The following is a 144,179-nucleotide window of genomic DNA, read 5'->3' as shown; positions in this document are numbered from 1 at the left end:
CGAGCCAAGGGTGTCTCCTCAACGAGTGGAGACAGGTGGCGTTTCTAGATACACACGTTTTATGCTCCATCGCACCGAAAGCAAACGCCCTGCAACAATCGCCGGAAGGGTGCGTGCCGAGGAGGAAGCGTCAGGGTCTGGGACGCTCCGCATCTTGCGTGATGGTGTGGAGTGTCATTGGGTACCCAATACCATCAAACTCTAGTTCACATACTCAGTAACGCAGACAACTGCCATTACGTTTATGACGTACTAACGAAGGTGGCTGTACTCAGTCTTCAAGATTTCCGTGACGTTATCTTTCAACAACGTAACGCAAGACCACATGTTGGCCTTGCTGTCTTGATCTGTGTTGGCCTTGCTGTCTCGACCTACCTTGATACAGACGCTGTTTCGATTGTTCCCCTGGCTAGTACGTTCTCCAGATCTGTCACCTACTGAAGACATCTCGTTATGGATTGGCGAGAGAATGGTACGCCGCTGTTCGCCAGCCACTACCATTGATGTGCTCCGCCACAGAAATGAAGCAACACGTGATGATGAACCGACATCTTACATCCAAGCTGAGTTAGGCTCGATGCCCACCTGCGTTAGAGATGTTGTTGCTGCCACAAGTGATACCTCTGTGCGGCCTAATTCGTACCCCGTACATCCTTAAAATACCTACAAACTTGTAACACCCCACCCGTCACTTAGCTGGTTTTTGCGTGTGTTCACCCCAACTAACTGACTAACAGATCAACAGAGTGCAAAATTGCCGCAATATCGGATAACGCAAAAAAGTAATATGGCCCTGTGACTCCTGATTGAACTGCGGTGGCAGTGTTGACGTTAATTGGTTCAGAATTGATCCCTTTTAATTAAAAAGGGGTGCACATTGATGTTACATTCAGCTATTGAACACCAGATGCAAATGTTGAACATAAAATTAATTAAGAAAGTGACTTGGGATTTCAACTACTTGATTGAAAACAGATGCAGTCGATTAGCACAAATTTATTTTAGCTCCCGACCTTCAATCATCACATTACAAGACTCTCTTAACAGGCAGTGGTAATAAATTGCGTTTGCGTGGAGTAAAGAGCGATAACTCAAAAGTAATTCCTATCGACTGACCCAGGCGTAATGCGAAGTGCGAGAAGAATTCTACAATACACGGGCCATGCAACCCTCGTGGAAACTTTGCCGACGTGATCCAACAAATTAATCAGTGGTCGGAGCGGGCGCAATATCACTGAATACAGCGTGGCGGAGCGGCGTCGTTGTGCGGACGTCGGCCGACCTCGTGCTGCTGCAAGGCTGCAGTCATCTATTCACTCCTAGCTGTCTTGCTCAGTACATAGCTGAACGAAAACTTTCTATCTCCAAGCTCAATCGTTCCATTTGCTAAGTCCTAAACTGCAGAGATGCTCACTCTTTCTCAGGCAAGCTGAGTAAAGAACGCCACGTCCGCACTCTAGGCAAGCTGGGAACGGAAGACCACTACGGAGACTTCTCCCTGTCCGCTCTTTGCCTCGGTTTCCCCTCCAGAAAAATCACTTACGCCAATTGCAGCGCATGTCACGTTAGTTATGCGTTGCTTCCCAGTGCTGACCAATGCCTGCTCTGGGAAGTGAACAAATTTCCCACAAAATTTCCCTTCCTCTCAACTTCTGCTATTTAGCTCCTCCCAGGCCACCCATCAAGGTTAGCGTCTGCACAAACACCAATTTTTCCGGAATTCTGACTCCCAGGAGAGAACCTCAAATTCCTCGGTCCTACGTTCCCATCGGAGGCCGGCGTATATCATTCTGTCGCTCTTCACCTGATATACTTCGGGCTCTGCGGACCGTGAATTCAGTGTGAAGTTGCTGTAGTCACGAACACGCATATTTTGACCTCTGTTGACCGCTCCACGATAGCTTTGCGCAGCTTTCTCGCATGTTTCACTGAAAACGGGACGACCGACATTTATCAGCAGGTGTACAAGTTCTCCGTCTGCTTCCCGGTGCACCAGCATGGAGTCGGGGTCAACCACCCACTCACTGTCACTCATCTTAAGGCGGCTGGAGGCCGCGCCGCGTTACCACTTTCTCAGACCTTGAGCCGCCCTAAGCTGCCTATTGTCGCTTCCCTTCGCCGCTCCCCCGCCGGCTAGCCACGGTCACTTCCCTGGGTTAAACTAGCCTCCAGTAAATCGACGCGTTTCCACAAAGTTTTCATGTCATGCGAATTACTTTAAAACCATCACCAAACATTAATTATTCCAATATGTCCATACTATACCCCCTACAAGATGCATTGTGCCTTGTCAGTCATTTTTGTTCAGCCCTACTATTCGCTCAACGTGAGTTAGGTGATCTTTAATGACTTCATGTAAGGGACATAGTTCTTGCCATCTTACGAACTTAATAGTTCATTCTTTCCATTCTACTGTCTCGCGTCCGTCGGCCGTCGTAATTTCATTATTATTTAGTACAGAAATTGATTGGTAACGGTGACTGTTGCCGACTTACGTGGTGGGCCTTAATCAGAATGATATTTCATTCAATTTTGATTTACAACTAAATGCTTTTGTGAAGTTCTCTTTTATAACAATATTAATCTTCAGTGGAAATATTTTATTACGTTAATGAACGTTAGACTCGCTGAATCTTCAAACATGATCCTATAAGTTGAACAATGGATTAAATTTTGCATATTAATTTCCTCGGCTAGTCAGTTCACTTTAAAGGAAAAAAATCTTTAGTTATTAATTACAATCGCGGCCCACACACGCGCGAGAGTATTTCTTCTTAGCTCCGTTAACCATTGCATTGTAGTCGGAGTCCTGGCTCTGGCTCTCGGCTGTTGTACTGAAAATAAGAATCTTAAAACTACGTATTTTCCGCAACGTCGGGCGGCTGAGGAGAAAACTGTATATTATGTTAATAGCGGGCGAGTTTATCGCTTCCGCTAATTTTTATAAGTTAATATCGCCACGTAATGGCGTCGTTGGCTGCATCGGCCGCTGCGATTGCTGAACTGCAAATTACTCGAATGCAGGTTAATTCAAAGGAAGGCGGACATGAATTCGGGATCACCTCTTACAAATTAAAAGTGCACAATAATATTCAATCAATATACTACCTGCTTAATTAGTACAAATATGCGTACATTTGCCAGCACTCGCAAGATGTCCGTCTACACGCAACCAAGACAAGAGAAGAAGTGAAGACGACTAAAAAGTTAACAAAAGAGCGTATCTTGTCGTCTCTTTAGATAATTTTGTTATATTTATTTGCCCTCGTAACTTACACAGAGAAATTATTATAATACGGATACATGAGAAAAATGCATATTATTCTATCTTTTAAATATCTCTTCTTTATAAATACTGTTTTTTTAAAGTCATTTCTTATTATTTCACTCGGGACGGTATAACTGTACATGCACATTTGTTCAAGACGACATTGGCCTAAGGCTAATCATATACGGTGCCGCCGATCTGAAGTGAGAGAACCCATTCAACATGTAGATCGCCCCCCTACGACTCAAATGTATTTAACGAAATTTGCGCGAGGGAAACGGAGTCGATGGTGCCGTTCTTGCTGAATTTCATAGTGCTGAAATGAAATGTCGTGCGACGAGGGCCTCCCGTCGGGCAGACCGTTCGCCTGGTGCAAGTCTTTCGACTTGACGCCACTTCGGCGACTTGCGCGTCGATGGGGATGAAGTGATGATGATTAGGACAACACAACACCCAGTCCCTGAGCGGAGAAAATCTCCGACCCAGCCGGGAACCGAACCCGGGCCCTTTGGATTGACAGTCTGTCACGCTGACCACTCAGCTACCGGGGGCGGACTTCATAGTGCTCACTGATACGATATCCAAGGAGGCGGAGGTGGAAAGACAGAAGCGACCTAACGTGCGTCAGTGATCTGCGGCTGTTCGTCGATCTTTTCTACGTACTGAAGTGGGGCCTCATGTTCAGAAAAAAAAAAACCAGAACGACTAGAGATATGACGTTCATATTCACAGGACACGTACATTAGTATGTTCTCCAGAAATGATTAGCATTTAAACCATGTCGGCGTCTACGTCTCAGGTCAACATCGATATCGTGGCGCTGCATCATCTACCGGTAAAATGTGCCTATGGCTCTCGTTGTCGCTGTGAACCAAAGGTACAATGGATCAATGTGACTCGAACAGATGTGCAGTATACTTGGGAATGCAGGGGAACCAGATATGTCATTGACTATATAATAACAGATCAGAAATTCAGGAAGGCTGTGAGGGTCACACGTGTATTCAGGGGATTCTTTGATGACACTGATCACTATTTAATCTGCAGTGAAATTCGTATTGTGAGACCGAAAGTTCAGGAGGTCAGGTCCATATGTAGGATGATAAGACTGGAGAAACTTCTGGATAAGGAAATCAGGCACAAGTACATAACAGTGATCTCAGAAAAGTACCAGACAGTTGAATGTCGCAGAAGTATGCGCGAACCGTACCGTCAGATCAGTGAGTTTGAAAGAGGGCGAATTTTGGCGTGAGAGAATATTATGCATCTAGCCAGGAAATTGCTTCCCGCGTGGGACGAAGTGTTTCGGCAGTGCAACGGGTGTGTGCAGAATGGTTCACGGAAGGCCGTAGAACACAAAGAGATTGGCCAGATCGCACCAACCGGACCACCCCACCGAGAGGGTCGACGATTGCAGCACAGATCTGCGTCCTCCTCGGCTCTGGCGCAACAGTGGAACAGTGGAACACATCGTACGCTATCAGAGGCGACAGTCAGTCGCCGTTTATTACTGCATGGGTTATGTGCGCGTCATGCACTTCTCCACCAGCCTTTGACGAATGTGCAGAAATATACTAGACGGCAATAGATATGCAACGAAGTTACCGAGGCCCGCAATAGCATTACATAGTGCTGCCGGATGAATCCAGGTTCCGTCTGTTTGAAAATGATGGTCACTCTTCGATTCACCGTAGACAGGGGGAGTGGCATCACCGTGACGGCATTCTCACAAGACATACAGTACCAACTCGAGGCCTTATGGTATGAGGTGCTATCGGTTACAGCAAAAAATCACAGTTGGTTCGTGTCGAGGGCACTGTGACCAATGTAACCTTCGTGACTGACATCCTGCGAGCCATAGCCATACCCTTTCTGCATAACACACCGAACGCCATTTTTCAGCAAGACAATGCACGACCACCTGTTGTGCACGAAGACGTCTCTTCTTGGTGTCACAGGATGTCAGCCTTTTGCTCTGCGCTGCCAGTTCACCAGACTTGTCGCCAATCGAAAATGTGTGGTATGTGGTGAAACGAAAGATACAGCGCTGTCATCCATTGCCAACCAGCACAGACGAATTTGGAACCAGGTGAATGGAGCATGGGTGGCTACACCACAGGATCCCACCGCGCCTTACGCGTTAATGCCATCACACGTGGCAGAAGTTATCAGGGCAACAGGACACATGCTATACTTAGAGGACTAAAATACTAATCATTTCTGTAGAACATACTAATGTACATGTCTGAATATGAACGGCTTATCTCCAGTCGTTCAAGGTGCTCTGTTTTTTCTGAACATAAGTGTAGCTATAATCACGTGAACAGAGACTGAACAGAAAGTGTGGGAGAAAATGGAATCTGATGCCTTGTTTTATTTTCAGGACGCGTATGCTCCAATATTTAGCAAAACTTAGAAGCTAGCAGGCGAGACAGTGGCTTCCACCCCAACAGCCAGTGGTTTTCTGCCCTTTTTCATTCAGCCGTTAATCTATGACATGAACCGCAATGACACTGTTTCACTCAACGCAACATAGCTGATACTACATGCTGCTCTGTAGAAGGCTCTCCAGTAGGGCTAATGCAGTCTCTTCTGTCTCTCAAGCAATTTCCAATCTATTCGTAATCTTGTTTCGATATTCCTTACGAATGTTTTTTTTTCCTCGTTAGATGACTACATTGCGACACTGAACCGACAGCTTTTAGAAAACCAAGAAATGTCAAATGCCGGTGGTTACTTCTATACTTGCCGTTGATGGTATCGTCTGTGGGGAGCACGAACACAATTCCTTACGTCATTTTACAAAGTGAATCCGAGAGAGAACTCTGGAACATAGCGTATGCTCACCGCTCACTACGACTGGAGTGTAGAATGTACGTCCTAGCAGACTGTGATCCTATGTTTTCTATCATGGTGGTTAGTGAGGAAGTTCGGAATGTGGCGAAGGCACTGGAGGTTCGAATTTTCTGTAACACTGAAGGATCAGTGGAACTGCGGAGAATAGACTAACGGCGTGGGTGATGAATGCTAGTCAAATATTCATAAAGTGAATCGAGAACGAAACTGTAACCAAAGTAGAAGTCAAGAGTCGTAAACCGACTTCAGAATTCAAGGCAAAATCCTAGCAAAACAGAGCGGCACTTGGCGGAATATAGACAAGATACTTGGAAAGCAGTGGGTCCGGGCACCCAGGTTGCTGCCTTGCATCCCGGAAGTCGTTCCATGCACTTCCGCATCGCCTCCTAATGAACAAAATACTAGTGTACGGAATATCTGACCACCTCCGCTAGAGGACTGAAGAACACCTAGCAGCACGTCGTTCATAATGGAGGTGTACCCCAAGCGAGTGTTATAGCACCGTTACTAATCACAATATACATAAATGACTAATTGGATACTGTCGGATACAGAGAAGTCGCAACGCTGCAAAAATGTGTTGAAATGCAGGAACACCGACAGAGAATCACCGCTTGGCGCAGAGATCGGCGCTTTGACCCTCGACGTATGTAAATACACCGAAGCGCCAGAGTAACTGATGTAGGCATGCGTATTCAAATGCAGAGATACGTAAACAGGCAGAATACGGCGCTGCGGTCGGCAACGCCTATATAAGACGACAAGTGTCTGGCGCAGTTGTCAGATCTGTTGCTGCTACTACACTGGCAGGTTATCAAGATTTAAGTGAGTTTGAACGTGGTGTTATAGTCGGCGCACGAGCGATGGAACGCAGTATCTCCGACGTAGCGATGATATGGAGATTTTCCCGTGCGACCATTTCACGAGTGTGCCATGAATATCAGGAATCCGGTCTCCGTCATCGCTGTGGCCGGAAAACGATCCTGCAAGAACGGGACCAATGACGACTGTAGAGAATCGATCAGAGTGACATAATTACAAGCCTTCCACAAATTGCTGCAATGCTGGGCCATCAACAAGTGTGAGCGTGCGAACCATTCAACGAAACATCTTCAGTAAGAGCTTTCGGAGCCGAAGACCCACTCGTGTACTCTTGATGACTGCACGACACAAAGTTTTACGCCTCGCCTTGGTACATCAACTCCAACATTGGACTGTTGATGACTGGAAAGTGTTGCCTGGTCGGACGAGTCTCGATTCAAATTATATCGAGCGGATGGACGTGTACGGCTATGGAGACAACCTCATGAATCCATGGACCCTGCATGTCAGCAGGGGTGTGTTCAAGCTGGTGGAGGGTCTGTGGTAATGTGAGGCCTGTGTAGTTGGAGTGATATGGACCGGTCTAGATACGACTCTGACAGGTGACACGTACGTAAGCATCATGTCAGATCACCTGCATCCATCCATGTCCATTGTGCATTCCGAAGGTCTTGGGCTATTCCAGCAGGACAGTGCGAGACCTTACACGTCCAGAATTGCTACAGAGTGGCTCCAGGAACACTCTTTCCAGTTTAAATACTTCCGCTGGCCACCAGACTCCGTAGACATGAACATTACTGAGCATATCTGGGATGCCTTGTAGCGTGCTATTCAGAAGAGGTCTCCACTCCCAGGTACTCTTACGGCTTTATGGACAGCCCATCACGATTCATGGTGTCAGTTCCCTCCAGCACTACTTCAGACATTAGTCGAGTCCTTGCCACATCGTATTTCGTCACTTCTGCGTGCTCGCCGGGGCCCTACACGATATTAGGCAGGTGTGTCAGTTTCTGTGTCTCTTCAGTGTATGGTGTACTGAGCGTAAACACGCTGAAAGCCTTGTTATATGATTGAACTATCGGTGAACAGTCTCTAGAGACAGATAAATCCATTAAACGTGTGCTTATGGAGCACTTCCAACTGGATCGGCAACTTAAAACTAATCGAAAGGAAAGGGCCCTTTACACGCTCAAGTTTGTCGGGGCAGACCGTGTTTGCACATCTGTCTGCACGTTCGCCTGCAGTATTCATTTTGCATTTACACCTTCAAACCGCAATGCAGCTCTCGTGCACTCCTGAGTAAGTATTCCACGAGTGCAGAGTATTTTGTAACCATGGCCAAATCAAATAAACCTTCACGTAAGGTAATTATTGTGCCTAGTGTTATTATATCGCAAATTACATAAAGAAAACATCAGCACGGAGAAGACGGACAAAAGAGTGGCTTCTAAAACGCGCAACGATATCGCATGTTAATATTTTGAAGCAGTAAAAATGTAAATATCGTGTGACTAGGGCCTCCCGTCGGGTAGACCGTTCGCCGGGTGCATCTCTTTCGATTGGACGCCACTTCAACCACTTGGGCGTAGATGGCGATGAAATGATGATGATTAGGAAATCACAACACCCAGTCCCTAAGCGGAGAAAATCTCCGACCTAGCCGGGAATCGAACCCTGGCCCCTTAGGATTCACGTTCTGTCGCGCTGACCACTCAGCTACCGAAGATTAAAGGAGTTAAAAACTGAAAAAGAAAGGACTTGTCAACTACCTCGGACGAAGACACATTCTTTGTCTTGTTGCATTATGTTGAACCACACATAATAAGAAAGTACACTGTAATGATAAAATTGATAAGTGCTTGTGACAGACTTATGGCAATATTACAGTAAACGTCGCCACTGATAAAGATGACGCCGCCAGCATCTAGTCAGTCAGTGCTCCAGAAAGTGGAGATGAAGGTATACCAACAGCTTCTGAGGCGTTCACTTGTTTATATACTGCCTTGCCATGGTTTGAAGCCCAAGATGAAAGTGACCAGTTTCACATATCTGTAATAAAAAAAGTACGTGACTTAGCTGCTCGTAAACGTGTAGGCTTGCTTAGACAGACCAGAATAAAGGATTTTTTTAAACGTTAATTTTGTATACTGTGTGTATTGTTCATGCAAAATGTGTATGTAATATGTATATATTTTTGTTTAATAAACTGTGCCACATACTATATATTTCTACTGAAGTTGCCTTTGTATGTTACTTTGTAATACTAACATAGATGCCTGTTTCTACGAATAAATTTACTGTACAATGCTTCTTTTTGTCAAATAAACATGTACAGTTCGATTATCCGAACAAACCAGATTTCCGAACACCCGTGTCCCCCAATTACTTCGGATAATCGACGCTCTACTGTATATCAGTAAGTATACAAAGTTAACTGACACTGGCAACTAAAATTCCACGAACAGAAACGACGTATATTACTGCACGCCGATCTACACCGCTGCGCAGGTAACGGGCAACAGATTTTGTGTGCCCCTGTAGGCCGGTGGCAGCGTTCTTCCGGGAAAGGCGACTTCCCCCACCAAAAGCGCTGCTCGCTCCCCAGTTTACAGACAGACTATAGCGACTCGTCCAACTTGATAATGTCAGTGTAAGGTGTTGCGTTGTCCATTAGCCTCGGGCTCCCGGACGTTGCGCCTGTCCCGAGGGCAGCAGCAGCAGCAGCGGCTGGTGGCTGGCAGCGCCTCGCCGTGTGCGGTCCTCCTCTGGGGTCCCCCTTTGTGGCGCCGGCCAGGGCGGACGTTAAGAGCCGGGGAGCAGCTGTCCGCTTTACGAGCGCCGCTCAGCGCAACAGCCAGCCAGCCAGCCCGCCACCCGGGGCCGCGGAGCGCCCGGGTCGCCTCGCGATACCGCACACACCCGCCGCTTTTTCTCTTCTTTAATTCGCTCTGTTGACTGAGAAGGGCACTGGAAAGCTTCGGCTCTACACACACGGGCCGAGACGTTAGCGGGAATCATATCGAAATGTTAGAAGTAGTCACAATCGAGCTACAGTATCCCATTACAAACAGTACTGTAAGGTGCTTAAAAATGCTATCCGGAACGCAAAGTGTATGTGGTATGCAGATAGAATACGTAATTCACAGGATAAAATTAAAATCGTATTGTCAGCAGCACAAGGTCGACGATATGAAGTCAGTTCGCAACAAAAATATTTCTGTTACTGATAAATCAGCTATGTGTACAGTATTTAACAATCATTTTCTGTGCATTGCTCGTGAATTGAATAAAAATTTAATTTCTACAGGAAATCATACAGGGCGCAAAAGGGTATTCACGACATGTACAGAAACCAGACGGCAGTTATAAGAGTGCGGAGCATGAAAGGGAAGCAGTAGTTGGGAAGGGAGTAAGACAGGGTTGTAGTCTTCCAGATGTTACTCAATCTGTACATTGAAAAAAAAAAAATGAAAGGAAACGAAAGAAAAACTTGAAGTAGGAATTAAAGTTCAGCGAGAAAGGCAAATGCCTTTCCGAGATTGATGTCTGAAACACTCCTCTGTGATACAGACAAGAGGGACACTGAGTCAAATGAACTCACTCATTTGCTACATAGTTTAATTCTTAATTTCTTTGTTTGTTTTTGGTACTTGCATTGTTTAATTCATAAACTTCGGGCGTATTATAGTATTTGAGAGTTGTAGCATCGCCTTTTTAGTACGTGAATAGTGTAAAATCGCGTAGTCTCCTTCCGCCGCCGAGCAGTGTGTCAGCAGTGCGCAAGTAGCAGCATTACTGCATTTACTAGGCAGTCTTGTATTTCAATAACCGTTTAAATTTTGTGTCGATTTGTTTGCGCTCTCTGTAGATTTGTTCAGACGTTCTTTGCACAACAGACTTTAGCATGGATAGGGACTGCGACTCCTGTGTTCGGATGCAGGCTGAGTTGGCATCCCTTCGCTCCCAGCTTCAGGCAGTGTTGGCTTCGGTCACACAGCTTGAGGCTGTTGCCAATGGGCATCACTGTGGGGGTCCGGATGGGGGTTTGTCGGGGACGGCTAGCTCGTCCCACGCATCCTCCGATCGAACTACGACTGTGGTTGCCCGGGATACTGCCCGCATTGAGGCTGATCCCTCACCTGTGGTAGAGTGGGAGGTCGTCTCGAGGTGTGGCAGGGGGCGAAAGACATTCCGGAGGGCTGAACGGAAGGCCTCTCCAGTTTGTCTGACGAACCGGTTTCAGGCTCTGTCTCAGGCTGATACTGATCTTCGGCCTGACATGGCTGCTTGTCCTGTTCCAGACGTTGCTCCTCTGTCTGCAAGATCCAGGCGGTCGCAGAGGGTGGGCTTACTGGTAGTTGGGAGCTCCAACGTGAGGCGCGTAATGGGGCCCCTTAGGGAAATGGCAGCAAGAGAGGGGAAGAAAACCAATGTGCACTCCGTGTGCATACCGGGGGGAGTCATTCCAGATGTGGAAAGGGTCCTTCCGGATGCCATGAAGGGTACAGGGTGCACCCATCTGCAGGTGGTCGCTCATGTCGGCACCAATGATGTGTGTTGCTATGGATCGGAGGAAATCCTCTCTGGCTTCCGGCGGCTATCTGATTTGGTGAAGACTGCCAGTCTCGCTAGCGGGACGAAAGCAGAGCTCACCATCTCCAGCATCGTCGATAGGACTGACTGCGGACCATTGGTACAGAGCCGAGTGGAGGGTCTGAATCAGAGGCTGAGACGGTCCTGCGACCGTGTGGGCTGCAGATTCCTCGACTTGCGCCATAGGGTGGTGGGGTTTCGGGTTCCGCTGGATAGGTCAGGAGTCCACTACACGCAACAAGCGGCTACACGGGTAGCAGGGGTTGTGTGGCGTGGGCTGGGCGGTTTTTTTAGGTTAGATGGCCTCGGGCAAGTACAGAAACGGCAACAGCCTCAACGGGTGCGGGGCAAAGTCAGGACATGCGGGGACCAAGTAGCAATCGGTATTGTAATTGTAAACTGTCAAAGCTGCGTTGGTAAAGTACCGGAACTTCAAGCGCTGATAGAAAGCACCGAAGCTAAAATCGTTATAGGTACAGAAAGCTGGCTGAAGCCAGAGATAAATTCTGCCGAAATTTTTACAAAGGCACAGACGATGATAAGAAAGGATAGATTGCATGCAACCGGTGGTGGAGTGTTCGTCGCTGTTAGTAGTAGTTTATCCTGTAGTGAAGTAGAAGTGGATAGTTCCTGTGAATTATTATGGGTGGAGGTTACACTCAACAACCGAGCTAGGTTCATAATTGGCTCCTTTTACCGACCTCCCGACTCAGCAGCATTAGTGGCAGAACAACTGAGAGAAAATCTGGAATACATTTCACATAAATTTGCTCAGCATGTTATAGTCTTAGGTGGAGATTTCAGTTTACCAGATATAGACTGGGACACTCAGATGTTTAGGACGGGTGGTAGGGACAGAGCATCGAGTGACATTATACTGAGTGCACTATCGGAAAATTGCCTCGAGCAATTAAACAGAGAACCGACTCGTGGAGATAACATCTTGGACCTACTGATGACAAACAGACCCGAACTTTTCGACTCTGTATGTGCAGAACAGGGAATCAGTGATCATAAGGCCGTTGCAGCATCCCTGAATATGGAAGTTAATAGGAATATAAAAAAGGGAGGAAGGTTTATCTGTTTAGCAAGAGTAATAGAAGGCAGATTTCAGGTTACCTAACAGATCAAAACGAAAATTTCTGTTCCGACACTGACAATGTTGAGTGTTTATGGAAAAAGTTCAAGGCAATCGTAAAATGCGTTTTAGACAGGTACGAGCCGAGTAAAACTGTGAGGGACGGGAAAAACCCACCGTGGTACAACAACAAAGTTAGGAAACTACTGCGAAAGCAAAGAGAGCTTCACTCCAAGTTTAAACGCAGTCAAAACCTCTCAGACAAACAGAAGCTAAACGATGTCAAAGTTAGCGTAAGGAGGGCTATGCGTGAAGCGTTCAGTGAATTCGAAAGTAAACTTCTATGTACCGACTTGACAGAAAATCCTAGGAAGTTCTGGTCTTACGTTAAATCAGTAAGTGGCTCGAAACACCATAGCCAGACACTCCGGGATGATGATGGCATTGAAACAGAGGATGACACGCGTAAAGCTGAAATACTAAACACCTTTTTCCAAAGCTGTTTCACAGAAGAAGACCGCACTGCAGTTCCTTCTCTAAATCCTCGCACAAACGAAAAAATGGCTGACATCGAAATAAGTGTGCAAGGAATAGAAAAGCAACTGAAATCACTCAACAGAGGAAAGTCCACTGGACCTGACGGGATACCAATTCGATTCTACACAGAGTACGCGAAAGAACTTGCCCCCCTTTCTAACAGCCGTGTGCCGCAAGTCTCTAGAGGAACGAAGGTTCCACATTATTGGAAAAGAGCACAGGTAGTCCCAGTCTTCAAGAAGGGTCGTCGAGCAGATGCGCAAAACTATAGACCTATATCTCTGACGTCGGTCTCTTGTAGAATTTTAGAACATGTTTTTTGCTCGAGTATCATGTCGTTTTTGGAAACCCAGAATCTACTATGTAGGAATCAACATGGATTCCGGAAACAGCGATCGTGTGAGACCCAACTCGCTTTATTTGTTCATAAGACCCAGAAAATATTAGATACAGGCTCCCAGGTAGATGCTATTTTTCTTGACTTCCGGAAGGCGTTCGATACAGTTCCGCACTGTCGCCTGATAAAGTAAGAGCCTACGGAATATCAGACCAGCTGTGTGGCTGGATTGAAGATTTCTTGGCAAACAGAACACAGCATTTGTTATCAATGGAGAGACGTCTACAGACGTTAAAGTAACCTCTGGCGTGGCACAGGGGAGTGTTATGGGACCATTGCTTTTCACAATATATATAAATGACCTAGTAGATAGTGTCAGAAGTTCCATGCGGCTTTTCGCGGATGATGCTGTAGTATACAGAGAAGTTGCAGCATTAGAAAATTGTAGCGAAATGCAGGAAGATCTGCAGCGGATAGGCACTTGGTGCAGGGAGTGGCAACTGACCCTTAACATAGACAAATGTAATGTATTGCGAATACATAGAAAGAAGGATCCTTTATTGTATGATTATATGATAGCGGAACAAACACTGGTAGCAGTTACTTCTGTAAAATATCTGGGAGTATGCGTGCGGAACGATTTGAAGTGGAATGATCATATAAAGTTAATTGTTGGTAAGGCGGGTACCAGGTTGAGATTCATTGGGAGAGTGCTTAGAAAATGTAGTCCATCAACAAAGGAGTTGGCTTACAAAACACTCGTTCGACCTATACTTGAGTATTGCTCATGAGTGTGGGATCCGTACCAGATCGGGTTGACGTAGGATATAGAGAAGATCCAAAGAAGAGCGGCGCGTTTCGTCACAGGGTTATTGCGTTTCTGGATGAGGTATCGAATATATTGCTTCCCCCTACTTATACCTCCCGAGGAGATCACGAATGTAAAATTAGAGAGATTCGAGCGCGCACGGAGGCTTTCAGACAGTCGTTCTTCCCGCGAACCATACGCGACTGGAACAGGAAAGGGAGGTAATGGCAGTGGCATGTAAAGTGCCCTCCGCCACACACCGTTGGGTGGCTTGCGGAGTATAAATGTAGATGTAGGTGTAATTACATCACTGAAGACTAAGGACTCTCATGGTTATGATGGAGTGTCTAGCAGAATATTAAAGTACTGTGCTGCACATGTTACCCCTGTATTTAGCCATATTTGTAATGTTTCCTTTAGGAATGGTCAGTTTCCTGAGCGATTAAAGTACTCAGTAGTAAAGCCGCTTTATAAAAAGGGAGAAAGGGATAATGTAGATAATTTTACACGTATGTCTATGCCATCAGTATTTGCAAAAGTTATTGAAAAGGCTGTGTATGTAAGGACAATTGATCATTTTATATCACACGATTTGCTATCAAATGTACAGTTCGGCTTCAGAAGTCGTTTAACAACTGAAAATTCTATATTCTCCTTTCTCTGTGAGGTACTGGATGGGTTACACGAAAGGTTTCGAACGCTTGGCATATTTTTTTGATTAAACTAAGGCATTTTATTGCGTTGATCACAAAATATTGCTCCAGAAGAACCATTACGGAATACTGGGAGTAGCTCACAGATGGTTCACCTCTTACTTTGGCAACAGGCAGCAAAAGGTCATTATTCACAATGTTGATAACGGCTGTCATGTGGGGTCTGAGTGGGGTACTGTCAAATGGGGGATGTCCCAGGGATCAGTGTTGGGGCCACTCCTGTTCCTTACTTATATGATACGGGTAACTCTAAAATATTTGTTTCCTGATGACACCAACGTGGTAGTAAAGGATGTTGTGTGCAACATTGGCTCGGTTTCAAATAGTGCAGTACATGACCTCAGTTGATGGCTTGTAGAAAACAAACTGACGCTAAATCACAGACTCAGTTTTTACAGTTTCCAACACACAATTTAAAAAAAACTGACGTTTTAATTTCACACAACGGGCATATCATTAGTGAAACTGAACAGTTCAAATTTCTGGGTGTTCGGATAGATAGTAAGCTGTCGTGGAAAGCCGATGTTCAGGATCTTGTTCAAAGACTTAATGCTGCAATTTGTACTATTCAGAAGCTTTCTGAAGTGAGTGATCATTCGACACGAAAATTAGTCTACTTTGCTTATTTTCATTCGCTATTGTCGTATGGTATTATATTTTGGGGTAACTCTTCCCATTATAAAACAATATTTTTGGGTCAGAAACGGGCGGTTCGGACAGTAAGTGGTGTGAGTTCACGAACCTCTGGTCGACCTCTGTTCACGAGTCTGGGTATTTTGACACTGACCTCTCAATACGTGTATTCCTTATTGTCGTATCCTGTAACCAATATTAGTTTATTCCCAAGAATAAGCAACTTTCACTCGGTTAATACTCGGCAGAAATCAAACCTGCATTTGGATCGGACTTCCTTAACTGTTGTGCAAAAAGGTGTGCAGCATACTGCTGCATCCATTTTCAATAAGCTGCCACACTAATTCAAAAATCTTAGCCGTAATCCACGCGCTTTCAAATTGACACTGAAGACTTTCCTCAAGGGTCACTCCTATTCTGTCGATGAGTTGCTTGAAGAATTAAGCTGATTTTTATTCTATTGGTGATAGCGTTTACTTGAAACTTATGGACCGACTTTTTTAAGGTTCATGAACATTTATTTTTAACTGTTGTAAGGGGTCCGTAGGCCCTTACTGTAAGTTTGCACTCGGCACATGTCGATAGGGCAAACAATCGATAGTGTCGGGTTGCGAGAGCGAGAGTTGAGTCAGTCAGTTCCCAGGTTGCGGGCCGAGCGGGTGGAGGCCTGTTGATATAATGCAAGGCTTTACCGACAAAGGGAGTGGCCATCGCGCGGTTTAACCCCTTTGTGTTAGAATAATACAGGAAAGTGAAGAAGTTTAATTACGAGAGTGATCAGTGATATTTTTGTGACGATATTTATTTGGTTTCGCGTCTACCGCGCCGGCATCATTTGGATTGCATTTGGATTGCAGTGTTGGATTGCAGTGTTGGATTATAGTGATTGAATTTGCGTGTGACGATAATGAATAGCGAGGAAGCCTGTGCTGAGATTAGCCGTAATTAATTATGCATGACGAAGGCAGTGGCTGTCTCCTTTTTCTTGTGTTTTTGAGACGAATATAGGTCTTGATTAGTGAAGCTGTGTTGTTGTTCTTCTTGGTACCAGACATTTCATTATTACAGCATTTGAGAAGGACAAAATGGAATGTAACAACTCCGTAGCAGTCAAATCCGATTGCCAGCCCCATTAGGTACACGGTCACATCAATTAATTATTATTTGGGCTGCTATTCAGATCCCGATCGAGCGGGATACATAAAAGGGGAGTGTTACACCCTTATTACGTTTATGTTTTAATTTAGTGTACTGACACGTTCCATGACCATGGAGATTCGCTCCTCAGTTTGGTCCTGCGGAGCTTGACGAGTAATAAATGAAATACATAAATTACATTGAGGTGACAAAAGTCATTGAATGTCTCCTAATATCGTGTGGGACGTACTCTCCCGGCGTAGTGCAGCAGCCCGACTCGGTATGGACTCAGCAAGTGGTTGGAAATCCCCTGCAGAAATGCCGAGCCACGCTGCCGCTACAGCCGTCCATAACTGTGAAAGTGTTGCGGCTGCAGAATTTTGTGCACGAACTGAGCTCTCGATTACGTCCCATAAAAGTTCAATGTGACTCATGTCGGGCGATCTGAGTAACCAACTCATTCACTCGAGTTGTCCAGAACGTTCTTCAAACCAATAGCGAACACCTGAGGCTCGGTGACACTGCGCATTGTCATCCATAAAAATTCCAATGTTGTTTGGGTACGTGAAGTCCATGAGTGGATGCAGATTCTCTCCGAGTAGCCTAGCGTAGCCATTTAGAGTCAATGATCGCTTCAGTTGGGCCAGAGGAGCCAGTCCATTCCACGTCAACACACCTCAGGCCATTAGAGTCACCACCAGCTTGCACAGTGCCTCCATCACACCTTGGGTCTTCGGCTTTGAGGAGTTTACGCTACACCAGAACCCTACCACCAGCTCTTACCAACTGAAATCGAGACTCCTCTGACCAGGTCGCGGTCGATGGCGTGCTGTTACCAAAAGCACCTCGCGTCCGTCGTCTGATGCTATAGTACATTAACGCTAAATTTTCCACACTCTCCTAATGGATACGTTCGTCGTACATCCCACACTGATTTCTGCGGTTATTTCACGCAGTGTTGCTTGTCTTTTAGCACTGACAACTCTACACGAACGCCGCTTCTCTCCGCCGTGGTGAGAGGTAATGCCGGAAATGTGGTATTCTCTGCACTCTCTAGACACTATGGGTATCGGAATACTCAATTCTGTAACAATTTCTGAAATGGAATGTCTCATGCATCTAGCTCCAACTAATATTCAGCGTTCAGAGTCTGTTAATTGCCGTCGTGTGTCCATAATTATTTTGGAAATCTTTCCAAGTGAATCACCTGAAGACAAATGACAGCTCCGCCAACGCACTTCCATTTCTTACCTTGTGTACGCAATACTAATGTCACCTCTATAAGTGCACATTGCTGTCCCACGACTTTTGCTACATCAGTGCATGACCACCTGCTTAAAAGCGCGTTGCTGCCCCTTGGGAACGCAACAAGGCAGCGATTCAGCGTGGCACAGCTTCAAAACCTCATTTTTTCAATTTCTTCCTTTACCGTCAATTCTTACGTTTGAAGCCTACATTCTAACTTAATTTCTATACATCATTATTGGTTTGTTCGTTTACGTTTCTACAGTTAGTCTTTTCAATAAATTTTACAATCCAACTTAGCTCCTTAAAATTGTTTTATTGTCCGGCACAATCAGATAGTTAGGAAAGCTTGACACTATGTCAAGTTGACAGATTACAGCAACAACTGAATTATTATTGTAACATTTTTACTATCCGATATTCTGTATAGTGAATATCGGTTTCGTTCCGATTTTCAACATCTTCATACCGATTGTAGTTCCAAAGCAACCGTTCAGGGTTTTCCTACCCGCATGGACCTTATTATTGGCCGCACACACAACGAATAAAACTGACGGCTTGCTCTGCCGATGCCTTTGATTTTAAGTCTCTACGTCTATCTGACTGAAACGGTACAGAACCGACTGATAATTTTACTCTCATATTGTGGATCATTTTGATAATGTAGCACGTACACTAATATAATAGTATTTATACAGTATACAGTGTATGACATTTAGCTCTGATAAATCGGACTGAAACTGCCAATCATCTGCAACGATAACACACTTTATTTAGCAAGAGAATCTAAATAGCCTCTCCAACTTCAACTCTAGCATCGATAGATGCCTCTGTTAAGAAGAGCAGTTTAGAGCAGGACTGAGTAACCCATCTTAGTGGTGGACTTAAACTTCCAAACTGGGAAGGACAGGAGCTTCGAGAACATTGTGGGAGAGTACCGAGCTTACAAGAGAAGCAACACCAATATACAACAATTGATCGCTCCGTGTATACATTACAATCGGGTCCTTAAATCAACGGCTTTCAAACATCTTCTCAGGAAATCTAAGACATGGAGATGTCTCGAGTGTTTCTACCGGATCATGTCACTGTTAGCAGGAAGATTGGGTAGGAAATAACCAGTCTGAAGATATTGGAAAGTCCCAACATCGATTGAGATCACTATCTGTTACTCGTTCAATCAAACTTCCTTCCACTCATAAAGTACGGAAACAATAACTGCGATAAATCAGTTCCGAGATTCTGTCCAGCCCGTCTGCGACATATTTTCTCAGGACCCTAGCTATCAACAAGGCTAAAACCCTACTGAACTCAACTTCAGGAGGCAACGCCTACTATCCCCGGGGCCAGCAGGAGCAAACATATAATTGCTGCCACTCAGGGACAGGAAAACACTCGTAGCGCCTGCTTGAGACCCTGTCAAGCGGTGCGGTAACACAACATGTCCTATCAACTAATTGTCTATCACAACACACCCACGTTTACAGGGAAGGGCTGTTGGAATTCGTCTCCTCAAAGGCTTGACGGTTTTTATCGGACTACCAGGGTGAGTTACGAGTGTCACTGATAACGTAGGGAGCGAATGTGGCTTCGATATACTGACCCACAGTAGCTGGAGCTCTGACAGCCGAAATGAAAACTCATCTCTGTAAGTAGCTGTACCTCTGTAACCAATAGCAATGTGACACGTGTTACGTGGAACGTTTTATTCGAATTTGTGTATGGCACAGTCTCCTAAAATGTCTACTATTCCTCCACAAGTTCCTTTTATGTCTGTGCGGTACATATCGCATCACTTGTCTTGAAAACTCGAATCCATATGTACTCTGTAATAGAAACAAGAGCCCGTGCTGTTAGGAACGAATCTTTCGCTTTGCAGCGGACTGTCCGCTGTTGTGAAACTTCCTGACGGACTAAAACGGCCAGTAAAAGGCACAGTTCTGGCTTTGAGTCCCAGTCAGGCACGCAATTTCAATTCACTAGGAACTTTCAGCTCAGTTGACGATATTTTATGTCCTTTTCTTAACATCTTTATTTCTTCTACATATCTGTTAGGTTAGCTATAACACCGGTAACACGTAACTCTACTAAAGACATTTTGTGGATATTTCCTTCCGGTACTCTTGTAACACTTTTTTATACGTGTTAGTAACCTTGGCTTCTTGGAAATAAGCGCCTTTTTCGCACACTAGCAACTATTAGATAACTATATGAAATAACACAACAAACAGTCTGTAATAGATAAATAGGAGTGGAATAAAACAACATTTGTGACGGCTGATGATAAAAATAGTAGTAGTCGCAATTTGTCTATATTTCACTTCCCACACACAAAAATCTTTTGAGCGTTCCTGATATCTGATCAAATGTGAGATCAATAATTTCAGACGTATTGTCTAAGGAACAGCAGCGATTTATCATGAAAACTGACCTTAGAAATACACCCATGTTTAGAAAAAACAGAACACGTTGAACGACTACAGATAGGACGTTCATATTCACAGGACGTGTACATCAGTATCTTCTACAGAAATGATAAGTACACTTCTGCCCACTAAAATTCCTACACCAAGAAGAAATGCAGATGATAAAACGGGCATTGATTGGACAAATATATTATACTAGAACTGACATGTGATTACATTTTCACGCAATTTTGGTGCATAGATCCTGAGAAATCAGTACCCAGAACAACCACCTCTCGCCGTAATAACGGCCTTGATACGCCTGGGCATTGAGTCAAACAGAGCTTGGATGGCATGTACAGGTATAGCTGCCCATGCAGCTATGCAGCTTCAACACGATACCACAGTTCATCAAGAGCAGTGACTGGCATATTGTGACGAGCCAGTTTCTCTGCCACCATTGACCAGACGTTTTCATTTGGTGAAATATCTCGAGAACGTGCCTGCCAGGGCAGCAGTCGACCATTTTCTGTATCCAGAAAGGCCCCTACAGGAGCTGCAACATGCGGTCGTGCGTTATCCTGCTGAAATGTAGGGTTTCGCAGGGATCGAATTAAGGGTAGAGCCACGGGTCGTAACACATCTGAAATGTAACGTCCACTGTTCAAAGCGCCGTCAATGCGAACAAGAGGTGACTGAGACGTGTAACCAATGGCACCCCATACCATCACTCCGGGCGATACGCCAGTATGACAATGACGAATACACGCTTCCAATGTGCGTTCACCGCGATGTGGCCAAACACGGATGCAACCATCACGATGCTGTAAATAGAACCTGCATTCATCCGAAAAAATGACGTTTTGCCATTCGTGCACCCAGGTTCATGGTTCAGTACACCATCGCAGGTGTTCCTGTCTGTGATGCAGCGTAAAGGGCAACCGTATCCACGGTCTCCGAGCTGATAGTCCATGCTGCTTCAAACGTCGTCGAACTGTTCGTGCAGATGGTTGATATCTTGCAAACGTCCCCATCTGTTGACTCAGGCATCGAGACGTGGCTGCACGATCCGTTACAGCCATGCGGATAAGATGCCTGTCATCTCGACTGCTAGTGATACGACGCCATTGGGATCCAGCACAGCGTTCCGTATTACCCTCCTGAACCCACCGATTCCATATTCTGCTAACAGTCATTGGATCTCGACCAACGCTAGCAGCAATGTCGCGATACGATAAACCGCAATCGCGATAGGCTACAATCCGACCTTGATGAAAGTCGGAAACGTGATGGTACGCATTTCTCCTCCTTACTCGAGGCATCACTACAACGTTTCACCAGGCAACGCCGGTCAACCGCTGTTTGTGTATGAGAAATCGGTTGTAAACTTTCCTCATGTCAGCACGTTGTAGGTGTCGCCACCGGCGGCAACCTTGTGTGAATGCTCTGAAAAGCTAATCATTTGCATATCACAGCATCTTCTTCCAGTCGGTTAAATTTCGCCTCTGTAGCACGTCATCTTCGTGGCGTAGCAGTCTTAATGGCCAGTAGTGTATTTCAACGATGATGGCCCTCAGGTTCCAGGTCAACATCGACATGGCGGCGGAACACCACCTACCGGTAAAATGTGTCTGCTTCTCTCGTTGTCGCTAAAAACCGAAGGTAATGGATTAGTGTTACTTGAATAGAAGCGCAAGATGCCTCGCAGACGTATGCGCGAATCGTACCGTCAATTTAGTGAGTTTGAAACAGAGCGCACTGTTGGCGTGAGAGAATGTGATGCATCCATCCAGGAAACTGTTACTGCTATGGGACTTAGTGTTTCGGCAGTGCAACGGGTGTGTGGAGAACGGTTCACGGAAGGCCGAAGAAAAATGGTTCAAATGGCTCTGAGCACTATGGCACTTAATTTCTGAGGTCATTAGTCCCCTAGAACTTAGAACTACTTAAACCTAACTAGCCTAAGGACATCACACACATCCATGCCCGAGGCAGGATTCCAACCTGCGACCGTAGCAGACGCGTGGAAAAACATCTAGATTTGAACTGTTTTAAGAGCACTTTTCATGCTCGATCGCTGCTGTTCCTTAGATACTATGTCTAAAATTATTGATCTTTGTATACTTTCATCCTTAAATATGAAATGATTCTACCGTTAAGTGACGAAAGTATGGATCAATACAAAGAAAGTATATTTCGTCGGATAATATCCTGGCCAGAAAAAGTAAAAACGGGAGCCGTCGTAGTGGTGCAACGCGAAACATCACTAACTCCGCAGTCGAAAGGTAGCGGGACAGAAATGTAGAAAGCTCGCGGAAGAAAGTCTTGGGACTCGATCGCAGCCGCAGAACACCACGGTGGCTAATACTTGAACTGAAGCTGTGTACACTGCCTGTGACGTTGCAAGGCGGACTAGTTTTGAAGCGTTCTGCGCGTCCTTCTCCAACAACGGTAGGCAGCAAGTGGGAAGCACCGAGTGACACTCGACACGGATCGGCAAACGGTAACTACTCTCCTCTGGAGTGCATATACTGCAGCGTGGCCCCACCTCAGCGGCCATACAGTATACGAGGGCTTTTTTTTTTTTCAGCCTCCGACTGGTCCCGAAATTAAAACCACAGTCAAAATCTGGTGCAGCGTTCTGGAGATGTGTTGCGAACCGCCTCTAGCATGCTCGCCTACCGCGTCACATCGTAGTTCTGAGCGCTGTGTGAGCACGTAAAGATGCCTAGAAAACACAAGAGCGTGCTGAAAAGTAATGTCTCCGAATTTTTTATTGGCAACTCTAAACGATTTTTAAACAAAATAAATTTTTAACAATCTACATATTTCCAGTCCGCTGGTGTTCGAGGGCTCCGCATTGTAGCGTGTAACATGTCGATGTGTAACGTAACTCCATGGGTGCGTGAGAAATAGCATGCTGTAATTGCGTTTCGAATTCGAAGAGTTCATCCACAATGGAGCACCATGTTCTTCACCGTGACAATGGCAGACCGCGCACAGTTGCTGTGGCATCCACAACAATCCGACGCCTTGGTTTCACTCTTATCGATCATTCTCCATCAAGTCCCGACCTGACTCCCATCCGATTTTCATCTGTTTCCGGAACTTAAAGAACACCTTCGAGGACTTCACTTTGATAGTGACGAAGAGGTGTGAGCAGAGGTGAGGATTTGGCTCTGTCAACAAAGTCAAACATTACGCACTGACACTAACAACAGGCTGGTCTCTCGTTGGGAGAAACGTGTTCGTCGCCAGTGTGAGTATATGTAGACACGAAGAATAAAGATTTAGAAAGATAATAACGTTTCTTTTACTTATAAAGGAGAAAGAGGAGATTGGTGTTTAACGTCCCGTCGACAACGAGGCCATTAGAGACGGAGCACAAGCTCGGATTAGGGAAGGATGGGGAAGGAAATCGGCCGTGCCCTTTCGAAGGAACCATCCCGGCATTTGCCTGAAGTGATCTGGGGAAATCACGGAAAACCTAAATCAGGATGGGCGGACGCGGGATTGAACCGTTGTCCTCCCGAATGCGAGTCCAGTGTACTTATAAAGACTTTAAGAGTTTTCACACACAAAATTCGGAAACTTTACTTTTCAGCACGCCCTCTTAGCGTGTCCCGCCAAACTGGGTTTCACCTGATTTCAAGCAGCCCACATAACGCGACTGCCATGTTCTTCGTTTTCGGCCGCATACTGCAGGGGCAGCGAAGACACTTCTGCAGCGTTTACGACGGCAAGTGTTGACCACCCACGTGCAGCCTGGACTTCGCTCGCTTGATTTCCGTCTCTTCGTCCATATGAACCACTAACTATGAGGACAGCGGGTAGGCACAGACAGCGAGCTGCACAAGAACGTAGAGAAACCACAGGGGGCTATCTTGTATGACGAGAGCACTAACTAAACGCCACCCGAACAGGACATGAAGGCCCAACGGCACCGACCGGCGGCCCTGTCATCCTCAGCCCACAGGCATCACCGAATGCAGATTTGGAGGGGCATGAGGTCAACACACCGCTCTCCCACTCTCCCGGCCGTATGTCAGTTTCCGAGACCGGAGCCGCTACTTCTCAATCAAGTAGCTCTTCAGTTTGCCTCACAAGGGCGGAGTGCACGCCGCTTGTCGACACCGCTAGGCAGACCGGATGGTCACCCATTCAAGTGCTAGCCCAGCCCGACAGCGCTTAACTCCGACGATCTGACGGGAACTGCTGTTACCACTGCGGCAAGGCCGTTGGCATGACGAAGGTATTGGGAAGTTGATATCACGCTGCTGCAAATGTCCGTCAGAACCGCCAAAACTCTCGTTTCCATTTCGCTACCGCTCAGTGGTTAAAAAAAATAATACCCAGGATAATCCATTGTTGTAGGCCACAACAGTTTACAATGCTCGGGAACCTAAAAGGTGCTTGGTGCCTGTCTACAGCAGTGGTTCGCTATCCCCATATAGCGGTCAAATTAAGTTTTGCATATTTGCTTTATTGTCAACACTGTACATTATAGCAAACGAAACTGATTTTGTTCTATCGCACACAGTTACAAGTAAACGAAAATGAGGAAGATAAGCACAGTTCCATCTGATAAACACAAACACAAATCGTTACAAAAGATTCCACTGCAGACACTACAGTTAGGCATACTCCTTTCTAAAGTATCTGGATAAGCAGGAGGGAGAAAAGCGTTGCGCCCCACTGCTGTCTAACCCACGAAGAGTGATTTCGTGCCCACGCCGCGCGAGCCCCTCTACCAACTGATTTGGAGGAAGAGTTTAGAGAAGTCTTCTGGCAAGTAATCCCTGCTCATGGAGCCTGTTACTTATCATTTGTGTCGACATCTGCACTCCTGTAGCTCTTTGGAACTGCCGCCATAGTCGTCTCACATTGTGCTGAGAGAGTCTACTTGCTGTTACACGCAGATACCGGTCCTGCATACCTGTCCTTTTCTCTTCTGCGTCCACTACTGTCTCAATCCTCAACTTATCCTGTCGCTTGAAACTAGAGACATTACTTTGATTCAGAGCGACATTCACTGCAACGTCCGCGTCTCTCATTCGCGGCCCCACTGGACTGGCTATACGAAGCCTCTGATCGTACTTTATTGTTGTCCAAACTATCCTGAAGCAACACAACTCCTGTGACGAGGTGACGCGTTTGCAGGTGACACAGTTTCCTTGGACTTCATATACTGCGCCTCACAGTAGACTCGTGGACTCTTTCCGCTAGAATTACATTACAAAGAGACAAATGTTTTGATATCGTAACGTGTTTCTGGATCACAACGTTCAGTTTAAAGTTTCGGCAACATGCAATATTTATTTTGATTATGAGCACTGTAGCTCTCTCCCAGCATCCGACTTCTCGCAAACTTCATTTTGGACTCTAACCCTGTTTTTTTCCCCCGCAGACGAAGAATCACCGCCGCCAGTGCTGGGAGGTGGAGACGCCGCCTCCGCGTCCGGCGCCGGGCCGCCGCCCCCGCACCTGCACCACACCCACCAGCAGCTGCTGGCGCCGCCGCTGGGGCAGGCGTACGCGGCGGAGCTGTGCGGCGCGGGGGCGGGCTACGGGTCTGCGCAGCTGCCGCCCCCGGGCGCCGCCTCGGCGCAGACCGCCTTCCACCACCACGCCCACGCTCACCACCCGCACCTCGGCTACCACGCCGCCGCCGCCGCCGCCGCTGCCGCCGCCGCCGCCGCCGCCAAGGCGCGGTCTTCGGGGGGCGGCGCGGGGGCGGGCAGGAGCTCGGGGGTGCCGAACGTGCACGGAGTGTCCGGCGTCCCCGGTTCGTACCCCGGCGCCCCCTACCCGCCGCAGGTCTTCTACCAGCCGGCCGCGCACCGCCAGACGGCCTACGACTTCGGACCTCCTCGGTAGCCGACGGCTCGGCTGCCCTCGGACGCCTCCCCAGCACGCGGAGGAGGAATTTCTGACTGTGATCTTCAAGTGCATCTGTCTCAGTGAAGTCAAAATCACTTGTATGCAACAGACGATTGAATTTTCGAGCCATTTTGTCTACGCCTTAGGTCTCCTGCAGATGCGGTGCTTCCACGCTCGGACACTGTACAACCCTCTTAAGCACAGGACCACTCTGGTACTATCCTGGCACTGTGCTAGAAACTGTCGTGGAATGGCGTTGAATTCGTTTACGCTCACAGTTCACAGAAGGACTAATGTTTTCTGCTCTCTGCACCACTGATAGCAACGCTTCCAATGCCTGAATGTACAGTGTATGATACTCGTCAGAAAGCCTTCCACTCTTACCTCCATTTCCGGAGGTATTATAGAGTGCCATGAGAAAGGCAATAACTTAACAAGCAATAACTTAACAAGCTGGATGAGCTTTGCCTTTACAGAAGAAGCTATGGATCATCATCTTATCTTGTAAATCTGCTGTTCCTGCCCGGACTCTCAGACCTATTACTTACCAGATGTATGAAACACTGAAGCAGTCTCTCTCTGAAGAAAATTAGGAAATATAATGGATACCGACCAGTGGCTAGGGTTCCCAATGTGCTTTCTCGTGAATTCTCACAATTATTTCATCAGCCACTTCAAAATTAACGTGACTTGCCATCTTCCCCACTCGGCATCTCAGGTCGTGGGTACGTCCTGCTTTACTAACTTGTATTTTTCGTCAATACATAAATACAAGTTCCTACGTTTTCAGCCACCCAATTCCTACTTTCCATACCTGTTTCCATCATGGACATCAGCGATGTGGCGAACTTAGCTCTAACACCTGTTTCCGTTGGCACTTTCACCACAGAAGTGCCAACAAAACCACCAGAAACGGAGAACTGTCACCTACAGATACACAGACGCTAGTAGTAATGACGGAAATACACGAATGCGTCCGTCGGTAGATCCGGACATGTGCAGAGAGTTTAATTTTTGCAGCGTTCGTGCTAGTATGTCATTCGCAAACGAAGTTGCCTAAGAACCACCAGACCAACTAACCAGACATTTTGGCATTAACCGCGTCGCATATTGCATGTGAAACTTAGCTCTAACATCTGTTTCCGTTGGCACTTTCATTTCTCATTCCGAATATCCTATCACTTCCTTTATTGCTTCTTCGATGTACATGTTGGACAACAGTGGTGACAAACTAAAGACCCTGCCTCACACATTACTTGATATGAATTTATCTCCCTTGAGCTTTCACTTTTATTACTGCCCACTTGGATGTTGTATATGTTGTAGATTCATTGTCTCTCTCTGTACGTTATCATCATTCTTCTAAGGTACATGAAAATCTTATATAAAATGTAGGTAAAAACATCTTATGTAAAATAGTTAGTCCATTCTCAAGCCGTCAGTTGAATGAGGAGATTATGTATTTCTTCCAGTAAATGATGCGTCGCATTTTTCAATATTTACTCTGTCTTGCAACTGAGACAGTCTCAACCGTGTGCTTGAGAATTCATATGGCGTCAGTAGTCCTAAGCCGATGTCATCTGCAGGATAATAGAGCAGAATAGTAACGCGAGATTCCGCAGAGCTTTCCAATTTCCACTGACACTTCTTGGTCGATCAACAAACTGAGTGCCATTCGTTGCAAATATATTCAACTCGTTCAACATCCAGCTCCATGACTACGTAACTGTACCTAGTCACCGATGAATTTACTTTGTATCTTTTATCTTTTTCTTTATGTTATACAGCCCTTGAGACTACTCCCCGACGTCCTAAAATTTTTCCTAGAATTTTCCTTTCGAATAGCTATAGGGTTTCCTCATTTTTTTTCTCAAGTGTTAAAGCTTCTTTTCGAAAAGAGCCACTACAGTAGATTGACGAAAGTGAGTTTTGAAGTTCGTACTGCGCGTTCTTTTTCTTGGGATTTTATAGTGCTCTGTCAGCATCTCCTAGGTGTGCATTTGTTTCTACTGTCCTTACTGAAGAAACTTCCTAAGTACACTGCTGGCCACCGTAAATGCAACACCAAGAAAGACAAGAGGTAGCACAACAAAATTTATTTTGTAGATAACATGTTGACCAAGTATCAAATGATTACGTTTACAGACGTCTGTGACATGTGGTCCTGCAAGAATCAGTAGCCAGAGTAGCCGCCATTGTTGGAGATCACCGCTGCCACACGTCTCGGCATTGAGTCAAAGAGACGTTGGATGTGTCCCAGGGGTACAGCAGCCCAACCAGCTTCCACACGTTGCCAAAGATCATCTGGTGTGGCAGCTGGGGATGTAATCTGGGTCACTCGTTGAGCAACCATGGACCACATGTTTTCTATCGGCGAAAGATCCGGAGAGCGAGCCGGCCAGGGAAGCAATTCAATCTGGTTATTGACGAAGAACCTTTGGACAATGCGTGCCACGTGTGGTCGCGCATTATCCTGTTGAAATATGGCTGTGGCCGAGCCCTGAAGGTAAGGAAGGACAACTGGCTCCAGCACCTCGGATACGTAGCGCCGGCTATTTAAAGTACCGGCAATGCGTACTAGAGGCGTGCGAGAGTAATATCCAATACCGCCCCATACCATAATGCCCGGTGCAAGACCAGTGTGGCGGTGCATAATGTAGCTGTCCAGCATCCTCTCTCCACGGTGTCTCCACACTCGAATCCGACCATCGTGGTGCTGCAGACAGAAGCGTGCCTCGTCAGTAAAGACAACGTCATTCCATTCTGCCGTCCACAGCCGTCTGTCATCACACCATTGGCGACGGAGACGTCTGTGGTTCTGCGTCAATGGTAGACGAAGCAATGGACGTCTTGCGGACAGACCACTCTGCTGTAAACGGCGCCGAATGGTACGCGCAGACACTGGATGACGCGTTACAGACGCAATGTGCTGTGCTATGGTTCGGGATGTCACTGAGCGATCCGTCACTGCCATGCGCACAATTTGCCTATCAGCACGTGCAGTGGTGCACCGAGGTGAATGCGATCGACCACGTCGGTCCGTCGTACCCTCCTGCATCCAACGCTCACCGCATTACAGTTGTTTGGTTTCGTCCAACACGACTAGCGATTTCTCTGTATGATAATCCACAATCTCGGTAAGCCACTATCCTTCCTCTGTCGAACTTGATACTTGATCAAAAGATGTTCGCTGTTGTCTACGAGGCATAACTGATCGTCTTGTGAAACAACCACAAGGTAAACACACGTGCCGAACGTACACTCGTCGAAATCGCCAAGCCTTAAATGGCGCTATGAGGTGGCGCCACAGGCGCGCGTGATGTGCGTCTGCGCTGAAATTCTAATCAGTTGCATATCTCATCGCTGCAAACTCATGGTGTAAATTTCACTTGATTCGGATGCTTCCTTCAGGGTGTTCCATTTACGGTGGCCAGCAGTGTATTTGAAGCTGTCAGCTCTTCTGAAGGTTACTTCTTCTACAGCCTAGAGTATGTAAATTATATTTTTCTTACTTGTTTCCGGATATTCTGTCTTCTTCTCACTAACATGTCGTCGTGTTTTCTCGGTATTTTTGTGACAGTGTTGTGTTGTTTTGATTATATGTGTCCCGTAATTGCTTATAAATGAACCGCAGTTCCCGTAGGAGAGTCCATTAATATTTTACCCTTTGCAATTACATGTTTTTGTTGTCAGTTTTCGTAAATTTACCAATTTTCTCTAATATGAGATTAAATAACTTATCTGAGAAGGATCCTTTCGCCTCTGTCCAGCGCACACCTTAAATTTTCAGTTGTTTCTGCTGCTGTCTTCATTAAGCAGAAAATTTCTCTACACACTTTCAAATATGAATAATTTTGAAATTATTTAGAATTTACTCATGACATTTAGTAGCGTTCCTTTTTGAAAAGTACCCGCAGTATGTGGTTCAAATGGCTCTGAGCACTATGGGACTTAACATCTATGGTCATCAGTCCCCTAGAACTTAGAACTACTTAAACCTAACTAACCTAAGGACAACACACAACACCCAGCAGTATGTCGACGTCTGTTTTAAGTTCCGTTATTTGTCTCCGGGTGGACTGATGATCCACTACGGATCTGATTTTGCAGAAGCGACTTTGGGAGTCCCAGGCTCTTCCCCTAAGGTGATCAGATTGTTCAAAAGCAAATAGATTGAATTTGTGAGTAACATCGAGCTATGCGATTCCTCTACAGCTATTGCTTAAAAATTAATTTATTTTTGTATATATTTAGCAAATAATTACTGTTACTCAAGCTGTAGGAAAGATTTCTGTCGTCCAAAGTTTTCCTAATGAAGGCAGTAGTTCTGACTCCAAATATGGTCCTCCATTTCTTAACAGCTTAGCATAAATCTGATTTTCGCCGCCTGTTCTGTTATTATTTAGTTTCGTTGATACTTGCTGTGTTCCGTTCCGTGGTAGTGATATGACTTGTGTGTCAGCTGTAGCTTGTGCTTAATACTTAAATCGGCACCGAGTATCATCGAAACTGGGTAGTTGTCAAAAAAATCCTATGCACTTCTTGTACGTATCTTTTCATCGGTCACTCTTACTCCCCTTTTAGTAAATTTGCTCAAAGGTTTCTTCATTTTGGGGGGTTGATTGATGAGTTGATCTGCCTTATGATTGGTTTCACGTGATCTGCCACGATTTCCTCATTTCCTCTTTCGTGTCAATCTCTTCATCTCACAGTAGCGCTTACGCCAGACTTGGTGAGTTGCGTGTCGGGTGTATTCTAGGCTCTGTCTTCTCTCATAGTTTCGACCGTCTACGGCTGTCTCAAGAGTCATGAAAGTTATTTCCTAAAGCCTTAAGACAAATTCTCTCATTCTTTCTCTTCTTTTAGCCACCATTTTCCGTATGTTGCTTCCTTCGCCAATTATGAGTCCACAGAATTTTCGGCGCTCTTCCACAGCACGACGTGTCGAATGCTCTTCTTTCCCGCCTTCCCCACAGTCTGCCCTTCTATACAATGCTTGACTCCAGGCTTACGCTCCTAGTAATTTTTTTCTCAAGTCAAGATTGCTGTTTGATAAAAGCAGAATTCTTTTAGTGAGGGATACTGTGTTTGCCTGTACTAGTCTGCTTCCTGTGTCCTGCCTACTTCGTTCGCCATGCATTATACTGCATCCAAGGTAACTTTTTCATATCATTGCTTTAACGTTATATTGTTCCTTTCTTAGATTGCTGCTCTCATATTTCTTCTCTCTGGCACTTTTTCTTGGCATTTGTTTGGCGTTTTCTTTTTCTGATTACTCTGGAAGTTTATTCGCCAATTTTCTTTCTCAGTCGCCTCCGTCAGTGTTCTCTGGAACCGCGCTGCTGCTACGGTCGCATGTTCGAATCCTGCCTCGGGCATGGATGTGTGTGCTGTCCTTAGGTTAGTTAGGTTTAAGTAGTTCTAAGTTCTAGGGGACTGATGACCTCAGATGTTAAGTCCCATAGTGCTCAGAGCCATTTGAACCATCCGTCAGTGTTCCACATCCCGTTATTCATTATCAGCTGATCTGGTTGCTTTTTATGCGTAAATTCTATTTTTAGTTTATACGAAAATATCTAATGATGTTGTGACTGAAAGAGGATTTTTGGATTGAAATTACTTCCGTCGCTATCCATCGTCATAGTTTTTTTCTTACTTGGTACCTTTTTCACGTTTTCTTTCCTTGCATACGAGTTGCCTCTCCTTTCTAAATAGGTAACCCAATTCATTCACATGTTCCCTTTACCTTCTTCAGTCTTCATAATAAGACCGTTATTGCTTTTTCTGTCACTTGTTAAGCTGCGACAAGAGAAATATGTACCAAGTTATAAGACATTAGACTAATACCATACAACTTATTATAAGCTACAGAAGAAAGTGGAGATCTTGTAGACTTTAGAGGCAGACATTTTACCGTTATTTGTGTTGTGGTTTTCAACACAAGACTGATTTTATGCAGCTTTCCACGCTAACCTAGCCTGTGTAGACTTCAACTGTGCGTGACTATTGTAACTTAAATCCACTTGAACCTGCTTGTTACAGCAAGCCATCGTTTCCCTGTTTACCTCCGCCCCCCCCCCCCTCCCCTAAACGTAGCTACGTTACCGAATTAACTATTAATTCATACTTCGCGATGCGTCCTATTAACGTGTGTCTTCTTTTAGTTTTTAGTTAAGTTATACCATAAATTTAGCCTACGGCCTTGCCGCTGTGGTAACACTAGCTCCCGTCAGATCACCGAAGTTAAGTGCCTTCAGGCTCGGATAGCACTTGGATGGGTGACCGTCCGGGTCTCCGAGGAGCTGTTGGCAAGGGGGGAGCACTCAGACCTTGTGAGGACATTTGAGGAGCCACTTGACGGAGAAGCAGCGGCTCCGGTCACGAAAACTGACAGCGGCGGGGAGAGCGGTGTGCTGAACACATGCCCGTCCGTATCCACATTCAGTAACGCCTATTGACTGACGGTGACACGGCGGTCGGTCGGTGCTGTTGGGCATTCCGAGGCCTGTTCGGACGGAGTCAGTCAGTCTGTCATACCACAAATTTCATTTATCGCCGATTATATTCAGCACCCCCTCATTAATTACGTGGTCTACTCGCCTAATCTTCAATGTTCCTACGCAGAACCACATTTCAAAAGCTTCTAATCTCTTGCAGTCTGTGCTGCTTATCGTCCACGTTTCATTTACGCTCCACACAAATACTTCCATAATGGTCTTCCTGACAGTTGAATGTACTATTTATTTAGTTTCCTGTCACAGTTACGTACATGTTGCTTAATGGTGACTAGTTTAGAACGAGTTCATTCATTTTCGACCCATAACATCTGTCTTCATTACGTGATTGTAAAATAATTTAGCATAATATACAAAATTTTTTTTCTATTCCTGCAACGTACGGTTGAACTATCTGTCCTTGGCACAACTGTCTTCTATACACTATGTCAACTTAGTTGGCATGTTGGTGCTCCTTTATGCCTACGCATTGTTGGCTTACACATAAATTTAAATTTGTATTACGTGTTAAGATACTTCTCATTGACAGAAACGCTTTTGTTGCTACTACAAATTTGTATTTTATACATTCTATAATCCGACCGTCGTCAGTTATTTCGCTGTCAAAATAGCAAAACGCCGCCACTGCTTTTAGTGTCGCATTTCCTAATCTAATTACTAACATATAGCCTGATTTAATACTAGCACAATTCAAACATGTGCGATTATTTTGTATTCAGGCCAAATGAGAAATGTGGCACCAAATATGGAGGTTTCCTAGAGTCAGAATAGGAATTCAGAAACATACTGTAGAAAGACACACGCCACGTGTTGGGTACTTCAGGCAGTATGAAAACACTGCTTCTTCCTTGAGGGCGCGTACTCGCCTCGGTTGATGCGAAGGCCTGTCAGAGGTCCCCGAATGTTCAGATCAACAATGCACCAACAGTGAATGTTATCTCTTGGAAGTACTGTTGATCTGAACGAAATTTTGAATGAAGTTCTTCATTGGATTCGGCTACTATTTGTGAACAGGTGTGAAGTAATATTGCGGGTAGTTATGAGCTCTACAGGTCTGATTGTCTTCCTGCTCCTGCCCACATTTTGAATCTTTAGTTATCCCGCAAACATGTTTTGTCCATATTGGGTATTCGAAGACGCATGTTTGCTTCAAATTCAGATGTATACGTTCCACCGTAAAATATTCTCTGCCACATTTTTCTGTAGCAGAATACATTACTTCCTTTTCTTCAATTTGACCATTGTGAAATTTCACATGAATGTTTAGACAAGCGGGAATTTTCTCAACACTTCATTTTCAAAGGTAGATGACCTATGTGATAGGTATCATGTAGGTGACAGTTTTGTTAGCTTCAAATACGTCTGATATGAGAATGATATCGTGATGACATGGAGTTGCTCCCCCTAAGACTTGGGAACAGGGCAGCCGGCTATTGGCGCATACTTGTGACTGCTGTTATCTTCACAGGAGATAAAGTCGGCGTCGGGATGACGTGGCAACAGCTGGCTAAGAGTGAGGGGAAAGTGAGGTTAGTCACGTTCAGCCATGAGTACCCATTCTCGGAAATAAGGAAAGTTAAACATAGTATTGTGTGGTTGACGTTTCTTATCTTTCCGCTATAGCTGCCATAAAATCGTACAAACTTAAATTGGTCGCAGTTATTAGGTAATAACTTTCATTTCGCTTGGTGCTCAATTTTTCAAAACTCCAGTTCGACTCCACAAAGACCTTTTTGTCGATAAGAAAATACTTGGACGAAAGCGTGGAAACAACAGTGCTGGTACCAAGCAGCGCGTTAACAGGTGACCTTGGTGATTATAAAGTGCAGACAGCATTCGAAAGGAAGCTATGAATGGTGCAGTGCATGTGATCTCGGTTGTTCAGAGCATGTGCGTTAACTCGATTGTGGAACCTTTTGAAGTGCCTTATGCTGACGTATCAGCCAGTGTCGTGTGAATATAAGAACTATTATTGTCAATTAATATGTGCAAATAGTTGTTATTTATAAGGAAATAAATGTATATAAGTTATTTGCTGTATCTGTTTGGAACAATAATTGTGCGTTGCCTGCTGACCACGTAAGTACAGAACATTGTTACTTTCTCCCCATTTGGTGTGCGTCTGCCGCGCCTGTTCATCTTCCACCACACCCTGTTATCTACTCTCCTTCCTATAAATTAGATTAAATTCAGTTTTTCTTCCATAGACCCAAAAAATGAGATGATTCTCGTGGGTGTGGAACATGTCAGAAAGTATAACTTAAAAAACATAAAATATTTCAATATAATGCTTACTAGCCGGATCATTTGTCAGGAAATTGTCAAAATAGGTGAATACAACACAGTAAACTGGAACAGCTAATATTTACAGAATTAATACGCTGTCACAATGAAACATTGTTATGCACTATTAATAAGTTTATCAACACAAAGTACCTAATTTTTGACTGTTGTGTCCAAGTGTTGTTAAAACTGAAATCTAACAGACATTTTTACTTAAGTTGGCGTAACAGTCTCTGTTAAGATATTGATCTATAGAGTAGAAGGAGTTGCCAATCAAAAATTCTTTCGGACTCTGTTTAAACCGTGCTTTATCTGAAACCAAGTTTTTAATGGTTGCTGGCAAAGTGTGTGCAGCATTCTGCAAATAAAATTTGTTCCTTCCAGTGAAATCTTCATTTCACGTAATGGAAACGAAGTTCTGGATTCAGGATGCAGATCTCCTGAAAGCTGTTCTAGTCACATTAAGCACACTTGCGGAAAAGAAACGAGATACGTATTGAAGATGTTCTGAAAGTAGGATGATATACCCATGTCAATGTGCATATAATATCACTGTTCCGTAATCACTCAATCAGCCAGTCACAACGACGTGCTGGTGTAGCCTAGACATTTCAAATGGAAGCGATCCACTTGCTTGACGTGTTACCGACACAGTGTTTCTGTACAGTCAGAAAAGACAACAGCACTGTATACCGAAAGATGTGTGCATGACTGTAAAGATCATGGGAGATGAAGACGTGCTGACTAACTTCATGAAACGCTCAAAAGAAACGGGAACAGACTGGCAGAGGTGATGCAGTAGTCAAGTACGTCATCTTCGGGTTTGGGAAGAGAAGACCAGGCCTCCAATTCCCGTCTCATCATCATCATCAGTTACAATTTCTGCTGTTATCCTAAACAACATCACGGAACACGCATATGCATACACTCTCTCTCTCTCTCTCTCTCTCTCTCTCTCTCTCTCTCTCTCACACACACACACACACACACACATATATATATATATATATATATATATATATATATAACGCGTCTCTCTCTCTCTCTCTCTCTCTCTCACATTCACACACACAGAGAGAGAGAGAGAGAGAGAGAGAGAGAGAGACTCGTTAAGCGCTCTCTGGGATGTCGGCAGATACTTGCAGTTTCTTTTTCACTATACAGAGCTGGAGTCAGTCCAAACAAACAGGGCTGATCAAGTATTTCTTCGATGCTACGCCCAGTGCTGACGGAAAGCGTCTGTTTACATCCCATTACAAACAAAATGAGGTCTGAAGCAGAATCTTACGTGTCCATTCGGCAGAGGGTAGTGTGATATTTTTATCGACATCCAAACACGAAGAATAACTGTCAATCCAGCAGCGACTGAACACCACTTCTGCACGGTGTCAGCAGCTGCCGGCACTGCTGGGATGCTCGTTATTCATCTCTGCCTGTTAAAACCAGATCGATAAAAACGAATATCCCAGTATAGTATTTTGGGACTGCTAAATCGAATGGACACTCAAAATCATTTCGCTCCAAACGGGAAACAAACCGACGCTTTCCATCGACGATGGGCGTCTAATGAAAGACGTTACGAGCAGATATATATGATCAAAAGTATCCGGACACCTGGCTGAAAATGACTTACAAGTTCGTGGTGGCCTCCATCGGTAATTCTCGAATTCAGTATTGTGTTGGCCCACCCTAAGCCTTGACGACAGCTTCCACTCTCGCTGGCATACGTTCAATCAGGTGCCGCAAGGTTACTTGGGGAATGGCAGCCCATTGATCACTGAAGAGAGGTGAACGAAGTCGGCGTTCCAAAACATACAAAAGATGTCCTATAGGATTCAGGTCAGGACTCTGTGCAAGCCAGTCCATTACAGGGGTGTTACTACTGTGTAACCACTCCGCCACAGGCCGTGCATTATGAACAGGTGCTCGATCGTGTTGAAAGATGCAGCCGCCATCCCCGAATTGCCCTTCAACTGTGGGAAGCAAGTACGGCCTTAAAACATCAATGCAGGCATGTGCTGTCATAGTGCCACGCAAAACAACTAGGGGTGCAAGCCCCCCTCTATGAAAAACACGACCACATCGTAACATGCCCGCATCTCGTGGTCGTGCGGTAGCGTTCTCGCTTCCCACGCCCGGGTTCCCGGGTTCGATTCCCGTCGGGGTCAGGGATTTTCTCTGCCTCGTGATGGCTGGGTGTTGTGTGCTGTCCTTAGGTTAGTTAGGTTTAAGTACTTCTAAGTTCTAGGGGACTGATGACCATAGATGTTAAGTCCCATAGTGCTCAGAGCCATTTGAACACGGTAACACCGCCGCCTTCGAAGTTTACTGTTGGCACTACACACTGGCAGATGACGTTCAACGGGCATTCGCCATACCCACACCCTGCCACATTGTGTACCGTGATGTGTCACTCCTCACAACGTTTTTCCACTGCTCAATCGGCTAATGTTTACGCTCATTACAGCAAGCGAGGCGTCATTTGGCATTTACCGGCGTGATGTGTGGCTTATAAGCAGCCCCTCGACCACGAAATCCAAGTTTTCTCACTTCATTTACATCTACATCTACATCCATACTCCGCATGCCACCTGACGGTGTATGGCGGAGGGTACTCTGAGTACCTCTATCGGTTCTCCCTTCTGTTCCAGTCTCGTATTGTTCGTCCTCATGGTCTGTTCGCGAGATATACGTAGGAGGGAGCAATATACTGCTTGACTCCTCGGTGAAGGTATGTTCTCGAAATCTCAACAAAAGCCCGTTCAGAGCTACTGAGCGTCTCTCCTGCAGAGTCTTCCACTGGAGTTTATCTATCATCTCCGTGACGCTTTCGCGATTACTAAATGATCCTGTAACGAAGCGCGCTGCTCTCCGTTGGATCTTCTCTATCTCTTCTATCAACCCTATCTGGTACGGATCCCACACCGGTGAGCAATATTCAAGCAGTGGGCGAACAAGTGTACTGTAACCTACTTCCTTTCTTTTCGGACTGCATTTTCTTAGGATTCTTTCAATGAATCTTAGTCTGGCATCTGCTTTACCAACGATCAACTTTATATGATCATTCCATTTTAGATCACTCCTAATGCGTACTCCCAGATAATTTATGGAATTAACTGCTTCCAGTTGCTGACCTGCTATATTGTAGCTAAATGATATGGGATCTTTCTTTCTATGTATTCGCAGCACATTACGCTTGTCTACATTGAGATTCAATTGCCATTCCTTGCATCATGCGTCAATTAGCTGCAGCTGTCGTAGTACTTGCAGTGGATCCTGATGCAGTTTGGAATTCTTGTGTGATGGTCTGCATAGATGTCTGCCTGTTACACATTACGATCCTCTTCAACCGTCAGCGGTGTCTGTCCGTCAACACACGAGGTCGGCCTATACGCCTCTGTGATGTACGTGTCCCTTCACGTTTCCACATGACTATCACATCGGAAGCAGTGGACCTAGTGATGTTTAGGAGTGTGGAAATCTCGCTTACAGACGTATGACAGAAGTGACACCCAATCACCAGACCACGTTCGAAGTCCGTGAGTTCCGCGGAGCGCCCCATTCTGCTCTCTCACAATGTCTAACGGCTACTGAGGTCGCTGATATGGAGTACCTGGCAGTAGGCGGCAGCACAATGCACCTAATATGAAAAAGGTATGTTTTTGGGGGTGTCCAGATACTTTTTATCACGTAGTGTGTGTAATAGCTTTGCCGCAGTGGTAACTCCGGTTCCCGCCAGACCATCAGAGATACGTGCTGCCGGGCTTGGCCAGTACTTGGTTGTGTAGCCGTGTGGGTCTGCCGACAGCAGTTTCCAGCTGGGGTGCCCTCAGCTCAGCCCTTGTGTCGCTCCACATCCACATCCAGTGACTCTTGAAGGCTGAGGACAGTGGCACGTAAAGTGCCCTCCGCCACACACCGTTGGGTGGCTTGCGGAGTATAAACGTAGATGTAGATGTAGGATGACACTGATGGCGGTCGGTTCTTTCGGCCTTGCGAGGCCCGTTCGGACGGAGTTACATATCTGAAATGAGTGTGTAGAAAATTAGGTGGCTGGCAGAGTGAGTCATAACAGTTATACTTCACGTAGCATTCCATATTCACATCCTTTATCGTACCGTGCTAGTCGTCGTTGAACAGCGTCGCGGGCCGCCGAGACGTAGGCACGCAACATTCATCCTAGCCGTCATGGGAGTAGATTTGTAGGGGAACGATTTCAATGTTTTTGTGGCATCAAGGTAAATGAGAATTTGGGGTGAGGTTTTATAAACTTTATTTGGAAACATTTACAAAAAGTGCTCGAAATTACGTCTTCCTGCTTGAAAGTACGCCGTGCAACGACGCTGGTGTGACTGTCGCACTCTTTCAGACACTGCTGGCAGAGTGAAAACTGCACTCGAGACTGCCATAATGCCCGCTGTCAACTCTTCATCAGTCTGAACGGGTTCTTCATAGCCAACAGGCTTCAGGTGGCCCCAGAAGAAAAACTCAGTGAGCACCTCATCGGGGGAACGTGCATTCCACCGCGCCCTACCCCGTTCCCAGCAAAGATTTCATCCAAATGGATTCGCACTGCATGTGCGGAGTGCGCGGGTGCGCCATCATGTTGGCACCACATTCGATGTCGCACGTTGAGTGCAACATGCTCCAAGAACTCTGGCAGAGTTTCTCGTTAAACGATTACGTATCTGCTTGCACTCACACGCCGGGAGAACATGTATTGAGAGATCAGAATATCGCCTACGAAGGCGGCCCAGTGTTGACTGCGGAGCGAGCTTGGTGAACGCGAAAAGAGGCGGAGTGCGGATTTTATTGTGGCTGTTGAAAATACCCTCTCTTGTAGAGGATGCCTCATCCGTAAAAGGCACACGGATGGGAAAGTCCGGTTGAGCGGCACACCTTTGCAAATACGACTGGTACAATTCAATCCGATGTGGAAAATCGTCTGGGTTAAGGGCGTGAAGCCTCTGAAGGCAGTAGGGGTACAGATCATCTTTATGCCACACACGCCAAATAGTGGAGTGGTTTACCCCCATTTCCCGTGCAACACGCCGCGAGCTTGAGGGTGCGTTTTCCAGGAGTGCTGCGGCGGCGAGGTTCTTTCCGTCCCTTTTACGACGGACCTGCACCTACCTGTTAACATTGTCTCAGCAGATCATCAGTAGGGAAGCCGAGTGAAACCTACTGTACTTCGACGTGAACCAGGCTGCAATTTAAGTCACTAATCTACGTTTCTGGAGAAAGTTTCCACACAAATGAAAGGTTGGAAATTTTGTCCTCAATTAATATATTCTGAAACTTAAGTGAACAAGTATTACTGCCAAGCCCCTGCTACTCTTAACAAAGTCACTCACAATGCCTTTCACTCACGTTAGCAAGTTTATGGTGTTGCATTTCCCGAAAACGTAATAGCTACAAAAATACTGATTGTTTTAGATCGATAATGCTCGCCAAATACTAAGTCTGTCGGTACCAAATGCAGTCACAGTTTTTAGCCACCGACCTGCTCAATACGTCACGCGGAATATATGTCTTTTCTCGTCACAAAATTCACTTAAAAATTCCGAAATTTCTACACACACATCGGAATAATTATGCCGTCACTTTCCAACACTTTTGATGTATGAAACACTGCTAGATCCGGCAACTTATCGTTTCCATCGGAACTACTACTAAACACGTCCGATCTCTTTCACGGCTAGGCTTCGACTCCTCCCTAGAATACTCTCCATCTTCTCTACCAGCAGAGAAAGGCGCGCGAACAGTATTACTTTACCATTGGTCGGTTTACTCAAGAGCCAATAGCAAAACAACATTCTCCCGCGCCAATCCGCGCTTTTCATCAATAAGCAATCGCACAATGGTAAACCTAACGACTGCACTTTTTACCGAAGTAATTATCTAATATGCTGAAGTTTTGTTTATGCATAAAGTTATTTACTATTGTTATTTATACCTGAATTAACTTTCCCTTTACCATAAACTTACTTTACAAACCTATTCTACATAAATCCCCTTTGTCCATATCCATACTTCTTCGAAATATTGCCACACTAAATCCTACTACATAACTCGTTAAACAATTATCTCCATATTAACCTTAAACGACACTCACGCATCATTCATACTGCTAAAACACATTTATAACATTTTACATACACAAAAAGACATAATAACACTTTATGAAAATACTAGAACAGTTTATGAAAAACATTCTATTACTTTAGTGCACTCTAGTGGGCACAATCGAAACTAAAATCACAGTCCCCCTATCCAATACTGTCCTCTATCGGCTGATACATAAACTACGTGCGCGTCCAGTCTCGCGTCACCGTCTGTCACTATCCAGCTCTGAGACACATCTCCCACTTAACCGCCTCCAAGGCAGGATCGTTATACGGCGCTACGCCTCGGTGCTAACGCGTCCTCTGCAAGCCCTGGTGCACGCACTGTGGTGGTTTGACGACCGCATCCGTCAGCCCTTCGCACCTGTAACACAATATGAATACACAGGGTTTAAAACTAGGCCTTAAATGCACAGGTGCCATTACGAGAACGTGCCTGTGGAAAACGTACCTCGAGTGAACCTGTCCCTCGTAGGGACCTGTGGATGTCTGTAAATGTGCGTGGATCCGGCACTCGACTATTCGAAAGCCGCCGAACTTACAAAGACTGGGTAGCGTGAACATTTCCATCCGCCACCCCGTAAGCACAGTACACCTCTGCCCTTTACTGCAAAGAATAGCGCTCCATTTCCTATCCGCTCGACATAGTAACAGACACAAGAGTGTCCCCGTTTGATGACAAACTGTCGCAGGGCGAAACAGACGTCGCAGTCTGCAGAGGTGCCGCTCCCTCTATGCAACACCTATCAAGCAGCCATTTGCACAGCCAAAAGTAGCGCGTTGATGTCCCAGTAAGAGGAGCAAAATCTGTAGTACTGTCCCGCCTGAAATATCCGCGGCTATGTCGATTAGGTATCAGATAGATTATATAATGGTAAGACAGAGATTTAGGAACCAGGTTTTAAATTGTAAGACATTTCCAGGGGCAGATGTGGACTCTGACCACAATCTATTGGTTATGACCTGTAGATTAAAACTGAAGAAACTGCAAAAAGGTGGGAATTTAAGGAGATGGGACCTGGATAAACTGAAAGAACCAGAGGTTGTACAGAGTTTCAGGGAGAGCATAAGGGAGCAATTGACAGGAATGGGGGAAAGAACTACAGCAGAAGAAGAATGGGTAGCTTTGAGGGCTGAAGTAGCGAAGGCAGCAGAGGATCAAGTAGGTAAAAAGACGAGGGCTAATAGAAATCCTTGAGTAACAGAAGAAATATTGAATTTAATTGATGAAAGGAGAAAATATAAAAATGTAGTAAATGAAGCAGGCAAAAAGGAATACAAACGTCTCAAAAATGAGATCGACAGGAAGTGCAAAATGGCTAAGAAGGGATGGCTAGAGGACAAATGTAAGGATGTAGAGGCTTATCTCACTAGGGGCAAGATAGATACTGCCTACAGGAAAATTAAAGAGAGCTTTGGAGAAAAGAGAGCCACTTGCATGAATATCAAGAGCCGAGATGGAAACCCAGTTCTAAGCAAAGAAGGGAAAGCAGAATGGTGGAAGGAGTATATAGAGGGTCTATACAAGGGCGATGTACTTGAGGACAATATTATGAAAATGGAAGAGGATGTAGATGAAGATGAAATGGGAGATATGATACTGCGTGAAGAGTTTCACAGAGCACTGAAAGACCTGAGTCGAAACAACGCCCCCGGAGTAGATAACATTCCATTGGAACTACTGACGGCCTTGGGAGAGCCAGTCCTGACAAAACTCTACCATCTGGTGAGCAAGATGTATGAAACAGGCGAAATACCCTCAGACTTCAAGAAGAATATAATAATTCCAATCCCAAAGAAAGCAGGTGTTGACAGATATGAAAATTACCGAACTATCAGTTTAATAAGTCACAGCTGCAAAATATTAACACGAATTCTTTACAGACGAATGGAGAAACTAGTAGAAGCCAACCTCGGGGAAGATCAGTTTGGATTCCGTAGAAACACTGGAACACGTGAGGCAATACTGACCTTACGACTTATCTTAGAAGAAAGATTAAGGAAAGGCAAACCTACAATTCTGGCATTTGTAGACTTAGAGAAAGCTTTTGACAATGTTGACTCGAATACTCTCTTTCAAATTCTAAAGGTGGCAGGGGTAAAATACAGTGAGCGAAAGGCTATTTACAATTTGCTCAGAAACCAGATGGCAGTTATAAGAGTCGAGGGACATGAAAGGGAAGCAGTGGTTGGGAAGGGAGTAAGACAGGGTTGTAGCCTCTCCCCGATGTTGTTCAATCTGTATATTGAGCAAGCAGTAAAGGAAACAAAAGAAAAATTCGGAGTAGGTATTAAAATTCATGGAGAAGAAATAAAAACTTTGAGGTTCGCCAATGACATTGTAATTCTGTCAGAGACATCAAAGGACTTGGAAGAGCAGTTGAATGGAATGGACAGTGTCTTGAAAGGAGGATATAAGATGAACATCAACAAAAGCAAAACAAGGATAATGGAATGTAGTCTAATTAAGTCGGGTGATGCTGAGGGAATTAGATTAGGAAATGAGACACTTAAAGTAGTAAAGGAGTTTTGCTATTTGGGGAGCAAAATAACTGATGATGGTCGAAGTAGAGAGGATATAAAATGTAGACTGGCAATGGCAAGGAAAGCGTTTCTGAAGAAGAAGAATTTGTTAACTTCGAGTATAGATTTAAGTGTCAGGAAGTCATTTCTAAAAGTATTTGTATGGAGTGTAGCCATGTATGGAAGTGAAACATGGACGATAAATAGTTTGGACAAGAAGAGAATAGAAGCTTTCGAAATGTGGTGCTACAGAAGAATGCTGAAGATTACATGGGTATATCACATATCTAATGAGGAAGTATTGAATAGGATTGGGGAGAAGAGAAGTTTTTGGCACAGCTTGACCAGAAGAAGGGACCGGTTGGTAGGACATGTTCTGAGGCATCAAGGGATCACCAATTTAGTATTGGAGGGCAGCGTGGAGGGTAAAAATCGTAGAGGGAGACCAAGAGATGAATACACTAAGCAGATTCAGAAGGATGTAGGTTGCAGTAGGTACTGGGAGATGAAAAAGCTTGCACAGGATAGAGTAGCATGGAGAGCTGCATCAAACCAGGCTCAGGACTGAAGACCACAACAACAATGTCGATTGCAGTGTTTGCAAATAAAGGTCGTAAAGTTTCAAATCGACGTATTTTTTACTTTGATATCACAAAGACAATGAAGTCGTTGCTCTGCAGATCTGCTCCCGTGAGGGCTCCAATGAACGTTGTGTGCCTACCTATTGGCAGAGGGCGAAGCTGTCCGACGATGCCTATCGCCGTACGCTATGGGATGCGGATGACGAGCCTCTCATTTTCTACATTCATCTTACATACACCCTGTATACACTGTATACGTGCACTGAAGCGCCGAAGAAACTGGTATAGGCACGAGTAATCAAATACAGAGCTGTGTAAACAGGCAGAATACGGCGCTGGGGTCGGCAATGTCTGTATAAGACAACATCTGCCTGGCGCAGTTGTTCGATCGGTTACCGCTGCTAAAATGGCAGGTTATCAAGACTTGGTGACTTTGAACGTGGTGCTGTAGTCGGCGCACGAGCGATGTCACACAGCATCTCCGAGGTAGCGATGAAGTGGGGATTTTCCCGTACGACCATTCCACGAGTGTACCGTGAATGTCAGGAATATGATAGAACATCATATCTTTGACATCGCTGCGGCCGCGAAAGTTACTGCAAGAACGGGAACAACGACGAGTGAAGACAATCGTTCAGTGTGACAGAAGTGCAAACCTTCCGCAGATTGCTTCAGATTTCAATGCTGGGCCATGAACAAGTGACAGCGTGCGAACCATTCGACGAAACATCATCAATCTGGGCTTTCGGAGCCGAAGGCTCACTCGTGTACCCTTGATGACTGCACGACACCAAGCTTTCCCCCTCGCCTGGGCTCGTCAATACCGACATTGGACTGTTGATGGCTGGAAACATTTTGCCTGGTCGAACGTGTCTCGTCTCGAATTCTATCATGGGCGCCTAGGGCTATTGAGACAACCTCATCAAAACATGTCAGCAGGGGACTGATAAGGGTGGTGGAGCCCCTCTAATGAAGTGGGAAGTGTGCAGTTGGAGTGATGTGGAACCCGTGATACGTCTAGGTACGACTCTGACAGGTGACACATACCTAGGCATCCTGTCTGATCGCCTTTATCCATTCATGCCCATTGTGCATTCCGACAGACTTGGGCAATGGGAAATTCCAGCAGGACAACGCGACAGCTCAGAAGTCCAGAATTACTACAGAGTTGCTACAGCAACACACTTCTGACTTTAAATACTTCCACTGGACACCAAACTCCCCAGGCACGAACATTATTGAGTATATCTGGGATGCCTTGCAACGTGCTGTTCAGAAGTCATGTCCACCCTCTCGGATTGCTGTGGATTTATGGGTAGCCTTGCAGGATTCATAGTCTACTTCGAACATTAGTCGAGTCCATGCCAAGTGCTCGCGGGGACGCTACACGATATTAGGCAGGTGTACGTGTTTCTTCGGCTCTTCAGTGTACACACATATACATGCGTCCCAGAAATGTTGCGACAAACTTCGAGGGGTTGTAGAAAATGTCATGAGGAACAAAGCAAGACAGGAACCCGTGTCCAGAAATGTCATCTAACGCCGCTACAGTGTGTGGAAGCTGTAGACGGCGGCGCCTGTCAGTAGGCCACCCGTTTGGCACCAAACGCGATTTCGTACGCTGATGGACGGTAGGTGGTACGTGTCGCAACGCTGTTTGTTATTCAGTGATCGCGACTGACGGCCACGACCACAAGTGGAGAAGATGGAGCTGGCTGCTGCGCAGAGAGGCCTTGTCTGCTATGAATGCGATGCCCTGTTGTTTCGGTGGATGACCATTGTTTTTCAGTACACAAGAGAAAAATAATCTGCAGACGGAAACCCGTGTCCGAAACCATAATCTAAAATGGCAACAGAGCATTACATTTATAGGAGACAAGGCCTTTCTACGCAGCAGCTAGCTCCACCTTCTCCACTTGCGGTCGTGGCAGTCAGTCGCGATCACTGAATGACAAACAGCGTTGCGAAACGTACCACCTACCATCCGTCGGCATACGAGTCACGTTTGCTGCTAATGGGTTGGCCTATTGGCAGGCGTTGGCGCGTGTAACTCCGACGCTCTGTACAGTCGTTGTATGTCGTTACCCGACATGAGTTCATGTGTAAAATTTGATGTGCTAAGTCCGCTGTACAACCACTAGAAATGTGTTGTATTTGTAACAGTCTCCGGGGTTTCATAAGGCAACCGCATGAAAATTACAGACACTCATCAGTGGATAGAGCAACTCACCAATATTGTAACTCACATAACAGCTGCTCAGAATGGACACTGTCGTGATGCGGCAAACATCGATACAAGTGCCAACTGTGCTGCTGTCTGAGAAGGCGCGACAACATCAGCCCACTTCGGAAATCTGTTCATTGTGTTGTCTGTCAGCAGGCCCGAACTGATTCGATGAAACATTGTGGCGCGGATGATTGGTCTCCATGTTCTGACACGTCTGGCTGCTAGTTGTGCGCTCTGCAACTACCGCACGGTGCATATTATGCATCGGAAGTTGGAGACACGCTCTGTCGACTTAGATACCATTTTTCTGTTTGTCACGTATTTTCGCACAGCCATCATCTGAAACTCTAGAGATATTTATGAATAATCCTATATATATTGCACAGAACACAAAAAATAGTCACCCCATTCGCCCCCCCCCCCCCCCCCCCCCCCCGCTCCCTCTCCAACTTCGCTCTGTGTAAATATTCCTCCATGAAGCAGGCAAAAAGGAATACAAACGTCTCAGAAATGAGATCGACAGGAAGTGCAAAATGGCTAAGCATGGATGGATAGAGGACAAATGTAAGGATGTAGAGGCTTAACTCACTAGGGGTAAGATAGATACAGCCTACAGGAAAATTAAAGAGACCTTTGGAGAAAAGAGAGCCACTTGTGTGAATATCATGAGCTCAAGTGCAAATCCAGTTCTAAGCAAAGAAGGGAAAGAAGGAAGATGGAAGGAATACATAGAGGGTCTAGAAGTGAAGAGTTTGACAGAGCACTGAAAGACCTGAGTCGAGACAAGGCCGCGGGAGTAGACAACATTCCATTAGATCTACTGACAGCCTTGGGAGAGCCAGTCCTGACAAAACTCTACCATCTGGTGAGCAAGATGTATGAGACAGGCGAAATACCCTCAGACTTCAAGAAGAATATAATAATTCCAATCCCAAAGAAAGAAGGTGTTGACAGATGTGAAAATTACCGAACTATCAGTTTAATAAGTCACAGCTGCAAAATACTAACGCGAATTCTTTACAGACGAATGGAAAAACTGGTAGAAGCGGACCTCGGGGAAGATCAGTTTGGATTCTGTAGAAATATTGGAACACGTGTGGCAATACTGACCTTACGACTTATCTTAGAAAATACATTAAGAAAAGACAAACCTACGTTTCTAGCATTTGTAGACTTAGAGAAAGCTTTTCACAATGTTGACTGGAATACTCTCTTTCAAATTCTGAAGGTGGTAGGGGTAAAATACAGGGAGCGAAAGGCTATTTACAATTTGTACAGAACACAGACGGCAGCTATAAGAGTCGAGGGGCATGAAAGGGAAGCAGTGGTTGGGAAGGGAGTGAGACAGGTTTCTAGCCTGTCCCCGATGTAATTCAATCCGTATATTGAGCAAGCAGTAAAGGAAACAAAAGAAAAATTCGGAATAGGAATTAAAATCCATGGAGAAGAAATAAAAAGTTTGAGGTTCACCGATGACATTGTAATTCTGTCAGAGACAGCAAAGGACTTGGAAGAGCAGTTGAACGGAATGGACAGTGTCTTGAAAGGAGGATATAAGATGAACATTGACAAAAGCAAAACGAGGACAATGGAATGTAGTCGAATGAAGTCGGATGATGCTGAGGGAATTAGATTAGGAAATGAGACACTTAAAGTAGTACAGGAGTTTTGGTATTTGGGGAGCAAAATAACTGATGATGGTCGAAATAGAGAGGATATAAAATGTAGACTGGCATTGGCAAGAAAGCGTTCCTGTAGAAGAGTAATTAACATCGAGTGTAGATTTAAGTCTCAGGAAGCCTTTTCTGAAAGTATTTGTGTTGAGTGTAGCCATGCATGAAAGTGAAACGTGGATGATAAATAGTTTAGACAAGAAGAGAGTAGAAGTTTTCGAAATGTGGTGCTACAGAAGAATGCTGGAGATTAGATGGGTAGATCACACAACTAATGAGGAGGTATTGAATAGGATTGGGGAGAAGAGGAGTTTGTGGCACAACTTTACTAGAAGAAGGGTTCGGTTGGTAGAACATGTTCTGAGGTGTCAAGGGATCTCCAATTTAGTTTTGGAGATCAGCGTGGAGGGTAAAAATCGTAGAGGGAGACCAAGGGATGAATACACTAAGCAGATTCAGAAGGATGCAGGTTTCAGTAGGTACTGGGAGATGAAGGAGCTTGCACAGGATAGAGTAGCATGGCGAGCTGCATCAAACCAGTCTCAGGACTGAAGACCACAACAACAATAACATGCCTCTAGCCTTGATCATTGCCTCAATTCAGCGAGTGTATGAGTCCACAATTTCCTTATCTACAGCATGGTGCACATAAAACCGGCCCGAACCGGAATGCGAACGTGCGTGAGTAGCATTACTAGCTTGTCAGTTCCTTTATCAATGAAACATTACCGTGTGAGTGTGTCATCTTCTTTTACTTACTGAACAAGGGTAAGCGTACACATATTGTAATTGGTTGCTGAAAAATGTACTGGAGGACATCTTGAACCGTTCCTCCTTGTTTCGACGGATGAAGCTCGGTTTCATGTGTCGGGTTACGTTAATACACAAAACACAAAACAGAAGACACTTGACTACAGAGAATCCCCATGGCATACTGCAAAAGCCGTTACATGATTTAAAAACTGGTGTATGGTGTGCTGTATCTGGTAACAGAATTATCGGGCCATTGTTCTTCAACGAAACTGTCATGACATATGTCTGCTTGCAACGCTACAATGAATTTTCGGCTCTGTTAACTCCAAACGAAAAATGTTGTGCATATTTCCAGCAAGATGGGGCAACTTCTCATACGTCGGATTCGACCTTAGCTAATATACATACTGATTTTACTGAAGAGAGGACCATTAGTAAGGGCTTGTGGCCACCCCAGTCTCCCGACTTATAACCATGTGACTTTTACGTCTGAGGATTTCTAAAGGCTATAGTCTACCGCAACAATCCCAGAACACTTGGCACATTAAAAAAAAAAATATGTGAAGAAATTTCGAACATTCCTCAAAGAGTACTGAAAAGTGTTTTTCTTAACATGCTTCGACGTGCACAACTCTGCTTGGATGTTGGCGGAGACAATTTTGAACACAAACTTTAAATTCCTTTCTGAAATATGCTTATTAAACTAATAAATCTGTTACTTAAACTGTTAATTACATATTTAACAACGAAACTGTACAATAAAAATGTAAGAAAGCGGTGATGTACGTTGACTTTCTTCATTCATATTCCTTTCGGCGCAGGGGCCGGTTTTATGTGCGCCACCCTGTAGCATGGGCTAAGGACAGGGTGACAGAAACAATAGACCCACGAATATTGTTTTGAGAAAGAGATTTTTCACTCTGCAGCGGAGAGTGCGCTGATATGAAACTTCCTGGGAATTTGAAACTGTATGCCGGACCGAGACTCCAACTCTGGACCTTTGCCTTTCGCGGGCAAGTGCTCTACCGTCTGAACTACCCAAGCACGACTCTCGACCCGTCCTCACAGCTTCAGTTCTGCAATGGGAGAAAGGATACTGTGGAGACATGGCTTAGCCACAGCCTGGGTGATGTTTCCAGAATGAGATTTTGAGGAAGAGTCGTGAGTGGTGCTTGGGTAGCTCAGACGACACAGAACTTGTCCGCGAAAGGCAAAGATCCCGAGTTCGAGTCTCGCTCCGGCACACAGTTTCAATCTGCCAGGAAGTTTCATATCAGCGCACTCTCCGATGCACAGTGAAAATCTCATTCTGGAAACATCCCCCAGGCTGTGGCTAAGCCATATCTCTGCTATATCCTTTCTCCCAGGAGTGCTAGTTCTGCAAGGTTCGCAGAACAGCTTCTGTAAAGTTTGGAAGGTAGGAGACGAGGTACTGGCAGAAGTAAAGCTGTGTGGACGGGTCTTGAGTCTGCTTCCGTATCTCAGACGGTAGAGCACTTGCCCGCGGTATTCAAAGGCCCCGAGTTCGAGTCTCGCTCCGGCACACTGTTTCAATCTGTCAGGAAGTTTCAATATTGTTTTGATTGAAAAATGTGCCTAAAATTCCGATTTCCTTCCGAATTAGCCGCACATTGCTTGATTTTTCATATACAGTAAATTCATCGGTTGTGACCACATCTTCGTTTGGTCCTTTAACTCTAGTCTGTCTCCCTGCTTCAAACCACGTGGACTCTCACGGGAACAGCTGGAAAAGTTTCGTAGCATACTGCATGACTGGTCATCTATCGATCACCCACAGCAGAATTTTGGCTTGACAGTGATTATATCTCACACAGAAGCTGCTTTACACGTCCAAAACTGTCTCCATAGGAGTCTCGAAACAAGGTCACTTGTGTGCTAAGCGAACCAAAAATACTCCTCTCGGTTTTCGAGGCGGATCTTTAGATTGACATAATACTTCAACAGCCCACCTGCCGGTCATCTCCAGTAAGACGCTGCTGACGCTGAGTCTCGTCGCACTGCTGTTAACACGGAGCCAGCCCCCCGACACTGGCCAGCAGACAGTATTCAAGCACATGCGCCAAGTACCATCAGACCTGCCACTCGGGGCGGCCAGCGAATAGCTTTGCTGGCTGTCAAAGCTTGTGACACACGGTACTGCTAATATTCATTATGTCGGTGAGCATTCGAGTTTGCGTTATAATGGCGTATTCCAATGAATATTTCGTGTATGATAAAAATTTCAACTAAGGAAGAGTTTGTGTACACACTTGAGGAAAATGCGTGAAGTACAACCTAAGTGTCGCATGACGTCTGTAACGTTCCGTGCCACGTTTTGGCTAGTTTGAGATTACATGTGCAGGGAAACCACACCTGTATTCCAGTCATCGGGCGCTAAGTAACTTCGTATGATAGTTTATGGTGCTTACATGTCTAAGCTGGAAAATGTGTCCACTCAAGTGATAGAAAAATTATAGAATGTCTTACAAGTTTTAGCCGGCCGCTGTGGCCGAGCAGTTCTAGGCGCTTCAGCCCGGAACCGCGCTACTGCTACGGTCGCAGGTTCGAATCCTGTATCGGGCATATATGTGTGTGATGTCATTAGGTTAGTTTTAATCAGTTCTAAGTCTATGGACTGATGACCTCGGATGCTACGTCCCATAGAGCTTAGAGCCATTTGAACCATTTGATTATCAAATTTTATCCTTTATGCCTACAATAGTCTGATGCAATGTTACACTGGAAATTTTTTTTCGGTGCAAGTACAAATATTTTTTGTATTAACGGTGTACTCTCAGAAGAATTGGCTTCAGCATTAAAGTAAAATCATGCTAATCTACTGACGTTAATATAAATTTATTCTTATTGCCCACAATTTGCGTACTAATTGTACTCCAGCCCTAGTAACGCTCAAGAACTTCCTTTCAGAAACACGTACCAGCGTCCACGAAAATTTCTGAATGTTCACAATTACAACAGTGAATGTGTGGCGGTTCCTCCTGCTTTTATTTATTCGTAGATTGATATTTGTTGTCCTCAGTGTCGACGTACTGTGTTGCTACACTGGCTGGAGAAATGGCTTGTGGATTCCGACACTGACTACTGTAAATCATGTAGCCGACAGGTGTACAGTTGCGTTTCACAGTACTTTAATTTTCACTTTGCACAACCACAATATTACACAGTTATTTGGCCAGTGCACTATTGTTTAGCCTTCGATAAGCCTTATTACTAGTTTGCAGGCGAAACTCCACATACTGCTACAACAGTTTTTACTGTTGAACATCTACGAGCAGTAAAACCAACCACAAAGTTCACAGTTCCTGGAGAATACTCAGGTACGTACGGAGCAGACACCGTCACTGTTTCTACACGCGGCCTAGTTGTTTAACACTTATTCCATAGTTAATTTGAAGCATTGTTGTTGTTCTAACCAGTACAGGTTACTCATCGGAAACTCAGCCGTGGACTGACTGTCTCGTGACCAAAAATCGGGCCCTTATATATCATCACAATAATAGGTACTGAAACTACACATTGTTTAAAGTTTAACTTACAGAAATTACAACTAAAACTTAACTCATTAAATTAACTGAATACATCAAAAAATTGATTCTTTTTAACAGTTGCTTCTACTGCATGAGTTAGGTCGAATTATTTGTTTTAATCATGAAATTAACAAATATAGTTAAGCAAACAATACTTTTCACAAAACGAATTTAAAAGAGACAGTTGGCAAAACAAGAGGGGAATTAAAATTATCCCAGCTTGCTTCGTCACATTCTCCCTGCCCCCCTTCTTGGATTGACCAGATAGATATTGCTAATAGCTCACTGGTCAATTCAATGACCACTAGTGACGCCAGAAATTGGGTTTAAAATCTACACACAAAAAAACATTGCATAAGAAACGCTATCAAAAACTACAGTGCATATGTGTTTTCAAATTTATACTTATGTGAACTGGCCATACGAAAATCCCCATACAAAATAATTACACACAGAGTATTGTTGTACAATATCAAAAAATATCCAAAAGTTTTAACAATAATTATGCGTCTTCATCATAAGTGATGTCCTTTTGGGTTAAACAAGGATTACATTTAAAGATACATATCACTTGATACAAATCCTCTCTTGCTAAACAAAATAAATACTAATGTGTTGCAGTAGACAGAAAATTTCACTTGCTCATTCTTTAGCATTTTTCACAAGCACTTTCACAATTTTTCAATGAGCTTTTACATACTTTCTCACCCAGCTGTCCACGCCTTCAACAGGTCCAAGTGGCAGTTAGCAACGAAATGCGCTGTGATTAGTTCCCTAGGAGGTGGTTCTCCTCTGCCACAGTACCTGGTAAAATGAGACAAAATACCCTAGTTTAATAATCTTATACTTCTAACTTAAGTCTAGGAGAAATTGTGTAACACTAATGGCAAGTGATAGTCATTATATCATAAATAAATACATTGCATAGTTCTCATGACATTACAATAATTAACACTTAAATTGACTATAGACAAAAGGTGTGGACTAGTAAAAATTTAAAATCAAGTGCACATTACATTTTAATACATTACTCTTAAGTTTAAACTGTCTGAAACTGGTTAAACTTGAAGGACTTTCGTTTCTTTCCTATTTGCAAAATAGCACCTTAGTGTATAAAAAAGTGTCTAAAATATATACATTACCTCCAGTAAAAACTCAAGATGTGCGGCAGTATAGATTTACTAAGCATTACTTTATGAAAGAAGAATACATTCGCCATTAGACAACTTAATTACTATTCAACTCAAAATTAAGGGGATGGAATTTGTACCAAATCATTGATGTATTTCTCTACTCAACTCTGAACATTACTCTCATTCAACCAGAAAATTAAGCCACAAAATGTTACGAAATAGTTTCATAATTATGTTAAGGTCTAATTGACACATTACCTGAAACTGGCTGTAAGCAAAGAAAATATTTTGTTTTCTTCATAGAGTGAGTATTTCAATGGGTCAATGTGTGTGCATAATGTGATGATTGGATAGTTGAAGTGGAAATTATGCGTAATTTTTGTAACAAATTTGCCAGTAGTAGCACTTCCAAGTGATCTTTATCACATCGATTGGTATTCCTGATTACAGGATTCCCATGTTAGGAATGTAGGTAGCTGTCCTTCGGGAGTAAGACAACGACTGTGTGTTAGTGACCCCATGTTCTTGTGAATGTGAGCGCAATTGTTGTTTATTACCATAGGACAAGTGTGGGAGGACAGTTCGAAATGGTTTTGCCTTATTGTATCCCACAAACGTTTCTTATCTTTTAAGTTCACTTGATGGTTTGTGAGGTAACTAATACAGTTGTGCTAATAGAGATGTCTTACATACATAACTTCCTCATAAACCAACAGACTCTCACATGACATTAGTCATTTTTAAGCTCTTCGCCTTACAAAAAATAAAGTTTACCCAACTGTAGCATTGCACAAAGTATATCTGGGGCAGTTCATTGCATCATATTTTTTCACTAAATTGTTCTCCTTGTACTAAGCCAAAAGAACATAAATTCGGGACATCTCATTACATCAAATGATCATGCAAATTTGTTCTCTGTTTACTATGATGGAACAACATAAAATACTGACATACCTTTCAGTACACAGGGTACACAGAAGCCGTAGATGTAGATATAAGGCAATCTCCAGTAATACAGTGTAATATCACAATGATACCAACCTGAAACATACCACAACCCAAAACCATTTTTATTACTTTGTTTTTCGTGCAGCTCTGGGTACAAGCAAGTGGTTACTTACTTTATTGCTGTGATTGTCAGTTCCATTGTTTTATTGTTTTCCAGACTTCGGTGGTAATCTGTTTGTTCAAATTTCACTTAGTTCCTAACGATTATGTATTAACCTTCCATTGCGTATGACCTGTTTAACTTGGTAAGTGAATGCTCCTTTCACTGACTGTGGCTGTTTGACTTGATAAGTAGGTGCTCCTTCCGTTTTGTGGCATCGTATCTGCCACTCCTCTCGATCACAAAGATATTTTTTAGGGGATCGATCTCTCGTATATACTTGATCTTTCTACTTCATTTCATTAAAACTTTATTACATATGTCACATGGTAGTACTGTACTAATTTCGTACATAAAATGTGAAGTACTCTTGCAAAATGTGTCGAAAGCACAAGTTTTCGTTCCACATTGCAAGTTTCTGCTTTAACCTGTAATGCGTAGTAAAAGTGAATAACAAATTACCTTGCTCAAAACTCGCTCTGGTATACTGTGCCATGCCTCATCATGCAAGACTGTGGCTGGCAAGTGGATAATAAAAATGATAGTGTAGCACTATTACCTAATACTGGAGTAGATGCAGATGGTCAAAATAAAAGTAGAGTAGAAATTGTTTGAAGCTGAAACAAAATGCGTAGCCTCTGTTAATGAATGGAACTTTACTTCAGAGAATGTGCTGAAAATCGCTACTGTTGGTGTTGTGCAAACATTATCACTGTTATCACAAAACACCTGTCACGGGACATAATTTATTTCGGCCTCCTGTGGTACACAGGTGCTGCTGCCACTAGTCTTATTCCTTCCGGGTTGCGTTCTACTACAGAAAACCAAAGATACTACTCCAGTGTGATATGTTCTCACTATGATTGCCTCCACATGTAGCGTTGTTCCACCAGCTTACATCCTCAGAATTCATGTGACATATTATATTCACTTATACATATTAATGCAGATAGGATCTCTTACAGCCTTAAAGTAAAAGTATAAATGCAATTTTTGTTCTGTGAAAGACATACTTTTTGTATAATGAAACTGAAATGACTGTACCTGTGCTCCTTCATGAACTATGGTACGATTTGTACCTATCAGCAATGATTTATTGTGTTAACTGTTCAGGACATTTCCTGCCATCCAGGAACTGACACTACTGAATAACACAAATAATGAAATATTAGGTACAGGTAGTAGCGCTTGGTTAGAGATGTGTCTATAGTTTAGTTAATAGTAGACATGTTACAGGTAAGATAGCGGAGAGTGTAGTTCCAAACGGATTTATGTGATGTGAAATACTCCATCCATTCTGAAGATGTTTAGAGACTGCACCCACTTACTCAGTAGGACATCCACACCTTCACATCAGATTTTGGAATTGGTGTTAATCAACACCATAGTGTTGATAAAATTAGTGTTAGTATTTCAACAGAAAAATGTGAGATTGTGTACTACTTTATAACAAAGACACTGATAATGTGTACAGTGTTTTGAGTAAGGACTCGAAAGAACTGTTGAGAAAATTTGAATCCAAAATTGTTTGTATGGATTCTATGCGCTGCATGAATGTGTAGTTGTTAATTGCAACGTCGTTGGAATCAGAGAATTTGAGAGCGGAATCTCAGTGCTATTTTGTATTTCAGGTAGAGAAAATTGTACTATTGTGACTCAATTTTTCACTGCTAAGAGAGAAAAAGCAGGATCCATGTGACTGATACCAACACTTTTCACAGTAACAGCTTGGCAGAGAATGCCATCCATGTACATGACACATTAACCACAGCTGGTGGAACAATTTAAAGAAAGCGCATGGTGGCCCAAACAAAAGTTAGTCTACCCATACTTTTTGTACGTTACTAGAAGGAGTGCACATTGATAATTTTGGTGAGCTTCTGTAGTTATTTGAGAAACAAATTTAAGAGGACATAGACTGGAAAGTTCAACATTTATTTCATGGAAAATTATGTGTTCAGACCTGATCATTGGACTTATTTTTATTTACTTAAATTTAACATAAATACAAACAAGCATCTAGAAGCTATGTATGTTATTGTAGAATTGTAACTCGATTATAAGAAAAATAATAGACTCGATAAACTGCTTATGGTATTGATGAAATCAGTATGAGATAAATTATTAAAAAATCGACACTGTAAAAAGGTGGCTATTCTTATCAAACAAAACTTATTAAATTTCACCATAATGTTCATAAAAATATTAAAAGAAACCATGTTGTGGTCAATAATCAAGGTATGCAAACTCACATTAAGTCTCAGTTATGCAGTGGCTTCTTCAAAACCACCTCTAATGTAACCTGAACTGCAAAATTTATTGTGATATTTTTAATTTATGTATTCATATTTTCACTTGTTATCCAAATAGTTCTATTAGCTTGAAAATATACAAGCATATTCATGCTGTATCAATGATGATTGTGACATTCTAGTAAAGCAGCAAAACAGACAGAAACTACTTTGACAGCAGAGTCATCTGCTAAATTGTCATCCATTAAAAAATTAAATGGTGAGTAGGAAATTACTTCTCAGTTAACAAATTTAAATCTAAGTTACAGGTCCTATTAAGCCATGTATATGCATTTAAGTTGGCTACAGAAACAATGTGTGCAATGGAGAAAGAACTGGACCATTTCCTATCACTTACTAGCTCTTACTTCAATAGGGAAGACCCATGTTGTACCAGTAATGAACAAATGAAAGTGTAATGAACACCTGATAAACATAACATCTGTTCAAAGAGCGGTTTGGAAATATGAACTCTTGTTGAGAAGTCAAATGTTGTGGGTGCCCTGAGGCAACCTGAGAGTGAAGTGTTGATTGTCCATGTTAGTTCTGATCACACATCCTGTAGGAATTAAGTTGATCCGTCCTTAAATCTTGTGCATGCCTGTGGTGGCGTCATGATTTATAGTATTCCAGAAACTTGCATGCAAAAAAGCAGAGTAATGCATCAGACTTGGTACTTCTAGGGTGATGTGGAAATCTAAGTCTTTTTAATAGAGGAAATAATTCTATGCATGCCTCTCTCTGCCCTGTTACATATTGGTAACAAGATTCAACTGAAATATCCAGTTGATTGTTCCAATATTAACTGGATTGTGTGCATTTTGTCATTTTTAAATACTCTGCTGGTTTTCAGAATTAAAACATGAATAATCACTGACATTATGCTATATAAAAATACATTTACAGACACTGTACTACAGGATTTACAATGATAATTTTATGTAATTACTGCTCGGCTATGGTAATATAAAATAAAAAGCAAAATTTTGCTGGTTTTGCTATCTTAAGTTTCTGTATCCAACCAAGCTTCTGGTGACCATGAACATGAAAGTATACGTATCTGTTACAGCCTCAACTAAAAAATCAGGCAGAATTCTAGTTTTGCTTTGAGGGATTATGCTTTTCACAATAAAGTATCCTATATTTAAATATGTATTTAAAAAGGTGAATTCATTGACACCTAATTTCTAGTCATTTAATTTTTAAAAACAATTTATTTTGAATCAGTGGTTTTCTAAAATATTGGCATCAAAGTGCTCAAGACGCAAAGATTCGCTGAAAATTGTAAAGAATAACAAATAAAAAAGAAAACAAATGCTAGATGCTTAATAAGATCTAAATAATTTTAAATGAATTATATACATGTATTATTTATTTTATGCATATATGTACATGATTACAACAAATAGAAAATAAATTATTTACTTTGTATATAATGTCTTGAGTATACGTGAAGGTAGTTAGTTACATAATTCACAAAGGGACAAGTACAAGGCAGAATGAGCCTAGCTTTTTCGGCCAAAACTAATAAAACGAAATAAATTTGCTAACAATACTGAACCAGTGTTATCAACGGTTCCACATGAACCCAGAATGATCTAAAATGTTAACATTAGAATGAAACTGACAGTTGGAAAATAAATTTAGTAACTGAGACGAGATCGTTAAACACTGTAATATACAGATACGTTTCTGAAACCTTTCAGAACCAACTGTGACACAACTGGATTGACAAGGAGGTAAAGCTGACAAGATAGCATACTAGGTTACAAGCATTAGCTGCAGTTGTAGGATAAGTAATTTATTCAGAAAACGTTTCTTATACACATTATTATAAAGGACACTATACAGTTGTGGAAATTGTGCAATGTAAAGATGAAGTACACTTGTGTATACAACAGATGGCTTATCTCACATTCATGTACAATTAACTGTGTCATTACATTGACAAATTTGGTGCAGTATTCTTTGATCTCTACACAGTTTTGAAATGTTGATGTTTGGGAAAAGACAGATTATATTTATATACGTTAGGCCCAATGACTTAGCAGAAGTTTGTAAAACGTTAAAAGGAAAAGGAAATTGTTTGGCCTGATGGGCCAAAAGAGCCAAGTGAAAGTAAAAAGTAGGATGAATGGAAATAAAGGTGCACTTATAAATCACACACAGGAATTTAATTTTGATGATAAATTGAAATATATTTCCAAATGTTGGATATTCGAAAATGCACTGAAATTTCAGACTGTGTGGTTTATCTACCTAAATAACCACTGGTATAAGATTGTACATACATTTCCAATAAAAATGCTATGATTGCCAGTAGCTCTTCAAGTCCTTGCTTTGTACCAGATACAGCAATAAATTGTAAACTGATAGAGTTTAAACGATTCTTTCGAGAGTTCTTTGTAAAATGATGTGAATCCTGAAGTTATATCGTTCTTTTTAACTTCTGGAAGTGCTGTCGCTAAACTATTCGTAATATTTTACTATCCTTCAGAAGAGTATAGATAAAACTGTATCTGAACTGCCTGCTAAATTAAAATATAATGGATCAAACTAGTGAGTGCTGTATTTCGAAATTTATTTTAGAAATCTAGTTCTATTTTCAACTGCACATGATGTACCATGCGCCACTGTATTAATCATTGAAATAATCATTGACTTGCATCTATAACGGGTCTTACTATTTGGATAAGGGGATATTGTCTATGTTGTCTATGTCTGTTAATAGTAATTCGTTATTCAGTTCTGTTTATGAAAATGCCAATGAACTGGTTTCTGAAAATCTACATACTGATAGAGGGGACTGTCACGTGATATCGGCCTATCGCTGTTTGTTTACACTTATCAATGAGCGATATTTGAGGATAACACATATTCTATATTTACAATTGAGGGGTTGAGATCAAAAAGGGGATATGTCACTCAACTGATGTTCTGAGATATATTGAAAAAACTGTATAACTCTGAATGTCGTTATTCCCAAACCTTATAGTTAGTCTCACAGACTCGTGACGAAGAATGCAATGTTATACCAACAATCTGTAATCATACGATGGAGGCAACTAATAGAAAATTGTAATAAAAAATGACTGACATATCCCCTTTCTGATTTAAACAACAGTCATTGTACTGAAATCCTGTATAACGAAACGAAATACCACATCTACAAGAAAAATATTATTTTTAATCGTTTCAACACGCTCATACACATGTAACATGGGAGAGTTAATTCCACTTATTAAACAACCCGTTTTATATTGACAGACATATATGTTCATAAATTTATCACTTTAGGCCACTGTCCCAAACTTCACTCCCAGATTCATTGGCGTCCTCTCCACCAGTCAGTTTATTAATGTCGCATCGCTTCAGAAGGCTATCAAAATACACGCGAAACTGCAAAGGGATAACTTCAATCATGCGTGCAATATCCTTCAGTTTCTCAGGTGTCAGTGGAATGACGTCCATGTGTGTTCTCGGCACAATATGGAATTGAGGGACTGTCTCAGCCTTAACCAGACGAAAATCATATTTCACCATTCCACTGCTACTGCGTGAAAGAGACGCATTTTGACTGGTCAGTGTACTCAAATTGTTTGTAACGTGTAACAGCCCATTTTTCTCCTTTAACAGTTACAGACTGCTTAAAAAATGAATCTAAATGTTTCTGATAGTCAAGAAATGCCTCTTGTGTGCATAGTTCAATATGCATGCGTTTCCTCGCTTTCTGCACTACTGTGAACCATTGGTGGGGAGTATACTCTGAGTCCTGTTTACTTTTCCGTAATTCCAGACTTGTAAAGTCCCTGTCACAGGCATTGTAGGAATGCCCACGGGTTGGGAACATGTGGAAAACGTTGGAAAATCTACCACTATGAACTAAAGTGTACCAAAATTGAACCATTTTGCGATTCCTATTCTGTCCTGTACAGGCATCTGAAAGTGCATACAACGTTTTCACACTAGAGGCCATATGTTTAGTTATGAAATCCATAAGGAGGGAAACCACTGTATTAAGACCCTTTTTAGCGGTTACTTCATCAAATATGTAAATGAAAGCTTTGTTATAAGAACAACTATGAATACCAAATATAAATACCCATGGCTGCCGCAAATAGAAGATATCAGTTACCGGTATGTGTGGGACAGGCAAGTTGTGCATGAAATGCTTGTACAAGTTTTTCGCAAAGTGCCCTTGACCTTCTTTTGTTTTTATTCCTTCTAAATTCATGTGAATCGTCTCCGGACTCGTCTGACGGTTCCGTCAGCGAAGCCGTTTTCAAATCTCACAGCTGATTACTGCAAACCAGTACAATGCTGCCCTCACGCCTCACGTTCTTTCGTGCAATATAAAGACTTGCATCTGTGACAAGTCCTCTTTCTGCACGAAACGTAATTTCAACACTGGTTTTGACGGAGAAAAATATGCTGAACAATTTAGAACATTTTATAACCAACAGATCGTGTGAAAATACCAACTACAGTAATAACTCATACATCCCAAAAATGATAACAAGTCCTGTTTCTGATCTCAACGCTTCAATTCTTACATTGGTTGCAAATTCAATTGGTAGTTAAGTAATACAAAAGGTCTGAGGCTAGTTATATCAGTCAGCAGCGCTTTATGTTTTAACAAACATCGAGTCACAGTGTAACGAAGGCATAGTATCATAGAGATAATTTTTGTATTTATGTCATCTGTAGTTACCAAATTTCAGTAACATACCCGAATATAAATTAGTGCTCGCAGACAAGCATACCATTACGCAATTATGCAATTTCCGACGATGAAGTATCTGTAAGTGAATGTGAGCTCCATGTAGATGCAGAAAATGACAGTACGTCCATCAGTTTTTAATTAAGCCAATTGCTTTGACCAGGGGCTATTCTATAAATCAGTCTATCATTCAACCAATAACCCGTAGTCACATCCGTTGGCTTCAGACCGTCAGTTTCCAATCTAGTCTACAAGCCTGACTATGCTGAGGATGAGTCTCTCACCTTAACTATGATCTATCACACTCGAACCCGTGTCCTACATTTCACTTACTAGAAGCTGCACTCAGCAACCTGTGCGTGTGGGCAGTCTGTGTGTACGGCTTTGGTCAACAGGTGAGGGACGTCGCTCGTGTTGACAGACCCCCTTACAGACTAAGCCACCAGCCGGCGCTCTTTTCGCCTTCCTTACGACCTCATGAGAATTAACCAATCAGCAAACCAATTTTCTCGTCTTCCCGAATGGCAGCTGTCGTGAGTGCTGGCCCAACAGCAAACGACGCTAGCAGCACCGTCTGTGTTGATGGCAAACACAAACAAGAATGCCACAACTAATCTTCATAATCTTCTGCCGATTGAGAACGTCGCGTTTTAACGCAGCGAACGTCCCACGACTTTCCCGGAGGATATTTCTCGTCCATATTAATAAGATTATCAGCAAGTCTAATTTCAATGGGTTCTTTCGGAATACTATCCGAGCAAGGAAAAGCGGCAGCAACCACTTTTCGTATCGCTCGATTTTGAAATGCTCTGCAACGAGGAGTTTCTCGGGTGGTTGCACGCTTGAATGGCTGCGATGATCCGCACATCAGTTCTCAATAGTCTGACTAGTTTGACGAATACGTGCTCTACCTCACTGACGTGGAGTCTTATAAAACCAGGCTCGCTTAGCGCCCCGGCAATCCTTAAGATAACTCAAAAGTTTTGGCGACGCTGCTCTGCCGAGGCTGCTACTCTACAAAGTTCTGCACAGGTATTTTAGCTATCCTGTCCCCTCGGACGATCTCACTGTTGCTCAATCTTGATGTTAAAATTTCCTAAAGTTTGTTTCAGCTGATAAACTCCGAGGATATGGTAGGAAAGCAGCTGATTTAGATTCTGGTGATAGTACGACCTCCAATACACAATGGATCTGTTTCTCAGAGAATCAGTTCCGTTTAAATACAGGTTAAATGTTCAGTTTGCTGTGGTAAGCTTGCCACATCACGCACTTTATACCAGTGTTCTACGAACCACAGTGCACTGGTTTCTTGGGTGACAGCTGCTCGCTCGCCAATATCGGTCGGTAAGTATTGGTTTGTGGTAAGGGCTATGCCCCAGTGTGGCCTCATTTCGTTTGCAGACGAGATCATCCCGAAATGGCAGATTTCCACCTATTACTTATTTTTATTTATTTATGTATTTATTCATCCAAGGATCATCTCTCAATGATACACGTTTTATCATCACAATACAATGAAAATAAATAGCTCAAAAATATATAGATCTGGAACAAGTAAGTGATCTTTTATCAGGATGAAACTGGTGGTCAGCCGTAGCCTTGAAAGAAACATCCTGGTATTTTGCTGAAATAATTTAGGAAAACAAAGGAAATGCTAAATCAGGACGGTTGAACGGAGCAAAGTTCTTCCTCCCGGATAGAGCATTGCCTTAAGGGGCTCCGGAAAGGCTCAAAATCATGAAAAGTTCAATTTTTACTTTTTTGCGTTTTCTGAATCTGCAGACTATTACCTTTTAATAGATATATAATTTATTCAATTCCGAAGACTACAACTATTTTTTAATTTTTTTTTGAAATGTGTTCTACATGGGCGTGACCCACTGTGGCGCTGTTAAACTGCTGTCAAATGGAAAATAATGGTAACAGACATTTGACTGCAGCGTTCGATGGTACCTGGCATAAACGGGGACACACATCTCTTCATGGTGTAGTATCTGCCACCAGTATGTATACAGGGAAAGTTTTAGATGTAGCAGTAATATCAAAGTATTGTAGATGTCCACAAAAATATAAAGGTACACATGAAAATAATTGCAAAGCTAACTATAGTGGCAGTAGTGGAGGAATGGAAGTGGCTGGTGTTGCCAGTATATTCCAGCGTTCTGAGGCGTGTGATAAAGTGCGATATGTTAATTACCTTGGTGACGGTGATTCTAAAAGTTTCAAACATGTTCAAGGACTGAAGCCCTATGGTGATGATGTTGTAGTGCAGAAATTTGAGTGTATTGGACACGTACAGAAGCGAATGGGAACAAGACTTCGGCGACTGAAAGCTTCGTACAAAAAACAAAAACTCAGTGATGGTAAAGGGTTGCATGGGAAGGGAAGGTTAAGTGACAGTGTAATTGACAAAATACAGAACTATTATGGAATGGCTATTAGGCCAAATACACAAAGTGTCGACGAAATGAAGAAGGCTGTTTGGGCTCTTTTTTTTCATACTTCTTCAACCGATGAAAATCCCCAACATAGCTTGTGTCCCAAAGAAGAAGACAGTTGGTGTAAATATAACAAAGGATTGCTAACTGGTGAAGTGTACATTCATAAGCATAGTCTGCCTCATGCAATAATGGAGGTGATAAAACCTATTTTCAGAGACTTAGCAGCACCTGAACTGTTGAAAAAGTGTATTCACGGAAAAACTCAAAACCCCAATGAAAGTGTAAATAGTGTTATATGGTCGAGAATCCCCAAGACTGTATTTGTTGGAATAGAAACACTTCACTTTGGTGTGTATGATGCTGTTGCGACTTTCAATGATGGCAACATTGTAAGGTGCAAGGTATTTAGAAATATGGGAATGAAGATAGGTTCTAACATGGTACGAGCGATGCTTGCTTTAGACAAGGAACGCCTTCGGGCTGCAGACAGGGCTGTAAAGAGTCTAGAAATACAAGCAAGAGTAAACAGGAGGAGGAACAAGAGGAAGCTGGAGGAGGAGTTTGCAGAGGATGAAGATAATCCATCCTATGGACCTGGAATGCACTAAAAAGTTAATCTAATCTTTGTCCCTCTATTCCCAAAACTTTTATTTTCTCATACTAATTACATGTTTTCTAAAGATCTTCCAAACATATTTGTTTCAAACTTTCAGTAAATGTTACACAGTACCTTCTGCATAATTGAACACAGCCTTTTTCCAAAAAACTGTATATTTTTGAATATATAAATAAAAAATTGCAAAGAAATGTTGTGAATTTTCATTACAATTGAAAAAAAATCATCTTTAATAACTGAACTAAAATTTTGTAAAATCCCTATGTTAAGTTGTAGCCCATATTCCAATAAATAATCTGTAAAAAGTTCAACTTCCTACCTCAAATACTTTGTGAGGAAAGATGTAATTTGTAAGCGTTATTTTAACATTGCAAGTATAGGGCGTTCCGGAGCCCCTTAACAACTGCTCTGGTTCATTCGGTTGATCCCTGTTGTACAATATTGTTTGATTTACACGCCGATTGCAACACATGACTTATAACATGAAACACAGTTTTGCATTTCATTCGTTGCATGGACTAATGACACCTGCTGTTGACTCCTGCTGTGCCCTCGCAATAATTCCAGTCTGTTCAGCAGGCTGATTCGAGGTCAGTGAACATGCAACTATTTCACATGTACGTCTCAGTGTCCTCCCCTCAGACTGCCTGGAAAACTTAGTGAGGATCCCCTCATGATGAGTGATACGTTGAGCTCTGGAGAACGAGAAGACGTTACTATCACGCACTTCAGATTTTGGCACATTATTTTCTTGTGAAACCATCACATTATGATGATGTACTGTAATGTGACAAGCTGTAGTGGTTGTGCCCTGCTATTATTACCCACTCATCTGAGTCCTCTAAGTATTCTTTAATCCTGTAGTATGCGTTATTTGTGAAGAATGATTTAGTTAGCTTTTTAAACCGATATATTTTATTAATCTTCCTGATCTCCTTCTGCAAGTTATTATACAGTCTTAATCCCTGATATAAACTGCTGTTTTGAGTTTTTTACTTGTTTTTCCTCAAGACTTGCTGTTGTTCCATCATTACCTACAGAACTATCGGTGAAATAATTAGTAATGTTTTCCTTGGTATGCACAAGAGATTGATAGATGTAATCACTTGGTGCATTAAAGACACTCACATTTTTTAAACGTTCTTTACAATGTTAGCGATTACTACCTCTAGTTATAACCCTTACAACATTTTATATGGTTTAAAGTGTCCATGTTTTGTGTCGTCGATAGTCAGGAAAGAACTCCATAACCGAAGATTCAGTACACTTAGGAACAGTAAATTACCAGATGACATTGAATGTTACAGACTGATTATAGAACCATAAGAGCATAACATCTTGAAGACATTCTTTTTACTAGTGTCTTTGTGTGTTCATTCCATGTTCATTATGCAATCCAAAAAGTAGGTGTTTATTACACGAACCTACAAATGTATCATCTGTGCTTAATCTGACAGAGTTGTTTTCTCTCTTTATGCTGAAGTGGATAATGTTTGTTTTGTTTATGTTCAGTGTTAATGTATTAGATACTACCCAATCGTAAACACCATTGACGTTTTCAGTTTAACTCTCTTATAGGAGTTCCAGTGTTTTATCAGTGACTATGACGTTGCTGTCAGCATCAACGTAAATTTTCTCTTCATATCTTATACTGTCTGGAAGTCACTGATATACCGGGTGATCAAAAAGTCAGTATAAATTTGAAAACTTAATAAACCACGGAATAATGTAGATACAGAGGTAAAAATTGCCACACATGCTTGGAATGACATGGGGTTTTATTAGCACCAAGGAAAAAAAAAAACAAAGTTCACAAAAGTCCGACAGATTTCTTGCGCTCGTCGTTTGGTGATGATCGTGTGCTCAGCGGCCACTTTCGTTATGCTTGGCCTCCCAGGTCCCCAGACCTCAGTCCGTGCGATTATTGGCTTTGGGGTTACCTGAAGTCGCAAGTGTATCGTGATCGACCGACATCTCTGTGGATGCTGGAAGACAACATTCGACGCTAATGCCTCACCATAACTCCGAACATGCTTTACAGTGCTGTTCACAACATTATTCCTCGACTACAGCTATTGTTGAGGAAAGATGGTGGACGTATTGAGCATTTCCTATAAAGAACATCATCTTTGCTTTGTCTTACTTTGCTATGCTGATTATTGCTATTCTGATCACATGAAGCGCCATCTGTCGGACATTTTTTGAACTTTTGTATTTTTTTGGTTCTAATAAAACCCCATGTCATTCCAAGGATGTGTGTCCATTTGTACCACTCTATCTACATTATTCCGTGATTTATTCAGTTTTCAAATTTATACTGACTTTTTGATCACCCGGATTATTAAGAACAGAATTGGTGCCAATACACAACCTTGAGGAACACGTCCGCTTAATTGTCTCTTGTCCGAGAACTATTCTACAATTAGCACTTTTTCGTTCTCCTTCTTTTAAAACTTATAAATATCTACGTTGTGCTGCTCGAGTTTGAGAGTTCCGAAAGGCGTCCAAGCATACGGACCGCGTCGGGGCGACGGGCACTAATTTTCCGCAACGCGGGAAACAAACGCGGCGGCACGCTAAATTACTCGGGCCCGAGGACAGGCGCCAAACAAACGCCGAAACGGCCCGCCACGGCGGCTGCAGAGCGCGGTTTGTTTTGCCCGCGGCCGGAGCGTGATTTAATGAGGTCTGGCCGGCCGGCTGTGTCGCGATGATGAAGCCGCAGTGTTTGCCCGCCAGGGGGTTTACAGGCTGGTGGCTCTCCGCTGTCCGACAGACGAGCCGACGGAGCAGCGTAGAGCGCAGACGGACTGACTGACAAAGAGAAGTAAGGCACCCGGAAAGAATTTCACATATGTTGGAGACACTACAAAAAGTACGTTACACACGTCGTCCCACACTGAGGCCATAGTGCAACAACAGTGGAACATTGTCAGAAGAGAGTGCATGTTGTAGCTCTCCTGCGATAACAGTTGCATCACAGTGTGGGGGTGGAATGACTCAGGAACTTCAAACGCACTCCAAGTAAGATTCTTGTGGGTAAAACGTCTAAGCTGTACCCGATTGCTCAAGTCACACCAATACCCGAAAAGGGAAGTAGGAGTAATCCGCTGAACTACAGGCCTATGTCACTAACGTCGATTTGCAGTAGGGTTTTAGAACATATACTGCATTCGAACATTATGAAGTACCTCGAAGAAAACGATTTATTGACATATAGTCAGCACGGATTCAGAAAATATCGTTCTTGTGAAACATAACTAGCTCTTTATACTCCCGAAGTAAAAAGTGCTATAGACAGGGGGTGTCAAATTGATTCCATATTTTTAGATTTCCAGAAGGCTTTCGACACCGTTCCTCACAAGCGTCTTCTAATTAAACTGCGTGCCTACGGAGTATCGCCTCAGTTGTGCGACTGCATTCGTGATTTCCCGTCAGAAAGGTCACAGTTCGTAGTAATAGACGTAAATTCGTAAGATCCGGCGTTCCCCAAGGAAGTGTTATAGGCCCTCTATTGTTCCTGATCTACATTAACGACATACGAGAAAATCTGAGTAGCCGTCTTAGATTGTTTGCAGACGATGCTGTCATTTACCGTCTTGTAAAGTCATCAGATGATCAACACGACTTGCAAAATGATTTAGATAAGATATCTGTATGGTGCGAAAAGTGGCAATTGACCCTGAATAAAGAAAAGTGCGAAGTTATTCACATGAGTACTAAAAGAAACCAGCTAAATTTCGATTACGCGATAAGTCACACAAATCTGACGGCTGTAAATTCAACTAAATACTTAGGGATTACAATTACAAATAACCTAAAGTGGAACGATCACATAGATAATACTGTGGGTAGAACAGACCAAAGACTGCGATTCATTGGCAGAACACTTAGAAGGTGCAACAGGTCTACTAAAGAGACTGCTTACACCACGCTTGTCCGCCCTATTCTGGAGTATTGCTGTGCGGTGTGGGATCCGCATCAGGTGGGACTGACGGATGACCTCGGAATAGTACAAAGAAGAGCAGCTCGTTTTAGATTATCGCGGAATAGGGGAGATAGTGTCACAGACATGATACGTGGAGTGGCAATCATTAAAACAAAGGCGTTTTTCGTTGCGACGGGATCTTCTCATGAAATTTCATTCACCAGGTTTCTTCTTCGATTGCGAAAACATTCTGTTGGCACCCACCTACATAGGGAGAAATTATCATCACTATAAAATAAGAGAAATCAGGGCTCGCACGGAAAAATTTAAGTGCTCGTTTTTTCCGCGTGCCGGAACGGTAGAGAGACAGCATGAAGGTGGTTCATTGAACCCTCTGCCAGGCACTTTATTGTGAATAGCAGAGTAATCATGTAGATGTAGATCATTTAACGTGAAAATCTGGCGGTATGTGAACACAAATACGATGTCGCGTCGAGCAGTAGTGAAATGACGTGAACAGTTTGGCCAAGGCCACACAGGCGCTGGTGATGCTGGTAGCGGAGGATGACCACCGACCTCGAGAAAAGACAACAGTGTTCAAGCTATTGGGGAGCTGATTGGCAAGATGATAAGGACGTTTCCACTGCTGTTCTCGAATGGCTTCGTGAGCAATTCCGTCGACGACAAACTGAATAATTGATCCAGCATGCCTACCGTTGCCGACAATGACTTGGTGAATAAGTTGAAAAAGAGTGTAATGTTGCTGTGACTCTTTGAACTGTAGTGCAGCATACGCTGAACGTTGCGCGGCTTGCCGCAATAATCTGTAACTTACTTTTTGAAGTTCCGTCGTACATATTATCGGTACAGTATGTACACGGTTAGAGCTGCAATGACCAATATCCATTTTTAAGGGTACAATACAGCCGAGATCATAATCATCCAAATCATGACTTACACAGGGCCGCTTTCTACGCGAAACACTCCGTTAACACAGCTGCATACTATCTAACGGAAATACGCCAAACGTTCTGTAATCTGAAAAGAACACGTGAGGTACAAACATGCAAAAGCAGCGCAAACAAGTAAACAGTAACCAACTGACCATAATCCAGAACGAAGCCACTTCAATGTGCCCATTTGATCATCACAAGACAAGAGGTACAAGGACAGTGATATTACTCCTAGATGCTAAATGTGTGGGTAGCGGGCCTGTTTATATGTTTGCATGTTGGCAGCGCTATAGACTGTATTAATATCGCTGACAGCGTCCTGCGACCGCGGTAAGAGATTCTATGGTTGGACGGGTTAGCAATTAGCAGTTAGACAGCGGACGGCTTGCACGTGTGTCCTTCGTGGAGACTCAATGTTGGTAGGGCATGCATTGGAAAATGAGGACTCATGTAGTTGGTAATGTTTGGGTAGTGGAATTATTGACAACTATATAATTTTTGGAACTGGATGTCACATGAATAAGGTAAAATCTGCTAAATACATTGTTTGCTCTCAAACTAAATCTTTCTTTTGTTAACCATATGCTCCCTAGTAGTTACAGCCTATAGTAGTTCGAATCCTTTTATTTAGCAGGTATAGCGTTCCCAGCGAAATAATAATAATAAAAGACTTAAAAGACAGTATTTATAAAGAAGAGACATTTAAAAATTGGGTAATATACATTTACTCATTTATCCGTATTATAATAATTTCTCTGTGTAAGTTTCGAGGGCAAAGAAATGTAACAAAATGATCTAAAGAGATGACAAGAATGCTCTTTTGTGAATTTTTTACTCTTCTCCACTTTTTCTCTTGTCTTGGTTGCGTGTAGACGGACATCTTGCGAGTGCTGGCAAATGTAAGCATATTTGTATGAATTAAGCAGATAATATATTGATTTAATATTATTGTGCACTTTTAAGTTGTAAGAGGTGATCCCGATTTCATGTCCGCCTTCCTTGAATTAACCTGCATTCGAGTAATTTACAGTTCAACAATCGCAGCGGCCGATGCAGCCAACGACGCCATTACGTAGCGATATTAACTTATAAAAAATTAGCGGAAGCGAAAAACTCGCCCGCTATTAACATAATATTCATTTTTCTCCACAGCCGCACGAAGTTACAGAAATACGTAGCTTTAAGATTCTTATTTTCAGTACCATAGCCGAGAGCCAGAGCCAGGACTCAGACTACAATACAATGGTTAACGGAGCTAAGAAAAAATACTCTCGCGCGTGTGTGGGCCGCAATTGTAATTAATAACTAAACATTTTTTGCTTTAAAGTGAACTGACTAGCCGAGGAAATTAATATGAAAAGTTTATTCCATTGTTCAATTTATATGCTCATGTTTTAAGATTCAGCGAGTCTAACATTCATTAACGTAACAAATAATTTAAGATTAATATTGTTAAAAAGGAGAACTTCACAAAAGCATTTAATCGTAAATCAAAATTGAATGAAACATCATTTTTCTTAAGGCCCACCACGTACGTCGGCAACAATCAAAATAATAATAACAATATATTAAATTACGACGGCCGACGGACGCGAGACTGGTTGTAGTTGCTGCTTACTGTAATCGCTGTAGTTCGTGTTATGAAGATTTTCTGTAAGGTAAGTGACTTAAGAAAAGTATGGGTTATTGTTAGGGTCTTTTCCAACTCAGCGCCATTCTTTTGTGTTAATTATTTGAAGGCGTGTTGTCATTGTACAGCAGTCAGATTGTCGTGGGCTTGTGTATTGTGGGTTATAATTGAATAGGTTAAGTCTGACTTCTGTTTGTCCGGGAAAATTCTGTAAGGCCGGTGTCTGAAATGATAAAAATAAGTAAACACTAAGAAGTTTCAATTGGTTACTTTTCCAAGACTCTTCACAGAACGTGGGGTTTGGAGGCTTGTTTGCTCTGTGAAGTAGGATAGATGGTGATCTGTGGCATCTCCGACGAAAGAGCACAACGCTGTTGCACGCGCAAATATTTTGCAGCACACCGTTCATCGCACATTGTTGAACATGGAGCTCCGAAGCAGACCACACCTACGTGTTCACATGCTGACCGAACGACGTCGTCAGTTACTACTGCAGCGGACACGGAACAAACAGGATTCGACCGTCGATCAATGGAAACGAGTGAATCACAATTTTGATAGACTAGGTCGGTGGTCGTCTCCACAAACGGCGTTGTCGAGGTGAACGGCGGCTCGAAATGTGCAGCGCGCCACGGAAGCAGGCTGGTGGGATCAGTATTGTGCTGTGGGAGACATTCTTCTGCGCTTGCACGGGACCTGTGGTGTAATCGAAGACACGCTGACAGCTTGACAGCTGCGAACCACCTGCATCCCTTCCTGTTTGATACCTTCCCCGCTGCGATGTCATCTTTCAGCTGTATAATTGTCCGTGTCTCGGAGGCAGAACCGTGCTATAGTGGTGTAGGAGCATTATAGTGAACTCACGATGATGTCTCGGCGACCAAATTCGCCTGATGTAAATCCTTTGGAACAAATCTAGGTCGCTAATGGGCGCCATCACCGCATACGCAAATCAGCGGCCCGTTATTTACGCGAATTACGTGATCTGTGCGTACAAATCAAAAGCCCCATACCTCCACAAGCCTACCATCAAACTGCCGCATCCCTGATACGCAGAATCGGTGATGTATTTCATTCCAAAGACGGCCAGAAAAGCTGTTAAGCAGGTGGTCGTAATGTTTTGGTATGAAATGTGTCTGAGAGCAGACAACTTTAAAACTCCGAATGAAAGTTGGTTTCATTCTGTAATTTATTTCATATTTTCTGCCTTTCATTTTTAATTTTTTACTTTTATTTCTTTTTAAACAGATCATTTGTTAATGACTCGCTAAAAAGTAGAAATCGATTATGATACCATTTGAATGACGTGACACTAACATAAACAATAAAATAATTTTGTTTACAAGACAGCCATCTCTACTATCTTCCAAACTAAAGTTGAGAAAGGAACGGCGTGCATCGGACATTTCAAGTAAAAGGCATTGGTCACAGCGGCTGATGAGGCTGCACATCTTCAGTGGGCCAAAAAGCACAGAAAAGTCCAGTAGCTGACTGGAGACTTGTACTGTAGTCCGACGAGCCACGATTCTGCCTCCTCAGATTGTGCAAGGTGTTGCGTGAACCGATCGCTCATTGAGGCGTTTAACCCACGGTGTTTCAAGTGTCCGGTGTGCTTTTTATGACATACCTAGTCACTGAGGACACGGCTATATGTGAGTTGTAAGGCAGAAAGTCAAGAGATTGGATGCAGCAGCTGCGCTGAAATAAAGAGCATAGCCGGCAAGTAGCAGCTATGGAAACCTGCATCAAAACAACCTGAAGCTTGATGACAGAAACTGCACGCAGACCTTACTCCAAATACTCAGTATTTGTGTTGATGATTCAGTGGGCTCATTCGTGAAGAAACTATAGTCTTTACGGCGAGAGAAAAGCTCCGACAGTTGGCAGCAAAGTTCGACAGGGAAGAAGTGCAGTGGGTGAGCGACTGGCGGTGCGGTGTGACACATCTCCTGCTCCCAACCTCCGATACCGCAGCAGCCAAGGTTCCCGAGCCTAACAATGCCACAGATTCATTCCAGCAGTCTTGTTGGCAGCGACATCTTCCTTGGTCAAATGGTTTTTCTCACGCGGTAGCAGTGTTTGCCTCCTTACACAAACACACACATATATATTTTCGACACTATCAACGTACAGCAAAATGCATAGATCTTACGTGCAGAATATCGAATGGAGACGTTACCTCTATTCTTCGTGGAGAAGAACGCACACCTCGAGATTGTCATCATCTGATCGATTGTCTCTCGTCACGACCACACAGGCTGCTGCTGTCCTCATCGTCTGATAAAGAAATTAAAATATTTTGTGTGTATTCTTCTCTCACACCTTCTTCTGTGCTCGACCTCGTAATGTTTTTCCATACACGCATTATGACATTTTTCCAACATTTTGGCATTATTCGTGCGTCAGCCTCATTTGCCAGCCTCTCTGTGTCTTGCGATGTAAAAATTTCATTTCGCCCCGCAACATCTGCTTTTACCTGAACCCAGACAAGTTCAGTGGCATTGTAATCGCAGTGGTACAGTGGAAAACGTATAATTTTGTGGCCTTGGTTCTCTGTTAACGTATTAATTACAACTACATCTTCTGTGGCTTGTATCGTTCCACCAATTCCGGAACTTCCGCTTTTCGCATATTCTGTTCAAAGCCTATTTTACTATCGTTAAACATGCTGAACGTTTCGTCTCTCCTTGCAGCAGCCGTTGCTGCCTTATTTACGAGGCGTTTTCCGAAAGTAAGGTGCGATCGATCGCGAAATGCAAATCACAATGAAAATCCGATAAAGTTTTGCGTCGATGTCTTGAATAGTGGCTCTAGTATGCCCGTTGACCGCGTCTCGTCTGTCTTATCAGTTCTGAGTACACGGGGAGCACATAAAGGTTCCTAGAACGATAGTGTCTGCCGCCAAGTGCGAGGGCCTGGTGAGAAACTTCGCCTGAAGCTATGCAGCCAACATTACATAACTGTCGTGCGTTTCCTTCTTAAGATAATTCTCAGCCGCATTCTACAGGGGCAAAGAAGATGCTCCTGCATCGTTTTCAATTGGAAATGTTTGATTACTCACAATACAGCCCGTGATTGTATCCCTCTGAGCTCTATCTCTGCTCACACGAACCGCTGGCTATGAACACAACATTTGGACTCAGAATTGGCTGAAAGCACTCGCGGCTGTCTTCTATAACGAGGGTATTGGAAATTTGGTGCAACGCTACGACAAATGTCTCAGACGGAGCTGCGACTATGTAGAGACGATGCTAGAAGCCGCGGCTAATTATTGCAAATAAAAAAACTTCTGATTTTCACCTTGGTTTCCATTTCGCGACCGATGGGACCTTACTTTTGGAATATGCTTCTTAACTATACGGGACGGTACGGCGCAATGTCCATTACAAAAACACTACGAGGACTGACGTTTGGTAGCAAACGACTTACGGACCAGTATCTAAAGATATCTGCATTCATCTACTCGTGGTAATAGACAGTTTTTCTTTTACTGAAACTTCATCATAGCACCTGGCATGAAACTGTTCATAGAGCCGGTATGAACGATAATTAGCCGCCCTCGCTCACCAGATGGCACACTCAATTTCTGTGGTGTCTGTCGTTCGTCCACGTGACAGATCGTGTATCAACCCATATGACATCCACCGGATTCCCTGCTAGCAACTCATGCAGAATTAACATCTCCATGGCACAACGTCTCCACGTTCCATTAGTACCTTTCTTCCTTTTTTCCACCAGAAGACAATTTTTTTAATCAGTTATTCAGCTGCTTACCTGGGTGGTAACGTGCTTGCCTCCCAAGCACACAGGCCTGGGTTCGATTCCCGGTCGGGATGAAGATTTTCTCCGCTTCGGGACTGGGTGTTGTGTTGTTCTCATCATCATCTCATCCTCATCACCGGCACGCAAGTCGCCCAACGTGGCGTCGACAGTAATAAGACTTCCACTGGGAGGATGATCTTCCCTCCACGGGGCCTCCCAGCGAACAATACCATACGCTCATTTCCATTTCCATTTACACAGTTGGGAGACATGTCGTTCCACCTATGAATCAACTTTTAAGTGTCGGGTACTCCTTCTTGCTGTGTTGTTGTTGTTGTTGTGGTCTTCAGTCCCGAGACTAGTTTGATGTAGCTCTCCATGCTACTCCATGGTATCTCCCAGTACCTACTGCAGCCTACATCCTTCTGAATCTGCTTAGTGTATTCATCTCTTGGTCTCCCTCTACGATTTTCACCCTCCACACTGCCCTCCAATACTAAATTGGTGATCCCTCGATGTCTCAGAACATGTCCTACCAACCGATCCCTTCTTCTAGTCAAGTTGTGCCACAAGCTCCTCTTCTCCCCAATTCTATTCAATACCTCCTCATTAGTTACGTGATCTACCCATCTAATCTTCAGCATTCTCCTGTAGCACCACATTTCGAAAGCTTCTATTCTCGCCTAAACTATTTATCGTCCACGTTTCACTTCCATACATGGCTACACTCCATACAAATACTTTCAGAAACGACTTCCTGACATTTAAATCTATGCTCGATGTTAACAAATTTTTCTTCTTCAGAAACGGTTTCCTTGCCATTGCCAGTCCACATTTTATATCCTCTCTACTTCGACCATGATCAGTTATTTTGCTCCCCAAATAGCAAAACTGCTTTACTTCTTTAAGTGTCTCATTTCCTAATCTAATACCCTCAGCATCACCCGACTTAATTCGATTACATTCCATTATCCTCGTTTTGCTTTTGTTGATGTTCATCTTATACCCTCCTTTCGAGACACTATCCATTCGGTTCAGCTGCTCACCCAAGTCATTTGCTGTCTCTGACTTCTTGCTGTAGTATGCGTATATGCAGGGTGTTCATTTTAACTGAACACTTTGAAATATCTCAAAAGCGACACATTGGATCAAAAAAAGTTACGATTCCAATTTGTTTGTCTCGGAGTGGGACATGCAACAATACCACACACGACCTGCCACCGCCACTACGGGCGTGGGTGGCGGGAGTGAAACTTTGAAATCTAAAATGAGACGGCCCCCCCGTTTTTTATTGCAGATTACGATCTTACGGCAAAATCTAAATGTGGTTTGTCTGAAGCGTTTTCTTCGTTTTGTCACAGATGACGCTGTAATGGGAGGAATACGCCTTTATGTCTGATGGCAGTGTACGTACCGGAGAAAGGAAACGAAGCAAACGTGTTACAGGCGAAGCTAGCGACACGGCACCACAACTCACAGTCCGGCAATTAAAAGCGATTCCGAGGTGTCCGTAGGTAGTATTGTCACAATACCGCATTGTCGTAAGTGTCACGGCATTAAGAGTTTCATGACGCCGTAGTGTTTTGTGATAGGAACGTCACAAACGCAAACGACCCCCATATTCTTTGCCGGGCTACTATTTTCCGATGAGTCGACATTCACAAACCATGGTACCGTTAACCCGCATAACGTGCATTACTGGGGTGTTGAAAATCCCAGCAGGTTACGGCAAGATGACCGTCAACGTCCTTGGTCAGTTAACATATGGTGTGGCATCATAGGCAACAAACTCATTGGTCCGTATTTTATGGAAGGCACGCTGAATGTGCACCAATATAGAACGTTTTTGGATCAGGAAATACAGGTATTACTGGAGGGTACTGCCATGAACGTTCGACAACTTGTGCGGTTTCAGCTTTACAGTTGCCCAGCGCATTACGCAGTAGAAGTACAGGAGACGTTAGACCGTGTATACACTGGTCGGTGGGTCGGCACACGTGGCCTTTTGATTGGATCGCTAGATCGCACGACTTGACGTCGCTGGATTCCTTTCTGTGTACCAGCAAGTGTCAACAGCACGTGAAGACATGGTCAAACCGCATCTAAAACGCCTGTGCTGACATCCCCGCAGGTATTCTTTTGCCCTACGCACGGTCATTTGAAAAGCGGATTACTAAATGTATTGAAGTTGATGGTACTGCGTCTGAACACTAACTGCAAAAGCAGAGTAGCGTTCCTCTCGAGCCACGGCCACGGTGGCTTGTCGGTAGTCCTCTGATCGATATGTCGGAAGAATATAACGTTGCGAACGGGGTTTCCAAATAGACGTTATGAAGTAATGGCCTGTCCTCGCAGCGTGGAGGTGGAGACCCACGTGCCATTGGATACTCAAGGGCCACTCAGTAGCTTGTCGTAAATTACGATTGTGTATCCATACGCATTCCTCCGATTACAGCACCATCTGTGGCGAAACGAAGAAAATGCTTCAGACAAAACATATTTAGATTTTGCAGTAGACACTTAATCTGCAATTAAAAACGGGGTTTCCCATTGAAGGTTTTGAAGTTGCTCCCCTGATCCGATGTGTAGTTCTCCTGATATTTCAATGTCTTCAGCTAAAATGAACACCCTCTATGTTGTTTGGTAGTACTTTCGTCAAAACTGTCTGTTTGAGTCACACGACACGATGTCTTCCTCGGCTTTCCAGGCCTCACAACAACAGGGCTCCGAGCTGAATTGGCAGCCTCTTTATCATTTGTGGTTCTCTTCACGCTGCTGAAGACACGTTCAATACTTCTGCCACCTTAGCAGCCGCTTTGCTCACTGGTATCAAAGACCCAACATCGTCCCTGTCCCTTTCCCTTACAAAGTAAACACACAATCTGTATATAAATTCGTGTGCTTGAGAATTCGGCGTAGCTCGTTTTCGAAAGAAAAAAAAATACTCTTCTCTACAACACAGGATGCCAATTTTCACATACACGGCAATAAAATCACATGGACGAAGCACACTAACTTGAACGAAGCACGCGGCACCACAGACTGAGAGCAGAGATCGCCGTTACGAAAGCACTGGAACGTTGCCATGGCAATGTAAACAAAATCTCACTATCTCACTGGCCGTCGCAGACGCGCGAAGCGTGTGTCCCAAGGACACTTCAACTGTCACAACTCTTCTCTCGTCCTACGGGGAATAACGTCGATTATTTGATTTTTTATACTAAGAAACAGCTCTTGATAAATCCTTCCTTCCCCCTTTCTTTTGGCACAGAACGTACGCAGCCACCCCGCTGGTATCTAGTAAGGAGTACTGCTATCTTTGATGTTATGACGCAGCAACATTCTACTCATTACTTATCGCTGGTTTCTGAAATGTTCGAATATGACTGGGCCTTTTCCCAGGAGGAAGCATTGTCTTACTACACAGAGTGAACATTAATAAAGCCGACAAATTGCAGGAAACGATTCCTGACTGAAAACGGAGTAAAATGGTTCTATGCACATGTGTCCGAAAATGCACCGTTGCCACGGTAGATGGCGCTGATGAATGACAGTTCCTGTGACCATGTGGCGTGTGTTCCTCGTGTGTAGGAGTCTGTGCAATTGACGCAGCAGAATGGTCCGGTATTAATGTCGGGAACAAGCCGACATTGTGTCTGTGTTCCGTCAGGCAGGTGGACACGTCCTGGAAGCAACACGGATTAAAAAAAAAAAAAATAGTACCGCCACAGACACAAACCACATCACACAACATTTCAAGCCCCTTTGGAGTGCTTGTATGAACATGGGTCCTTTCAGACAGACAAATGTACAGGGAGGGGGAGGAGCGGGTTCGATAGGATATTGACAAGAAACCTAGCACAAACTCCGCAGCATGGTGTAAACCAAAGCACGATTATGTGTATACTGGATGAAAACCGCTACTAACCCTGTCACCTGCAACGAGCGCAAGGGTTATCAGCGATGGATTTACCTATCACTAAAATTTTCGTAATCTTTTTCCTTAATACTCTCGCAATGTTTAAACTGGAGTTTTACGTCGGATGGGTCGGCTACTTCTACCACTATAACTTTCGGTAAAGTCTGCCGGTTAGGGCCAGAACTTTCCGTTACTACTTCAACATCTAACTCCTGCGGGACGAAACACGACGAATCTGGCTCGCGCTCCCCATTAACATCAACTGTTTCTGGTAAAGTATGCCGGTTAGGGCCAGAACTTTCTATCACTTCACAAATACTATCTTCCTGTGGGACGAAACGCGGCAAATCCTGCCCGCGCTCCCCATAAACACTTCTCCCATACAGGCCCCTATAATCTCTTAGTTCGTCGTATAAGCGACCGAACTGCCCTAGCCAGACCTCATCCCTCTCTGCATCCCCTCGCTCGATGACGGACGTTTCATCCGACATCTGATCTTCTCTCAACACTTGCGAATCATTCTTAAACTCAATCTCCAGTTCCGCTGTGGGTATTACAGCTGCCACTTTATAATCGATTTCCGGAACACTACTTAAATTGTTCTCACTGACAGTGAATGTATTTTCTACTGCCGTGTCTACAGCTGATCTACTACTTGTGGGCGCACTCCTTTCTCTTAACACTGGCACACTCCCCCGCCGTTGATTATTCCATACGGGATTTTCATAACGACGACACCTGGGTTTTCTCTTGTTATTGGGCCTCCAAAATTTCTCCACGCCCGGTCGGCCCCTCACCGGCGCGGCTAATGGTTTCCCTGTCTCGTCCCAGCAGATCTGCTCCCCGGATGCTGCTGAGGCGGCTTATCACACCCTCTGGCGTTATTACTATTCTGCGAAGCCCTTATCACGTTAGTATAATAACGGTTTCCGCCATTCCTGTTATTATTTGCATTGTACCGATTGTTATTACGGTCCGAACCATTATTGTTGTTGCTGCCATGGTTGCGGTATGCATTATTCCCATGGTTATCGTTGTTGTGGTTCCCGTTGTTGTTACCACAGCCTCTACCACTCTTGCGATTATTGCGCCAATTGTCCTCGTCCTCAACTCTTTCCAGGAAATGATTGATTGTCCTGTAATTGCTTCCTACGTAGCGTTTTGTATCATCTGGAAGCTTCTTGTAGAGTTCCCAGACTATTTCGGATTCCGTGCGGCGATCACGCAAATATTCCAACTTGCGGATCCAGCCCTCACAAAACTCCTTCATCGAGCCGCGCGAATTCGTATCGAAAGGCCTCGATACGACAAATTCGCGCCAGACACTTTGCTGTTTTTGCTCTGACCAGTATTCAGCCAGAAACAAATTTTTAAACTCGTCAAAAGTCAGGTTCGTAATGTTGAGGTTTAAGCCCCAACGCTTGGAATCACCAGCCAACACATCAATAACCGCATTAATTTTTCTCTCATTAGTCCATGATGTGGGTAAAACTCTTTCACAATTTTTAATGAAATCCATCGCGTGTATACCGCCTTTTTTAAGGGGTCGAACCGCTCCTCTTTCGTCAACAATTCCGAACTATGTGCACAGATTGCCACATAGCTCTGTTTTTCGTCAAGTTTATTTTCTAATTCCGATACTCTCGTAATTACTTGGCAAGTGGTTGTCGCAAGCGTTTCTACTTCCTTTTTTTTTCTTCGCAGGTATTAGCCTGCTTCGTCACTTTGGTATCTCTTTTTTCACTATTTGAATTTGTTCCGTCACCTTATTCTCGATGATCGGAGCAACTGCTTCTCCCACACTTTTCTCGATTCTGCTAATTTCGGAATAAAAACGAGTATTTATGCCCGCCTGAACGCCTATCATTTCCTGTTTAAGATTACCGATTTCGGTATTAATCACAACAATATCTTCTTTGATTTTATCAACTTTTGAGTTAACAACTCCAACATTGTTGTTAACAACATTAATAGCTTTGTTCTGATTGTCTATATTCCGTTCAATTTTTCAGACTGACTCGTGATTTCGTTAATCAAAACATTCAATAAATCAGTTAAATTCCCGGAAACTACCGGTTTTACTTCCGTAGCGGCTTCCTCTTTAATTGTCCCCCCGTATTCGTCATCAAGGGATTCACATTTGATTTTCACTTCCGATTCCGAAACATTTTCTAAAGTTCGGAATTCCATTTCTGCTCTTTGTTGCGTTTCGGTGGTCGCGTCTTTCATGCTAGCCGCTTGCCCCTGAACAATGGGTACCGCGGTGCGCGTTTCCCACTGTTCGACCGATTGTTCCGTATCCAAGTCTACCAAATTTTGGTAATTGTTGCCTTCACTCATTTTAATGTTTTTCAATATAAATGCCAAATCTCAAATCTAATTAGGATTCCTCACACTAATATTCTCGCTGACGTATCGACCATTTCGTAACCAGTACTTTGTTACGAGATTTGCACAATGCAAAATTCGTGTCCAGAACAACCACAAATCCGAAGATTGTCCTGTCACCAGGTCGCCACGTGTAACCTCCCCCTCACTTATCGACCTTAATGACAGTGAAAAATTAAACCGCGTGTACCTAATGAAAATTTGGTAAAAGCAATCGTCACCGAAGTTAATTTGTCGGTAAAGAGGGAGGAAAGGTTTACATCTATTGAAAGGAAAAATGCAAATGAAACTGGTGGAAATTAATTTTGAAAAGGGGTAAAGTTAATAAAGAAAGTAAATGTGCGGTCGTCACGTTAACAATTAATTGGCGCTAATTAGATATTTGAGATTTGGGGGAAATTACGGTTGCCAGTCCTAAAGACAATTACTATAGTAACTGAAAAAGAAAGGTTATTACACATATAATTAGCACTAGAAGCGTGGCAACTGAAGGTTGACACGTGTAGTGTGAAAACTGAAAGTTTGTCAGAAGTCATAAATTTCGCTACACTCTGACTTAATTTAGCAAAAGAATTAATAAAACCGGACAATCGAAAGTTAATTTAGTGACTATAGGTAATAGTGAGCTTTCTTTCTGAAGCACATCGAAATTCAGTAAAATACGGTTAGTCTTGGACTACCTCAACAATCATTTCAAAAGCTACTTGAATCTACACAATTTAGAAATAAGAGATTGAACTTGAATTAAATGATTCTGAACAATTAACAATAGTAAAATTTAGTACGTACCAAGCTGAGCTGCAGTCACAGGTAAGCTAAAATACGGTAACAAAACTCGAACTCTTAATTTGTGCTTGTGTAATCTAAATATTGTAGCCAGCTATGAATACCTTAACTGAACTTTGAAATTAAAGCAGTGAAATCGAATGATGCTGGCGTTTGAATTTCAACGACACTCGGGTTCATTCCGGAAAAGGAAGGGACCCTGCTTGGTAATGCAATTGGGACAATGAGCAACAAAGGTTCATGCTACGTCGCTGTAATTTAGTGAGAAAAATTTAACAGTTTGAAAATCTGAGGTCTCCCACGCAGTTCTAAAACTTTACGTGCTACCAGTCTTCCATGTTGGTTGATCGAAGGTTTGAAGACGTCGATCGAGGAGGTGGCGACAGTCACTCATTGTCGGCCGTCGCTGTTGCAGAAGCTGGATGTTGGCGGGCCTTCTTCTCGACACGGTCACCAGGCGAAACGGGCTCTTGATGTGCGCCCGCTAATGCTTCCCGTCCGCGACACCGTGTCAGAAACTATCATAGCAAGTCGAGCGCAATTACATGCTGCCAAACCCCGAAAGCGCGGCAACTCGCGGGAGCGTCACACAACACACCTGCTCCACTGCACTGCCCCAGCCAGCCTCTCTCTGCTCTGCCCGCGCTCCACGCGGCAGAGTTAACACTACCAAAGATCCTAAACACTTTGGTTCTCCACACGATCTATCGATGTAATGGTTCGATAGCATAGTTTTCCCTAGGCCAGACCCAGCGTAAAAATACAAATAATCTTTACACAACAAACCAATTATACATCGACATAAATACATATATATACAAATAGTAAAACAATTACAATATACAAAGACACAGAAACGTCATATATTCAGGTAACAAAATAAGGAAAAAAAATTATAGTACAATAGATGAAAATACGAGGATATGCATTTCCGGCGTTACAACGGAAGTATTTTGTCGATGGTTTTTGCACCTGACCATCAGAGTTATGGGATTTCTGTCTCTTATCCTCCTTACCGACGAAGCAGAGTTTACCAGAACTGGCATGAAAAATCTGCATAATCGTCATGTGTGGGCTATAGACAATCCTCGGGGAATGACTGAGGCGCCCCATCTCCATCGGTTCGGCATCAGTGTGTGGGCAGGGATTCTTGGCGAACGCATATTTAGACCGCTTAATATTCCACAAGGCCTCGATGGAGGCTCAGATGGTTCCAATGGCTCTGAGCACTGTGGGATTAACATCTGAGGTCATGAGTCCCTTAAAACTTAGAACTGCTTAAACCTAACTAACCTAAGGACATCACACACATCCATGCCCGAGGCAGGATTCGAAACTGCGACCGTAGCGGTCGCGCGGTTCCAAACTGACGCGCCTAGAACCGCTCGGCCACACCGCCGGCCCTCGATGGAGGAACGTACATGGACTTCCTGTGGAGTACTCTGTCTGGGCTGCTTGAGGCTCTGCATTTGGCAATACGACAGGTTGTTTGATTTCTGCATGACGGAGCACCACCCCAGTTCTGCATTACAGTTCGCCGACAGGTGAGCAGCATCCTCCCCGCACGTTGGGTAGGACGCGGAGTCCCTGTAGCGTGGCCTGTTAGATCACCGGACTTGAACCACCTGGAGTTTTACCTCTGGCGGCATCTGAAACGCGTTGTGTGTGCTGAACCGCATGCACAGCGTGAATTTCCGGACGTATGTTGGTAGGACCTTTCTTCCTCCATTTACAGGCAGGGCTGCGTCCAAGCAGTTTGTCGGTTTTATTAGTGCTCGCCCTGTATAATGTCAACAACGCGCTACTGGTCACGGTCCGTCTTGGTGTGTGCACGGATCGGCCACGCGCAGCCGCGTGGCGTTTAATTACACTGGAGAGCCAAAGAAACTGGTACACCTGCGTAATGTCCTCTAGGGAACCCGAGAGCACGCGGAAGTGCCGCAGCACGCCGTGGCATTGACTCGACTAATGTCTGAAGTAGTGCTGGAGGGAAATGACACCGTGAATCTTGCAGGGCTCTACATAAGGAAGGATGGACATCCATTCTGAACAGCACGTTGAAAGGCATCCCAGATATGCTCGATAATGTTCATGTCTGGGGAGTTTGGTGGCGAATAGAAGTGTTTAAACTCAGAAAAGTGTTCCTGGGGCCACTCTGTAGCAATTCTGGACATGTGGGGTGTCGCATTGTCCTGCTGGAATTGCCCACGTCCGTCGGAATGCACAATGGACACGAATGGACGCAGCTGATCAGACAGGATGCTTACATACTTGTCACCTGTCAGAGCCGTGTTTAGACGTATCAGGGGTCCCATATCACTCCAACTGAGCACGCCCCACACCATTACAGAGCCTCTATCAGCTTGAACAGTCCCCTGCTGACATACAGGGTCCATGGATTCATAAGGTTGTCCCATACCCGTACACGTCCAGCCGCTCGATACAATTTGAAACGAGACTCGTCCGACCAGGCAACATGTTTACAGTCACCAACAGTCCAATGTCGGCGTTGACGGGGCCAGGCGAGGCGTAAAACTTCGTGTCGTGCGGTCATCAAGGGTTCACGAGTGGGCATTCGGCCCCGGAAGCCCATACCGATTATGTTTCGTTGAATGGTTCGCACGCTGACACTTGTTCACGGCCCAGCATCGAAATCTGAAGCAATTTGCAGAGGGTTTGCACTTGTCACACTGAGCGATTGTCTTTACTTGTCGTTGTTCTCGTTACTGTAGGATCTTTTTCCGGCCGGAGCAATGTGAGAGATTTGTGTTTTACCGGATTCCTGGTACTCACGGTACACTCTTGAAATGGTCGTACGGGAAAATCCCCACTTTATCGCCACCTCTGAGATGCTGCGTCCCATCGCTCGTGCCTCGACTGTAAGACCACGTTCAGACTCACTTAAATCTTGATATCGTGATAACCTGCCATTGCAGCAGCAGCCACCGATCTGACAACTGCGCCAGACCCTTGTTGTCTCATACGGGCGTTGCCGACCCCAGCGCCGTATTCTGCCTGTTTACATATGTCTATATTTGAATACGCATGCCTATACCAGTTTCTTTGGTGTTTCAGTGTAGTAGAAAGAGCTGTCTAGAAGAATAATTAAGTATTGAAAGTGTTACGTCGGTTGTGGGAGAAAAGTTTTTGAGTAATTCACTTGTTTCGAGCAAAGGCACGCGATAATAGTTATGAGACTTATGGCTGAAACCGTACCATGTCTGTTAATCAGAAACTTTCGTACAGATAAATGTTGATAGTGGAACGTAAATGGAAAAGCTTCCATGGTCGGTGATTACCTATTTAATTAATGTGGAAATGCACTGCAGGAACGGTTACTTCAATATGAATGTGAAACGAGCTGAACTGTAAGCACAAGACTAGATGAGTCTAGGCATTGTTGGAGAAGTGCTTTACGTGCTAAAGGGAAAATAAAACAAAGTAATTTGATTTGTACTGTGACATTTTACATTTTCGACTGGACAACCTTAATATTTGAAAAGTATGAGACATTTGTTCGTACTGGGCACGTGGTCAGATTTACTTCGTAAGGTTCCGTGTTTTCTATGTAAAGTTCCTATAAATGAGTCGGATAGGCAGAAAAAGTAACAAAAATTACCGAAAGAAGGAGCTTAACATCTATCACCATGAGGGAGAAAGTAATTTTACTATCTGTAATGTGACTGACGCAGTGGCGAGTACAGAAAAACCTCAAGGAGGGAGCGCTAAAGATATCTTGAGCTACCTTTACTTTTACCGTAATAAAAAATAATCAAGACACATGCAACGTTAAGAAAGTTTTATTTAAACTGATTATACACATATACAAGACAATGCCATCTTATGATGTAAAAAAATACAATTGTGGTTGTCTTCCTTAAATGATGAATTCTGTGCGCCTGTTCTTCCTCGAAAATTACATCGTCAATATGTCAATCAATGTCAGAGTGAGTGTTGAACAGAGCTAAGCCATTAAATCAACCTCCTTCATTGTCGACCTCACCCACGTCTTTGTACGCCGCAATGTTGAAAAACTTCTTTCTACTCTAGCAATAGATGCAGGTAGACAAGCAAATATTTTGTACAGCGTTTGCAAGGTAGGAGACTCAGATCTAGAGCAAACAGACAACGCCTGCGTAACAAAATCACGATCATTAATGGCGTTTATGCTCGTCTGCTTGTATTGAAGCATCTCTCCCATTAGTCTGTTGTTAATCACGATACAGTAGAATATTCGCGAACAAATGCCATACAGAATATCGTTCCGAGATTACTAGAATGGTCGCGACTTTCGCAGGTATGTGTTAGCTACCTGTGTGCCAGACAGAAACGTGTAAAATGCGATGAAGCGGAGGCGCGTGGTACATAGGAAAGTGGAACTACACGGGGAGGAGGGAGGCTCTGAGCACTATGGGACTCAACTGCTGAGGTCATTAGTCCCCTAGAACTTAGAACTAGTTAAACCTAAGGACATCACACACATCCATGCCCGAGGCAGGATTCGAACCTGCGGCCGTAGCGGTCTCGCGGTTCCAGACTGCAGCGCCAGAACCGCGCGGCCACTTCGACCGGCGAGGAGGGAGGGGGAGGGGGGGAGGGGGAATGTATCCGCCGCTGGACTGGCGTTGGGTAGTAGTATTTACGCTGACTTTCATCTTTAGAGCACAGTCCGCTTTAAGAACTGTTTTCTGTAAGCAGCAGATAATCTAGATCTGCACACTTTCATCCGGTTGTCTCGAGTTCCTAAGTAATCAGACCTGATGTACGCCTGGGGCCTTTGTTGTTCTGATGAACAGAAAATGTGATAATCAAAATATCCACGGGTGTACTGCCGGTCTACAGTGTCCAACGGGCATAATGTTTCGGCAATCATACATGTCTCCATCATCAGGTGAACTGACGGACTGAGCTGTGAACGTGCCGGCACGGAGATCCGTACGCTATGGCTGCTCAGGGGGAACTGGGTTCGGTCGCTGCTGCTCACATCTATTACTTTCCCCTCTTTGGGGAAGTGTGAGGGGGAGTTTGTAGCCTTGCGGCTTTTACTCCCCTGTGTGCTTGTGTGTGTGATTATTTCTGTACTTTTTGGATGTCTGTGAGATTGTGATGTTTGTTCTGTGTGAGTCTGGTACTTGCCTGAGGTTTGGCGAGATATTTGTAGTATTTGGGGTAGGAGCAGGATTTGGGAATGGGTATTGGGATTTTTCTCTTTGACTTAGTCGTCAAAGATCGTCATGGGGCGATTGTGTTTATCGCGGGACATGTCATACCGACCTAGGGAGTGGATGAGGGCGTTTCCCGACCTGGAAGTACCTTCATAGAAGGCCCTTGCCAGGTCTTGGAAACGCTCTCTCAGGAGTGGGATTTCCGCAGCGGCATGCAAATCGTCGATAGGGAATCCAAGGGGTAAACGCAGTGCCCTCCTGAGGGCGCGGTTCTGCAGCCTCTGGAGAGTGTCCAGGTGCTGCTTCGCCGCGTATCCCCAGACAGGACACGCGTATTCCATGACTGGCCGGATCAGGGCCTGGTATACGTTCACTCCTACTAAGCAGGATAGGGAGCTGGATGAGTTGAGGATTGGGTACAGGATGGACATTCTGGCGCAGACCTTCCTATGGACCTCGTCTATGTGGGGTTTCCACGTAAGACGAGAGTCCAAGGTTACGCCAAGATACTTGGCGGTTCTGCGCCAGGGGAGTTGGGTTCCGTTTAGGTGAAGGTGGAGGGGGGGGCGTTGAGGAGGTTCGCGCCTTCCGAGCCTACGGGTAATCAGCATTGCCTGCGTCTTTTCAGAATTGATGGTGATTCGCCAGCGACGGGCCCAAGTTTCTGTGTCATCTAAAACCCTTTGTAGCCTACGAATGACCAGGTCCTTGTTCGCGTTTCTCGTGTAGAAGGCTGTATCGTCAGCGTACTGTGCAGTGTGCACCAGGGGGGCCGTTGGAGTGTCCGCAGTGTACAAACTGTACAATACGGGCCCCAGGACCGATCCCTGTGGCACCCCAGCACGAATACGCCTTCTGGTGGAGGTGGCAGTTTCTACTTTGACGGAGAAAGTCCTATTGGTGAGGTAGCTCTTGATCAGCTGAACTATGCTCCCGGGAAACCCTTGTGTGTACAACTTGTAGAGTAGCCCTCTATGCCATACTGAATCAAAGGCTTTGGCTACGTCTAGTAGCACTATCCCGCAGTAGCCTCTGTGGTTGAAGCCCTCTGTGGCCGCTTCAACCACTCTCATGATCTGTTGTGGGGCAGAGTGGTTCTGCCGGAATCCGAATTGGAAATCCGGCAGAATTTGCTCTCTGGTAATATGTTCTTGTATGGGTCTTAGCATGAGGCGCTCATAGATCTTGCTGAGAGTTGGCAAGAGGCTAATCGGCCTGTAGTGCTGCGGGAATAGAGGGTCTTTCCCTGGTTTGTGTATTGCGACCAATTCCGCATGTTTCCAGCAAGCTGGGAACTCGCGGGTACGAGTAATCTCGTTGAAGACGTTCGCGAGATGTTCGATCGCCGTGGGTGGGAGGTTTTTGACCAACTGGTTGGTGACTTTGTCATGTCCTGGCGCCCTTTTGGAGGGGAGGGACCTAATTACTTTTGCCACGTCTTCAGGGGCAAAAATTGTGGGTTCGTCTTCTGGGTCCTCCTCAGCATTGAGGAAGACAGCCAGTTGACGACGGACCACTCTTTCATGCTCATCATCCTGGGGTTCAGCCGCTTGAAACTGCTTCTCGAAAGTGTCGGCGAGGGCGTTGGCCTTTTCAGCATGGCTGTAGGCCATACCCCGCTCGCCGTGCAGTGGCGGCATTCTAGCGCGTCTTTTTGTGAATTGTTTGGTTGCTTGCCAAAGTGTGTGATCGTCTACTTTGAGGGTTGTGAGGCGGTTTTGCCATTGCTGGTTTCTGTGCTCATTGAGCGCTACCTTCAATTCTCTCTGTAGACGATTGAGCAGCCTCCTTGTGGCCTGGTTTCTGGTGGGTTCGGTCGCGGCGGCGGCCGATTTAAAAACCCTCCGCCCGCGCCACGGTCGCGCGGTGGAACAGATTGCGACGGCGTCTGAGATGACGTCGGAGTGATGGCTGTGTCCGCCGTGGTCGTCACAACTATACGTTTGTTCGATTTACTCTCGATTAACCCAATCGCTGGTTCCCAAGTCTTGCTAAGATTATAGCCATAGTCACGGTTTATGAGGTCGTCATTGGTGCGAATTTCGATGGCCTCTCTAGCAACGCTGTCCCAGTATCTCGACGTCTGTACCAGAATGCTCGTGCGGTCATACTCCATGGCGTGATTTTCCGACAAACAATGTTCAGCGTCCGCCGACTTGCTCGGATACATCAGTCGAGTGTGCCTCTGGTGTTCCCGGCATCGATCCTCGACGGTACGCATCGTCTGACCAATATACGACTTTCCACATTGACACGGAATCTGGAACACGCCGGCCTTCCTCAAACCAAGGTCATCTTTGGCGCTCCCCACCAGTGCACGAGTTTTATTTGGAGGACAAAACACAGGAAATAAAGAAAAGATGTTATGTGGCCATGTGTCCGGAAACACTTAATTTCCATGTTAGAGCTCATTTTAGTTTCCTCAGTATGTACTGTACTTCCTCGATTCTCCGCCAGTTGGCCCAATTGAAGGAAGGTAATGTTGACTTCGGTGCTTCTGTTGACATGCGACTCATTGCAGTACTAGCATCAAACACATCAGTACGTAGCATCAACAGGTTAGTGTTCATCACGAACGTGGTTTTGCAGTCAGTGCAATGTTTACAAATGCGGAGTTGGCAGATGCCCATTTGATGTATGGATTAGCGCGGGGCAATAGCCGTGGCGCGGTACGTTTGTATCGAGACAGATTTCCAGAACGAAGGTGTCCTGACAGGAAGACGTTCGAAGCAATTGATCGGCGTCTTAGGGAGCACGGAACATTCCAGACTATGACTCGCGACTGGGGAAGACCTAGAACGACGAGGACACCTGCAATAGACGAGGCAATTCTTCGTGCAGTTGACAATAAGCCTAATGTCAGCGCCAGAGAAGTTGCTGCTGTACAAGGTAAAGTTGACCACGTCACTGCATGGAGAGTGCTACGGGAGAACCAGTTGTTTCCGTACCATGTACAGCGTGTGCAGGCACTATCAGCAGCTGATTGGCATCCACGGGTACACTTCTGCGAATGGTTCATCCAACAGTGTGTCAATCCTCACTCATTTTAGTGCAGATGTTCTCGTTAGGGATAAGGCTTCATTCCAACGTTATCAAATTGTAAATTTTCACAGTCAACATGTGTGGGCTGACGAGAATCCGCACGCAATTGTGCAATCACGTCATCAACACAGATTTTCTGTGAACGTTTGGGCAGGCATTGTTGGTGATCTCTTGATTGGGCCCCACGTTCTTCCACCTACGCTCAATGGAGCACGTTATCATGATTTCATACGGGATACTCTACCTGTGCTGCTAGAACATGTGCCTTTACAAGTACGACACAACATGTGGTTCATGCACGATGGAGCTCCTGCACATTTCAATCTAAGTGTTCGTACGCTTCTCAACAACAGATTCGGTGACTGATGGATTGGTAGAGGCGGACCAATTCCATGGCCTCCATGCTCTCCTGACCTCAACCCTCTTGACTTTCATTTATGGGGGCATTTGAAAGCTCTTGTCTACGCAACCCCGGTACCAAATGTAGAGACTCTTCCTGCTCGTATTGTGGACGGCTGTGATACAATACGCCATTCTCCAGGGCTGCATCAGCGCATCAGGGATTCCATACGACAGAGGGTGGATGCATGTATCCTCGCTAACGGAGGACATTTTTAACATTTCCTGTAACAAAGTGTTTGAAGTCACGCTGGTGCGTTCTGTTGCCGTGTGTTTCCATTCCATGATTAATGTGATTTGAAGAGAAGTAATAAAATTGTAAGTAGGCTGTTTATGTTTACGTAGTGCTCTGTATGAAAATCACTGGCTGTGCTGTGTGCAGTCTGTGGCTAGTTTGCATTGTTGTCTGCCATTGTAGTGTTGGGCAGCTGGATGTTAATAGAGAGTAGCGTTGCGCAGTTGGAAGTGAGCCGCCAGCAGTCGTGGATGTGGGGAGAGAAATGGCGGAGTTTTGAAATTTGTATGACTGGATGTCATGAACTGCTATGTATATTATGATATTTCAACACTATTAAGGTAAATACATTGTTTGTTCCCTATTAAAGTCTTTCATTTGCTAACTATGCCTATCAGTAGTTAGTGCCTTCCGTAGTTTGAATCTTTTATTTAGCTGGCAGTAGTGGCGCTCGCTGTATTGCAATAGTTCGAGTAACGAAGATTTTTGTGAGGTAAGTGATTTGTGAAAGGTATAGGTTAATGTTAGTCAGGGCCTATTCTTTTGTAAGGATAATTGAAAGTCAGATTGCGTTGCGCTAAAAATATTGTGTGTCAGTTTAAGGACAGTCATGTATAATTGTTCTAAGGGGATGTTTCATATGGCAACCCTGCCAGGATACCTCACTGGAATCTTCACATTTTTTCTTGTAGTTTGTGTAATTAGTGTAGCTTTTATTGCTAGCACATAATTGTAGAGAGAATTTCCTTTGTAGTTGTAGTTTTTCTTTCTTGTACAGTAAAACAGTTGTGGCATGCATGTAGATTTGCACCAAGTATTTCGCAGCTGCGCTTGCAATTAACGAGATATCATTTTCAATGCTATGTTAATGTGTTTTCTTATTTTGCTCTTCAAATTGTGGTTTTCTGTGTTGTCGTGTAAAATATTGTGACAATAATGGCGTGTGAAAAACGTAATACTAGGCTCCAAAGTAAACTAAGAAACGACAGTGAAGACGAAAGCAGTGTGTTAGCGCCAACGTGTAATGAATTAACTAATGTTCAAAGTAGTAATTTGGTAATTGTGCATAGGGAAATGGAGCGGGCTGCAAATAATGGTGTAGGCAGTGAAACAATTAGTGAACAGGGAAGCATTATCGATCGACCGGTCGTCAACAGCTCGCCTCAGGAATCGGGAATGACAGAACACAATTTTGCAAATACTGCAGATTCAGGTTTTGGCTCCTCACCGTTTTCTCAAATAAGTCAAGACACATTTTCTGCTTGTCAAAATGTGAATGTTGCCGGTGCAACTTCACTGCCGAAAAGCACTGAGGAACATGTTTCAGACACCAGTGCATTGATATTACAGTTAATGTAACAAATGGGACAAAGGCTACAAAAGTTAGACACAATGGAACAAAATCTTCAAAAGTTAGACACAACGCTTGAACAAAATCAGAAACAAATGGGACAAAACCTTCAAAAGTTAGACACAATGGAACAAAATCTTCAAAATTTAGACACAATGGAACAAAATCTTCAAAAGTTGGACACCACACTTGAACAAACACGTGAAGATTTAACTACTGAGTTACATAAAATCGAATCGAAATGTCAAAAAGTCTATAATGACGTAAAAACACAAATTTGTGAGCATTTCCAACCTATTTTTTCGCGTCATGAAAATGCATTACAGAATCACGAAGCAGCCATAAAAGAACTGCAAACTATTGTTCGTGAAACTCATGAGACCTTACAAGCTAAAATTGACTCAGTTGCATCTACCGATTCGGTTTCGCAACTTGCAAAAACTCAGGAAATCTTAAAGGACACAGTAGATACTCTGAAAATTGGTTGAGAAAGACACATGGAGGAAATTAGTTCATTATCAGAGAAAGTAGTTGAACTTTCCGATCAGCTAAATAATTTATCTACGAAGGTAGATGATAATCTGAATGACACAAAACCGGTAGTCTTTAATGACACAGAAGAGTGCGAATAAATTAGGAAATTCAAACAAAATCAGAATGAAATTAATACGCAACACCAAAGAGAAATCCGGGAAGTACAAGATCAGTTGACACAGGTAATACAGGAATTACATATTTTAGAGGACACTCGCGCTCCAATACGGGAAGAGGGACATAGAAATAAGGAACAGCCACAAAATAATAACTCAGGGCACTTCGGAAACTATCAAAGAAATTGGCAATGTGCACCGAATTTTGAGATGTAACCGCCGAAACGACGTAACAATGACCGACATGCGACTCGCCGACATGATGATTTTGACTATAAGCTGTTCATTACTACACGTAAGTTCAAAACATTTAAGAATTCTGGCAACGACATTCATCCACAAGCATGGTTCCATCAATTCTCTCATTGTTTTCCTCCCAACTGGTCATTAGAGCACACGTTAGAATTTATGTGTGGCTATTTAGAGAATGAACCAGCTGTAAGAATGCGATCGGTCATTCACGATTGCCACAGTGAAGGAGACTTTTATCATGCCTTCCTCTCAGCATATTGGTCTCAAGCTACACAAGACCGAATAAACCATAGCATCATAATGATGAAACATTTCGAACAATCTGAATTTTCCAGTCTTGTGAAATACTTTGAAGACATATTGCACAAGAATCAGTACCTGTCAAACTCATACAGCCCCTCAGAACTCATCCACATTTGCTTAATCAAATTACCCGAACATTTACGACATATTATTTTGGCAGGACGTTGCAAAGACGACATTGAAGCTTTTCAGGGACTCTTAAATGAATTAGAAATTTACACTGACAATCGCGGAACGCGAAAACAGGAACACAACAATTACAGGTCACATCCGTCGCAATTCCGCGATGAAAGAAATAATAACTGGACACGACAAGGCTGTTCTCACAACACAAATCGTGACCAAAACAGACATCACCCGTATGACAACCGTTGGCAGAGTAGTAATAATTACAGGGAAAGATCACCTCTCCGCGGTAGTGACTATCACAGAGACAATCAGAGAAACAGACAATATGGGAACCAAAATAATTATTATCAAGGGATACAGAATAACTTTAGACGCAACGGTCCAGCGTGCAGTTACGATTCAGGGAGAAATTCTCCACCATGTGACCGACAAGAAAGAAACTATGGAATCTACCGACATGACGACAGACGATATGATCGTAACGATAGACTTGAATTGCATCAGAACTGGCGGGATTCAAACAGAGCAGGGCCCTCTCGACAAGGTGAATTTGTGGAAGTTAGGCCTCCTAATCCCAATAACGACGCGCGCCAACAAAGAGACAGACAATGACTCGCACCGCAGGCAGCCGCGTGCGCCGGCTCGGCTTGAGGAACATAACATAAGCTAACCTTCAGAAAAGCTCCAGTATTCTTTACCGACGTATACCACATGATAATTACGTTCAAGTTGAAACGCTGAGAACTGTGAAGAGTAAAGGATTACACCACATTTCACATGTAAAACCGTTTATTGAAGGATAATCTGCTTTTTAACTTTGTCTTTGCCATAAAACTTTTCACTTCACATTTCTAGTATGCTTTGTCAGACTTAAGAAATTGTTACCATGCAACAATGTTTGAAGTTAAATATCCAGTCAAGAACCTGGGCAACTTATTTAGACAGTAATTACGAATGCACTGTTATAGTGAACAGACGACACAGTGTTATACATTCTTGCAACAAGTTGCACGATTATGTAACGACTATCAGGCTTACATACTTAGAACTTATACTGCTAATGAGATATTAATGCAACATTTTGGTTTACTTCAAAAGATACTCTTTATTTGAAGTACATTCGGTGAGATTAAAGATGACTTAGCATTTGGTTTCTTTGATAGCTACACGATTATATCACGACGCTATTAATATGTGACACAATTTACATTGTTGCTTTTGCGGTGTATCCGTTTTATATCTGCACAGTTTTTCTGAATTCTTCTGGAAAGTAAAACATGTTTTAGTAGTAACTTTTGTGGTATAGCTACAGTGAGACACCCTTTTTCGTACCACAACAATACGTCACATTATAGTACTTTCTTGATCACAGTAAGGTACATAATAACTACGATATATATACGCAAAACATTTCACTTTCGTTTATGATGAGGTAAGTACATTGACTTCAGCAGAACTTTGCTTACAGAGGACGATAACTACGACACTTCCACAGAATTATCTTACAGCAAGACGCACATTTAGTGCTACAGGACACGCATTTGAGTGATTAATTTTGTACTTAAAACATTTGTTTTTTAAGATTTTTGAATTACAAAGAAAGTTTTCCGTGATACATTTCATTCCATTGCTGTAATCTGTAACACCTGAGGGTATAATTACATTAATCCTCAGGGGGGTACACGCCTACTTTGTGTACCATGTATTTGGCAAGCACAAGGAGCCCTAGCTAATATGGTATTTGCTTATACAACTTTACACATCGCTACCATATTTCTCTAACACATAAATTACACAGCTATCTGATCATTTAACTGGGAGAGACAAACATTTATTTTACTACATCAGTGACAGATGTTTACGTAATTACACATAATTTCACACTTACGAAATTGTATTTTGTCTGTCCTTTGTGAACTGTTCATATATTTTTCGGAACCATTGTGATACTATGAGAGCTTTGAATGATGTATTTGGTATGAGATCATGATTTTTAAAGTACGTTGGAGGTAGATGACACTATTGAAATGAGCAGAGAATTTTTTTTAGGTTTTGACATTATTGCAGAAAGCTACGACGTTTTTGAGATTTGACCGAGGTGTTATGATGTTGTTTCTACGACGACGATGTGTATTATGCTGTTGAGGTATGTTTATGATCAATGAGATTATGCTATATGAGCAATCTGATTATGCTATGTATTTATTATGATGAAATATTGAAGACGTGTTGATGAATATGTATATGTGTAATAAGGTAACGAATAAGGAGTAGTGGTTAGGGACTCTGACTTGTGAAAAAGGATGATGGAAACCAAGAATCGTACTGTAAAGAGTTATGAAATGTGTGTAAATGCGTGAATGTATCACAATGCCAACGAAAATTTTTTGGACACTGTTACATTCATAAGATTTTGTTTCTACACATTTGCAACGCAAATTCTCGACCCATGAAATTTTGTATATGAGACTGCCACTGTAGTGCAAACTGGTGTTGTAAATATTTCGCTAAGAAAGTTAAGTGACCTTCACGTAATGCGTTGTGGGCATGACGCATTACGTGGGCAGCTGTGCGATAGTCGCCTGGGGAAAAGCCATTAGTGTGTGCCTTTCAGAGGCCTTTGTAGAAGGCATTGCAAATACGACACGCTCATTACTTGGAAACATATTGTACTTTGTGTTACTTACTGAAATGCTTATGAACTGATGGGTAATATTCTAACATCTGCACAACTGATTATGACAAGTGTCTTTCTACGAGAGTTGAGAGAATTTCTACTAACTTATGAAATGCCACATGACTATTGAATGATGTTTTTATGCTTCGCTTTAGATAGTTGCTTATTTCATTTGATATCTGGTTTCCAGCTGTGTTACAACATTGGTTTTACAAAATAAACTTAAATGCATTTGCTAATGTGAACGCTTTCTGTCAACAGATCTATTAAATAATTACTTTCTGATCCACATTCTTCGAAAAAGGAGCTCTTGGAATGGAAAGAACAATAAGAAGGGACTAATAACAGTAACTGCACATATAATTTTCTTTTAAAGTACTTGGTAATTTTTTATAGAAATTGTTTTTGTGGTGCACCACTTAAATTACATAGACATTAAGATGTGAATAGACGTTTCCCTTAAATGCATTGTTGTCTTTGGTGTACTATTTTTTCTGCTTGAGCTTTGTCATGTTTAGGTATAAGCTATAGCATTTGCTGCTGCTGTTTGCCGGGCATAGTGTTACTGAATTTCACTTTGTATTACTCTGTTAAGCCAGTTTTACTACTGATTTATTTTTCTTGTTTGCTGCACTGTGCCTTATATTAGTTGTAATATTGCAATTTCTTTGTTAATTTAGATTTACTACTGCTAGCTTTGCCAATTTGCATTTTTTCATTGCTGTTTGTATTAATTGTTTTGTACTGCTGCATTGCCTTGTCCCTTAGTATATATATCTGAGCTCAGTAGATTTAAGTTAGCTTAAGAGGAGGGAGACTATATAAGAAACTAACCATGGAGAATAGGGAAAGAATGCATTGAGAAGTAATGTGAAAAAGATTTGGGCCAAAATGAGTATTGTACACTGAGAAATAATTATTTTGAAAGAAATATGAATAAAATTACAGAAACCGGGTATAGATAAGACTTATTGCGAATAATGATGAATGAAGGGAGATCTCCAAGAAGTAAAGAAAGTTTTGTTTGCAAAATACTGCAGTAAAACAAACCCTGTCCTTTCCTTGTATTATTCCGCTTTGTGTTTGTGTACCCTTGTATATTTGTGTTTTTCCTGTCTTTATGTGTTTAGCTGATAAGAGTTATGTTGTAGAATTTTTCTAATAATATGTTATTATCTTTGTAAAGATATTGAGACATTATTTATTCTGTTCTGTTTTAATGCTCATGTGTGAAGTTGATGTTTCAAAAGCTATTCTGATCTTTTATGTATTTACTTATAATTCCTGTAACACTGCTGTATATGTTATTTCGATTCTTTTGTAAAGCCTGTACTACAAATGTTATCTGTATTGTTATGTTCTTTAATGATGTATTTTGTACCTTTGTAATTGTATTTTTATGTTATAAAATTGGTATTGACACCAGTTCATCATATTATTAACTTGTAAGTTCCATTTCATTGCACACGTTTCTGTTGGTCATAGAATATGGACAATATGTGAGAAGTAGGGACTGTTAGTGTTTGCACATGCGTTAATAATTAGGCAAGGGACTAGATAACAGCATTGCTGGTTCTAAGGACAATTAGATAAAAACTTTGTGAGTGGACAAGTGGTGGTTTATGGACTTGCTATATTCTCCACAAGACTCTTCGATGGTGATTGTGCACCTGCACAGTCGCAACGGATAGCTGCTAGCCATCTCTACAAGGACTACAGTGGGGCTGCATCTTTGATGGCCCACCAATACCATTATTTCTACAAGGACTACAGTGCGTCTGCATCTTTGATGGCCCACCAATACCATTATTTCTACAAGGACGACAGTGGATCTGCACCGCTGGTGGCCTACCAATACCGTAATCTCTACCAGGACTATAGTGGGTCTGCTCTGTGACGACCTACCTACCAATATTCTTCAAAACTTCGACTGACTTTGTGGTGGGTTTGCTCTGTTGTGGACCATTACCTGTCTGCATGGCGAGAGTCAGCACTGTCTTTCCGTTGGAAGGACAACACTACTTCTTCAAGACTGCATGGAAATCCACTACTTCCGTTTGCATTTTCTTTTACTGCTCAGACTTTGAGAAAAACACTGCAATTTTACTGTGATAAATGATCAGGACTGTCTTTATGGACTGTGAGAAAATTTTAGCTGTTGACCAACATTGTATCAATAAGTGTGTGCATTTGATATCTTTGTTATTGTAGTTATGAAAAATTTTATCAAATCATTATTGGCCACTGCCCAAAACAATTTGTAAAATTTTTTGTGGGGAGCATGGGGGCTATGTAAGTAGGCTGTTTATGTTTTCTTATTGGCAACGTTACGTAGCGCTCTGTATGAAAATCACTGGCTGTGCTGTGTGCAGTCTGTAGCTAGTTTGCATTGTTGTCTGCCATTGTAGTGTTGGGCAGCTGGATGTTAACAGCGCAGTTGGAAGTGAACCGCCAGCAGTGGTGGATGTGGGGAGAGAAATGGCGGAGTTTTGAAATTTGTAAGACTGGATGTCATGAACTGCTATGTATATTATGATTTTTCATCACTATTAAGGTAAATACATTGTTTGTTCCCTATTAAAGTCTTTCATTTGCTAACTGTGCCTATCAGTAGTTAGTGCCTTCCGTAGTTTGAATCTTTTATTTAGGTGGCAGTAGTGGCGCTCGCTGTATTGCAGTAGTTCGAGTAACGAAGATTTTTGTGAGGTAAGTGATTTGTGAAAGGTATAGGTTAATGTTAGTCAGCGTCTATTCTTTTGTAGGGATTATTGAAAGTCAGATTTCGTTGCGATAAAAATATTGTGTGTCAGTTTAAGGACAGTCATGTATAATTGTTCTAAGGGGATGTTTCAAAATGAGCTCTAACATGGAAAGTAAGCGTTTCCGGACACATGTCCACATAACATATTTTCTTTCTTTGTGTGTGAGGAATGTTTCCTGAAAGTTTGGCCGTACCTTTTTGTAACACCCTGTATAAGACAAATAATTTTGATAGTTTCAGATAGATTTAAACCGTTTTTTGTAAAACTCATCTCCATTGAAGAGTACTTTGACAAAAATTCTCAAATACAATGTTTTTTTTTTCCTTTTAGGTTTCCGTACCTCAATCGGTAAAAACAGAACACTTATAGGATCCGATTGTTGTCTGTCCGTCCGTCTGTCTGTCTGTCTGTCTGTCTTCAGTTTTCAAAACCCTTTCTCTCAGGAATGGGTAGACGTGCCAAGTTGAAATTTATGTCAAGTACTAAGGTTTATGGTTTTCGGTTGTACAAAACATTAGCTTCTAAGTCACTGTAATCGAAAGACACGGCGATTTTGACACTCACAACTCACTCTCTGAAACCCGTAGGGTACGTCCCCTTGTGCAGCAATATGAGGTTTGGGAAGAAGAAAGGTTTCACAATACAAGTAGAGGAAAACATTAGAAAATTGTTAATTTATAATTGTACTGTACGGAAAAATATTTCTGGTATCTGACTTCGAACTTTAAATTAAAACATTACCCAAAGTCTTGGAATGTGTCTGACCTATATCTTGCCATTATCAGTGCCGAAAACAGTTAAAAACCGTGGAGATCTTCGACTGCAGGAATGAATGTACTGGCTACACATATAATTAAGCTTGTAAGAGGTCCATGACTAAGGAATTTATTGCTAGCGCATTCCAGCAGATGTAACTTCGGTGGATTGCTCACGCGCTGCCTGCGATATGTAAGCTACAATAGAATCGCAGACCAGAGAGCAGTAGTAGTAGCAGTTGTAGTGGTAGTAGCTCTCAGTTTGGCGGTTGGGTCAGGTCGCTCGTAGAGAGTAGTTGTCAAGTTGTGTAGCTCACACAGAGCACTTGTGTCTTGTATGGAGTTGCGAGGGCCAGTCGTGGAGAGCGATGGCGGTGCCTGAGCGATGTAGTATAAGGTAAAACCAAAAATTACTATTTATAGCCGCGCGCATATGTAATTTGCAACAACTGATTTTGTACTATTGTTATACCAAGTCCCATGTAAATGTTTTTTAAAAGAAATCTTTTAATAATAATCTTTCTTATAAAAATAACTTTTGACAATCATTCATCTGAATTTAAAGATTTTACTAATTTCTCCTGTCTATGGTCATCCCCATTATCGTAAAGAGAAATCAGTTGTTTCTTTTTCTACACGACAAATCTGGCGGCCAGCATTGCACTGGGCTGTGACAGAAAAATTTCTTATTGGAGCAGATATACAGGCGTTATCCGGCGACTTCATTGAGGTAAGAATTTTCAGTTTATTCAGAATGATTTTTCAGGGCCATGAAACAACATTGCTGACGTCCAGATTTACCAGTTTAGGTTCACAGTCAGTTAATTATTGAAAGTTTATACACTACTGACGATTAAAATTGCTACACCAAGAAGAAATGCAGATGATAAACGGGTAATCATTGGACACATATATTATACTAGAACTGACATGTGTTTACATTTTCACGCAATTTGGGTGCATAGATTCTGAGAAATCAGTACCCAGAACAACCACCTCTCGCCGTAATAACGCCCTTGATACGCCTGGGCATTGAGTCAAACAAAGCTTGGATGGCGTGTACAGGTAGAGCTGCCCATGCAGTTTCAACACGATACCACAGTTCATCGGGAGTAGTCACTGGCGTATTGTGACGAGCCAGTTGCTTGGCCACCATGACCAGACGTTTTCAGTTGGTGGGAGATCTGGAGAATGTGCTGGCCAGGGCAGCAGTCGAACATTTTCTGTATCCAGAAAGGCCCGTACAGGACCTGCAACATGCGGTCGTGCATTACCCTGCTGAAATGTAGGGTTTCGCTGGGATCGAATGGAGGGTAGAGCCACGGGTCGTAACACATCTGAAATGTAACGTCCACTGTTCAAAGTGCCGTCAGTGCGAACAAGAGGTGACCGAGAGGTGTAACCAATGGCACCGCATACTATCACGCCGGGTGATACGCCAGAATAGCGATGACGAATACACGCTTCCAATGTGCGTTCACCGTGATATCGGCAAACACGGATGCGAACATCGTGATTCTGTAAACAGAACCTGGATTCATGCGAAAAAATGACGTTTTACCATTCGTGCACCCAGGTCTGTCGTTGAGTACACCATTGCAGGCGCTCATGTCTGTGATGCAGCGTCAGGTCTCCGAGCTGGTAGTCCGTGCTGCTGCAAACATCGTCGAACTGTTCGTGCAGATGGTTGTCTTCTTGCAAACGCCGCCATCTGTTGACTCAGGGATCGAGACGTGGCTGCACGATCCGTTACAGCCATGTGGATAACATGCCTGTCATCTCGACTGCTAGTGATACGAGGCCGTTGTGATCCAGCTCTGCGTTTCGTATTACCCTCCTGAACCCACCGATTCCATATTCTGCTAACAGTCATTGGATCTCGACCAACCCGAGCAGCAATGTCGCGATACGATAAACCGCAATTGAGATAGGCTACAATCCGACCTTTATCAAAGTGGGAAACGTGATGGTACGCGTTTCTCCTCCTTACATGAGGTATCCCAAAAACGTTTCACCAGGCAACGCCGGTCGACTGCTGTTTGTGTATGAGAAATCGGTTTGAAACTTTCCTCATGGCAGCACGTTGTAGGTGTCGCCACTGGCGCCAAGCATGTGTGAATGCTCTGAAAAGCTTATCATTTGCATATCACAGCATCTTCTCCCTGTCGGTTAAGTTTCGCGTCTGTAGCACATCATCTTCGTGGTTATTTTATTTATTTAATCGTGTCCAAGCCATAGACAACCCACATATTACATATACACACAAATACAATACACATATGTATAAATAAAACAAATCCAAAATGGGGAGTCGCATTACAATATAAAGACAATCATAGTATATATATCATACCACGTCCCGCCAAAATTCAGCGCATTTGACTGCCACTGCCGTAGCGTTTGCCAGATCTTCTTTCCTGCACACTTCCCCCATGTTGCAGCATTCCAGGAGGTGGTCCATTGTTTGGGTCTGTCCGCACTGGCACGTGTCCGTCCCGCCTCGGTGTCCCCATCTACACGTGTTTACGTTGCATCTGCCCGCCCCAGTTCGTAGGCGGTTCAGGGTTCTCCATAATGGCCATTTTAGTTCATTTCCAGAGGCCAATTGTTCGTTGCGTGAGATTAGAGGTGCCTGGTCTCCCGTAGGCAGTGTTGCTTGCCCTTTTGACAATCTGGCCTTTGGTTTTCTTCGTGGTGAAGCAATTTTAATGGCCAGTAGTGTATATGAGACACATTTTTATTGGGAGGTTAGTCACATTATTATTGCGAGATTACGGGATTTAAACTGTTGGGAGGTTACAACCTTATACGGAACTGTGAGTGCGCACGTCCTATTCGCACCAGCTAATTGTTCATTATGTTAAATCATTTCGCTATATTCCGCCGGGATAAATTGTACTTCCTTGCCACTTTTCCTCACGCTTCAGACCGTCCAACAGGAACCCTGCGACACGACTGATGCGATGTAAGGTAGCGACGCTGTTGAGCACTGCCGGCTCGCAGGCTGTGGCAGAGTCCCAGAGGCGACGCCCCCTGGACGGCTCAGAGAGGGAGGCTCCACGGCGGTCCTGCTGGCGCGCCACCGGCAGCAGGCCCCTAATTATCGGGGTCGCCGGCCGCTCGCATCAAAAGTGCCGGCCGTGGCTGCCGCGCGACAGAAATATGGCGGCTCTATTTCGACCGCGGCGACATCTTTACGCCCCCGCCGGCGCGCGTTTATTTGGACGGCCGTCCAACAAATACCGACCCAGTGCCGGCGGTCTTTATGAGAGGCGGCCACACGGGAATGCGGCTGGCGCCAAGGAATGCACTGCGGCGAGAAACTACGCTAATATTTCCAAAGTAAAGGTAATTTACAATATTGCCAAAAACTTGTAAAACTTTTCACATACACTACTGGCCATTAAAATTGCTACTGCACGAACGTGACGTGCTACAGACGCGAAATTTAACCGACAGGAAGAAGATGCCGTGATATGCAAATGATTAGCTTTTCAGAGCATTCACACAAGGTTGGCGCCGGTGGCGACATCTACGACGTGCTGACATGAGGAAAGTTTCCAACCGATTTCTCATACACAAACAGCAGTTGACCGGCGTTGCCTGGTGTAACGTTGTTGTGATGCCTCGTGTAGAGGAGAAATGCGTACCATCACGTTTCCGACTTTGATAAAGGTCGGATTGTAGCCTATCGCGATTGCGGTTTATCGTATCGCGACATTGCTGCTCGCGTTCGTCGAGATCCAACGACTGTTAGCACAATATGGAATCGGTGGGTTCAGGCGGGTAATACGGAACGCCGTGCTGGATCCCAACGGCCTCGTATCACTAGCAGTCGAGATGACAGGCATCTTATCCGCATGGCTGTAACGGATCGTGCAGCCATGTCTCGATCCCTGACTCAACAGATGGGGACGTTTGCAAGATAACAACCATCTGCACGAACAGTTCGACGACGTTTGCAGCAGCATGGACTCTCAGCTCGGAGACCGTGGCTGCGGTTACCCTTGACGCTGCATCACAGACAGGAGCGCCTGCGATGGTGTACTCGACGACGAATCCGGGTGCACTAATGGCAAAACCTCATTTTTTCGGATGAATCCGAGTTCTGTTTAGAGCATCATGATGGTCGCATCCGTGTTTGGCGACATCGCGGTGAACGCACATTGGAAGCGTGTATTCGTCATCCCCATACTGGCGTATCACCCGGCGTGATGGTATGGGGTGCCATTGGTTACACATCTCGGTCACCTCTTGTTCGCAATGGCGGCACTTTGATCAGTGGACGTTACATCTCACATGTGTTACAACCCGTGGCACTACCCTTCATTCAACCCCTGCGTAACCCTACATTTCAGCAGGATAATGCACGACCGCAAGTTGCAGGTCCTGTACGGGCCTTTCTGGATACAGAAAATGTTCGACGGCCGAGAAACTGGCTCGTCACAATACGCCAGTCACTACTCTTGATGAACTGTGGTATCGCGTTGAAGCTGCATGGGCAGCTGTACCTGTACACGCCATCCAAGCTCTGTTTCACTCAATGCGAGGCGTATCAAGGCCGTTATTACGGCCAGAGGTGGTTGTTCTGGGTATTGATTTCTCAGGGTCTATGCACCCAAATTGCGTGAAAATGTAATCCTATGTGAGTTCTAGTACAATATATTTGTCCAATGAATACCCGTTTATCATCTGTACTTCTTCTTGGTGTAGCAATTTTAATGGCCAGTAGTGTACTAGCGATCTCTGCACTTTAATATCAGATCGGTACTCAGGCAACAAATGTTGTCAAACAATCAATAACTTCAATTGACATTTTTTTCGATATGAAGTAAAGAATAACACTCGTAGGTGGAATTACTACGTTGGCTTTACTGTCTGGAATAATGATACGTACTTGAGGACGTTAAAGCCGAATTAATCTTTTCCTGTTGGTGACATCTACTGATGAAACATAATCACTACCATGATTGAAGCTACGTAATAAAGAAACACACCTAACAGCAAAGCATAGCAGTCTAGTCCATTGTAAACCACGACTCGTGATTGACTTTCAGAGTCACCAAAACGTCAAAGCAACATTCAATTTCAAGTAACAGAAGACTACGAAATGTCGTATTTCAGAAATGGTTCAAATGACCCTGAGCACTATGGGACTTAACATCTGAGGTCATCAGTCCCCCAGATGTAGATCTACTTAAACCTAACTAACCTAACGACATCACACACATCCATGCGCGAGGCAGGATTCGAACCTGCGACCGTAGCAGCAGCGCGGTTCCGGACTGAAGCGCCTAGAACCGCTCGGCCACGGATACCGGCAATGTCGTCGTATTTGAAAAACTATTTACCTTTTCCGAAATTTACATCTCAATAGAAGGCTCAGGCGTCGGAGAATGCGCTGAAACTCCCACTTTCCTTCAAACTTGCTAGATTGTGGATTATTCGACGTAAGTAAGAATTATATTGCGTCGTAAACAACATATATATAAAAAAAGCAACTGATTCACTTCCTTCCCACGTTCAAAACTCCACTTATAAGTTTTTACTGTCGAATCAATTAAATAATATGAGAAACACCATAGAATTAAGAAAGATATAATAAAGCTGTAATGTTGACAAGATCGCTCAGAATATCCTATGCTAATCAAATTACATATACTACCCATAAACGAAATCTTAAAAACATACATCAATATTTAAACACCGATATTATAACATATGATTAATGCAAAAAAAAAAAAAAACAGAAATACCTGTTCTAAGTTTTGCATCTACATTAAATTTTGCTAAATACGTATATCTGAGACTGATACTGTAATCGGTCAATTGACACTGGACTTGTTCCAGAGACCTCAAGCATTTGTGAGGCAAGAGACGCTTGGAATGTGTGTGTGATAGGAAGCATACATATATGTAACTACCTCTGTAAATTGCTATTGCACAACACCGATCAAGGTGAAGCAATGTATAACCTGGATAGTTATCAAGCTACCAGCTAGTAAAGCTTCACGCCCATGACCAAAACGCCGTTTACTGCTTAATTAAACCCAAAAGAGACAATTACCGCAAGGAAACTTCGTGGACTTATAGAACCTGGGAGAAAAACATAACGCAAACTGAAGAAAGCGACGCTGCAAAAGAGAAGTACGATCCATACTTATAAAAGGTGGTTCAGCTGCCCCTTCCAACCGGTTTGATGCAACGCGCAACGTCTTCAAAAACCACGCACAGTCCTACATCAAAAATGAACAATACGTTTTTGTAGGCAACTGAATGAAGTTAAATTTTTTGCTGTGATACGTTTCCACTGGGTGCCAAAGTTTTCGAGCTATTCAAGAACAACGCATCTGGCTGCCTCGAATGCAGAACATCTGACCCACTAGGAAATGTCCCATTAACCGGTAGTGTTTACAATAAATCCCAGTTAAAGCTAGTATGTTCTGCTGATTGACGCCAGGCAAGTATAAATATGTGTTGTAATTTTGTATTACAGATGTTACATGCTAAAAATTCTATGTTTGTTATGTAGTTCATGCTCTACGATCGAGTGCACGCAAGACTTTCCACTGCCGTTCTGATGACGCAACATGGAGTGTACCGGGCGCTATTGGAAACCATCCGACAGCCATCAGGCGACAGACGATCTGGAAGACATTGTCGAGACTCATTTTGATTATTAAAATGTTTTGATAGACAAATGAAATGATGAAACTGTAACCACTGTTCTATCTGGTATCTAACGGTGGGAAATTAAAAAGTCACATTCTACCATATACGTGTGTGTTGGTGATTTATTTCACGTGAGAATTCCTCAGACGAATTATTGTGATATTTTGGACAGGAGACATACAACGTACGAGGATATCAATTTTGACCATTACTAGTTGCAGAAAGAATCGATAAGCATCCTTCATGGACATTCTCATAGCTCATGTAATGTTTTAAAGAAGCTGAATGTAAGTTTAATGACATTAAATCTTGTTACCCATTGCGTGTGCTCAAAAGTGAAAATAAGATCTTTGACGGTTAACACTGACAAGTCGTGATCAATTAACTGTCGTGTTTCAGTTAACCATCATAAATAGTGTTTTGCTATTTAAATGGGACCAAATAACTATTTTACGGAAGTTAAGAATTCAGAGCGTGTGTATTATGACAAGTGACATGAATTAACTTGAAACAGAGTACTTTGTACACTGAAGCGCAAAAAAAAAAAAAAAAAGAAAGAAAAAGATATAGGCAAGCGTATTCAAATACAGAGATATTTAAACAAGCACATTACGGCGCTGCGGTCGGTAATGTCCATATAAGACAACAAGTGTTGGGCGCAATTGTTAGATCGGTCATTGCTGCTAAAATGGCAGGTTATCAAGATTTAAGTGAGTTTGAACGCGGTGATCCAGTCTGCGCACGAGCGATAGGACACAGCATATCCGAGGCAGCGATGACGTGGGGATTTTCCAGTACGACCATTTCACGAATGTACCGTGAATATCAGGAACCCGGTAAGACATTAAATATCTGACATCGCTGCGGCCGGATGAAGATACTGCAAGAATGGGACCACAGACGACTGAAGAGAATCGTTCAACGTGACAGAAGTGCAACCCTTCCACAAATTGTTGCAGATTTCAATGCAGGGCCATCAACAAGTGTCAGCGTGTGAACCATTCAACGAAACGTCATCGATACGGGCTTTCGGAGCCGAAGGCCCACTCGTGTACCCTTGATGACTGCATGGCACAAAGCTTTAGGCCTCGCCTTAACCCGTCTACACCGACATTGGACTGTTGATGACTGGAAACATGTTGTCTGGTCGGACGAGTCTCGTTTCAAATTATATCGAGTGGATGGACACGTACGGACATGGAGACAACCTCAAGAATATATATTCCCTGAATGTCAGCAGGGGACTGTTCAAATTGGTGGAGGGTCTGTAATGTTGTGCGGCATGTGCAGTTGGAGTGATACGGGACCCCTGATACGTCTAGATACGACTCTGACAGGTGACACGTACGTAAATATCCTGTCTGATCTCCTGCATTCATTCATGTCCACTGTGCATTCGACGAACTTGGGCAATTCCAGTAGGACAATGCGACACCCCACACGTCCATAATTGCTATAGAGTACATCCAGGAACACTCTTCTCAGTTTAAACAATTCCGCTTGTAACCTCCCCCTCACTTATCGACCTTAATGACAGTGAAAAATTAAACCGCGTGTACCTAATGGAAATTTGGGAAAAGCAACCGTCACCGAAGTTAATTAGTCGGTAAAGAGGGAGGAAAGTGTTACATCTAAATGAAAGGAAAAATGCAAATGAAACTGGTTGATATTAATTTTGAAAAGGGGTAAATTTAATAAAGAAAGTAAATGTGCGTCCGTTACGTTAACGATTAACTAGCGGTAATTAGATATTCGAGATTTGGGGAAATTACGTTCGTCAGTCCTAAGGACAATTACTATAGTAACTGAAAAAGAAAGGTTATTACACATATAATTAGCACTAGAAGCGTGGCAACTGAAGGTTGACACGTGTAGTGTGAAAACTGAAAGTTTGTCAGAAGTAATAAATCTCGCTACACTCTGACTTAATTTAGCAAAAGAATTAATAAAACCGGAAAATTAAAAGTTAATTTAGTGACTGAGATTAATAGTGAACTTTGTTTCTGAAGCATATCGAAATTCATTAAAATATAGTTAGTCTTGGGCTACCTCAACAATCATTTCAAAAGCTACTTGAATCTATGCAAATTTAGAAGTAAGATATTTGACTTCCAACTTGAATTAAATGATTCTGAACAATTAACAATAGTAAAATTTAGTACGTACCAAGCTGAGCTGCAGTCACAGGTAAGCTAAAACATGCTAACAAAACTCGCACTCTTAATTTGTGCTCGTGTAATCTAAATATTGTAGCCAGCTATGACTACTTTAACTGAACTTTGAAATTAAAGCAGTGAAATCGAGTGATATTATTTTAATGCTGGCGTTTGAATTTCAACGACACTCGGGTTCATTTCGGAAAAGGAAGGGACCCTGCTTGGCAATGCAATTGGGACAATGAGCAACAAAGGTTCATGCTAAGTTGCTGTAACTTTGTGATGCAACAATTTCAAAAGCTGAGGTTTGCCATACAGTTCTGAAACTTTACGTGCTTTTAGTCTTCCTTGTTGGTTGATTGAAGGTTTGAAGTCGTCGATCGAGGAGGTGGCGACAGTCACTCATTGTCGGCCGTCGCTGTTGCAAAAGCTGGATGCTGGCGCGCCTTCTTCTCGACACGGTCACCAGGCGAAACGGGCTCTTGATGTGTGCCAGCTAATGCTTCCCGTCCGCGACACCGTGCTAAAAACTATTATAGCCAGTCGAGCGCAATTACATGCTGCCCAACCCCTAACGCGCGGCAACTCGCGGGAGCGTCACACAACACACCTGCTCAATCGCACTACTCCAACCAGACTCTCTCTGCTCAGCCCGCGCTCCACGCGACAGAGTTAACACTACCAAAGATCCTAAACACTTAGGTTCTCCACGCGACCTATCGATGTATTCGTTCGATAGCATAGTTTTCCCTAGGCAAGACCCAGCGTAAAAATACAAATAATATTTACAAAACAAACCAACATAAATGCATATATATATTGTAATTGTTTTACTGTTTATATATATATATATATATATATATATATATATATATATATATATATATATATATATATATACAAACAGTAAAACAATTACAATATATAAAGAGACAGAAATGTCATATCTTGAGGTAACAAAACAAGGAAAAAAAATTATAGTACAATAGATGTAAATAGGAGGATATGCATTTCCGGCGTTACACGTGCCCCACATTGTCTGAGGATGTTCGTGTAACGTAAACAGACTCAGAAAATGTCCAAAAAAAAGAAACAGTGGAAATGCATATGCTCAAAACATCAACAAAATTTAGCATTCGTCTAATTAACCATAGTAGTTGAGTGGAGACACTCCTAACTTTATTCCACTCTGTCATCTTACACAAACGAAAACAAGTTGACAACATATTAAAATTCATAGAAAACATAGAAAATGGTTTAGCTATTCAAAAAATCTAAATTCTTGACAGTATCAGGAAACGAAATACTATTTACAAAAGTAATCAGAGTGCATGGTCATAAAAACAGGTATATGAAAATACGCAAATTAATAATTAATCACATAGAATACACATTTTATATAACCTTTTCATAAGTAATATTCTCGTCATGAGAGTCCACTAAACGCTAAACAAGAAAATAATACACATCAGATCGAAAAAAAACATAAATTGTAACATTTTAACTTTAATTTTGGTATGCTGAAATCGGGTGCTAATAGTAGAATAAAAGCGGGTTGAAAGCTGTGAGCTGTCTGGGGAAGTTAATCTTGCATTACTAAGCAACTGCTTCACGACTGGATTTCTGCAGGTAACTAGTCTTTGTTTACCAAATTCCCAAACAGACTATCATTAATGATAATCTTTTAATAGTCATACAACAACCGGTAATATATATATAAAAAGGAGAATTTAAATAAAAGGAAAGAAATCAGTTTGTATTTGCAAATTTATTTTAAGATTGTTCATTGAAATTTCAGCATATTATACGTGAGTTATAACTGAGCTGGTGCCTTATTTACGATTGTGAAAATGTGAGATTGGAATCTTACGGAACACATAAAATATGGAGCGAAGATTGGGAGACTGGATACAACACTGGATTCATAAAACAACACACAAAGAACATTGAAACACATGCAAGAGAAAGTTAACCACAACCAACAGATTCAAATTTTCAGTCAAAGAAATTACGTTCGAAGCACAATCCTGTCCGTCATGTAATTACCACACACTGGTATACTAAATTCATATTAACTCTTTGTGAAATCTTCCCAAGAAGAATAGCTGAGGGCTACTTTGATGATTCCACCACATGCTTCACGTGGTCAACTTGGTTTACAGAAAGCGTATAACTCCACAGTAATTTTGATAATAAAATAAATTAGCTCGAAAAGCAATTGACAAAAGAAAAACCTTGAACTGGTTACTAACGTCTTACTATTAACCTGATGGGTCAAACAGTTATATAAGCACGTGGTACTGGTCTCGCAAAGTACATCCCACGTGGGTTGAACATAAAGAAAAGTTGCTATATTAAAAATATTGTCAAGAGGAGACGTTATAATCACACAAGCATTTGCATTTAAGATTGATCTTAGTTAGAGTTACTGACCAACACGTGGTTCCACTTTACTCATAAAGTAATGACAAAGCAACTACCGCAAAATAATCTGAACTTGACACGAGAATTACACTACGCTGCAATTTAAGGTAACCTTAGATATTTTAGAGCTAACCCGAAATAAAAGTGATTAAATTCTCAGTTAAGCTGAACTTAACAAATCCATTGTCCTACGGACTTAGCAGACACGCACTTAGCCGGAGATCTTACCACTTTAGACGCTCGCCACCGCCAGCCTGCAACTGCCTACCACTGGACTGCAACTGTCTACTACCGGACTGCAACTGCCTACTGCTGGACTGCAACTGCCTACTGCTGGACTGCAACTGCCTACTGCTGCCCAGCGTGCTCCCTCAGAGTGGCTCACAAAGACAAACGGAAGGGGCCAGAGGGGCAGCTTCCTATACCAACATGACAAGGGACGGACCGGACCATACTAAGAATAGAAACCTCTCTGCTTTTAGGAACCGTAGCTACCTGTTCCGACGTTGGTTCTACTGTTCTCTAGCAGACAGCCTTGTCTGCTAGCCTCAAGCATGCAACTACAAACACATTTGATCATTCATCCTCTCACACAGAAGGGAAGGGGGATGACAGTATCTTATACAGTATATAACAGAAAGTGGATGTAGGTTCCGTATGAGACTGTGTGACATGAATTACATATATACTGTGTTTTAAAGTGTAGTAGTGTGACAGATCGTTCTTGTTTATGTGTAAAAGTAACACGTTCCACTACTCAGTCTCCTCCCAGATAGTCAGAAACGCCACAGTAAATTTAGGAGAGGAATTTATTCCTTAAAAGACAACAAATTTCAGAAATTAAACATGAAAGGAATCCAACAGAGACCTTTCATAACCCCAACGCTCCGGGAAAAGACTGTGCAGGGAATTTTCTGGCCATGCTAGGACATTCCCAAGCAGGCTTCTCACACCCTACTTAAACCAAAAGTGTAAAGAAAAGGCAAAAGGTCACCAGCTACTTGCTAAAACACAATAATTTCAAACATCTTTACAATCTACCAATTTCAAAGAGAGAAAAAAAAAAACACACAATCTGTGACACCTATTTAAAAGATCGTGTAGACCTAAATCGGTCAGCAAGTAAAAACAATGGTTCCTGTGTCATTAATATGAAAACAATTTCTGGTTGTTACCCTTATGGAGTTCACCAGTATTTGCTCATTGCAAGAGCCAACTGATCACAGGCAAATTTATGACTGTTTATTAACAAGCAAAATTTATGAAAATAGCAAAGGTGCCACAGCAATTAAAAAAAACATGAAATAACATCAGTATTATAAAGCAGAACATTACAATGCACAATTCGCAAAAGCAAAAAAATTGATAAGAAAAAAAACATGTTTTACAAAGTGGTTATCGCAAAAAAAATTCTATATCTTACAAAACTAATAATTTGTAGAATTAAAATAACTATGTGGCACTAATTTAATCACTCTACTATATTTCAATTAGCTACCAAACAATGAGCACTGTGTCATTATACTGAAACTACAATAATTATGTGATTGTTACCCTTAAGGGGTTCCTCACAATAAATATGCCCCATGCAAAGGCTAATCGATCACAGCCCAATGAGAATGAATAGCAATCTGACTGATAAAGGAAGCAGTGCCACAGTAATGAATTTACAAAGCAAAATATCACAAATCTAATACCTAACACAAGAACAAACATTGATCAATAAAGCAGTACAATAGTCAACATCTAAAACAAAACTCCAATAAATAAAACACCTGCAAAATACAAGAGTCAAAGTTTAAAAAAAATATAGAACACCTGCAAAATACAAGAGTCAAAGTTTAAAAAAAATATAGAACACCTGCAAAATACAAGAGTCAGAGTTTAATAAACACCAATAAATCGAGTCCCTGCAAAACACACGAGTCAAAGTTTCTGTGACAGAAACACACGTATATGCATTGAACTAAGAACCGTATAATCACTGTTCACTGATACACTCACTAGTTCCACTGTTCCGTGGCACAATATAAGGGGAGGGGGAGGGGGTTCGTCGCCGCAGCTGTCAGTAGGGATTTTTGTCCATCTGTTGCGTGCAATCCCGCCGTCTCTGCCCTCTCATGAAGTTTCTCTTGGTGGTCTGTGTCACGTACATCTCGATTTTGTTCCATGTTTGTATTGTCAAATTCGTGCGGTATCCTCGATTGACACGCCAGGTTGATATTCTTGGGCAAGGATGACACTTCAATGGCTCTTCTTTTGTGTCACCCTTAGCAACCAGAGAACATCGAACCATGATTTACTGTCGCTTGACAGTAGGCATCCATCAGGAAATGTCGATAGGCGTCGTTGACGTCTGCAAGTTTCTTTGGACAGTACCTGTCAAAAGGCTCCACGCCCTTTGTGTTGTTACACCGCGGCCGTCTCGTCACGGTCGCGTGCGTGAGGTGCGTTGCCAGGAGATGGATTTCCGCGCGGTGGACCGCTCGCCCATCTCAGGTTAACGCCTTCACGAAGGGTCGCGCGGGGCGGCCGCCCATTAGCTCCAGGTACAAAGGAAAGTGTTTGCCGGAGCCCTTCTTTTGTTGTCGGCCGCGCTCCCGAATTGGCCTGGCTGACAGCGTGTCCCGCTGGGAAACCCGCCAGTTTACAACTAGTCCGGCTGCTCCCGCTGTCTCTTAAGAGTTTTGCCGGTTTGCTTTCACGTTCTCAACTGCATTCACAGAAATTTTTCATCATCCTTATGTGATTACACAATGTCATACATACTACCACTTAGTATTGTCTTTCACAATTTTTTTAAAACAGAAGTGAGAGCTTAATTAAAAAAATTAGATGAATCGACAATATAAAATAAAATTTAAATGACTTGACAATGTAAAAAAAATAAAAGTGAAATGACTTGACAATGTAAAAATAAAATAAAAATTAAATGAACTGACAATATAATATTTAAATCCACATCACTAATGTGGTTCACTTACGTTTTAATAAATCAAGTGCTACTTATTAAATCACTAAAATGAATAGGATTATCCCTTGTGCAAGTATAGGTCAGGACAGCATAGGGTTCACATGTTATTTACACACACACACATGCACACCTGTTGTCTATTCTACAAACTAACTACCCATAAACATGCATTAGTCATAATTCTACTTCTATCCACTACTAGTTAAGCCCACAAGCTACTCCAATTCTATTTCAACACCGTGTATATACCACTACAGCAATGTTCTAATTTGCCCTCTTCTTGACGCTCGCGGCATACGTCTTGTCACATGATAAATATGTAGAAACTTTCCTTAAACATACACAGTAAAAGAAAACAATGGTTATTTACACGCCAAAACATTTATACCAGTTCACACACCTGAAAAGAGACTCGCAATTATACATTTATTATACTCATATATTCACACATAAAACAGTAAGAAAATTTCATCTAAAATTACGTTATCACTAGAATTAATCACACAGATGGCTCTGAGAAGGGTAAAAATATTTTAATTATACAGTTTATACTAGATTTTCTTACCCATTTTGCTGCGATTTCGTTCCTTCTTTAAGTTACCTTTCGCTTCCAAATCAGTTATTTCGCCTGTGGTGGTTATTCTGGATTCATTTCTCATGAATGGCAAAATTGTGGTCACCTATTCTGTAAAACAGTATCATCTTAACATATTGAACTTACAACAGACACAAAAGATCCGAATCCTCCTGTAGTTTAAATGACAAATGTTTTGCTTCATCCTTATTACCTTAAACCAAGCTTTCCTTCGTTCCCATAATCAAAATTATTTAATCATCCTCTACCTTCAAGAGGGAAACTTCCTCAGTACAAATCCTATAGGCTGCAGTGCATCCCGCACCAGCGAAAACAGTAGGCTGTAATGCTCACAGCATCAGCAAAACACATAAACGTCGCTTTTCTAGGACAAGTATTAACGCAGAATAAGTTTTCCAGGCTTTGGCTCAACATCAATCAAGACTACAAAAAGGATCCATATTTCCGTTCCATTCTCCATTTGCTGAAAAACTGCTCGTATTTGACTACCACAATAATATTTCAGAGCCACGTAAATTACACAAACCACAATTCTTCTTTCACCTTGAAGGGAATCAATATACTTACGAAATCCACAGACAGCACTTTACGTACTCAGCTATAAAGAACAAAAAAAAAGACATATATCATCAATATTAACATATCATCGCATATTGGGAAGCCATTGGTTAAACAATCGTATTATCACATCCTGTTTTCATCCAAACTTACTCATTCCTTTCTCAGAGTACTCCTATCTTAAAATATTCATACAGCACGCATACTATAGTAAGAGATCCTCATTTATACAGCCAGATATAGAATAGTAATAGATAGATAGTAGCACTGAAAGCAGAAAATCGGAAACAAGGCTACTAACAGCTGGGGACCTGGGTTTGCCAGACCCATAATACCCACAGATCGGATATTCCCCTGAGTTTCTGCATTAATTCAGCAACGATCTTGCTTTCCTCAGGAGCGACTCTTTTCAATTGACACAAAAAAAATATAAACAGCATTTCACTCGTTCACAAAGAAACCTTTTATCTTCACATTTGGAACCAACCTAAATCCTAATTGCACAAGGAAAAAAAAAAAGCTAGAAACATCACATAGAAACATCTTTATCATTATTTTTACCAACATATTATTCAAAATGCATACATCACAAATTTAAACTAATCAATTCTTTCTCCTCTCTATAAATCCTATGTACTCATTTGCCATGTCGCTCATTTGTTCCGATTTGGCTCCTTCTGGGCTGATCATTTGTCATTGCCGGTTTCGTTCATTTCCATTTACTGGATTATGTCTAGGGTTGGCCGGCCGAATTTCAACATCATGTGGGGCTCCGCCTACAATCCTACTTCCACCGTGTTCATCGTAGTAACGATTCTGGTTGCCGTACCTGTAGCGTTCACGATCTTGTCCCCATCCTCTATCATTTCTGTTGTTCCACCTGTGTTCGCGACTGTTACCCCAGTTTCTATACGGCCTGTCCCGATTATTGTTCCGTTCGCGTCGCGACGACCAGTCACGCCGTTGATTAGTACGACGGCCACGACTGCGATCGCGCTGCTGTGCCCCGTAATAACTTTGTGCCTGATTAGGCGGGCATTCTGCTGTATTGTATTCCAACTCTTGGAGAAGTGTTGTAAACGTTTCCACGTCCTCTTTGCTTCGTCCCGCAAGAATGACGTGCCGCAAGTGCATCGGCAATTTGGTGATGCATATCCTAATTACTTCCACAGGCCCGTATGGGTCGTATAAAAATTGATTTGCCTGCAGCATGTGGTCGAATAGGTGTGCAGGGCTGCCGAAACCAGACTGGTTCAAATTTGGCAGCATAATTATGCCATGTTTGACCCTATCTTGTGCCGCTTCCGACCAATAGATGGAGAGAAAGGCTTGTCGAAACTCCCGAGTGGAGTTGCAGTGATGCGCTGCCGACCTCATGCGACTCGCCGGTTCGCCTTCCAAATAGCCACACATATACTCTATCTTATGTGAACTTGCCCAGTCGGGAGGAAGACAGAACTCAAATTTCTCGAGCCATGCTCGTGGATGTATGCCTTTTTGAGAATTTCGGAATATCTCAAACTTTCTTACCGTAAGGAAATGTTTGAAATCAAATCCCCGCATTTCCTCCTGGCGAGGCCCTTGTATGTTTCTATTTGTCTCATGTCTGCCCCTCAAATTACATTCTTCCCTGTCGTCAAAATCTCCCTCGTGGCCGGAGTCCCTCTCTGCACTGTTCGTACGGCTATTTTTATTGCTATTGGCGAGTTCGGAATCACACGCCATGCGGTTTTCCAGATGCGCCACGCGTTCTTGTAATTCGCCTGTTACTGCTTTGTGTCGCCTGTTCACTTCGAATTGTCCCTTCTGAAACTTAAGAAACGAACGCACTTCTTCGGTCTCTGCGGCCGCTACCGGTGAAGTATTGTTCTCGCTTTCCATCAGCTTCATCGTGCCTACAATGTCCGCTAATGCCGCAATCTTATCATCTATTTGTCTCTTGTCCTGCGCCCCAGTCTGCTTCAATTGTTCAACCTGCTGTTCCAACGCGTGGATCGCTAAACTGTTATCCGATATTGTGTTGCTAACGGACGTGGGACAATGCGTTTCCGCCTCCTGGACCCTCGAGAGTACCTGCTGGCGTTCTCTATGGCATTCTTCCCTCAGCTCTTGGAAATTCCTAAGTAGCCGTTCTTCGCTTTCTTTAGATTCGGCCTCGCCACTCCGCTTGCTCTGTTCTAGGGCTTGCAGACGGTCATCGATTTGTTCAAATGTACGGCCTAATTCTTTCATAATATCGCTTTTTATTTCACTTGCCAGATTGTTTATTCTTTGTGAGATATCATAGGACACTCTCTGCATCGACTTGTCGACTTTATTTGTCTGCTGGATTAGTTTTTCGTCTATTTGTTCGCCTAGCTCTCGGATCGATTTCTCAGATTTTTGCGTCATTTGTTCGCCTAGCTCGCGGATCGATTTTTCGGATGATTCTTTTTGTTCTCGGAACGATTTTTCTGATTTCTGCGTCATTTGTTCGCCTAGCTCGCGGATCCATTTTTCGGATGATTCTTTTTGTTCTCGGAACGATTTTTTTGATGCTTCTTTTTGTTCTCGGAACGATTTTTCTAATTTCTATGCGTTTTCTTTATTTTGTTGCAATAAAGCTTTCATGAGTTCTGCCAAATCAATTTGGTTAGTTGGAGGCAAATTAATTTCTGGCTCTGATGTGAGCCCGTTCGTGCTGTTTTGCATTTCGTCTGAAGTATTCTCCATTGCATTTTCGGAACCGCCCGACGCGTTAATATTGGAAATCAAATTATCCCCTTGGTCCATGTTGCTTAAGTTGTCGGACCGCTTACTTTTAGCTTGGTTACGTGTCACCATTAGTGCAATTTACACCCAGTACGCAACACACTAATCACAATAAATGTGTCCCCCAAAAATTACGACAGTCACAAGAAAGATATCCAACCTAGTACGCACTTTTTCACACGCAAAACAAATTTTTATGTTTGATCGAAACAGTGGAATTTACAAGCGAGAGGAAAAAAATACACATATATAGAACAAACAAATATAGAAAACACACAAATATAGAAAACAAAACAAGACAAACAACGCAACGCCGATCAACAATGCCGTGAATCTTTTGAAAGTCTGCTCAGAACAACGCAGAAGTTGTTTGAGCGCTGTTGGGAAAAAAAATTAAGATTATAAAACGCTTGCAATCTAACGTCTCAGAGATTCCAGAGTCTAGCGGAATCACAGAACAGGGTCGCCATGTGTAACATTTTAACTTTAATTTTGGTATGCTGAAATCGGGTGCTAATAGTAGAATAAAAGCGGGTTGAAAGCTGTGAGCTGTCTGGGGAAGTTAATCTTGCATTACTAAGCAACTGCTTCACGACTGGATTTCTGCAGATAACTAGTCTTTGTTTACCAAATTCCCAAACAGACTATCATTAATGATAATCTTTTAATAGTCATACAACAACCGGTAATATATATATAAAAAGGAGAATTTAAATGAAAGAAAAGAAATCAGTTTATATTTGCAAATTTATTTTAAGATTGTTCATTGAAATTTCAGCATATTATACGTGAGTTATAACTGAGCTGGTGCCTTATTTACGATTGTGAAAATGTGAGATTGGAATCTTACGGAACACATAAAATATGGAGCGAAGATTGGGAGACTGGATACAACACTGGATTCATAAAACAACACACAAAGAACATTGAAACACATGCAAGAGAAAGTTAACCACAACCAACAGATTCAAATTTTCAGTCAAAGAAATTACGTTCGAAGCACAATCCTGTCCGTCATGTAATTACCACACACTGGTATACTAAATTCATATTAACTCTTTGTGAAATCTTCCCAAGAAGAATAGCTGAGGGCTACTTTGATGATTCCACCACATGCTTCACGTGGTCAACTTGGTTTACAGAAAGCGTATAACTCCACAGTAATTTTGATAATAAAATAAATTAGCTCGAAAAGCAATTGACAAAAGAAAAACCTTGAACTGGTTACTAACGTCTTACTATTAACCTGATGGGTCAAACAGTTATATAAGCACGTGGTACTGGTCTCGCAAAGTACATCCCACGTGGGTTGAACATAAAGAAAAGTTGCTATATTAAAAATATTGTCAAGAGGAGACGTTATAATCACACAAGCATTTGCATTTAAGATTGATCTTAGTTAGAGTTACTGACCAACACGTGGTTCCACTTTACTCATAAAGTAATGACAAAGCAACTACCGCAAAATAATCTGAACTTGACACGAGAATTACACTACGCTGCAATTTAAGGTAACCTTAGATATTTTAGAGCTAACCCGAAATAAAAGTGATTAAATTCTCAGTTAAGCTGAACTTAACAAATCCATTGTCCTACGGACTTAGCAGACACGCACTTAGCCGGAGATCTTACCACTTTAGACGCTCGCCACCGCCAGCCTGCAACTGCCTACCACTGGACTGCAACTGTCTACTACCGGACTGCAACTGCCTACTGCTGGACTGCAACTGCCTACTGCTGGACTGCAACTGCCTACTGCTGCCCAGCGTGCTCCCTCAGAGTGGCTCACAAAGACAAACGGAAGGGGCCAGAGGGGCAGCTTCCTATACCAACATGACAAGGGACGGACCGGACCATACTAAGAATAGAAACCTCTCTGCTTTTAGGAACCGTAGCTACCTGTTCCGACGTTGGTTCTACTGTTCTCTAGCAGACAGCCTTGTCTGCTAGCCTCAAGCATGCAACTACAAACACATTTGATCATTCATCCTCTCACACAGAAGGGAAGGGGGATGACAGTATCTTATACAGTATATAACAGAAAGTGGATGTAGGTTCCGTATGAGACTGTGTTTTAAAGTGTAGTAGTGTGACAGATCGTTCTTGTTTACGTGTAAAAGTAACACGTTCCACTACTCAGTCTCCTCCCAGATAGAAACGCCATAGTAAATTTAGAAGAGGAATTTATTCCATAAAAGACAACAAATTTGAGAAATTAAACATGAAAGGAATCCAACAGAGACCTTTCAAAATATTGACAGCAGAATTCTTTCACATCAGCTGTCCGGGAAGAAAAACAACTCCGCCTTCCGTACTCGCAAGTACAAAGAATGCCGACAGCGGCACAAGTGCCGAGAGCGGCACAAGAGCCGACAGCGGCTCCGCCTCGCCAGAATTTCGCGCCCGCCTGTGCGGCACGCTTGATCTCACTCGCCTGTGTAACGGCATTTCCAGAACGTCCGTTTCACTGAATTCTTTCGGAAAAACTCACTCCCGAGTAATCTCAAGGAGTCCATTAACACTATCACAGTGGATAACTAAACCCTGTCCATCATCACACGCATGTACTAGCCTGAAACTTAAAACACCGTCTAAGTACATCGGCAATGACTAGTAAATCACATATTTATGAAATCTTACAGCTAGTCACAAAATCATATTTACAGTTCTTAATCTACTGTGACTCAGCTGAAAATTTAAAATAGCAGCTTGGATTTTTTCGATTGATTATTAATCAATTCCTCTTAAATCATTTAGTCAAAATTAATTACTTATTAATTACAACTTCTTTAATGTCCTCTTGGTCAGGCAAAAGCATGGCAATCTAGCAAACCATAAATCTTACACTCTATATTTACATACTGTACAAATTACCCATTCTGTGGTATTAATCAATCCTAGGTTGGTACAATTTCAAGTCTACAATGTTCCGTATACCTAATAGTTTTCCAGAGCTTGGATACTCTAAGCAATAAGCATTTGTGTGAGGTATACCAATGACTTTATATGGTCCGTTATAAACAAACTTAAATTTAGAGATTTCATTGTCTATCTCGCTCGATTTCTCATGAGCTTTTACAAGTACTAAGTCTCCGTTTGCAAACTTAGCAAAACGCGCTTTAGCGTCATGACGACGTATGCGAGCATCGGCTTTTAGCTTCATTATTTCTCGCAAACGATATTTTTTCACACCAATACTAATGTCAATCCGTGGAGGGAATTTGATTATCTCTTCCACTAAACTTTTACTTTCTACACTTTTGTCAATGCCGAGATTCCTCACGTTACGGCAGTTCAAATTCATTCATACATCAATGTCATCCGGCCAGTTAACAATGTGTATATGCTGGTATTGCCTATGCACACCGTCTCCTGCCTCGTCAAAGCTAACTACTATTGCTTTATCTTGTGACGTACATGTCAAAGTTTTGCTTTCGCAATTGATCACTGCACGGTACTCTAATGGCCAATCTAACCTGATAATTACTTCCGTAGTTAAGTCTGGCACGACGACAAACTCTTGTTTAAATCGTGCCCCACATATCTCGAAGTTGACAAAAATCTGTTTTGTGACCGATTTACAGGACTTCCCAGTAGCACCGATAATTTTCACTCCTGTTACTGGCATAACTACGATACTAGGTCTGTCTTTCAGTAACTCAAATATTTTCCCAGACACCGCACTCAATTCTGCACCGGTGTCAATCTAAACGTTTAGTTGTAGGTCGTGCATATTAACAGACACTACTATCTGCCTACACTTATCCTCGACTGTTTCTTTATTTTCCCACAATAAATCCTCGTCTATATCCAGGTCATTCCAGAAAAAACCATCTGGCTTTGATCCTAAATCCGGCTTATCTGGCGGCTTTTTCAGCCCCTGTTCACATACAGTTTTAATTTCAACACGTTTGTCCTGAGGATTAGTCTGTAGCTTCGCCTCCAATACCGAAACCTTTTCCTGTAACTCGTCAACTAGTGAGTGTTGCTTTGCTATCTATTCATTAATTGTCACCTTCGTTGATTCCTATTTGGTCAGATTGATCTCATCTGCCAATCTACCTGGAGGAATGTGCCCAGTAGCATCTGCAATTACTTCCTCTGGATCTGTGCAACCCACACTGCTATCGTCCGACCGTATAACGTCAGCTCTAACCTCATACAAGCTGTAATCTACGTGATTTTCTACCAATCGTGTCCGGCTACCACTAAAATTCTCGTAATCTTTCTCCTTAATACTTTCGTAATGTTTAAACTGGAGTTTTGCGTCGGATGGGTCGGCCACTTCTACCACTATAACTTTCGGTAAAGTCTGCCGGTCAGGGCCAGAACTTTCCGTTACTACTTTAACATCCAACTCTTGCGGGACGAAACACGGCGAATCTGGCTCGTGCTCCCCAATGACATCAACTATTTCTGGTAAAGTCTGCCGGTTAGGGCCAGAACTTTCTATCACTTCACAAACACTACCTTCCTGCGGGACGAGACGCGGCAAATCCTGCCCGCGCTCCCCATAAACACTTCTCCCATGCAGGCCCCTATAATCTCTTCGTTCGTCGTATAAGCGACCGAACTGCCTTAACCAGACCTCATCCCTCTCTGCATCCCCTCGCTCGATGACGGACGTTTTATCCGACATCTGATCTTCTCTCAACAATTGCGAATCATTCTTAAACCCAATCTCCATTTCCGCTGTGGCTGTTACAGCTCCCACTTTATAATCGTTTTCCGGAACACTACTTAAATTGTTCTCACTGACAGTGAATGTATTTTCTACTGCCGTGTCTACAGCTGACCTACTACTTGTGGGCACACTCCTTTCTCCTAACACTGGCACACTCTCCCGCCGTTGAATATTCCATACGGAATTTTCATAACGACGACACCTGGGTTTTCTCCTGTTATTGGGCCACCAAAATTTCTCCACGCCCGGTCGGCCCCTCACCGGCGCGGCTAATGGTTTCCCAGTCTCGTCCCAGCAGATACGCTCCTCGGATGCTGCTGAGGCGGCTGATCACACCCTCTGGCGTTATTACTATTCTGTGAAGCCCGTATCACGTTAGCATGATACTGGTTTCCGTTATACCTGTTATTATTTGCATTGTACCGATTGTTATTACGGTCCGAACCATTATTGTTATTGCTGCCATGGTTGCGGTATGCACTATTCCCATGGTTATCGTTGTTGTGGATCCCGTTGTTGTTACCACGGCCTCTACCACTGTCGCGATTATTGCGCCAATTGTCCTCACCCTCAACTCTTTCCAGGAAATCATTGATTGTCTCGTAATTGCTTCCTACGTATCGTTTTGTGTCATCTGGAAGCTTCTTGTAGAGTTCCCAGACTATTTCGGATTCCGTGCGGCGATCACGCAAATATTCCAACTTGCGGATCCAGCCCTCACAAAACTCCTTCATCGAGCCGCGCGAATTCGCATCGAAAGGCCTCGATACGACAAATTCACGCCAGACACTTTGTTGTTTTTGCTCTGACCAGTATTCAGCCAGAAACAAATTTTTAAACTCGTCAAAAGTCAGGTTCGTAATGTTGAGGTTTAAGCCCCAACACCTGGGATCACCATCCAACACGTCAATAACCGCATTAATTTTTCTCTCATTAGTCCATGATCTGGGTAAAACTCTTTCACAATTTTTAATGAAATCCGTCGCGTGTATACCGCCTTTTTTCAAGGGGTCGAACCGCTCCTCTTTCGTCAACAATTGCCAACTATGTGCACAGATTGCCACATAGCTCTGTTTTTCGTCGAGTTTCTTTTCTAATTCCGACACTCTCGTAATTACTTGGCAAGTGGTTGTCGCAAGCGTTTCTACTTCCCTTTTTTTTTCTTCGCAGGTATTAGCCTGCTTCGTCACTTTGGTATCTACTTCGGATACTAAAGCCTTTAAAGTTTCCACCTTCTGTTGATCCTCTTTTTTCACTAATTGAATTTGTTCCGTCACCTTATTCTCGATGATCGGAGCAACTGCTTCTCCTACGCGTTTCTCGATTCTGCTAATTTCGGAATAAAAACGAGTATTTATGCTCGCAATTTCCGCCTGAACGCTTACCATTTCCTGTTTAAGATTACCGATTTCGGTACTAATTACAACAATATCTTCTTTCATTTTATCAACTTTTGTGTTAACAACTCCAACATTGTTGTTAACAACATTAATAGCTTTGTTCTGATTGTCTAGCTTCCGTTCAATTTTTTCAGCCTGAGCTTCTTGCTTGGCAGCCTGAGCTTTAATTTCTGCCGATTGACTCTTGATTTCATTAATCAAAACATTCAATAAATCAGTTAAATTCCGGGAAACTACCGGTTTTACTTCCGTAGCGGCTTCCTCTTTAATTGTCCCCCCGTATTCGTCATCAAGGGGTTCAGATTTGATTTTCACTTCCGATTCCGAAACATTTTCTGAAGTTTGGAATTCCATTTCTGCTCTTCGTTGCGTTTTGGCGGTCGCGTCTTTCATGCTAGCCGCCTGCCCCCGAACAATGGGTACCGCGGTGCACGTTTCCCACTGTTCGACCGATTGTTCCGTATCCAAGTCTACCAAATTTTGGTAATTGTTGCCTTCACTCATTATAATAATTTTCAATATAAATAACAAATCTCAAATCTACTTAGGATTCCTCCCACTACTTATTCTCGCTGACGTAACTATCTGTTCGTAACCAATACTTTGTTACGACATTTGCACCATACGAAATTCGTGTCCAGAACAACCTCAAATCTGAAGTATGTCCTGTCACCAGGTCGCCACGTGTAACCTCCCCGTCACTTATCGACCTTAATGACAGTGAAAAATTAAACCGCGTGTACCTAATGGAAATTTGGGAAAAGCAATTGTCACCGAAGTTAATTAGTCGGTAAAGAGGGAGGAAAGTGTTACATCTAAATGAAAGGAAAAATGCAAATGAAACTGGTTGAAATTAATTTTGAAAAGGGGTAAAGTTAATAAAGAAAGTAAATGTGCGTCCGTTACGTTAACAATTAACTAGCGGTGATTAGATATTTGAGATTTGGGGAAATTACGGTCGTCAGTCCTAAGGACAATTACTATAATAACTGAAAAAGAAAGGTTATTACACATATAATTAGCACTAGAAGCGTGGCAACTGAAGGCTGACACGTGTAGTGTGAAAACTGAAAGTTTGTCAGAAGTAATAAATTTCGCTACACTCTGACTTAATTTAGGAAAAGAATTAATAAAACCGGAAAATCGAAAGTTAATTTAGTGACTGAGGTTAATAGTGAACTTTGTTTCTGAAGCATATCGAAATTCAGTAAAATACAGTTAGTCTTGGGCTACCTCAACAATCATTTCAAACGCTACTTGAATCTATGCAAATTTAGAAGTAAGAGATTTGACTTCCAACTTGAATTAAATGATTCTGAACAATTAACAATAGTAAAATTTAGTACGTACCAAGCTGAGCTGCAGTCACAGGTAAGCTAAAACATGCTAACAAAACTCGCACTCTTAATTTGTGCTCGTGTAATCTAAATATTGTAGCCAGCTATGACTACTTTAACTGAACTTTGAAATTAAAGCAGTGAAATCGAATGATATTATTTTAATGCTCGCGTTTGAATTTCAACGACACTCGGGTTCATTTCGGAAAAGGAAGGGACCCTGCTTGGCAATGCAATTGGGACAATGAGCAACAAAGGTTCATGCTAAGTTGCTGTAACTTTGTGATGCAACAATTTCAAAAGCTGAGGTTTGCCATACAGTTCTGAAACTTTACGTGCTTTTAGTCTTCCTTGTTGGTTGATTGAAGGTTTGAAGTCGTCGATCGAGGAGGTGGCGACAGTCACTCATTGTCGGCCGTCGCTGTTGCAGAAGCTGGATGTTGGCGCGCCTTCTTCTCGACACGGTCACCAGGCGAAACGGGCTCTTGATGTGCGCCAGCTAACGCTTCCCGTCCGCGACACCGTGCTAAAAACTATTATAGCCAGTCGAGCGCAATTACATGCTGCCCAACCCCTAACGCGCGGCAACTCGCGGGAGCGTCACACAACAAACCTGCTCCACTGCACTACTCCAGCCAGACTCCCTCTCTCTGCCCGCGCTCCACGCGACAGAGTTAACACTACCAAAGATCCTAAACACTTAGGTTCTCCACGCGACCTATCGATGTATTCGTTCGATAGCATAGTTTTCCCTAGGCAAGACCCAGCGTAAAAATACAAATAATATTTACAATACAAACCAGTGAAACAATTACAATATATAAAGAGACAGAAATGTCACATCTTGAGGTAACAAAACAAGGAAAAAAAATTATAGTACAATAGATGTAAATAGGAGGATATGCATTTCCGGCGTTACACGCAGGCCACCAAACTCTCCAGACGTAAACATTATTGAGCATATCTGGGATACCTTGCAACGTGCTGTTCAGAAGAGATCTCCACCCCTCCGCACACTTACGGATTTATGGGCAGGCCTGCAGGATTTATTGTGTCAGTTCCCTTGAGCATTACTTCAGACATTAGTCGAGTCCATGCCAAGTCGTGTTGCGGAACTTCTGCTTGCTCGCGGGGGCCCTACACGATATTAGGCAGGTGTTCCAGTTTCTTTGGGTCTCCACTGTATGTAGGGCCCATATAGGCGAAATATGTCATGTTGAATAAGAAGGACGGCTGGGACTGTTAAAAATCTTTGTTGAAAGACACGACCGGTTTCGCAAACTATATTTGTGTCGTCAGGTGTTCGTAGTCAGTCCATACAAACGATCTGTTTAAAAGAAAGGAAGGAACATTGAGTTTGACGTCCCGTCGACATGGAGGTCATTAGAGAGGGAGACAATGTCGGATTATATCAAGGATGGGGAAGGAAATCTGCCGCGCCCTTTCAAAGTGCCCATCCTGGCATTTGCCTGAAGCAATATAGTGAAATCACCGAAAATCTAGTTCTTGATGGATGGACGCGGGTCTGGACTATCGTCCTCCCGAATGTGAGTCCATTGTGCTAACCATTGCGCCACCTCGCTCGGTGATCTGTTTAAACGTCGGAAAACACACATTTCCCAAAATTATCATCAAGGTATATAAAATGTGCGAACGTCGATAAGCAGAAAACAGGGGCTAGGGCCATCCACAAATCTGCAATGTAGGCAGGCTGGGGAGGAAAGCGTTGCTGGCAGGGCTGAGTCCCAAGACGCCTTCACTGCTGCGCCACAAATCACAACACTCCGCTCCCTGTGCACTCTCTCTGGCCACACTCGGGTTGCCGGGAACAAATTCAGAGGCGGCGGAACCGCACCAGTAGCGACTGCTTCACTGCATCCGCAGCGCATGTGCCGTGGGGGCTCGTGGACTGTTGGCTGTTTGAGTGGCGGGCCACAGTCGTGACGTCACACAATTACATCACCGTTCACACGTCAGTGTTCGAGTAACTAGGCCACGTTTCTCGCGTTTGAGTAAGTTATTGAGCCAAACATCTTCATCTTGGTCTCGGCACCAAACATAAATTAGCCGATTAATATTATAGCAAGCTTAATCCCTTTCGTACTGAGCCGTGCGGCTCGTATCGATTGATCGATCGGGTCGGCACGGTGTGATCTTTCGGCTCGGCCGTTTGACGAGGCTTTCGGCCGCGACGGGCGTGTGGCGCTAGAAAGGGACAGCCGCAGAGGGGCGCGGCGCTGGAGAATCGGAGGCGGGCGTGGTTGAGCCGGCCGGGGCACGACGCAGAGGTTGTGGCGTGTGTGACACGTTTGCAAGACCGCACCTGGCTTGTAGCGTGGGAACTGGACTCTGCCACATTACCCGAAGCGAGTGGTGCGGCCCTGATTTGGATCTGTAAAGGATTTCATAAAGGATTTGGTGAGAATTGCTTGTCATGTTTTTGGTGCGCATATTATACTGATCCTTGCTTCTCAAGTATCGGCACCATGACCGGAAACAGTTGTCTTGCCAACCAAAAGGTCCCCTCTATTTAGTGCTGTTTAAGTAAACACGTATTACTGTGTTTGGTTAAAGGTCTATCTGGATTTTGTGATGTGATGCGGTCCGAGGAAGCGAAGTGTATTAATTGGTACTATTGCTGTTCGGAGTGAGGGACGGCATAAGCCAGTATGGTGAAACTGTAGTATTTTTCCTGGTACATTGAGCCGTGTGGACATTGTTATAGTTGGTTAAAAGCACAGGCTTAACATTGAATCCGTACGTTGTGTGTTATCTAATTGCATTACTTGTGCACTCGTAAACAGTGAAATGGTAGCCTTACTTGACTGTTGAAGTTTATCAGTACCCTGTTAAGGGGTAATTTAAATGAGCTCCCCAGTTTCAGTGAGCATACTGTATGTTAACCTACCAGTGTAGTTTAAATTTCTAAGCTGACTTGGTATTATGCTATTCGCCCTCGTCCTTTAAGGTTACGTCAAGGGCATTAGTTATTGATTCAACCTTGACTATTTTATTTCAATGTTCGTGAAATAGGCTGTTATTTTATGCATCGTAGTTATTTTGCGTTTGAGGAATTAATGTTTGCCGTGCTGTGGGTTCTGGGTCCAGCCGCCTCTGGTCTGGCTCCAGTGGGCCCCCCTTCTGCTACTTGAATTAGCCCGTGCCTATGTGACGTCACCTGTTTTGAAAATGTGTCACGAAGGGGCGTATCTGTTTGTACTTTATTTTGGGTTAAAAAAACTTTTGTGATATCCATTATTGGTTAAAGTTTATCTCATTATTGTCGTCTTCTTTTGGGAGCTTTACTGTGTACAGAATTTAATTAACTTACGAGTCACTTAATTCTTGGTTAAAGATTAATGTTGTTGTTTGAATAGGGCGGTTGCCCGTGCTTGTAAGGTATTTTTGCTAACTTACCTTATCACAAATATTTTAAAGATAAAATTTTATTTTGCCAAAGAAAAGTTTAATGAAAGTGTTGCTGCTATAAACTGTGAATATTGCTTGTGTGTGGCCCGGCCCTCCCGCTCAACAGCAATTGCCTGATTAGGGTGGATTGACCACCACACGTACTATTATCCCAGTTCTTCAAACATTCTGCACATGGCATGAACTAAACAAGCACATACTTAAATTTCAACGCCATTTCTTTCAAATGGTTCAAATGGATCTAACAAGGGAACCTCCCCATCGCACCCCCCTCAGGTTTAGTTATAAGTTGGCACAGTGGATAGGTCTTGAAAAACTGAACACAGATCAATCGAAAAAACAGGAAGAATCTGTGTGGAACTATGAAAAAAATTAATAAAATATACAAACTGAGTAGTTCATGCGCGAGATATGCAACATCAAGGAGAATCTGAGCTCGGGAGCGCCGTGGTCCCGTGGTTACCGTGAGTAGTTGCGGAACAAGAGGTCCTTGCTTCGAGTCTTCCCTCGACTGAAAATTTTACTTTCTTTATTTTCGCAAAGTTATGATCTGTCCGTTCGTTCATTGACGTATTTGTTCACTGTAATAAGTTTAGTGTCTGTGTTTTGCGACCGCACCGCAAAACCGTGCGATTAGTAGACGAAAGGAAGTGCCTCTCCAATGGGAACCGAGAACATTTGATCGCAAGGTCATAGGTCAACCGATTCCTCCACAGGAAAACACGTCTGATATATTCTATACGACACTGGTGACGGCATGTGCGTCACATGACAGGAATATGTTGTTGACCCACCTAACTTGTACACTTAGCGAACGGGTAAAAAGATTCTTCTACTTTGCCCGATTTAGGTTTCCTTGTGGATGTGATAATCACTCCCAAAAAAGTGATGGAACCATAAGAGTTCGTCACATAAACTGAAAATAAAAAATTAAACTTTTCGCTCGAGGGAGGACTTGAACCTAGGACCTCTCGTTCCGTAGCTGCTCTCGCTAACCACGGGACCACGGCCCTCCTTGACTCCCATTGTCCTTGATGTTGCCTATCTTGCGCATGGACTACTCAGTTTGTATATTTTACTAATTTTTTCATAGTTCCACACAACTTCTTCCTGTTTTCTCGATTCATCTGTGTTCAGTTTTTCAAGGCCTGTCCACTGTGTCAACTTATAACTAAACCTGAGGGGGGTGCGATGGGGAGGTTCCCTTGTAAGTACTATGCGACTTAACATCTGAGGTCATCAGTCGCGTAGACTTAGACCTACTTAAACGTAACCAACCTAAGGACATCACACACATCCATGCCCGAGGCAGGACTCGAACCTGCGACCGTAGCAGTAGGACGGTTCCGGGATGAAACGACTAGAACAGCTCGGCCACAGCGGCCGGCTGCCTGTTCTTTGCTATTCACCTTATGTCACCACAAATTCGCACCGTAAATACAGATAGTACCACAGAGTTTATGGAAATATTCGCTTCTGATCGTCTGTTAGAACGTTAGGACCACCGACAACAATGCTTATGTGCTGGAGGCACGCGGAGTCAAAGACACTTTCGGAACTTGAATTTGGTGGTAGAGTAGGTAGACCTCAGGAATAATTTCATGGCGTGGGTGAAGAATCGGTTGAACAGACGAACAGAACTATAAGCCCATATCGCTGACGTCAGTATGTTACAGAATTCGGAAACATATTTTTTGCCCGCGTATTAAGCGTTTCAGGGGACCGAAAACCTAGTTTGTAGGAATCAACATAAATTCTGCAAACAATGAAAGTGTCATACCGGATATAACTCTTTTCGTCCAGAAGGCAGCAGGTTGATGTCGTGTTCCTTGATTTCCAGTGTGCTTTCAGCACAATTCCGCACTGCTGCCTAATGAGCAAAATGGAAATGGAAATGCCGTTTGGATAGGGCCTCCAGTCGGGTAGACCGTTCATCTGGTGCACGTTTTTCGAGTTGACGCCACTTCGGCGACTTGCATGTCGATGGAGATGCAATGATGATGACAACACTACACCCAGTCCCTGAGCGGAGAAAACCTCCGACCCAGCTGGGAACCGAACCCGGGCCGTTGGGCACGACATTGCGTCGCGCAGACCACTCAGCTACCAGGGGCGGACATGAGCAAAATAAAAGCGTACGGAACTTTAGACCAACGTGTGCTAGGACTACAAAGTTTATAGCAAAAACAATACAGCACGTCATTCTTAATTGAGAGAAATTTTGACATACTGGTAAGAGAAATCGAGTGTGATCTAAGAACGTATTATGGACCATTGCTTTTGACAATGTATGTATAATGACGTCTTGGATAAATGATTTCGGAAATTCCATGATGATTGTCGTGGATTATGACCTTGTGTAGGAAGAAGTCGCAATACAAGAAAACTGTAGCGAAATGCTGCGAGACCTGCAACGAACCGGCGCTTGGTGCACGGACTGGCAGTTGACCCTCAACATTGACGAATGTGACATATGACGCATAAACAGGCGGGCAGGGTCATTACTGTATGGTTACACGATTGCAGGATAATCAATAGAAGCAGTCACGTCTGTAAAACATCTAGGAGTATGCGTACGGCCGGCCGGTATGGTCGAGCGGTTCTAGGGGCTTCAGTCTGGAACCGTGTGACCGCTACGGTCGCAGGTTCGAATCCTGCCTCGGGCATGGATGTGTGTAATGTCCTTAGGTTAGTTAGGTTTAAGTAGTTCTAAGTTGTAGGGGACTGATGACCACAAATGTTAAGTCCCACAGTGCTAAGAACCATTAGAATCATTTAAACACGTCAAAATAAAAGTAATCACTGGTATGGGAGGTCGCAGACTGAGATTCACTGGTAGCATACTCAGCAAATGCAGTCCACCCACAAATGAGTTAGCTTACAAAACCCTCGTCAGAGCAGTACTTGGATACTGCCTGTCAGTCTGGTATCCGTACCAGGCAGGTATGGCAGAGAAAATACAGAAGATCAAAGGAAGAGAAGTGTTTTTAGTTACAGGTTTATTTAGTGAGTGCTTAAGCTTCAGGGAGATATTCAGCCAGCTGCAATGGTCGGCCGGCCGAAGTGGCCGTGCGGTTAAAGGCGCTGCAGTCTGGAACCGCAGGACCGCTACGGTGGCAGGGTCGAATCCTGCCTCGGGCATGGATGTTTGTGATGTCATTAGGTTAGTTAGGTTTAAGTAGTTCTAAGTTCTAGGGGACTGATGACCTCAGCAGTTGAGTCCCATAGTGCTCAGAGCCATTTGAACCATTTTTTTGCAATGGTCGAAGCAACACTCAGTGGTTTGCTGTTGCAATTCCGAGGGCGTATGAGTTTGGAAAAGTCAACGAGTGTATTGCTTCCTCCTACGTATATCTCGCGAAGAGACCGTGAAGATAGTATAATCAGAGACATGCGAGCTCACACGCAGGCTTTTCAATCTCCATTCTTCCCGTGACTTCTGCAAGACTGGAAGAGCAAAGAAGGTAAGTGGCGGTGGTACGCGAAGTACACGCCGCCACACACCGTAAGATAGTGAAGATGTACACTATCTCATAAAAAGTATCCGGACACCTACTGGTATTTGGGGACATCAGTGTGCGATGCGTCCACCCTTCGACTTCCTAACGATTTGAGCGCTGTCGGGGACACTTTCAGTGGGGGTCTGAAAGTCTGCGGAGGACTGGCGGCTCATTCTTCCTCAAGAGCTGAAACCGGAGAAGGCAGTGACGCCGGACGCCGGGGTCTGGGGCCAAGTCGCCGTTCTGACTCATCGCAAAGTTGTTCCATTGGATTCGGGTCTACAAGTACATCTACATCCGCAAACCACAGTGAAGTGCATAGTAGAGAGTACGTCCCGTTGTATCCCATTTATTAGGATTCCTTTGCTTTCCACTGACATATAGAGCGGCGGAAGAATGATTGTTTGGATGCTTCCATGCATGCTGTAATTATTCTAGTCGTATCCTCACGATCTCCATGTGAGCGATACATATGAGGTTTCAGTATATTTCCACACTCATCATTTACAGCCGGTTCTTGAAACTTGGTAGACTTTCTCGGAATAGTTTACATCTGTCTTCAAGAGCCTACTAGTTGAGTTTGTTCAGTATCTCTATGACACTTTCCTATGTATCAAACAAATCACTTGTGCTGTCCTTCTGTGTATACGTTCAGTATCCCCTGTTAGTCCTATATGGTGCGGGTCCAACACACTTGAGCAATATCCTAAAGCCGGCCGCACGAGTGAGTTGTAAGCGACCTCTTTTGTAGGCTGATTGCACTTGCCCTGTGTTCTGCCAATAAACCGAAGTCTACCGCCTGATTAAGCCACGACTGAACTTCCGTGATCATCCCATTTCATATGCCTACAAAGTGTTACATCCAGGTATTTGTATAAGTTGGCCGATTACTTATTGAAAATATATTCACAGGATACTACGTTTTTTTTCATTTTATAAAGTGTAAAATTTAACATTTTTGGATATTTAAAGAGAGTTGCCAATCTTTGCACCATTTTGAAAGCCTACCAAGAACTGACTGAATGTTTATGCAGCTTTTTTCAGACAGTACTTCATTATATATAACTGCATCATCTGCGAAAAGCATGATGTTACTACACTGCTGGCCATTAAAACTGATACACCACGAAGATGACGTGCTACAGACGCGAAATTTAACCGATAGCAAGAAGATCCTTTGATATGCAAACGACTAGCTATTCAGAGCATCCACAAAAGGTTGGCGCCGGTGGCGACACCTACAACGTGCTGACATGAGGAAAGTTTCCAACCGATTTCTCATACACAAACAGCAGTTGACCGGCGTTGTCTGGTGAAACGTTGTTGTGATGCCTCGTGTACGGAGGAGAAATACGTACCGTCAGGTTTCCGACTTTGATAAAGGTCGGATTGTAGCCTATCGCGATTGCGGTTTGTCGTATCGCGACATTGCTGCTCGCGTTCGTCGAGATCCAATGACTGTTAGCAGAATATGCAACCGGTGGGTTCAGCAGGGTAATACGGAACGCCGTGCTGGATCCCAACGGCCTCGTATCACTAGCAGTCGAGATGACAGGCATCTTATCCGCATGACTGTAACGGATCGTGCAGCCACGTCTCGATCCCTGAGTCAACAGATGGCGGCGTTTGCAAGACGACAATAATCTGCACGAACAGTTCGACGACGTTTGCAGCAGCACGGACTACCAGCTCGGAGACCATGGCTGCGGTTACCCCTGACGCTGCATCACAGACAGGAGGGCCTGCAATGGTGTACTCAACGACAGACCTGGGTGCACGAGTGGTAAAACGTCATTTTTTCGCATGAATCCAGGTTCTGTACACAGAATCACGATGTTCGCATCCGTGTTTGCCGACATCGCGGTGAACGCACATTGGAAGCGTGTATTCGTCATCGCTATTCTGGCGTATCACCCAGCGTGATAGTATGCGGTGCCATTGGTTACACCTCTCGGTCACCTCTTGTTCGCACTGACGGCACTTTGAACAGTGGACGTTACATTTCAGATGTGTTACGACCCGTGCCTCTACCCTCCATTCGATCCCAGCGAAACCCTACATTTCAGCAGGGTAATGCACGACCGCATGTTGCAGGTCCTGTACGGGCCTTTCTGGATACAGAAAATGTTCGACTGCTGCCCTGGCCAGCACATTCTCCAGATCTCCCACCAACTGAAAACGTCTGGTCAATCGTGGTCGAGCAACTGGGTTATCACAATACGCCAGTCACTACTCTTGATGAACTGTGGTATCGTGTTGAAGCTGCATGGGCAGCTGTACCTGTACACGCCATCCGAGCTCTGTTTGACTCAATGCCCAGGCGTATCAAGGCCGTTATTACGGACAGAGGTGGTTGTCCTTGGTACTGATTTCTCAGGATCTATGCACCCAAACTGCGTGAAAAGGTAATCACATGTCAGTTCTAGTGTAATATATTTGTCCAAGGAATACCCGTTTATCATCTGCATTTGTTCTTGGTGTAGCAATTTTAATACCCAGTAGTGTATTAATATTGTGTGCAAGGTCATTAATATACAGTGCAAACAGCAAAAGTCCCAACACACTTGCCTGGGGCACAACTGAAGCTGCTTCTACATCTGACGATGACTGTCCATCAAAGATCACACGCTGCGTCCTCCCTCCCAAAAAGCACTCCCAGTTACAAATGTCAGTTGGTACCCCATACGATTGTACTTCTGACAATAAGCGTAGGTGTCGTACTGAGACAGATGCCCTTCGGAAATCAAGGAATACTCCAACCACCTGACCGCCTTTACATACGACCATAATTTCTCTGCATTTTGTGAAAGACCAAAAATGGTTCAAATGGCTCTAAGCGCTATGGGACTTAACATCTGAGGTCATCAGTCCCCTAGATTTAGAACTACTTAAATCTAACTAACGTAAGTACATCACACACATCCATGCCCGAGGCAGGACTCGAACCTGCGACCGCAGCAGCAGCGCGGTTCCAGACTTTGTGAAAGACCATTTGACAACGTTCTACTACGGTAGTCGTTGAAGGGAGGAACTATGGGCAGGCCAGTGCATTTTGGGAATGTTACTGTCCACAAAGCCATTGCTTCACAGACGCCACCTTGCGACAGCGTACATTTTTATGCTGGTACAATCACTCATAGTCTCCGAACTGTTGCCCTACTGGACACAGTACACGATGCTGTGAAATGCGTCCATATTTTTCCGCATTTAGCCCTTTTTTAAGGGCAATGAGGGGATCACACCGTAACCACAAGAAACACCAGCTTACCTGAGCACCTCATCCTCTGCACTTCACCCTGACCACCTACACACGATTGCAGGTAACATTCTCCGGCATTCGCCGAACCGAAACACTTCCATCGGTTTGCCGCAATGTATAGCGCTATTCGTCATTCCAAATCACTCGTGTCCGGTTTTCCACTATCTAGTGACTTCGCTGTTCACACCACCTCAAGCTATGTTTGACACTGACTGCAAAAATATTGTGGTGTCACCGCCAGACACCACACTTGCTAGGTGGTAGCTTAAATCGGCCGCGGTCCATTAGTACATGTCGGACCCGCGTGTCGCCACTGTCAGGATCGCAGACCGAGCGCCACCACAAGGCAGGTCTCGAGAGACGTACTAGCACTCGCCCCAGTTGTACGACGACGTTGCTAGCGACTACACTGACGAAGCCTTTCTCTCATTTGCCGAGAGACAGTTAGAATAGCCTTCAGCTAAGTCCATGGCTACGACCTAGCAAGCCGCCATTTGTTCCATTGCATGTATCTCAAGATAGTCTCACTTGTATCATCCAGAATGCTGTATACCAAAGGACAATATAAAAGTTAAGTGTTCTAGTAGCTACGTTCTTTTCTTTATCACATTCATTACGAATCCTGTTCCAGACTTCGCGCCAGTCGGCGTGTGTGTACGTGTGCCCTTTCGGCTACCCGTCACTGTGGACTGGCTGCCTTGTCAGTCCACTACAAATATGTGGCTTATTAGGAGCTGCTGGACCACTGCAGCCTGTTCTGCTTAACTTCCTACGCACAGTCACTGTGGTACTTGCACTGCTGGTAGAGCCTTACAACTCGAGAATCTGTCACTCCCTCCCTACTGACGAAACAACATTCCACGCCTTCTTTTATATGTCTCGCGACATGCAGCTGTCAATTCCGCGTTGCGTAGGGGTGTCCGGATACTTTGCATCGTCAGCTGGTTTATTAAAAAGTAACAACAACAGGAGACACAGTGGGAGGATGGCGGCCCTGTGATTGACTGCTGCCTCTTAAGAAATGCTCACGTAATAGAACCTACGATCTGCCAAGGATTCTCTGTCACTTCCCGGGGAGAAGAGCTAAAGGTGACTTCTAGCGCATACTTGGGGCTTCGACTACTCACGTAGACTTTTGGAGAGAAGAAGGTGGAATGGTTTGCTACGTCTCCTCACGCAAAAACATAAGGCACATATATATGTTTCTCTTACATATGTGAATATAATTATTATGAGTTATGTTTCATAACCAGCACCATAGTGGTCGTGGAGAAGTTTGCAGTGACATGCTCGTGCTTTTCTAAAGGCATTAGTAGTGTGAATGTGAATAACATTAATGTGTGCAATCACATGTTCTTTTGGTGCCCGTGTCATAATACGCTTTTCATTACAATTTTCATATTTTCAGCCAACTTCCTCTCGTAGCTTGTCCGCTATGAGTACAGGAGCCGGTCTAGGTATAAGGAGACGAGTAAGACCTATCACACAACAGGACACGTTCGTTTACAAGTTGTTTCGTTTACACGTTGTTTTGGCCGTCCTGGATATTGTGGTTGCAGTATCGTCTAAAATGCACCAGGTCGACTTACTCCTCAATGCTGCTTCTGATCCATCGTCGTCAGTGCCCGACGGCCGTCACCTGCTGCATCTTCGTCGCACCGGACCCCAACGTGTGCTTCGGACTCCCCACACTGCTGCTGGTGCAATCATCAGCCATTGGTGCAACTCTTCAGGCTTTTCCGGCCGTCTGATGACATCTTGGATTGTCGGGTGTTCTTTGGCATATCCGGCAGAACACTCGATAATCAAAGATGTCATTACTCACTGATGTTTTGACAGATACCACATTTCCGGGGACCACAGAACATTTGGATAGTTGAAGATGTGTTCGATGATCGTGCGATTTGGTCCCCATGTTCGGCCGTTTAGTTGGCAGGACTACAGCGAGTGTGGCAGACTGCGGGTCGTTGGTTCGTTTTGGAGAGCCACGTCTCGCTAGTGCGAAGGCGGCCAAGCTTCAGAGCGAGGACTAACGTGTTTACGCGGCGCCGACTGTAAAACTTGTTCACTGCTGTTTAAGTGGTAAACACTTCATAATAACCGCCCACCCTCACGCCCACTACACACACACACACACACACACACACACACACACGGAGTCCGTTGCCATGTGTAAGCTGCGGCTGTGGTAGGACAGTGGCTGTCAAAACAGTGCCACCGGAATGGCGCCTATATACAATCCGCCGACGCAGTAAAAAAGCAAGAAAAGAAAAAAATCGTCCGCGGATCGCTGCCGGCACACATAATAATCCGTCGCGTCCGAATTAGCGCCGCGAGGCCGCGAACAAATCAGAGGAGAGCAGGGGGAGGAGGGGCCGTTAAGGCGCGGCTGTGACGTCGGCGCCTACCTGTCGCCCGCCGCATCTGGAAGCAGTCTGGCGACATCTGGCGTCGCGGCGCACCCGGCCGACGGAGCGCCGTCGCTTGCAAAAGTCGCCGCGGCCAACGCCGTCTCTTCATTTCATAATTCCGTCGCAGTACGTCGGAGAAGAGACGGGAAATAACAGATAAACCCCCATTTACACCGGAACGTATATGTATTCGTAATTTGCCAGTATTGCCTACCAACAGCTTGTACCGGGTCGTTATAATTAAAGTGAAGCTACTTACGGACGTCCAATGTGGGCTGTACTCATCGTACGGCAGCATAACTTGGTAGGTAAGCTAATGCATTAGTTATGGAACTGATTTACACTAGAAAAACAATAGTTCCAATTTAGGCCACCAGGTGCATATAAAGCACTGTACAGTTTCTCTTCGATGTCTCTGTGCTCACAATGAACAAGTTGTGCAAGGCTAAGCGGCGGTTAATAATAAAACCAACTTTATGTCTTTCTCAGTTGTTTGACCGTTCCTGCCCTCGTCCCATTTCTAATCAGTTAAATACGGAAATATTTCTTGCACTCACAGCGCCAAGTTTGCACCTGGTGGCCAAAAATGGAACTTTTCTTCCAGCTTAAATCTTTTCCGCAATAATGCATTAGAATATCTACTACTTTCGCTGACATACGATAATTACAGCCCACACTGGAGCTCTGTGAGTAGCTGCACTTCAGTTATGACCACCCGGTATTTGTGAGCAAGTATTCACGCTAAAGCGAACGTAAGAGAACACCAGACGGCGAACATAGCACACGGTTTCTTGGTGTTGACAATCATCAATCAGGATACCACACTATTCAGGGTGTTTTTCTGAGAGGATCTGCTATGAATCAAAACCAGAAAAAGATTGCTGGATGTGAGGTCCGCCAGTTACGCAAATCACCGTTTTTTCTCAGCACTGAGAAAAAACGGTGTTTTGCATAATTGGCGGATCTCACATTCAACAATTTTAACTGCAAACACGGCCAACACAAGGAGCTGCAAATCAAAATGATGAATACAAGAAAAAGGTAGTAAACATGGGCTCTAAAACGCATAACTTCAGAGCTATGACCACTTGTTGATCTCCGCTACTGCGAAATACATCTCTTGTAATGGAAGCTCTTTACTATTACCAACAACGTACAGAAAGTAGTAAACAAACAACTAAACAAATTAGAATATACGCTGCATTCTGGATATTTCTCGGAATACTGCATACAGACTCGACCGTAGCTTCCATCTACCAAATCATATGCCTGTCATGCTATATGTCTAAATGCACATAAAATACTTCTTGCACAATTCAAAATATTTCATCGTTTAATATCCGTTGATAACTTGTGCTGTACTTCTGATTATGAACCTGTAAGCTTTATTAAAGAAACTGTATGTAATTCGCAATCGATGTAATCGTGTATTTATTTCTGACTATATATAATTCTACATCTACATGTATATGGATACTCTGCAAATCACATTTAAGTGCCTGGCAGAGGGTTCATCGTACCACCTTCACAATTCTCTATTATTCCAATCTCGTATAGCGTGCGGAAAGAATGAACACCTATAGCTTACCGTACGAGCTCTGCTTTCCATTATTTTATCTTGGTGATCGTTTCTTCCTATGTAGGTCGGCGTCAACAAAATACTTTCCCTTTCGGAGGAGAAAGTTGTGATTGGAATTTCGTGAGAAGATTCCGTTGCAACGAAAGTCGCCTTTCATTTAATAATGTCCAGCCCAAATCCTGTATCATTTCTGTGACACTCTCTCCCATATTTCGCGATAATACAAAACGTCCTTATTTGAACTTTCTCGATGTACTCCGTCAGTCCTATTTGGAAAGGATCCCACACCGCACAGCAGTATTCTAAAAGAGGACGGACAAGCGTAGTGTAGGCAGTTTCCTTAGTAGATCTGTTACATTTTCTAAGTGTCCTGACAATAAAACGCAGTCTTTTGTTGTCCTTCCCCACAATATTTTCTATGTGTTCCTTCCAATTTAAAGTTGTTCCTAATTGTAATTCCTAGGTATTTAGTTGAATTTGCGGCCTTTATATTTGACTGGTTTATCGTGTAACCGAAGTTTAACGGATTCCTTTCAGCACTCGTGTAGATGAGCTTACACTTTTCGTTATTTAGGGTCAACTGCCAATTTTCGCACCATTCAGATCTCTTTTCTAAATCGTTTTGCAGTTTGTTTTGATCTTCTGATGACCTCATTAGTCGATAAAGGACAGCTTCGTCCGCAAACAATCTAAGACGGCTGCTCAGATTATCTCCCAAATCGTTTATATACACTCCTGGAAATGGAAAAAAGAACACATTGACACCGGTGTGTCAGACCCACCATACTTGCTCCGGACACTGCGAGAGGGCTGTACAAGCAATGATCACACGCACGGCACAGCGGACACACCAGGAACCGCGGTGTTGGCCGTCGAATGGCGCTAGCTGCGCAGCATTTGTGCACCGCCGCCGTCAGTGTCCGCCAGTTTGCCGTGGCATACGGAGCTCCATCGCAGTCTTTAACACTGGTAGCATGCCGCGACAGCGTGGACGTGAACCGTATGTGCAGTTGACGGACTTCGAGCGAGGGCGTATAGTGGGCATGCGGGAGGCCGGGTGGACGTACCGCCGAATTGCTCAACACGTGGGGCGTGAGGTCTCCACAGTACATCGATGTTGTCGCCAGTGGTCGGCGGAAAGTGCACGTGCCCGTCGACCTGGGACCGGACCGCAGCGACGCACGGATGCACGCCAAGACCGTAGGATCATACGCAGTGCCGTAGGGGACCGCACCGCCACTTCCCAGCAAATTAGGGACACTGTTGCTCCTGGGGTATCGGCGAGGACCATTCGCAACCGTCTCCATGAAGCTGGGCTACGGTCCCGCACACCGTTAGGCCGTCTTCCGCTCACGCCCCAACATCGTGCAGCCCGCCTCCAGTGGTGTCGCGACAGGCGTCAATGGAGGGACGAATGGAGACGTGTCGTCTTCAGCGATGAGAGTCGCTTCTTCCTTGGTGCCAATGATGGTAGTATGCGTGTTTGGCGCCGTGCAGGTGAGCGCCACAATCAGGACTGCATACGACCGAGGCACACAGGGCCAACACCCGGCATCATGGTGTGGGGAGCGATCTCCTACACTGGCCGTACACCACTGGTGATCGTCGAGGGGACACTGAATAGTGCACGGTACATCCAAACCGTCATTGAACCCATCGTTCTACCATTCCTAGACCGGCAAGGGAACTTGCTGTTCCAACAGGACAATGCACGTCCGCATGTATCCCGTGCCACCCAACGTGCTCTAGAAGGTGTAAGTCAACTACCCTGGCCAGCAAGATCTCCGGATCTGTCCCCCATTGAGCATGTTTGGGACTGGATGAAGCGTCGTCTCACGCGGTCTGCACGTCCAGCACGAACGCTGGTCCAACTGAGGCGCCAGGTGGAAATGGCATGGCAAGCCGTTCCACAGGACTACATCCAACATCTCTACGATCGTCTCCATGGGAGAATAGCAGCCTGCATTGCTGCGAAAGGTGTATATACACTGTACTAGTGCCGACATTGTGCATGCTCTGTTGCCTGTGTCTATGTGCCTGTGGTTCTGTCAGTGTGATCATGTGATTTATCTGACCCCAGGAATGTGTCAATAAAGTTTCCCCTTCCTGGGACAATGAATTCACGGTGTTCTTATTTCAATTTCCAGGAGTGTAGATAAGGAACAGCAGAGGGCCTATAACACTACCTTGGGGAACGCCAGAAATCATTTCTGTTCTGTTTTACTCGATGACTTTCCGTCAATTACTACGAACTGTGACCTCTGTGGCAGGAAGTCACAAATCCAGTCACATAACTGAGACGATATTCCATAAGCACGCAATTTCACTATAAGCCTGCTGTTTGGTACAGTGTCAAAAGCCTTCTGTAAATCCACAAATACGGAATCGATCTGAAATCCCTTGTCAATAGCACTCAGCACTTCACGTGAATAAAGAGCTAGTTGTGTTTCACAAGAACGATGTTTCCTACACTCATGTTGACTGTGTGTCAGTCATAGACCGTTTTCTTCGGGTTAATTCATGATGTTCGAACACAATATATGTTCCACAATCCTGCTGCATATCGACGTTAATGATATGGTCCTGTAATTTAGTGGATTACTCCTACTACCTTTCTTGAATATTGGTGTGACCTGTGCAACTTTCCAGTCTTTGGGTACGGATCTCTCGTTGAGCGAACGGTTGTATATGATTGTCAAGTATGGAGCTAATGCATCAGCAAACTCTGAAAGGAACCTAATTGGTATACAGTCTGGACCAGAAGACTTGCCTTTATTAAGTGATTTAAGCTGCTTCAGTTCTCCGAGAATAGTTACTTCTACGTTACTCATGTTGGCAGCTGTTCTCGATTCGAATTCTGGAATATTCACTTCGTCTTCTTTTTCGAAGGCATTTTGGAAGGATGTGTTTAGTAACTCTGCTTTGGCAGCATTGACTTCGATAGTATCTCCATTGCTATCGCTCAGAGAAGGTACTGATTGTTTCTTGCCGCTTACATACTTCACATACGACCAGAATCTCTTTGGATTTTCTGCCTGGCACAATTTCGGTTGATGTTTTATGCGTACCTCCGGAATTAAACACGTATCTTCGCCAACATATCGAGGGTAAATTGAAGTCACCACCAACTACAATCGCATGAGTCAGGTAAGTGTTTGAAATCAAACTCAAGTTTTCTTTGAACCTTTCAGTAACTGTATCATCTGAATTGGAAGGTCGGTAAAAGCACCCAGTTATTATTTTATTCCGGTTGCCAACAATGACCTCTGCCCATACTAACTCAGAGGAAGTACCTACTTCAATTTCGCGACAAGTTAAACTACTTCTAACAGCAACAAACACGCCACCGCCAACCGTGTTTAGCCTATCCTTTCGGAACACCGTAAGCATCTTCGCATAAATTTCGGCTGAGGGTATCCCCGACTTTAGAAATTTGTGGTAAGGACTATGGGACCAAAGTGCTGACGTCGTCGGTCCCTAGGCTTACACACTAATTAAACTAAATTAAACTATCTTGCGCTAAGGACAACACACACACCCATGTCCCAGGGGCGCTACCTCCGGCTTTAGCCAGCTTTCAGTGCCTATAACGATTTGGTCATCAGTACTTTCTATTAGCGCTTGGAGCTCTGGTACTTTCCCAACACCCAATTTACAACCGTTATACCGATGGTTGCTGTATCTACGTTCTTCCTGTGTTCGGCCTGCACCCTTTGTGGCTGAAGCCCTTCTTGTGTCTTCGCGAGACCCTCTAACCTAAAAAAACCGCCCAGTCGACGCCACACAACCCCTGCTACCCGTGTAGTCGCCTCCTGGGTATAGTGGACACCTGACCTATTCAGCGGAACTGGAAACCCAACCACCCATTGGCGCAAGTCGAGGAATCTGCAGCCTACACGGTCGCAGAACCGTCTGAGCCTCTGATTCAGACCCTCCACTCGGCTCTGTACCAGAGGTCCAGAATCGGTCCTGTCGACTATGCTGCATATGGTCAGCTCTGCTTTCATCTTGCAAGCAAGACTGGCAGTCTTTACCACTTCTTTTAGCCGCTCGAAACCAGAGAGAATCTCTTCTGATCCAAAGTGCCACACATCATTGGTACCGACGTGAGCCACCACCTGCAGTTGGCTGCACCCTGTGCTCTTCATGGCATCCGGGAGGACCCTTTCCACATCTGGAATGACTCCACCCGGTATGCACATGGAGTGCACATTGGTTTTCTTTCTCTTCTTGGCAGTCATGTCCCTAAGAGGCCCCACAACACGCCTAACGTTGGAAGCTCCCAACTACCAATAATCCAACCCTCTGTGATTGCCTGGATCTTGCAGGCTGAGTGGTTTCCTCTGAAACAGGACAGGCGGCAGAATCTGGTTCAGCGACAGTGTCAGCCACAGACAGCACCTGGAACCTGTTTGTCAGACAAACTGGGGAGGCCTTAGGTGCGCCCGATTGGGAAGTCTTTCACCACCTGCTTCGCCCCATGGCGACCTCGCACTCGACCACAGGTGAGGGGTC

This window comes from Schistocerca nitens, chromosome 9, assembly GCF_023898315.1.
Source record: "Schistocerca nitens isolate TAMUIC-IGC-003100 chromosome 9, iqSchNite1.1, whole genome shotgun sequence".
In the NCBI taxonomy this organism is placed as follows: Eukaryota; Metazoa; Arthropoda; class Insecta; order Orthoptera; family Acrididae; genus Schistocerca; species Schistocerca nitens.
The sequence above is the reverse complement of the archived record's forward strand: the minus strand, read 5'-3'. Positions refer to the sequence as shown.